The sequence below is a fragment of the Ranitomeya imitator genome, chromosome 4 (genome assembly GCF_032444005.1).
Source record: "Ranitomeya imitator isolate aRanImi1 chromosome 4, aRanImi1.pri, whole genome shotgun sequence".
Taxonomy (NCBI): domain Eukaryota; kingdom Metazoa; phylum Chordata; class Amphibia; order Anura; family Dendrobatidae; genus Ranitomeya; species Ranitomeya imitator.
In genome coordinates, this window is record NC_091285.1 from 26,411,660 (window position 1) to 26,555,838 (window position 144,179).

The 144,179-nt window shown below is 42.1% G+C and overlaps 1 protein-coding gene across 5 annotated transcripts; it reads right to left on the reverse strand.

Annotated features, from left to right (window-relative positions):
* Positions 1-696: 696 nt before the first annotated feature.
* Positions 697-79,354, reverse strand: NTF3 (neurotrophin 3). 5 transcript variants are annotated; one of them, XM_069763413.1, is made up of 2 exons: positions 78,604-79,354; positions 697-5,515 (listed from the first exon to the last, which is right to left on the reverse strand). In XM_069763413.1, exon 2 carries the CDS (start codon positions 5,492-5,494, stop codon positions 4,715-4,717), a length of 780 nt encoding a protein of 259 aa, XP_069619514.1. In that variant the 5' UTR covers positions 5,495-5,515; positions 78,604-79,354; the 3' UTR covers positions 697-4,714. The 5 variants fall into 5 exon arrangements, with proteins under 5 accessions (XP_069619514.1, XP_069619516.1, XP_069619513.1 ...); XM_069763415.1 differs by having other exon boundaries at positions 78,455-79,354; XM_069763412.1 differs by lacking the exon at positions 78,604-79,354 and adding an exon at positions 77,505-77,689.
* Between the last annotated feature and the right edge of the window lie 64,825 nt (positions 79,355-144,179).

Here is a 144,179-nt window from a genome sequence, read left to right on the forward strand (position 1 = left end):
ATAAATAGATAATAGATAGATAATAGATAGATAATAGATAGATAGATACGGTAGATAGATAGATAGATAGATAGATAATAGATAGATAGATAGATAGATAGATAATAGATAGATAATAAATAGATAATAGATAGATAGATAGATAATACATAGATAGATAGATAGATAATAGATAGATAGATAATAGATAGATAGATAGATAATAGATAGATAGATAGATAATAGATAGATATATAGATAATAGATAGATAGATAGATAGATAGATAGATAGATAGATAGATAATAGATAGATAGATAATAGATAGATAGATAATAGATAGATAGACAATAGATAGATAATAGATAGATAGATAATACATACATAGATAGATAATACATAGATAATAGATAGATAAATAGATAGATAATAAATAGATCGATAATAGATAGATAATAAATAGATAATAGATAAATAGATAGATAGATAGATAATACATAGATAGATAGATAGATAGATAATATATATATAGATAGATAGATGATACATAGATAGATAGATAGATAGATAGATAATAGATAATAGATAGATAATAGATAGATGATAGATAGATAGATAGATAGATAGATAGATAGATAGATAGATAGATAGATAGATAGATAGATAGATAGCAGATATATAGATAGGTGTTCAATATATTTCAGGCAAACCATTGAGATTAAGTAAGATCTTTCCATATCAAAAGACAAATTTATTTCATACAGAAAATAATACAAAACATATTGAATAAGGCTACTTGGAGGACTTATCAAATTTTGTTTCAGCTTTGAACTGCACAAAACATCTGTCAGAAACATGAGTGGAAAACAGAATATCCTTGCATAACTTTGGTCATTTCATACAATATGTTTCCTTATTTTCGTGGATATGTGATGTGAAAAGCGATGTCGTTGCTGCGCTGCCATTTATCTAAAACACAGTGTTCACAGGGACATTGGGTGTTTTGCAGCCGGGATTATCATTCCCAAAGATATTCTTGCCAGATCCTAAAGTTCTAAAATTATGTGTGTCCCAAAATTCCTAGAACATTTATGAATTGGGCCTTGGGTACATTTACGGTTATAATTTGCTTTTGCACATTTCCTGTAATCTTGCCGAGTTAGGGCCTACCATTAAATGACTAATAACGATATTGGTCCTATGAATCTAACGCCTCATACAATGCCCATTATGGACTGAAAATGCATTATATAAATATGGAGGACCCTGGTTCTACATAGATGGTGGTAGCATTTGTCCTTTTTGAGAAGAACAACCTTGTCGAAGCTTTAGGACAGCTTTAGGACAGTAGTGTCCAAAGACAACAAGCTCCCTTTTCGGAACCTTGAGGAACCTTCTACTAGAGTCCACCATGATGGACCATAGCTGTTTATACAGTTCTTCAAGCCACTAGCAATAGAAATTCCTGATATAGTTTTTTTTTGGAATTAGGATTAATATTAATAATATGGAAAACAGGTGACTGAGAACTTTGACATCCTCATCATGGATTGAAGACCTAGTCTAAAGATCAGGTCATTCGAATTTAACAAATAAATATCTATAAGCTCTCAAGATCTTCTCTTGCCCTGGAGGATACATGTATCAACCAGTCCATTGATTTTGAATATAAATTGTGTAATGCTTTATTTACCCTGTGGGGGTGCTGAAGGGATATTCAATTATTGTTGCCAGGTTCCAACAGATTACAGAAAATCACTTGGGCTCATAGAAGCAAGGTGCTCAATTTTTCTTCAGGGGACAAAGTTAAGTGAATGGATTCAAGACAAATTGAATTCGCTTAGAATTCTACAAAATATTCAGATGCCAAATTTGTGGGGATTTTTTCAATTGATTTTTTTATAGGGCCAAGAAAGGATTATAAAGTTGTAAAATGTTTTATACTTCTATCGACCCTCACCGGTCCTGGCATTGTAGTTCCTGCCTAACGCTCCTTTGGCTCGCTTCCTCCCTCTTTTTCCAGTCTCTTCTGTCTTCAGTCTTCTACACTCTTCGGCATCTCCAACATTCTCTAGACCCCAAGCGACGTGTTGACATAATGGGGTGATGCACATCATGATGTGTCGTGAAACCTAGTGAATTCTGGAGGTTCTGAATAGTGAGGTTCTGAGCTTGACAGAAGAAGCCAGGAAATGGAGGACTAGGTGTTGAGCTGTGATGCCAGGATAGGTGAGGGTTGAAGCGAGTGAAGAACTTTTTTCAACTTTTTAATCCCTTTTTGGCCGTATAAAGAATCAAGCAAAATAAAAATCCTGGGCAAGGAGACAGGTGAGGGGTAAGTTGAATATTTTTTTTTAACCTCTCCGTTTATTATTCTCTGTAATTTTGAGAGAATGGCTTTTACTAGCTATTTGATTTGCGGTGCAAAATTTGTCACAAATCAAGTATTCCTGTCAAATTCAAGTGCATTTTACAGATGCGGGAAACTCTATCAGAAGACCATTCTTGAAAAAAAATGGATTGTACAAATTGGAGAAACTCTTTAAAAGGATGTGGTCTTGGGACATTTATGGGTCTATTTTTAATATTTCAATGGGTACTGAAAAAAATTAACAAAACAATGCTAAATGCATCTTAAAAGGGTGGTTTGGCAACTTTTATTTTTTTCAAATACTATAAGAAGTCAAAATAACTTTCAATAAACTCCTGCCGCTCCTGTACTAACAGTTCCATCCTGATTCCTCTGTACTTCCTTCTTCGTCTGGACTCATGGTCATGTGGCCATCCAGAAAGAGGAGGAATTAAAAAGACTGTCATGGGACCCAGAAATATCATAAGGGGAGTTGAAGAGAATTGGTACGGTTATTCCTTCTTTTATTATTTTACATCACTATGATCATTAAAAAACTAAGTTGCCTAACCACCCCTTTAATTAAGGCATTTATATCAATTATTATGTTTCAACTAACTCATATGATTTATTTCATTGACATATTGGTGCCAACATCGGGCATGCTTGACTTTAATAGGTGTTGTTTGATAGGTGTAGAGTTGGTAGGCAAAGGATGCAGGATATCCTCCTGTCTCATATATACGTGCAGCAGTGCCTCTTTTTATACATACTGTTTAATAAGCAACTAAGCTCTCTTTTTTATTCAATTATTGATCAGTCTTTGCAAAATTTTGAATCTTTATTACTTCTTAACCTTATTTTGGTTTCTTCTCTCCCAAACACCAAGCATCAGTGTTGTTTTAACTGCCTAGCTCATGCCACTTTAGAAGTTGCTTTTATCTGCTGCTCTAGCAAGAATCCCTACTCAAACACTGTTAACATAGGCTCACACTCTTACTGTTTGAGCGTAGGTGAGGGAAGCCGACAAGCTCACTTTGGGAGAGTGTTTAAGTCAAAATCATTGCTAGAGCAGCAGTTCAAAGCAGCTTCTAAAAGAGCTTGAACTAGACAGTTAATACACCATGCATCAGTACTGTTGTAACTGCTTAGCTCATGCATCTTTAAAAGCTGTTTTGATCTGCTGCTCTACCAAGAATCCCTATTCAAACACTGTTGACATAGACTCTCACTCTCGCTGTCACAGCATAGGCGAGGGAAGCAGAGAAGCTCACAGAGGGAGAACGTTTAAGTTCACTTCCTTGCTAGAGCAGCAGTTCAAAGCAGCTTCTAAAAGAGCATCAACTAGACAGTTAAAACATCACATTCAGCATGTTATTTGAAAGAGAAGGTAAAGAGTATACTGAAACGAATGAAGGGTTGAACAAAAAGATTCACAAGATCCTTGTCTATTGACCACAGACTACCACCACTGTGAACCTCCAACAATCCCAACACTTCTTCTGATTAATAGGACCATGGCAATGTTATTATTGCAATGTGAGGCATTCATAATATTGAGCCAGGCCTACTAATCAGAAGATCGGACCCATCCTGCTAAGAACCTAGGCCGGCAGTGGAAAATTGGCCTATGGGTCATGGCTACACCATGCTGGTGGTGGGGGGATAACTATCAAGCCCTTATGTCCTGGGTAGCAAAGCCAAGTTGCCTAATGGCGGAGGGGAAAATTTTGACCTTTGCCATGATGCCCCTTCTTTTCTATGGGTTACTAGTTTTAGAAATGTCAGAGATAAGAAAAAAAAAGTCTATATTGATAAAAAAAACAACTTATATATACAAAAATGAACCAAAAAAAACCTAAAGTCATGTATAACATCACCAGGATCTTATTTTTAACATTTGTTTGAAATGGAACGAGTTAATTATTATTATTATTTTTTTTTTTAAATATTATTTTTTTTTTCTTCTTTTAATTGAGGTAAAATATATTGCCATTGAATATAAAGTTCATACAATTTATACATCTCTGATATAGTCGGATTTCAAAAAGTCTACTTAGAAAGAGTCGGTGGCAAGAAAATACTGTGGGAGGAATACTGACATATAGATTTGGTTTCCTAGGGTCATAATTATATACTGCTCGCAGTAGAATTTGGATGTATACTTTTTTTTTTTTTTTTCCCGTGAAATTCGTTTTGACAATGCCCCCTTATAGAAGGCACAGACTTCTTCTGAGATCCATCTGGAGAGGAGATAAAGCTTATATACGTTTGCTGAAATTTAATAAATAAGAACATCTTATAATATATAAACAATATAGACATTTATATGCTACATGCATATTATATAATTTAAAGTAATAATTTATATAGGGAAAAGTCAAAGCTATGTTCTTCCTATTTTCCTCGATAACGCACACACGCAAGACGTGTCTATCCTTATCCATCGCCAGCCCACCAGTAAACTGTTCTCTGAAGTCAATGCCCGGACATAAGTTTGGGATGTTTTACATTGAGAATTCCAGTGTTTGTCGTCAATGCCTCGGCATCCATTTTTGAAGGGCCGTGCGTCTTTACATCTGGTTTCATAAAAATATTGCTTGATGGGCGAATTCCCAGTCTTAATTTCACCCAACACAGTTACTTGGTGTCCCCGAATGTCAATCGCATTCGACTTATTTGTGATCCATAAACTTTCGCTATCGCACACGGAATATTCCCCTCGGTGACTTTTGTGCTCTGCAAATCTTTTTCTCCTCGAGGTTCTGTTGGAAGATGACGAGTGTCCGATGAAGTCATCCATGAGATACAAAGGTGGTGGTTCCAAAGGAAGACTATCGCTCAAAAGCACTCGCGGTGAGTTATAGCGTTTTTGTTTTTGCTGCTTAAACAGCTCCGCTTCTATTGAGATGACCGGTTGGAAGTCAGATTTCCCACTGTCGACCATGTCCACGTCAAGTATTTCCGCTTTTGGGATCGTACTTTGCTGCTTGACCTCCTTGACGTTGACCACTTGATTGGAAATCTTGTTTTTGAGAAGGTCTGCTTGCATGAGCTTAATAAATAGGGAATTCATGGAACTTTCTGGCAAATTCCTTTTATCCATGGTGGTAGCGTGGATGCCACAAAGATAAGGAAGAAACATCACACAGAACAGGATGGACATCACCTTATTCACCTGTAAGATCTAGAAGAAGAAGAAAAAAACAACACAGAATTAGTGTTGACGAAATGGATGTGATTGCAAAGTTGGTTTAATGTCCTACTAAGGGTTCTCCACCTTTTTTTCCTTTCTCCCACACAGTCAAAGTTCCTACTAGGATTTCTCCACCTTTTTTTCCTTTCTCCCACACCCTAAAAGTTCCTACTAGGGGTTCTCCACCTTTTATCCTTTCTCCCACACAGTCAAAGTTCCTACTATAGGTTCTCCACCTTTTTTCCTTTCTCCCACATAGTCAAAGTTCTTACTAGGGGTTCCTCACCTTTTTTCCTTTCTCTCACTCAGTCAAAGTTTTTACTAGGGGTTCTCCAACTTTTTTTCCTTTCTCTCACACAGTCAAAGTTCCTACTAGGGGTTCTCCACCTTTTTTCCTTTCTCCCAAACAGTCAAAGTTCTTACTAGGGGTTCCTCACCTTTTTTCCTTTCTCCCACTCAGTCAAAGTTTTTACTAGAGGTTCTCCAACTTTTTTCCTTTCTCCCACACAGTCAAAGTTCCTACTAGGGGTTCTCCACCTTTTTTCCTTTCTCCCACACAGTCAAAGTTCCTACTAGGGGTTCTCCACCTTTTTTTCTTTCTTCCACACAAAGTTCCAACTAGGGGTTCTCCACCTTTTTTCCTTTCTCCCACACAGTCAAAGTTCCTACTAAGGGTTCCCACTTTTTTCCTTTCTCCCACAACGTCAGAGGTCCTACTAGGGGTTCTCCACCTTTTTTACCTTTCTCCCACACAGTCAAATATAATATTTTATAGAATGTGTGCATGCCCATGAACACCTATATAAAGTAATTTGGCAGTATGGGCATGAAAATGTGGATGTATGAAAGTTAGATCTTTTTTTCTATGTAGGAGGAATGGCGTAAGGTGGACAATTCCTTTCAAGTTCAAAATGGAGATATTTCCAAAACCTAAAACATGGAACGTTGACCTCTCTCATAGCTTTACAGAAGCTGTTAATGGCTGCTATTTTCCAAAGTCAGCACCACTCCTGGTCTCAGGTTCTTTACAGTATTACAGCACAGCCTCATTTACTTTAATGGATCTGAGCTGCAATACATGACACAACCCAAAGTCAAATGGGGCATTGGGTATTTTAGAGAACTGGACTTCTTGTGGTGGCATCCTAGACTGTATATAATGTGACTCTGTGGTTCATAACAATGCTGCTTGCTATAATAAAATAGTTAAAAGAACATAGTTTATCTTTAATCATTATCGACTAGACAACAGTGGACAAGGTTGGACTCCTAGCAAATGTTCTACACCTCTCCATACACAATGGTCAGTATATACAATGCAAGTACATGTCAGGTCTTCCAGCAAGATAAATGATTGTTTCTTAAAGGTTAAGTTCCCCTTAAAAAAAACAAAAAACAAGTCATCTCCTGAATTGTAAGGATGTCTCCATGCTCAGCCGTTGTTCCATTCATTGGCTGTTCTCGGAAGTCCCATAGACTGGAGGTTGAGCAATCATACAATACATCTGCTCTATTAAGGACTGGGCTTAGAGATCAAGAACCCCAATCTAAGGATCACTGGAGGTCCCATTGCTCAGCACCCCTCACCGATTTTTAAACTACCCCCTACTTGATTTTATTGGTAATGGAGTTACAAGTAAACCTAAAGGCATTCTCCAATTTGGACAATCCCTTTATTTTGAAAGGGTTCCTTAGTAACAAGTTGAACGCAAGGATTACCAGCAATCAGAGAAAAGCTGACTGTAACTGTTTGATGTATGTACAGCATCCCCGCAGGTGAAATTAAGCATTACACAGTGCCTATTTAAATTACTAGGGTTGTCTGTGTAATGCAAGATTGGCTAGGTCCTCCAAAGCAAGAGACTCTATTTAGAGTCACTTTTCCTTCTAGCTAGTGATGAGCGAGTATGCTCGTTACTCGGGTTTCTCCGAGCACGCTCGGGTGGTCTCCGAGTATTTTGCCGTGCTCCGAGATTTAGTTTATGTCGACGTAGCTGCATGATTTGCGGCTGCTAGACAGCATGAATACATGTGGGGATTGCCTGTTTGTTAAGCAACCCAATATGTATTCAAGCTGTCTAGCAGCCGCAAATCATGCAGCTGAATCGACATAAACTAAATCTCCGAGCGTGCCGAAATACTCGGAGACCACCCGGGCATACTCGGAGAAACCCGAGTAACGAGCATACTCGCTCATCGCTAATTTTATCCAATAGATCAAGATCCTTAACACCTCTACCTTTTAACTGAATTACCTAAAAATATCTATAGAAATTGGCTTTGAGAGCTCTTCAAAAATGTCACAAATGCACCCTGCTCCAAGCTGAAAACTCCGGTCCCGAGTGTCGGTGGCAGTGCCGGATGTTGAGGCAAGAGACTCGCGCGAGGTTCTGGCATTGCATTCGCAAGTGTGACCCCGGCCTTAGAGATAGAAGCAGGGAGGTACTTCGATGTTCAAGGTGTAGAAAGGGGAGAAAGAGTCTAAAGACTCATGGAGGATTGAAAAAGTGTCTAAGGTCTAAGGGAGGGCAGAGTAATCAAACTATAGAAAAGAGGACACACATTAAGAGAAAATAAGTGCAGGATAGAAGCTGTGGTGATATATGAGCTAATGAAAATAGCAGTAGCCTGGATACACACAGACCTCACATCCAGCATATATTACTGAGACGGACACTCTCAACAAGAAAAAAAAAGATGAAACTTGGATCAAGCTGGATCATATCAGGGGTCTAAAAATTAAAGAAGGAATGCCAATTGCAGGAGTGAAACTTTATTAACTAATGGTAATTAGGAGCATATGGAACACTTTTTTTTTCATGTCAAAGCTGGCTATAGCCTTTAAATGTGCAGGATCCTAAAATTATATTGCTGATAATTGTTTTGAGATGCTAATATCTTATTACTTTTACTAGTAGTGCATCAATACCGCACCATATAAATTACCAGACTATTATTACCCAAACTTTTCCTAATTAATGGCCTAGACCTGTCTAGAGTAATAAAGATGAGAGTCCACGTATGTTCACACTGATTTCTAGAGGAGACATTTTAACATTTGTGGCCGCTTTGAAGTCTGACAACAATTTATGCCAATCCCAATGATGAGTGTTATTGTAAAAATGAAAATTGAAGCAAAATTGATAGCATCCTTACATATTTGGTAGGATATTATACTCAACTGCTTTTGTTTTTTTTTCTGCGCAATTAAATTGAAACCTCCTGGCTGTCCACTGTAGACCACCCCTACTTTAAAAAAAAAAAAGTCTGATCGAAAAGTTTTCAACTATTCTAACTTCAAGTAATCAGCTATTATCTATGGGAAAACTTGGAACTAAGTGTTTCATTTCCCTGCAGTGCCTCCACAGGAGAAATTAAGCATTACACAAAGTGCAAGTCAATTAATAGGAGGTGTGTGTAATGCAGGATGGGACAGGTCCTCCAGAGTGATGGATACTCTCTGTAAGCGCTTTCCGCTCGGCCAAGAAATTAGGATCCTGAATAGAAGACACCCTTGAGTGATTTTTTTCTGTACTTTATGAGGTTTTGAGTTATTTGGTCATGAAGTGACTCCAGTGATCTTTAACATTAAATCTTTTAGCAATAGTTAACTCCAACAGTGGGATGCCACTTTAAAGAAGGGTTCCAACCTAAAACATCGATGCCCTATCCACGTGGATGCTCTATCCGCTAAACAGATTGGTACAATTGATCTAAATCCCATCGGTAAATTTGGTGATGCTTAGAGAAGGAATTTGAATAACATACTAGTTGACAGAGACGGGTGGATTTGTTCCTGCGGATTACAATTCTATTAAAATTTTACAAAAATTTGCAATCTCGAGATTTTTTGTAATTCCGCAAAATGTCGGCCATCTTGCTGAACAGTAGAGGGCTGGCAAAAGGTTAAAATGAAAAGAAAAACCCACTCACCTCACAGCTCACCTCTTCAGCCACCCCCCATTGCTCTCAACCTGCGGTCTGCTCCTCCACACCTCCATCTACCGCATTTCTGGCCCAGTGTTCACTCTAGGAAGGGGTTTTTGGCAGCGAGTAGGCCCTGGAGTTCACTGAGTGCTTTGGAGCTTATTTGTCACCAAAGGTCTCTGCATAGAGTGAACACAGGTCCAGAGATGTGACGCAACAATGGCGTGGAGGACCGGACAGTAGGCTGGGAGCACCAGAGAAGCAGTCCGATAGGTGAGCGATGCAACAATGGCGTGGAGGACCGGACAGTAGGCTGGGAGCACCAGAGAAGCAGTCGGATAGGTGAGCGACGCAACAATGGCGTGGAGGGCCGGACAGTAGGCTGGGAGCACCAGAGAAGCAGTCGGATAGGTGAGCGCTTGGGGTGAACATAAGTATTTTTTTTTTAGATCTTATGTTTATTATGCTCTGGGGTCTAAAGAAATGTGAGCAAATAAGAGAATTCTAACGGATTCGCTCATCTCTTGCAGTTTATCGTAGTTTCATAGTTTTGAGGTTGAAAGAAGACATTGAGTTCAACCTATACCCAACCATGTTGGCAAAAACTCCATGAGTCCGATACTAATTACCCCATATTAGAGGAAAAATTCCTTCTCGATTCCACATACGAAAATCAGACTAGTCAATGATGGCACTTTATTCAAACATGATGGGATGGTCGGAAACTGCTGAATACATCACCCACTATGGGTGAAACGTCAAGGTCCTTGGCCTCCATGTAAAACCTATAACAAGGTTCCTAACCGTCTATGGGTCATTTATGATATCAAGGTTTTCCTTTATTTTAGAGGAGCCTTTGGACTCCCATAGGCAAAGACCTCTGCACTCCCTCATAGATATTCTAAAGCACAGTTTTGTGGTTGACCAGCTATGTTCAAGTAATAAGTGGGTTCCTAGTGGAGGGACCCACACCAGGGGATACTTAATTAATACTTTCGGCTAAGATACCACTGTAAGAAAAATTTTATGTTCCTTATCCTAAAACTAGTTTTTATGCTAACTTGCCCAAAAATGTATGGATTTGCAGTTTGATGTGTCATGGATCCACATTTGGACTTTCCCCCTTTAACGGCTACCCTATAAGGCTACCTAAGGGCATGACTGTTCTGTCCTCCGTTTGGAATTCAAATCTGCGTGTAAAAAATCTAGGCCTAAGTAGATTTTGCATTGAAATCAACGGAAGGAAGTTTGTAGGTGGTTTCATGTTCCTCAACAAACCATGTGAAAAAAGGTCAATGTGAACATACTCTGATTGTTTTCATTGCACTGGATAATGGAACAAAGACAACCATTAAACGGCTTAACATTAACAACTGTCAACATTGACCATGATGTCAATGACGGAGATAAAATGTGACATCGGAGTTCAGAAATTATTCACAGTCTCGTAGGAGCCAAAGCTTAATATAGTAACCAGTCAAGTAGAAGAAGAGATAGGGAGAGTTCACGAAGCATTCTGCTTCCAATCAGGATACACACAAGGCACTTTCCTGCATCGTCCTCAGTTGAACTGAAGCCTTATATTGAAGGGTTCAGATGTAATTGAGGGATTTAGTAATTAGGTCCACAGGGCGTTCTTGGACGTGTTTAATAAAAATGTCATTGAAGTTTTTTGACGATCACAGATGTACTGGTATCTGAGATGGTGACTAATATGCTACGAGATGGGATTCTCAGCATTGTAGCTACATGGAGAGAAATCATCACTCCCTTGGTAGCACAATTAAAAATGAAAATGGTTTAATCCAGATGCATAAACTTGAAGAGGTTCTCTGGGTTCTAAAAATTACTTAGTGTTGCATCCAAGTTAATAAAAAAAAAAAAGTTCTGTATCTTGCATGGTAGTTCATTCGAGCAGGTGACATGCAATTCCACATTTCTCCAGCAGTGGCCACTGCAGGAGAATCATGCGGCCACCATCAGTTGATCGTGTAGGATTTTAGCTGCATTGTTGGAGGGTGGGCCCTTTATCCTAGATGGCACACACACTTCAAAAGGGTTATGAGAATAAAAAAAAATTACATACATTTAAAAAATCAATTTTCAACCCCCCTATATATTTAGCATCAATGCTTCTTTGAATGTAGCCAAAGTCAAAGATTTTGGAATAAAGAGTCCACCCTTTGTCATCAGGTCCAACAGCTAAAATCCCAAGTGATCAGTTATAACCATTAATTAAAGCCGAGTGTGGCTATACAATTTTCCTACAGTGGCCACTGCTGGAGAAATGTGGAACTACAGGTCACCAATTCAAAATGAATGAGCTACCATGTAATATGTGGTCATATTTAGTCCTCCGGAGTGTAAGATGTTCTTGTTATCTGAAGGGTCTTGCCAAACGTTGTTTATTCCTAACGTCAGTCTTTCATGCTAATAATACAGCGTGTATGACCAAACATATCAAAGATACTCATTTAGTTCTCCATGTTTAGTTATCTTGGAAACAATTCCTCTGTGAACCAGTCCATGTAAATAGAGGTGAGTGAATCGATTCCTAACGGATTTCTTCAAAATGTTGCATTTACCAGAATCAGATATTTTTGGTATTCGATTCGCACTAATCCAAAAAAATTGGTGCCGTCACCCCATGTGGCCACATGGTGATGAGGGGGGTTCCCGTCAAACAGCCACGTGGTGCAAGACCCATATCCCAAACATGCATTGCCCCTCAATTTACCATGTGAGGACTAATCAGCACTTGAAGGTCTAAAGAGAGAAGTTTGGAGGGAGAGGAGAAGGACATCGGGTGATTAGAAGGACAAGTAATGGGTGGACTTATTTTTTAAAACCCCTTCCCAATCCCTGGTTTCTTCCACATTGGGGTCTGGAAAACCTGTTTTCTAGACACTTTCGATTCAGACTAAACATTATTTAGACTGAATCTAATCTGTTGGCATATTCGAGCAAACTGGCCCCCAAAAAATTTGGAGAGATTTGCTCATGTTAGACGGTGATAACAAAGTACCCCTTTACCGAGACCCTCAACCATCATCTGTAATCTGTGGATGAATTCGTAAACAAGTGTTCACCTTTCCTGCAGCGCTGCCACTGGAAAAAAGAAGCATTACACAGTTTCCATTTAAATCTATGTTTTGTCCTGGGTCTCTCGGGTCCTCCAGAGGAAAAGACACTCTTAACGACCATTCTTTGTCTAACAAAGGTTATAAGTGGAGACCTCCCTCAATTATCTAAAATTTCCTGTATTAGATACAAGAAAATAATTTTTCCAGAACTAGATTACCCCTTTTAATTAATTTTTTACATAAATTTTGATTCACGTCACACATGTAGAATAGATTTACAAAGCTGTTTTGGGGTAAGTGGTAGTTTCTGTAAAAAATATTAAAGGATAGACCAGCTAGGATAATACTAGGTTTTATACGACACATGTCTTTCTATTAATACTTCTGTAAGTCTCCATTAATGAGATTACCAACTTCCATTACCCACAACCAGGTGCTCCGAGTGGATAAGTAATAATAACCATAACCTTTTATACATATGGATTAATGGCACCAAAAGAGTTTGAGGTCTCGGATTTCACAATTTGGAGGTCGAATGGAAACCTCATTTCGGAAAGGGAAAAAGATGTCAGGAGATCAGAGAGAAGGAGAGATGTGACCTATGGATTAGATAAGTCATCTGTAAAATACGTCACCTACATTTCTTTTGTTCTAAAGTGAAACTCCTTTACTCTAAGGCCAGTTACATACAGACTTTATTGTAGTGTCCATATTATGGTCGGAAAACTGGGACCTCCTTTGTCCTTCACATTGTAGGGTTTCAGAGTAATTGAAGTTCGCATAAGAAAGTCCATGAAACACGTAGAAAATTAATCAGTTATACTTTGGATGTACCAGAGGATGTCACCTTTTTAACCTTGCTGGGATCAAATCTTATTTTAATCGGAACCTATGACTGGAGAACTTTCTGACTTGGATTTACCTGTTGCCATGTTGGCTGGAACTGGATTCATCCTTGACGAGGATTAGAACGGTCTCGTTTGGGTGAACTGGCTTCATTTTCATATCTAATTGAAGTTCAACCCAGCAGAACAATTGGGGCTCTATATTTTATGGCTGCAATATCGACACTAAAAGGTGGTTCTATGACCATCTTGTGGCTAAATGTGGTTGTCTTATTAGGACTCAGACTGCTATGAAAAGGGAATCAAAACCTCGATACCCTCAATAATCTTCTACAGCTCCTCTTCCAAAGCATACGCTGGTACTGTTGGTCTCTACTTTTTGGTCCTCTCTTGACACACATGAAGAAGCTAAAGATGCCATTTAACCAGTCACTGGCTGAGGAGATTGGCCAGTGATTGGCTGAGTGTACACTTCTGGTATGCTGAGACAGAACCAGGATTTAGAGATCGGTAGGGACCTAGTAAGTGTTGGAACAAGATTTGATTTGTGATTCTAAAATGGTGGCTTGTGGATTCTCTACAGAAGTTTAGCTATACTCTGAGAGGCAGTTCCGGGTTTAAAAAACTCATACTCATCTCTCCTTGGCATTCTCCATACCAATCCTCCCAACGCCTAGTCCACTGATTGTTCCTCTTTGGCTGTTTTATTATTTCACGTCTTTTGTCAGGTGCCGCTGCTATTTAGACCAAATGTGGTCAATGATGAGCATCATGTCCCATGTAACAGCTTGAGGCCTACTCAGCGGAAGTGCCGTAAGAGTAAAGACCTGATAGTGGCCAGTAGGAGAAGAAGAAGGCTGAAGAAGAACCAATCTGAGGACCTAGAGATGGAGGGACAGGCATGGAGAGGAATAAAGATTTTGTAACTTCTACCCAGCAGATTTGATTTGCTCCAAATCAAATTCAATTTCCCAACCAAAAATTGAGCGAATCTACCCAAATCAAATTTTGGGAGCTATGCTCTACTCTATATTCATTCAATAATTATCTTCTATACCTAAAATAGGTTCTTTGTTATAAGAGATTCAGAACTTATGATGGATCTGGTTTTAGGTTATTATCAGAATTTCAGAACTTATAATGGATCTGGTTTCAGGCGCTTTGGTCAATCTCAATAAAACAAATATTCAGCATAAAGTATGGAGAAGGAGCAAAACGTCATTCTGAGTCTCTGATAAAATGAAGTCATGGAGTTCAGACTACCATAGTTGCTAATAGCCGACATATGGTTTTTTTATGGCCACTGAAAATAGATCTGTTCAGATACGGCCAAACTAAAGAGTAGTCAAGAATGCAGATAAATTGAGAGTGGAATACACAAAAATACAGATTGTATGTGTTTTGAAATTCCACCTATTCACTCGCAATACCAAACACAACCTCTACACTTACGTGGCGCTGTTTCTGGAAGAATGCAGCCGTTTTTTTCTAATCTTGTATAACTTTTTTTACGGGGTCATGACAATCTTGAAGCTTTGTACAACCAACATAGTTCTGTAATAAAATGCCCACAGACTTTTATCCTGTACATATTTTTGACTCTAACTTTATGCACAAGCATAAAAGCTTAAAGTCCAGCCTTGGGATGAAAGTCTATAGTCACTCTTTGTGACTACAGACTTCCGAATCAGGACAGCGCGTGGTGCACTTAATGTCAAGATTCTCTTGAGTTTCCTGGGAGAGTGGGTCGTCATGTATGCGATTTGTATACTTGCAGTCACATGCCGACTAAACATCCTCAGCCTCTCTCAGTAGAAGCGAACTGAGAGAGGAGGAGCACGTCTAGTCTGAATGTGACCCGACAACCCCTTTAAGATGCCATACTATGAAAATGTTCTCCTCTAGAAGCAATAGAGGGAAAATATCATGCAGATAGGTGCAAAAGAACCTGTCCATATGAAATACTAATTCTATACTTGGAGAAAGAGGATACCGCCTAAGTCCTTGCCTCCCGTAAAAAAATTGCAAATCTTCCCAAAACCTTGTTAAAGGCCTATTTCCATCTTTATAGCTGATTTTTTGTCAGATAGTGTTTGTAAAAACAAGCACTCTGGTAATTAATATTTGCATCTGTTCTTCAGATATTTATTATTTAAAGCTCGTTACCTAGGAGACCGACCACCACTGCTCTCTAGCTTGTAAGCATTGCTCTGCAGCTAGTCAGTATTAGGAGGTAATAGTTCACTCCAGTAACTCGCTGGTTTTCAAAACAGCGCTTACAAGCTCAACAGAAAAAAAAAGCTTGTCAGAGCTGTGCAGTGTTCTGCTGTCTTGCAGCTGTGGTCGGAATCCAAAGCAACGAGCTGTAAACAAAAGAAAAGTGTTAATATCTCAAAACCGGCTGCAAATTTGAATAAGCAGTCCAGTGTAAAAAACTGCTTGAATTTACAAGTACTACCTGACAATATCCATCTATAAAGATTATTATTATTATTATTTATTATTATAGCACCATTTATTCCATGGCCCTTTACATGTGAGGAGGGGTATACATAATAAAAACAGGTACAATAATCTTGAACAATACAAGTCACAACTGAAGATGGGAATAACCCTCTATTGTCTCCCATAGAGCAGAGATCCACAAAGATTTCTTGACTTTGATTTAGTGATGCTTTATCCAATTGAAAATTTAGGTGGCGGAAAGTGGGAGTCGACGGAGGTGTGGCCTATAAAAAGAGGTGGAGCTATTAGCGTCGTAATGCGATACTCTCTGCATTAATGAAGTTCTGGAAAGACAACAGTCACAGTTGGGCAAGTATGACTTATCCATCATAGACAGGTGCATAGGCTATAAGCACTGTCCTCTAAAAACTAAGACTATCAGGTGCTGCAAAAAAATGTCTGACTATCCATGTGGAAAATAGCTCATGTGTGTCAGCCTAACTCTGATACTGCAGGAAGCATCCAATCAGAGTCCAGCTAGTTTTTCTATAAAACATTCTACAGCAAATTGTATCTCTCAACATTCCACCTTACCCTTAACTTGGCATTCCATTAAAATATATCACCTAACCACAGCATACTGTAGATGATTAAAGTATGATTGTTGAGCATTCGAACCCCCCAGTACCTGTCATAAGAAAAAGGAGCCTAAAAACCAATGTGGGAATAAAGTGTTACTGAGCATGTGCGACCACTGCTCCACTAACTGTCTACAGGAGTGGTGGTCGCACATGCTCACTAACATTTTATCAGAAAAGAGACTTTAAGACCTCTGATCTCAGGATCGGTGGGTGACCCAACAGCCAAACTCCCAGCAATCATCTATCTTTGGAAAAAGTAATCGGTGTGAAGATTCTACCTTGAATGGATATTTACTTGGTAATATGAATGACTTCAGATTATGAGGGTGAAATAAATTAATCCAAATTGATTAAAATGTGGTTACTATTCCGTAATTAAACAAGTGATACCAATTATCCAGTCATTCTCTCGCAGCTTCCATGAATCTGCTTCTCGTTATTCCGTCTGAAACGCAGTCATTAGCCAATATGTTAGGTAATTTAAGTGAACCCATTAGCGACAAAGTGATAGCTCTACATGTGATTCAAAGCAGCTTAGTGGTGTAGATGAGTTGAATATTCTGCACTCTGCTTGCCGTATAGTCATTAAATTGCCAGTCTGGCCATATTAGGATTTTCTAAAAGAGTTTGAGACTATAACATTTTTTTGCTTTCTTCTCAAAACAGCACCACCCATGTCCATTGGTCATGCCTGGTATTGCAGCTAAGTTCTATTGAAGTAATCAAGGTTAAGGTTCAATACAAGACACGGCCTATCAACAGGTCATTGGCCGTGTCTTGTATTGCACCCTAACCTTGATCACTTCAATAGAGCTTAGCTGCAATACCAGGCATGACCAGTGGACAGGGGTGGCGCTGTTTTGGGAAGAAAGAAGGTACTACTTTCAAATCCCATATTAGGCTTCAGATAACAATCATTCCTGAGGTTCCCAGGAGCAAGAACTCTATTCTGCCAGATCAAATATCGGCTGACTTGAATTGTCATGCTGAAGGTCAATTTTTACAAGGGTTGTGGGAGATTAAAGAGTCTCTTTACCAAAAGATGCACCAGTAATGTGTATGGGCTGTATCTAGTATTGTAGCTCATTCTTTGATTATTAATGAGTTGTAATACCAGACATGACCACTGGATAAAGGTGGCGCTGTTTCTGGGAACTTAAAGTAATCATCACTTCTCTAGGGATCTCTTCTATGTTTAAGTTACATATTGGAAGCCTTTTCTTTAGGACTTTTCTACTGTACTAAGCACTATGATTCTTGACCGGTGATCTAAAAGGTATTATATGACTGACTCAAGATAAATAAATGGACATGTAGACTAAAAAATGGTAACTGCTAGGAGCAACGCTGTCATTTTCTGAAGATGAGTAGTGCTTAGTAGATGGTGGAGCCATATTACGACACTGTTTTGATATCTCCTATTGAGTGGTGACCGGGAACACATACAACATTCGGATGTCTCCAGCCTGACCTGTCCACGAAAAATTCGTAAGGACTACAATTTCTCATGATACTAATTTAGTATGCTACAAAAAACCCAGCTTCAATTCACTTGGAAAAACAAAGTATCACAAAATCAAAGTTGGTCATGTTGAACTAAGAGGAAGCGTAAGGAATGAAATATATGTAGACATGCTAGTGGGGAGAAAGAGGAGACTGTAGTGATGAACTGGGTTCCCATTGATCTAAATTTCCATTCTGTAGACGGTTGACAAATGTTCTGAGCTGGAATGCCCCTTTAAGAAATGCATTTTTGGGTGTCAAAAGGATGACTTAAAGAAATTGTCCATTACTTTTACATTGATGACCTATCCTTGGGATAGGTCATCAATGTCTGATCGGCAGGGTTTCGACACCCGGAAATCCCGCCGATCACTTGTTCCCAGTGGTGGCGGTCGCCAACCGGAAGTACTCACTTGCCGAGCTGCACCGTCTACTTGTAGTGGCTGGGGCTTGGTATTGCACATCCTATTCAAATCAATAGGAGTCAGATGTTTATTACTTGGCCGCGGCCACCACAAGTAGATAGAGTAGCTTGGCAAGTGAGCACTCCCGGCCGGTGACTGCCACCGCCACCATCACAGATAACAGCTGATAGGTGGGTGTGTCAGGTGTCGGACCCTTTCCAATCAGACATTGATGACCTAACCTAAGAATAGGTAGTGAACAACCTCTTTACGTTTTGAACCGGTCAACATCCCAGCCTTGGGATGGCCAATATTGGTCGTCAATGGAAGACATTCCGGAACCAGGAACCGAATTCATTCTAGACTTCAGATCAAATGTTCAAAAGGTTGAGGGCAAAGGAGATGAGCGACTACTTTCGAGATCTAAGGTAACTCCAGCTTCATGCTACGATACATCGAAAAAAAAATATTGGCTCATGGCTCAGCAGGGAGACAAGAAGATCATGATGATATGAAGTCATTACTCAACGAGGCTTTCAGGAAGTAATTAGACGTTCAGGAGTATAAAACAACCACAAAAAGCAATTTACAAACCACAAATCCATCAGTGACGATGTGTCACTTCACTCCATTGTTTTTTCTCTTTCTTCTTTGGTATCCTCATTGAACATATTTAATAAAGCAACGAATTAACCAATGATCTCTGTTTTCAGAGATCAATGTCATTTTCAAAAAGGATCTTATGGCTATTATTGTTAAAAGAAAAACACTATCGCACCTGTCCACATTATGTCAAATCTTTTAATTACTTTGGACAACGTCATTTTGTTAAGGTCCTCTGGCGATCAGTGATTACCAAAAGGAGGAAGCTGCAGCAGCTGCATATAATTCCTGCAGCGGCCACTAGAGGACAACTGTGGTATTGTGGATGAATAGTTAACCATTCCTCCAATGCACACTTGTATCCATTATCCTATAAAAGAAAATTAATATTACTTAAAAGGTTATGAGTACTTTAATACTAATGTCAAGACACCTTGAAAAAGTTAGATTTAAGTGGCATCTCAGTGAAACTTGGGTTTTCCCAATTTACACCCGTAAAGACCCATAGATGCCATCAGATAAGAATTGGTTCTCACAGCTCCCGTCAAGCAGTCACTGATTAATGACACGGCCGATGGAGAAGGTCATGAGAAACGATTCGCATCAACTCTCGTTATAAATCCAAAATATCCAAGACAAGTAATGTCGTGTATTTACAAAATTATTTAGCGGGGTTATGGTCATCCCATGAATCAGTTTCATACCAGAAAACCTAAAAGACTGTGAATTGAAGTGATTTTAGCACACCCTATTTAATTATTTTTCATTTTTTTTTACTTCCATGTGTCCCTCTTGGTAATAGCTATGCTGCCAGGAAAAAGCTCTGGATAGAATCAGTCTCCTTCCCCCTCTGGAAGCCAACAATATTTAGTTTCTTTACATTTCCTGCAGGAAAAGGCTTATAAGTTATACCCCAGATCTTACTGAAAATCCTATGCTCCTTCCCCTGACATGTAGGGTAGAGAACAATTTCTATAGGTTGCACTACAGTAATTAGTGGATCGCCATGCAGAGACCTGGCTGCGGCGAGAGCGGATGTGTGTGTCCACAGATGGACATGCTCATTACTATACACATTGGACACCAGGTAGCATGACATCATATAAATAAATGCCGCAACTCATTAAAATATCATTGATAATAGCATGTAAATGGCAGATATGGGGGTACAAGAATTTAATTTTTCATGTAAGCGTATGTGAAAGGTAAACCGATGTGCACACAATAACAATTATTAAAAGGTTACTTAAAAAAACGAAATATATCCCCTATCCATCCATGTTGTTAATTATTTTGGGTCATCCAGTTGGAACCCCCAATGATTCCAAGGTCTGGGCTCCGGAACTCCAAGAATGAGGCTTTATACAACATTTATCTGATGTATTGCCATCTTAAAGAGGATGCCCATGACTACAGTATTGAACAATAGCAATATTGGGTCAGCGGGGTCCAGGACCCAGCACTCCCAAAGATCAGCTGTTTGCAGGTCCTGTTTTGCAGAAGTAACAGTGTACACCACAGCTCCATGCATCTTGTAGTGGCCAGTCTTGGGTACTGCAGCTCAGCTCCTATTGAAATGAATGGGAGCTGAGTTGCAGTACCTGAGAAAGATCACTATACATTGCAGAAAAGTACATGTACCCCCCAAAAAAAAATATGGTGTTAAATTTATTTTTCCAAGATTTATTCCTTGTGTTGTTTTTGGGCATTATTCATTTTTTTCATGCCATTGAGTCTGCACCAACGTCACATCACAAATACACCAACTAAACATCTGTCCCATCCGTCACCGCGATCTTTCATGTTTCGATGATTGACGGTAACAGATATCCACTGATTGCATTCTGTTGATCCCTGTAAGAGCCGGTGTTTATCTTGCTCTATGTTTCACTGACAACAATTAATAATAGAATATTTGTATAGTGATGATCGTCAATGTAATTATAATAAATGCATGCTGTATACTGGAACCAAAAAAGTTATGCCATGTGTTACCCTCCATTTGCCCAACACCTAAGTAAGCAAGAAGTAGTGGGCAGAATGGAGTAACACGATGCATCAGGATCTGACTACACAAGGTTTGCTCGTAGTCTGTTACCGTGGAGACACATAGGTCTGCATAGGAGACAAGTTTTTATTAAGGACTACAGTGCTTACAAAGTTTCTTCATTTTTATATTATTCATTCAATATTTATTGCACTATTAGTGTGCAATGGGTTTAGTGGCAGTAGTTGGTTAGAAATGGAAAGGTTTGGAGAGAAGGTGCTAACTAGTATATGGTCAATAGAAATATCATTGAACCATTCTGGCCTTTTGTAGGTACTGTTTTTAAGGTGGCTCGGACTATAGCCTGCCATGGATGGTGGAAGATGTTATCATCCATGGATGTAATTCGAATCAGCTGGGCTTAGACAATTTATTCGAGTGGAATTTTTCAAAAATCCATATTCTTCGAAATATAGATTTTTTACAAGTGGCTCTTAACTAATTTAGCAAAATGGCAGCCAACCTGAATCGAAGAAGGCCATGAAAAGGTTCTAAAAAAGAAAACTAAAATACTCACCTTACCGATCACCTGTCCCTTCTTCCCCACAGCCACCGTCCAGTCCTCCACTCTTCTACTTTTGTCCTTCCCCTGTACTGCGTATCCTCTTTGGCCTCTTCATTTCAGGCCATGGCTTCTGGCTAGGTCAGGTCTCTGACGCGCGTTGGCCATGGCTTCTGGCTAGGTCAGGTCTCTGACGCGCGTTGGCCATGGCTTCTGGCTAGGTCAGGTCTCTGACGCGCGTTGGCCATGGCTTCTGGCTAGGTCAGGTCTCTGGGATGTACGCGATGTTACTACGCATTTTGCCCAAGTGACAGCCAGGTGAAATCTTAGACCGGTTTGAGCCTGAAGCAATGGCCTGTATTGAAGAGGTTGCGGAGGATGTGCGCGACAGAGGAAAGGGAGAAGAAGACATACAAAGGACCAGTTGATGGCACAGGTGAACGGTGAGGTGAGTATTATTTTGCGGATTTTTTACATCCGATGATTATTTTGCTCCTGGGTCTGGAAAGACCTCAGAGCACAATAAGAAACATTCAATTTCCAGGGGAATCACTTTGCTCCAAAACAAATTTCTCTGTAAAATTTGTGCAATTTGGTTAATTTGAAGCATGGCAGATTCTATCATCTCTAGCTAGGCTCCAATGCAAAATCTATAACGTCCCATTTATAGTACTTCTGTCTTCTTATTTGGCAGAGGGATCTTTTGGACCACCTCAAGCACAACAACCTAGGTGTATCTACAGGCTTTGTACTCTCTATAGTTACACCCAAGGAGATAGGGAGGCTTAATCTTATGCCCATACCCATCATTGTATCTGAAATGAATGGATGTGAGATAATTTTTAGATCTACCAGAGATTTAAGACAAATTTCCAAAGACACCAGTGAGACATAAAGACGCAAAATAAATTTCAGGGTTGTCCGAAAACCCTACTAGAGCTCAAAAATATCTCACCTTTTGTATAGCCATTTACTTGTGTTTTTCCTTGAAGACCCAGAACAACTGCCACCAATGTTTACCATTGTAGGTCACCTAACAGACTATACAGAACCGGGACATGGCTTAAAGTGAATGGACACCATCTAAGATCCTTACTCTAGACGAGATGTTAGATGCTATGTCTGAGAAGCAGATGATACTGGAGGGACTGGGGACTCTCCTGCTCTAGAGTTAAGGCTTCAGTATCCAGCTGATCCATTAACATTGTATTTCCTGACATTTCTTATGGAGCCAGTACTGACTGAACCTAACACTAATCATTGAGAACTCCATGGACCAAGTGTGGTTGGATGCAGTTTGATGGCTCTATCGTGTAAACCAATAGAGGTTGTCACATCAACAAGTCTACCTAAGCAGAGGTGTCACTTAAACCTCCTCAGCCCCAATACCAAATCTGTAACAGGACCACCACCTACAATGTGCCATTGATAATCCCAGTGACAGAGAGGCTTTTATGTCTCTTCTGGCACCTAGGCCCATATGTGACTGCAACCTCTGTAACTCCTCAGTGGCACAGAGTGGGTTTCCAGCTCCCAAGGAACGGCAAGCATTTTGCACCCCCTAACCCCTGAACTGTTAGCGTTCCCACAGTTCCTTCCACCAGTCTAATATTGAACCCCTTATCCCCCAAGAACATATATTGTAATTTTAGGAGAATATTGATGTAATTATAGTTTACACTTTTTTTGATTTTTTTTCTGCTTTTTGTTGAAACGAGGTGAAAAAATTGTAAAAATAAAAAGTTATATATTTTATATTTTACTTTTTATTACATTTTTTATGTAACAATTTTATTACCTTAAGGTATCGTCACACATAACGATATCGTTAACGATATCGTTGCTTTTTGTGACGTAGCAACGATATCGTTAACGAAATCGTTATGTGTGACAGCGACCAACGATCAGGCCCCTGCTGGGAGATCGTTGGTCGCTGGGGAAAGTCCAGCACTTTATTTTGTCGCTGGATCTCCCGCTGACATCGCTGGATCGGCGTGTGTGACGCCGATCCAGCGATGTCTTCACTGGTAACCAGGGTAAACATTGGGTTACTAAGCGCAGGGCCGCGCTTAGTAACCCGATATTTACCCTGGTTACCGTTGTAAATGTAAAACAACAAACACTACATACTTACATTCCCGGTGTCTGGTCATGTCCCTCGCCTTCAGCTTCCCACACTGACTGGTGAGCGCCGGCCGGCCGTAAAGCACGCTGTGCAGCGGTGACGTCACCGCTGTACTTTACGGCCGGCGCTCAGTCAGTGCTGGAAGCTGAAGGAGAGGGACCTGACCAGACACCGGGAATGTAAGTATGTAGTGTTTGTTGTTTTACATTTACAACGGTAACCAGGGTAAACATCGGGTTACTAAGCGCGGCCCTGCACTTAGTAACCCGATGTTTACCCTGGTTACCCGGGGACTTTGGGATCGTTGGTCGCTGGAGAGCTGTGTGACAGCTCTCCAGCGACCAAACAGCGACGCTGCAGCGATCGACATCGTTGTCGGTATCGCTGCAGCTTCGCTTAGTGTGACGGTCCCTTAAACCATATCCCTAATTCTAAGTTTAATGCAAAGGCTAAATCTTGCCCAAAACCAAGCCCAATCCCTAGCCCTAAGATGAACACTTATGAAAGCCTAATCTTAGCTCAAAGGCAAACAAGTGGAATTAAAGACCACTGATTAGTAACATTTACCCATTGGCGATCACTTCTAAGCCTATTTACACAAAATGGTGGGCACTGAATGATGCGCCATAGGTCATTCAATGTACGTAGGCTTACAGTGTTCTTTGAAGTGTAAGTCCTGTTTACACCAGACAATGAGCCACCAAGAGTGATTTTTAAGCAAGCTTGTTTAGACTGCAGGATTATTGCAAAAGACAATTCTAATGGCGCTCATTTATTATAGTATTTCAGTGTAAGAGCACATTAAAGGGGTAGCCACAATCTCCTTATAATGTCCTTACTTCTTGGTGTCTGGCCGGGTGGGCCCGCCTCTCTTCCTTGAGTGACAGCTCTGGTGAGTAATAGAGCTGTAGTATTAGTAGAACTAGAAAGCTCAGCACAGGTTCTGCTGTAACACACCCGTCAGTGGTTTATTCTGGAGTCTACACTGTCATCATTGGCGGACATGCTCTGAAACCTGCAGGCTGGTGATTTTTAACTATATATCTTCAGAACTTGAAAAGGGGGAGAATGGAGAAGGAGGAAGGAGAGCAACTAGTTGTATAGAAATTAATTGGCTGGATAGAGGTGGCTGGTATGTTAGGAGTTAACCTCTTTCTTGTCATATAGCTACTGCACACTCTTTGAGATCAAGTTCCAAGGAAATCAGCTGTACACTATGAAACATAAAAGGTCTCACTACAGGAGAAGGAAAGCAGATAGAAAAAGCAAGTCATTTGCAAACTTGCTTACTTTCATGCTGTCTATCTAATTAAAGCAATTTAAGAACTTGAGAATACCTCTTTAACCTTAAAGAAATTGTCCACTACTTTTTCATTGATGACCTAAGCTCATCGATGTCTGATCGGCCAGAGTTCGACACCCAGAACCCCGCCGATAAGCTGCTATCGGTGACGGCGGCAGCCACCAGCCGGAAGTACTCGCATGTGGAGCCGATTGTCTTCTGAGAGTGGGGGTCACAGGGTACTGCACATCCACTTCCTATTGATTTGACTAGAAGGTGGATGTGCAGTACCAACCTTGGCCACTGCCAAAAGAAGGAACAGCTCGGTAAAGGAGTACTTCCGGCCGCCAATACCGATAACACCTGATTGGCAGGGTTGTTGGGTGCTGGACCCCGACCGATCAAACCTAAAAGATAGGTCATCACTGTAAAAGTATTCGACAACAGCTTTAAATCAGTCTGTAAAACTAACCCCAATTAGGATTAGAAAAAGTGTAAAAATAAAAAGCAGTTTTCAGTAATTAAAAGATATGAAGTGCAGTGCACCTGATCTAATACTGTCATCAATCATTACGTGCTAAGCTTCTGTCATCTCTGTCACTGCATATGCAGACAGCAGACGTGGAGAGCAGTGCGCCATTGGCTGCTAAGCTCTGCATAGGCAGCAACCGAGATGACAAAGCTCCCTTCATTAAACTTAGCTTGGTAGCTGCCTATGCAGAGCACAGCACCAGGGAACAAACTCGTTTCCACTGCTGAGGTCGACATAAGTAACTCCAGATGGGCATTCACTGTACTCTTGCTGTTTGGTTGGTGTGCATGGGTGGAGAACCACCCGCTGACTTCCTCCACGCTGCACCTCCTGAAGCTACAGCCCATCCCCCAGCCTATAAGGGCTATTTTTATTTGCATAACTTCCGAAAAAGGTTCCATTGTGGTTAGAACACCAGTCCAACAGAGGTTTTATAAGGTGTCCCTTACGTCGCACTGTGTATGGTTACCCTTGTCCCCTTGTGCATTTCTTTTTACCATGTTTAGTCTTTAATGATCAGGAATCCATATTCGCGTAATCTGGAAACATGCAATAAATCACAAAACTACATAAACATAATAAACACCTTTCATCTAAGAGCAATCAGTCAAAAGGAAGAGTACTTTCAAGTAGGAATTATGAGAAGTATTTCAACAATTACTTAACGTGCTTCTATTTTGAGGTACGAGTCTATTCACATTTAGGCCAAAAGCCAATATTCTTGAAAAGAGTCTGAACGCCCAAGTAACAGGCATAAATAGTAACATAGTAACATAGTTAGTAAGGCCGAAAAAAGACATTTGTCCATCCAGTTCAGTCTATATTCCATCATAATAAATACCCAGATCTACGTCCTTCTACAGAACCTAATAATTGTATGATACAATATTGTTCTGCTCCAGGAAGACATCCAGGCCTCTCTTGAACCCCTCGACTGAGTTCGCCATCACCACCTCCTCAGGCAAGCAATTCCAGATTCTCACTGCCCTAACAGTAAAGAATCCTCTTCTATGTTGGTGGAAAAACCTTCTCTCCTCCAGACGCAAAGAATGCCCCCTTGTGCCCGTCACCTTCCTTGGTATAAACAGATCCTCAGCGAGATATTTGTATTGTCCCCGTATATATACTTATACATGGTTATTAGATCGCCCCTCAGTCGTCTTTTTTCTAGACTAAATAATCCTAATTTCGCTAATCTATCTGGGTATTGTAGTTCTCCCATCCCCTTTATTAATTTTGTTGCCCTCCTTTGTACTCTCTCTAGTTCCATTATATCCTTCCTGAGCACCGGTGCCCAAAACTGGACACAGTACTCCATGTGCGGCCTAACTAGGGATTTGTACAGAGGCAGTATAATGCTCTCATCATGTGTATCCAGACCTCTTTTAATGCACCCCATGATCCTGTTTGCCTTGGCAGCTGCTGCCTGGCACTGGCTGCTCCAGGTAAGTTTATCATTAACTAGGATCCCCAAGTCCTTCTCCCTGTCAGATTTACCCAGTGGTTTCCCATTCAGTGTGTAATGGTGACATTGATTCCTTCTTCCCATGTGTATAACCTTACATTTATCATTGTTAAACCTCATCTGCCACCTTTCAGCCCAAGTTTCCAACTTATCCAGATCCATCTGTAGCAGAATACTATCTTCTCTTGTATTAACTGCTTTACATAGTTTTGTATCATCTGCAAATATCGATATTTTACTGTGTAAACCTTCTACCAGATCATTAATGAATATGTTGAAGAGAACAGGTCCCAATACCGACCCCTGCGGTACCCCACTGGTCACAGCGACCCAGTTAGAGACTATACCATTTATAACCACCCTCTGCTTTCTATCACTAAGCCAGTTACTAACCCATTTACACACATTTTCCCCCAGACCAAGCATTCTCATTTTGCGTACCAACCTCTTGGACCATATTAGCATGGAGCAGACATTACACAAACCTTATAAAGCCAACAAAACCTTCCCAACTGTCCCAATTCACAAAAAAACCCTAAAAGCATACCCATCGTTTTAGGTGACTGATAAGAATAAGCAGTCATGTGTGTACATGAAAAATAACAGTATTTCTAGCCATTACGTAACTGGATCCTGAATTTTTCACCAGTTTTCCCCTCCTTCTGCAGGCTCTCTCTAGTTTTCCATTTTCCCTGAGCTAGTGAGTGAAGACATGCTTTTAAGTTTTCCCCTCTGAGCTAGTGAGTGGAGACAAGCTTCTAAGATTTACCCCACACACAGATATGAGAGATTTTGGCTCTACTGTCCCTGTGTAGCAAATGTTCAGTTGTATCAGCTGCATAGAGGACATCATACTCAGCACTGAGCAGTGTAACTGTGAACCCAGCTCAGAAATGGAATAAACTCTTACAGAAAAGCAGTGGCACATTCTGTCTTTCTACCTGTCTTACTTTCATCTTCTCCTCTCTATGGAGTTCAATAGTCAGCTTAAATTTGATGCCTCAGATTTCCGCAGACTATTTATGAGTTCTGGACCCATTGAAGCGGTAACACGCGAAACCGCCGTTGTCCATTCCTGCACTCCCGCGCATTCCTCCCAAGCCCGCTTTCCAGACTCAAATGCCTACACCCTTGAGGTGAAGTAAAGGATTTTTGAGCCTTTCTGCAACATGGTGAGTGCCATATTTTTTTTCTTCTAAGTATTTGCTATTTATGAGTTCCAGTGCCAAAGCGGAGAAGAAGAAATGGCTCATCAGTGGAGGAAAAATCATATTTTCCAGCTTAGAAATATTACCAAACCTCCAAGAATCATCTGTAAAGTGTTTAATTTACTGTCAGCAAAATCTCAAGGGAAATTAAATAATACAGAGTTTGTGTTCCAACCAATGGGCTGTCTACCTAATGTACAAAAGTGTTGGGTCGTCCAGAGTAGAAGATGCTCAAAATTCCTTATAACCTTCTTTGAAAGAGGGATTTCTAAGCTAAACAACCCATTCAAAGTTTTTGAGATATCACAATGCTTAACCAGTATGATGGCAAAATAATAAGCATCCCAAATTTCCCGCAATGTGTGAAAACACGGCTACCATCACTTGGTTGATGCTGAGAAGCACCTGTCAGATTTTGTGCTAGAGATACATGGTCAAGTACACGATCACGCCTAACTGGGATGACAACTCCTAGTGAGTAGGTTATGTAAAATTTTAGTTCCCAGTTCCACAAGAATTATGTATAATTCTTTTCTGAGGGACAACCTGGAGCTAGAATAGACTTTATCAATAGGTAGACTTTACTGTAGGCTACTGGCCAGTAGATCTTGATGTTTTTGTGAAGACATTATAACAGTTCCAGAAAAAAAAAGTCTCTCATTTGGGTCCCTATAATTCAAGCAAAACCCGAATGCCTGGTTTGTTCGGTGCCAAAGAAAACACAGTACAGAAAATTTTCACTTTGTGCTCTCTTTTTATGAGGTCCATTTATTAAAGTGTCTTATAAAACACCTCTGTGCTTGATAAATCGCTTCCTAAAGTCAACATAGGATTAGGAAAGTATAGTTCTTTATTTAGAAGGCTTTCACTGTCGGGTAAATCAAGGGCAGTGAAATGGATTAGGATCTCTTGACTTATATGGAATGCATGTATAAAGTCTACATGGGTCGTTTCCTCACTAATTTTGCAGAAGTCTTGAGACAACTGAATAGTTCTAGAACAAAACAAAGTTTTCTTTTCTAATTACTGATGAGGCTAATTACTTCACTGAGCAGGCAGCTTCTACTCATTGGAAGAATATGTCGAAAAAGTTGCGTTGGCATAACAGTAACTTGTGTATTTTAACTTCCCTATTACAGCCAAAATACCTCATAAATAATCTCACCTACTTTTTAGAAGAACTGGACATAAGTTGTCTATACACCATAAAGTAGACGGTGGTCAGCCAGATATTCAGCTCTTTGACCGCCATCTTCACTAGCATTTTTGACTTTCAAGATGCATGAACTTGCTCTCCCCCAACATCATCGTCAGTGGACAATCAAGTGGTCCCTTTCCCAATATTATCTGTCACGGAAGATCTTTCTCTCCCCAAACATCATTTGTCAGGGTAGAGTTAAGAGGTCCCTCATCATACACATCAGATGGTAGGTCAGTCCTTCTGATATGATTGTATTTAGCTGGCTTTAGTCTAATGTATATGGGGGCCTTCAGAATCTCATAGGATCTGTATTATGGTCAGGTGGTAGCAGTCCAAATGGTGTTTCTGCCAGTGAGTGCTAATTACTAGGATATGCCTTGAAATTTGAATAGTCAATGGTGAAACATAAACCCTTTGAAGCCCAATACAACATGTTCTACCTCCCTACTATATGACAATAATAATACATTTGTGTTCTATTGAGACAGAATGGTCTACGGGCCCTCTATCTTCCCAAGCACCAGCATATGGGTGTAACTATTAACTCTGCGCCTCTAATACGTATGCCTTTGTGATTGGTAGCGTCCAGGCTTGCAAAACCAAGACAGGTACCCATAACCATTAAATGAAAGTTGACCGAAACAACTGACTTTGGCAGAACGGCTGACCATCTGATGTGGGGGCCTCCAAACTCTCCCTGGACAGATAATGTCAAAGGAGAGAAGGATCTGACACATATAATTTCAATGCCTGATCTTTGAGGTTGTCAGGGAAGATAAGCCGCTGCCAGAGGTGCCTGGAAAGGCTTGTTCATTTCTATTGAATACCAAGCAGAGCACTCATGTATGGGGAAGTTGGAAGTGAGAGCTGTTCGCTTGGTCAATAGCTTTCTCATGTCAAAGGGGAATCAGAAGAGATAGCTGTTCATTGGACAAAAAGCCATGTCATGTGTACTGCCAGCTTTTGGGATCCCATTTTACTTTCTTGCCTTTAAAGGGGTTGTCCAGGATTATTATATTTATTTACTTTAGGTCTAAAATCCAACAGACAGGTAGTTGTTAACAGAGGTAACTACCTGCATGTTCTAGCCAGTGTCGGCTCGAATCAGAGATCGACCGCTCCTGACGGAAATTCAGCTGCTCATCGTCAAAAGAGCAGCCCTTCTTCTTCTGGACTGTTCTGTCAGCTGGTTACCAGCAGTTAGGCAGTGGGGAGCAGGCTTTCAATCAGCATGACGTCAGCAGTCATGCCCGTCAACAGAGCAGAGTGGAAGAGCTCTTTCGATGTGACATCAATGAAAGCCACTGAATTACCGTCAGGAGTGGTCTGTGACCGCTATGTGTAGACAGAGATCGGCGCTGCAAACAACAAACAGGTAGTTAGTACCTGTTAGTTCATAGGATCATAGTTAAATATATATATATATATATATATATAATCCGTGATATATCCCCTTTAAGGCCTCCTACTTAGTACTATTCAAAAAAGTCACAGAATTATGCCATATTTAGAACATTTATAATCATAAATTATATAGTCATTAAAAGACATGAAATAATTAGATTAATACAAGTTATAAAACTCCAGTGCAACCACTGCTAAGGTGAGAGACCTATAGAGCAGTTTCAAACATATAATGTACATCCAATTCAAAATTCATGGACTTCCTTAAAAATATCAAAACTTTTATCCAAAAACATGATTTTTATTGTAAAAACAATTATGTTAATTATCAAAACAGGAGCATGATATCACTCCACCTACAATGTTAATTTCAACGGTACATTGACGACGTTTTTCACATCATACGCAGTATTGGATTTGAGAAAGAAGATTTACAGGACCATGGAGCAGCAGTCACCTCAATAATCTGTTGCCACCCGATCAGAGCCCTGCAAGCTTACTCCTCCAGGTCGACATCCACAGCAGCTCTTCTGATGAGTAGGCCCGGCGAGACTTCATGCGTGCATTACACCACAATGAGAAAATCATGCCTGGCCAACTAATCATAAGAGAATACTAGGGATACAGGTTCTCAGTGCTCTGGTCGGGTGATAAATGACTACTGAGATGGGCGCTGGATTGGGGGTCCTGTGAATAAAGTGCTCAACTTTACACAATTTAATAATAACTACTAAATATATTTAATCTTCATTTGTATTCCTAAAAAGAATACAAAATGATTTTAACCGACAAGGCATGTTCAGTTTCTTTTAGCCTATTTTCTCTTGTCGAGTAGACGACATGCCATTAGCATTACAATATCAGAGAAAGAACATGCCCCAATGATGTGAGTACCTGGGTCTCTGAGGCCTATTTCCAGGTTTAATTCCAGAGATCATGGTAAACATGTGTTCTAATAAAAATTCACAAGTTAAACAACTTCCTGCCAAAGAGTAGTAAATGTAGGTGCTTAACTATTTCATCACAGGGGCTCAGGACAAATTTCACTTTTTAAAAAGCGCCATTCTAAAGTTAGACGTATATTTTTCTTTTTTACCAAATTTAATTACATATTTTGTTAATATGCGGAACACATGGCGAGTCTTTGTTATCTATTAAGAATTTCTAACAATTTTTAAGCTAAGTATAAAAGGAAAAGGAGAGAAAGTGTAATAATAAGAAAACATTTATTAAAAGTTCTTGTGGTTGTTTATGTCATACTTTAATTTGTTAATCCTGCTGACAATTTTTGCTCAAAGCTTAATTTTAATCTTTTGTCTAATTTTACAGCCAGTCTAGATAACTACCGTAGTCTTATAGTTTCATATAAATACTCTGATATTGCTATAGTTTCTTGTATTTTTACAAATGTAATGCGATGGAAAAGCTGCCCATGCTCCCCATTGAAGACGTGTGTATGCTTGCAATGTGTTATGATGTTTGTATGTGTAATAATGTGTGTTGTTAGTGATGAAGCTGTATTCTGCCCAGCAACAACTAGTTAACAGGGACACTTAGAGTTAAGTTTGGGACTAGCCCAGAGTGGGAAGGGCCAAGCAGATGGGAGAAAGACAATTTCCTGGTAGTAAGTCAGAGAGGGCCCAGCGTGCGTAGAGCAGAGACCTAAGGTCTAGTGTAAGCAGTACCGCATGATGTAGGTGTCTCTATTGAGAGAGGAAACAGAGACGGAAGATAGCGAGATACTGGCAGAGGGAAAGTTTATTTGAATTGGTGGCATACCTCCTTGAACTATTAAACATCTGGTCCTGGCCAACCAGCAACATTGGTTACAAGTGGCCTGGAAGGGGCATAGCGACCTCACACCACAAGTCCACACACCCAGCCTGGACCCCAAATTCACTTAACGTGCCAGGGCATAGGAGACGAGTAACTCACCTACGGCTACTGCCCCGCAGCACGTGACCCACCCCTAACAGTAATTGACTGAGCAGCCATCATTGGCCATTTCTGGGGACTGGCCCAAGAAGCAGATTTTTCATTTTAGTTTATTTTCTGCTGCAATGTACACTAAGTTGCAATACCAAATCCATTAAATCTATATTGCCCTCCTTTATGAGGTATGCACAAAAAAGGAGGGCAGTGTAGATTCCACAGATCAAAGTTTGGAGGGGGCCTGTTTAACTTTTAGTATTTATTGAGAGATCCAGAGTCCAATAATGGGACCTTAGACAGCCAAGAAGGATGAGCTCTATTTATTTTAATTTTTTTGGGGGGATGGCCTTTAAAAAACCATATGCACTGTTCAATATATTAGGCAATGCTCTATGAGCTAAATTCATAAAATTTACCTGCACCGATACATTATAACAAACTATACAGATGGGGATTAATTTGTGCTACTGATGCGTTTAGTGTACAAAGGATTCTCTAGACTGGCTACTATTGCATATTATATTTACTAGAGGTGTCTGAATGTTTTGAAATTGGAATTCCCTAGTTTTGCCGAATTGTTTACTCTAAGTTTGATTCCCCGCAAATCACAAGTACTGCAAGGTCTTCAATTGCGCTGAAAAGACATGTGTAAAACTCTGAGGTCTCCTAGGACTGTATCCAACTTCTTCCAAGCTCTTTAATATGCACAAAAATCCTTATTAATGCCTAAAGGTACCTTCACACTGAACGATATCGCTAGCAATCCGTGATGTTGCAGCGTCCTGGCTAGCGATATCGTTGAGTTTGACAGGCAGCAGCGATCAGGATCCTGCTGTGCCATCGTTGGTCGGCGCAGAAAGTCCAGAACTTTATTTCGTCGCTGGACTCCCGCAGACATCGCTGAATCGGCGTGTGTGACGCCGAATCAGCGATGTCTTCACTGGTAACCAGGGTAAACATCAGGTTACTAAGCGCAGGGCCGCAGGGCGTCTGTCTTCTCCGGCGCTCTGCTTCTCTGCACTAAGCGCTGGCCGGAAAGCAGAGCACAGCGGTGACGTCACCGCTGTGCTTTCCGGCCGCTGCGCTTACACAGTGCAGAGAAGCAGAGCGCCGGAGAGGACAGACGCCGGAATGTAAGTATGTAGTGTTTTTTTTTTTTACGTTTACGCTGGTAACCAGGGTAAACATCGGGTTACTAAGCGCGGCCCTGCGCTTAGTAACCTGATGTTTACCCTGGTTACCAGGGGACTTCGGCATCGTTGGTCGCTGGAGAGCTGTCTGTGTGACAGCTCTCCAGCGACCACACAGCAACGCTGCAGTGATCGGGATCGTTGTCTAGATCGCTGCAGCGTCGCTTAATGTGACTGTACCTTAAGTTACTTTCTCACATATGGCTATATATAAACAGATGGTAACTGTTTTTGTTACTGTGCTGTCACACACTGTATTTAATGTGTATTCAGTGATTTATAGCATTCTCTCCCTATTTCTATGGCTAAGCTGTGAGCTGTGACATCCCCTCACTAGCTAAATTTCGACACAAAATTACTGCTGCATTCCCTGTCTCAGCTTTTATACAGGCTATAATTGTCCCTCTTGATTGGCTGTGCTATACCATGTGATATGATGAGTGCAAGGGGAAGCTGCACCTGAGGTCACATGAGCCTTCTCACTTATGCAATCCTCTTCTTTATGTAAGATTCTCATAGGGCTTTTTTGGTGATTAGTTGAAATAGAATCGTAAATTGTTCAAATTTGTTAGGTCCATCAAATTTCCTAAAATTTTATTCGGCTTCGATTAACATTCAATTGATTTGCTCATCCCTAATGTCTACCTCTATGCTGTGGGAGGTTTTAGGCTAGTATGGATTTCCAGTCACTTGACTTACTCCATGCTAGTCACTGTGGTGTTGTCTACAGTCTTCACCCTCCTGAGCCACTCAATGTAGGTGGACTGATCTCTAGTAATAAGTGACCTTTTTAAGATATGTTTTGGGAAATGGTTCTTATGGACCACCACAATTCTAGGCCCGATTTAAGAAAACAGCTTATTAATTGACCATAGTAACCAACAGGAGGCTTTAGTAGCATCTTAAGGTGCCAGGAGCACCATCTGCCACGGAAATATGCAACTGAATAGTGTGAGGGCTGCTACTAAAGGGAAGGTCTTTAGGGCGTAATCAAAGCTGGTCCTCTGCTCGAAATACTCCTCCATGAATACAATTCTGGAAGATTTGAGACAAACTTGTATTAAAAGTATGGCTATTGATTACAAGTTGCTGCCATTAGGGCGTTGATCCAGGGAACTAGTCTGATTGCCGTATGTGGAGTCGGGAAGCAATTTTTTTCCCCAAAGTGGAGCTTACTATTTGCCACATGGGTTTTTTTTGCCTTCTTCTGGATCAACATGTTAGGGCATGTTAGGTTGGGTTATGGGTTGAACTAGATGGACTTAAAGTCTTCCTTCAACCTTAATAACTATGTCATACTACAATACTGGCCGCTGTTTGCCGCTGGTGCCAAGAGCGGACTTTGGACAATCAGTTGCCTACTTCAATAGCCACATTTTGAAAGAGTTTGTCTCTAAGGTATCAATCCAGTGCATGTACCCTTAATGCCAATCTCATGGCAGATTTAATAAAAAGATTGGCAGCCATAATTGGTTGTTATGGGCCACAAGGCATTTTTTTTTTTTTACAAAAAGGAAAGATCAGGAATGGACAGTGACAACTAAGAACTCCTGTGAAGGACATTTGTCTGGATCTCTCAACCTCATGCCGCAACCGCTAATGCAAAAATATGAGCACACATTCACACAGTAGAGATGAGGTATTAGAGCTTTATTTCTATGCACCAGTACAATGTTCCTGAAAAGAAGAAGACTACAATTTAGAACTTTAGGTACAGAAAATTCTTTAAAACATAACAACGAGAAATGTGGCTCACTGTTAAGGTTTCTGCCTTCCATTCTACAAATCCTTAGTTAAAGTCAAAAGCAAATAACTAAATTCATAGTGGCATCAACTGAGCATAGCCAAATTCCAAGAGAAGAGCCCCTTCCCTCACCCAATGTTTGGCGCCCCAGTGGACTGATTTCCTTTATGCATGAGTGTATATTCTCTCCTCCGAGAGAATCGTAGCACAGTTGAGAAGAAGATGGATATCAAAATTACTCCATCTTCTCCATTCTTTAGGTGCGTGGGAATCTGACTGGGCTCAGATTTCATCTGAGTGCAGTCTGGTATTTTCCACGCACCCATAGACTTGAATGGGTGCGTTCCATCTTATTTGTGGATGTTGTGATTTTTTTTTGGTAAGTTTGGTCAAAGTGTCCATTTTTAACCATCAGATTTTGGTCTGAGTTACATTAGATTTTATAGGATGAGAATCAGACAAAAAAAAAAAGTTTCTTGATTTTTTTTCATATCCAGCAGTGTCTATCGATCAAATTCAGCCCAATTTTTTTACAGACTTGAATTGATGATTTTGATCCGACACTCGTATCGACACTGGACACGTCTGCGCGATTTTGCATGTACCGCAAGGTCCGTGAAAATTCAAGGCCCCGCTAAGTACTATAGGTACAAGTAATATCCGCTTGTACGCAAAAAAACAGATGTATAAATGGGGTCTTAGGTTCAGATATATGAACTGTCTGAAAGAAACACTGCCTTTATTGCCCATAGCAACCAATTACACAAACACTGCCTTTATTGTCCATAGCAACCAATCACAGAACAGCTTTCATTTCGTACTCTGCTTTTGAAAAATGAAAGCTATGCTATGATTGGTTGCTATGGGAAACAAAGACTCATATGGTTGTTTACATCAGTTACTAATGTGAACGCAAGGCCTTGCTCTTGATTTTTGACTTCACATCACGTCTTAAACAGAGCCCCCAATAATATGTCCCAGATATATACTGTATATAGCTGTATGTCTGGTCTATAGAGGTTTATGAATATAATATATAGGGTGCGGCAGGGGGATGAAGCATGGCGTGAAGCTAGCCTGTACCACCAACCAAGAAGTTCTTCAAAGAAACATTCCTGTGTTTCCTTGCCAATGTTTTATCATTATCATAGATATTTATGGCTCCGGCAATTACATGGGAAATCATATTAGAAACAGAACACAAGCTTTCCCACAGAATCCTCAAAACCCTCCAAAACCAAACTTTTGATATTTGTTTTTCTCTCTATATCTGAATGGTTTCCAGTAGTCGAATGATGCCAAACTTGTTGCTTTGGTGACACAGTCTGAAGGCCATCGTTCAGGCCATTGAGCAGAACGTGAGATTGGCCCCTCGTTGCTCTCGATGACCCTCGAATTGACGTTGCTATTAAACAGCCCCCTTCTCCTATCTCGTGTGTCTGCATCTAGACTTTCTTCACATTAGGAAACTCAGAAAATTAATGTTTTCAGTGCATGAGCCCAGCCGTGATTGCTATTACCACTGCTGACATGTTGAACATAGTTGACCTTTTTCCGAGTCAGGGACTGTGATTAGGCAGCTTTCTCATGGGAACCTGCGCCGATGTCCTCTGTTAAATCATGATTTAGCTTGTCAAGGCTACAAATATGTAGTCTACCCCGTCCAGCTCAGCGTCTAAAGAAAAACTATGCTATTATTGTAAATCAATGGATTGGCATGGTGCTTCTTGTAGGGGTCAAATAAGGATTTATGAATAATTACAATCTCCTAATGGTCCATCACGTATAAAGCAATGGAGAATGTCTCTTCTTTGGAGCACCTCAAGGTTGTGGATGATGATGATGACTAACTTATTAAACACTTTTAGGCTACTTTCACACTTGTGTCGTGCACTGCACGTTGCTATGCGACGTTGCGGCGCACCGACGCAAGCAGCGAAAGCGACGCAAAACGGGGGCAGCGGATGCATTTTTCCAGCGCATCCGCTGCCCCATTGTGAGGTGCGGGGAGGTGGGGGCGGAGTTCCGGCCGCGCATGCGCGGTCGGAAAAAGCAGACTGTCGGCAGCAAAAAAACGTTACATGTAACTTTTTTGCTCCCGGCGGTCCGCCACAACACGGCGCAACCGTCGCACGACGGTTGCGACGTGTGTCAATGCGTCACAATGCGTCGCTAATGTTAGTCTATGGGGCAAAAACGCATCCTGCAGACAACTCTGCAGGATGCGTTTTTTCCCCTAAACGACACATTGCGACGTATTGAAAAAAACGCTAGTGTTAAAGGTGCCTAAGAGTGCAGTCGGAAAGCCGTTTCAATTGCAGTGTATGGACTGGCCGGCGATCCGAGCGTGACAGCTTCAAGTACTTCTATGCAGCTGTCACAATTGGGTCGGGAGAGCCGCCGGCCAGTCCATGCACTTGTGTTACGATCTCAGTCCGATTTATGTGACTTACTGCAGGTATTCCACCCAAACTAGAAGCGTAGCTAAAAAGAGTGAAAAAGTAAAAAGGTAGTATTGAGACCTGGGTTCCTGGTGTCTGAGGGGGCTACATAATAAGACACATATTATATATGGTAAATTGGGGGTTTCAACACTGGTTTTTAAAAAGGGCCCTTCATAAAGTCAAAATTGGGCATGCTTTTAGTCCTGTTGTGCCTGGAGTTTTCAGTTTTTTTATTCTTTAAAATCTGTCATACACTAAAGAGTTATGAGTCTATTCAGACTCATAACTCATATTATTCAAGTGCTCAATTTTACGGTCTTTACTAAGAGGGCAGTGATCACTGACTAATTATGGAGAGCAACCTAAAGACGGGGGTGTCTTTAGGTTGCTCTCCATAATTAGTCAGTGATCACTGCCCTCTTAGGACAGCCCCTGAGGATCATGTGAGCCACGCCTCCTTAGCAAAAGCCATAAAAATGAGAATAAAATAAAATAAACCATTTTTCTGTATTTGTACAGTGGATTTGAAAAACATTGCTAAACTCAGCAGCAAGAGTAAAACAAGAGTAAAACAAGAGCAAACACTAGCCACTTTTGACCTGGTGACAGGTCCTCTTTAAATTGAAGTTACCCATCTGTGACCCATTCATTTCTATGGAATTAACTAATTCGACTATTTTTTCAAAGGTGTCCAGAAAAATATTGCCAAAATATGTACAACGTCTAAATTGTCATAATTTATAAGGAGTCAAGACACTTGCAACCAATGAAAGCGATTACGAATTTAACCCAAATTAGAAGTTTTCATTTTACGGATTTTTCAGAAAAGGGCGTCCCAATATTCAATTAAAAATGACAATGACGTGATTTCCTATTTTGAAAACGTTCATTTTACAAACGCAACACAAAAAATTGGACCTGATTATAAAAATTATAAAATCTTAGTTGCTAGAAGCAAAAGATTAGGCGTCCCGAAAAAAAGGACATTGGTAGATAATGGGTTAAAGAAAATGTAAGCTTTAACAGATTTCAAATTTTTTCGAGATTCGATAATCAAGAAACATTCTTTTATGAGCTTAGAAGGGGTTCCAAAATAATAAACACATCACATTCACCTGTCCTAGGGTTGCCCTTCATCAAACTACAACATGTCGGTCAAGGGAATTTTTGTCGTACTGCAGACAGGACAATGGGGGGAGGCTCCCGCTGCAGCCACACTCAAAGCAGTGAGCAGGAAAAGAGCGACACGTTTGCCTTCCTTTGGGTTTAGTCTCGTAATGCAGCTCTGCTCCATTGAAGTAAATAGACTTGAGCTTCGCCACCAACCTGGCATATAATACACAGCAGCCATATTTCCAAACCTGTACAATCCCTTTAAAAGTGCTCAATAATCTGTATAATATGCCTTTTATGTAGATTCTGATCAATTCTGCAAGAGAGCCTGTCCAACATATGCTATATACGAGATCTGGATAGCATTTTAGTTGCACAAAGTCATAAAACGCCACCTATAGAAGTCTACGGGCCTCTAGTAGTTGCTTACCAAACAGTGGGTCACTACTGCACTTCACTTGAAATAATAAAGAACAGATGTGTCCTCCCTTAACTTTCCTCAAATTTTGTTAATTACTCCAATTTGAGAAATAGAGAGGATATCAACTAATGAAAATCAGACATTGCTTTTGAATTGCAGTTCAATAGAAGCATTAAAGAAAAATAATTAAACCATCACGGACAAAAATGATGGCAGCCACAACATAATGTTGCACAACCTTTTGAAGCAATCACCGGATCAAGCGATTTCTCTCTCAATGAGACTTCTGCGGCCATCCACGGGTATTTTGGTCCACGGCTCGTAAACTGCTCCTTGTGCGTCAGGTGTGAACGCGCCTTCTCCAGACTGCAGGTTTCAGCTTCTTCCACAAATGTTCAATAGGATTTAGTTCAGGGCTCATAGAAGCCACTTCTGAAGAGTCCAATGCTCTAAACCATTATTGGATGTTTTTAGCTGTGTGTTTTGGGTCATTATCCGTTTACATGCAGGTGTTCTTATACTGCACGGATGACTATGGGCTGCGCTTATACTACATGGATGACTATGGGCTGTGCATTATACTACATGTATAACTATGGGCTGTGCATTATACTACATGGATAACTATGGGCTGCGCTTATACTACATGGATGACTATGGACTGTGCATTATACTACATGGATGACTATGGGCTGTGCTTATACTACATGGATGACTATGGGCTGTGCATTATACTACATGTATAACTATGGGCTGTGCATTATACTACATGGATGACTATGGGCTGCGCTTATACTACATGGATGACTATGGGCTGTGCATTATACTACATGGATGACTATGGGCTGTGCTTATACTACATGGATGACTATGGGCTGTGCATTATACTACATGTATAACTATGGGCTGTGCATTATACTACATGGATAACTATGGGCTGCGCTTATACTACATGGATGACTATGGGCTGTGCATTATACTACATGGATGACTATGGGCTGTGCTTATACTACATGGATGACTATGGGCTGTACATTATACTACATGTATAACTATGGGCTTTGCATTATACTACATGGATAACTATGGGCTGCGCTTATACTACATGGATGACTATGGGCTGTGCATTATACTACATGTATAACTATGGGCTGTGCATTATACTACATGGATAACTATGGGCTGCGCTTATACTACATGGATGACTATGGGCTGTGCATTATACTACATGGATGACTATGGGCTGTGCTTATACTACATGGATGACTATGGGCTGTGCATTATACTACATGTATAACTATGGGCTTTGCATTATACTACATGGATAACTATGGGCTGCGCTTATACTACATGGATGACTATGGGCTATGCATTATACTACATGGATGACTATGGGCTGTGCTTATACTACATGGATGACTATGGGCTGTGCTTATACTACATGGATGACTATGGGCTGTGCGTTATACTATATGGATGACTATTGGCTGTGCATTATACTACATGGATGACTATGGGCTGTGCTTATACTACATGGATGACTATGGGCTGTGCTTATACTACATGGATGACTATGGGCTGTGCATTATACTACATGGATGACTATTGGCTGTGCATTATACTACATGGATGACTATGGGCTGTGCTTATACTACACGGATGACTATGGGCTGTGCTTATACTACACGGATGACTATGGGCTGTGCATTATACTACATGGATGACTATGGGCTGTGCTTATACTACATTGATGACTATGGGCTGTGCTTATACTACATGGATGACTATGGGCTGTGCATTATACTACATGGACGACTATGGGTTTTGCTTATACTACATGGATGACTATGGGCTGTGCTTATACTACATGGATGACTATGGGCTGTGCATTATACTACATGGATGACTATGGGCTGTGCATTATACTATATGTATGACTATGGACTGTGCATTATACTACATGGATGACTATGGGCTGTACATTATACTACATGGATGACTATGGGCTGTGCATTATACTACATGTATGACTATGGGCTGTGCATTATACTACATGGATGACTATGGGCTGTACATTATACTACATGGATGACTATGGGCTGTGCATTATACTACATGTATGACTATGAGCTGTGCATTATACTACATGGATGACTATGGGCTGTGCTTATACTACATGGATGACTATGGGCTGTGCATTATACTACATGGATGACTATGGGCTGTGCATTATACTACATGGATGACTATGGGCTGTGCTTATACTACATGGATGACTATGGGCTGTGCATTATACTACATGGATGACTATGGGCTGTGCATTATACTACATGGATGACTATGGGCTGTGCTTATACTACATGGATGACTATGGGCTGTGCATTATACTACATGGATGACTATGGGCTGTGCATTATACTACATGTATGATTATGGGCTGTGCTTATACTACATGGATGACTATAGGCTGTGCATTATACTACATGGATGACTATGGGCTGTGCTTATACTACACGGATGACTATGGGCTGTGCATTATACTACATGTATGATTATGGGCTGTGCTTTATTCTACTTCTACTTGTATGACTATGGGCTGTGCATTATACTACACGTATGATTATGGTCTGTGCATTATTCTACTTGTATAACTATGGGCTGTGCATTATACTACATTGATGACTATGGGCTTTGCATTATACTATATGTATGTCTATGGGCTATGCATTATAAAACATGTACGACTGTGGGTTGAGCATTATTCTACATGGATGACTACGGACTGCATGGATGACTATGGGCTGGACATTATACTATATGAAAGACTATGGGCTGTACATTATACCACATGGATGACTATGGTCTGTGCATTATATTATATGAAGGATATTGGCTGTGTATTATACTAATATATAGGACTATGAATTGTACATTATTTATGGAGGTGCATTATACTACATAAAGGAATATTTAGGGCTATGGGGGATGCATTATATTATATGGAGGACTATGGGCTGAGCATTATACTATATGGAGGACTACAGGCTGTGCATTATACTGCATAGAAGACTATGGGCTGTGCATTATATTATATGAAGGATATGGGCTGTGTATTATACTAATATATAGGACTATGGATTGTACATTATTTATGGAGGTGCATTATACTACATAAAGGAATATGGAGGGCTATGGGGGATGCTTTATATTATATGGAGGACTATGGGCTGAGCTTTATACTATATGGAGGACTACAGGCTGTGCATTATACTGCATAGAGGACTATGGGCTGTGCATTATACTTTATACAGGACTATTGGATGCATTATACTATATGTAAATGGTATTGTAGATTTTACAATAGATATCACTCATGTAATGTAAGAAGTGAGTGAAATCTTTGGCATTGTACTATACCTGCTGTATGTTTCCTTGCCGTATCTGCGCATCATGAATTGTGGTATGTGTTAAAGGGACCCACTGAGACTCTTTCACCAGGGGCCACAAAAACCTGGAGCCGGCCCTGGTGGGCGGCATATTTCACTCTAGAATGTCTTCACAGTCTTGAGATTTCCTTGTCCCCTGCATAGATTCAAGACGCGCGGTGCCAAACACAGCAAATCAGCCCCAAAATATTCCGAGCCTCCTCCATGTCTTACTGTAAGTACAATGTTCTTCTCTTTGTATCAATAGTGTAAATTGCCAAAAAGCTCCAATTTTATCTCATTTCCCCAAAAGATATTCTTCCAGAAGTTATGTGGCATACGCATTTTGGCAAATTCCAGTCTTGCGTTTTTTATCACTTGCTTTCAGCAGTGGTTTCCTCTTTGGCTTTCTTACATGAAGTCCACTTTGGCTGTTGTGAATTCTGTGGCTGAATTCACTCCTGTGGTCACAAGTGGTACTGCAGCTTCTGAGCTTCCTCCCTCAGGTGTTCTGGTGAGCTCGTTAACTGCTTCATTACTTAACTCCGCCTGATGCTGCTATCCTTGCTCCTTGTCAATGTTTCAGTGTTGGATCTGAGCTTCTCCTGATTGTTCCTGTGACCTGCTGCTCTGTATAGCTAAGTGCTTTTTGCTTTTTTGTTGTTTTTTTTTCTGTCCAGCTTGTCTTTTGTTTTGCTGGAAGCTCTGAGACGCAAAGGGTGTACCGCCGTGCCGTTAGTTCGGCACGGTGGGTTTTTTTTTTGCCCCCTTTGCGTGGTTTTGCTTTAGGGTTTTTTGTAGACTGCAAAGTTCGCTTTACTGTCCTCGCTCTGTCCTAGAATATCGGGCCCCACTTTGCTGAATCTATTTCATCCCTACGTTTTGTCTTTTCATCTTACTCACAGTCATTATATGTGGGGGGCTGCCTTTTCCTTTGGGGAATTTCTCTGGGGCAAGTCAGGCCTATTTTTCTATTTTCAGGCTAGCTAGTTTCTTAGGCTGTGCCGAGTTGCCTAGGTAGTTGTTAGGCGCAATCCACAGCCGCTTTTAGTTGTGTTTAGGATAGGATCAGGTTTGCAGTCTACAGAGTTTCCACGTCTCAGAGCTCGTTCTTGTATTTTTGGGTATTTGTCAGATCACTGTGTTCGCTCTGATCACTAGGAACACTGTGTTTCTGGATTGCCTTCATAACACCTGTCATTAGCAAACATAACAGTACAAGGAGCCCAACTAATGATTCTCAATAGAGGGAAAGAAAAAGTTCTGACATCATTTTTTTTTTTTTCTGCTCTGTGTTCACTTTTTTTTTTTTTCCCCCTAGACATTTGGGTGATTCTGGACACAGGTGTGGACATGGATATTCAGGGTCTGTGCTCTTCAATGGATAATCTCGTTATAAATGTACAAAAAATTCAAGATACTATTGATCAGAAATCTATGTTAGAACCAAGAATTCCTATTCCTGATTTGTTTTTTGGAGATAGAACTAAGTTTCTAAGTTTCAAAAATAATTGTAAGCTATTTCTGGCCTTGAAACCTCATTCTTCTGGTAATCCTATTCAACAGGTTTTGATTATTATTTCTTTTTTGCGCGGCGACCCTCAAGACTGGGCATTTTCTCTTGCGCCAGGAGACCCTGCATTGAGTAGTGTCGATGCGTTTTTCCTGGCGCTCGGATTGCTGTACGATGAGCCTAATTCAGTGGATCAGGCTGAGAAAAATTTGCTGGCTTTGTGCCAGGGTCAGGATGATATAGAAGTATATTGTCAGAAATTTAGGAAATGGTCAGTACTCACTCAGTGGAATGAATCTGCGCTGGCAGCTTTGTTCAGAAAGGGTCTCTCTGAGGCTCTTAAGGATGTCATGGTGGGATTTCCTATGCCTGCTGGTTTGAATGAGTCTTTGTCTTTGGCCATTCAGATCGGTCGACGCTTGCGCGAGCGTAAATCTGTGCACCATTTGGCGGTACTGCCTGAGGTTAAACCTGAGCCTATGCAGTGCGATAGGACTATGACTAGAGTTGAACGGCAGGAATACAGACGTCTGAATGGTCTGTGTTTCTACTGTGGTGATTCCACTCATGCTATTTCTGATTGTCCTAAGCGCACTAAGCGGTCCGCTAGGTCTGCCGTCATTGGTACTGTACAGTCCAAATTCCTTCTGTCCATTACCTTGATATGCTCTTTGTCGTCGTTTTCTGTCATGGCGTTTGTGGATTCGGGCGCTGCCCTGAATCTGATGGATTTGGATTATGCTAAACGTTGTGGGTTTTTCTTGGAGCCTTTGCGGTGTCCTATTCCATTGAGAGGAATTGATGCTACACCTTTGGCCAAGAATAAACCTCAATACTGGGCCCAGCTGACCATGTGCATGGCTCCTGCACATCAGGAAGTTATTCGCTTTCTGGTGTTGCATAATCTGCATGATGTGGTCGTGTTGGGGTTGCCATGGCTACAAACCCATAATCCAGTATTGGATTGGAATTCCATGTCGGTATCCAGCTGGGGTTGTCAGGGGGTACATGGTGATGTTCCATTTTTGTCGATTTCGTCATCCACCCCTTCTGAGGTCCCAGAGTTCTTGTCTGATTATCAGGATGTATTTGAAGAGCCCAAGTCCGATGCTCTACCTCCGCATAGGGATTGTGATTGTGCTATCAATTTGATTCCTGGTAGTAAATTCCCTAAAGGTCGATTATTTAATTTATCCGTGCCCGAACACGCCGCTATGCGCAGTTATGTGAAGGAATCCCTGGAGAAGGGACATATTCGCCCATCGTCATCACCACTGGGAGCAGGGTTCTTCTTTGTAGCCAAGAAGGATGGTTCGCTGAGACCGTGTATTGATTACCGCCTTCTTAATAAGATCACTGTTAAATTTCAGTATCCCTTGCCATTGTTATCTGACTTGTTTGCTCGGATTAAGGGGACTAGTTGGTTCACTAAGATAGATCTTCGTGGTGCGTATAATCTGGTGAGAATCAGGCAAGGAGATGAATGGAAAACTGCATTCAATACGCCCGAGGGTCATTTTGAGTATCTAGTGATGCCGTTCGGACTTGCCAATGCTCCATCTGTGTTTCAGTCTTTATGCATGACATCTTCCATGAGTATCTGGATAAATTCCTGATTGTTTACTTGGATGACATTTTGATCTTCTCAGATGATTGGGAGTCTCATGTGAAGCAGGTCAGAATGGTTTTTCAGGTCCTGCGTGCTAACTCTTTGTTTGTGAAGGGATCAAAGTGTCTGTTCGGTGTGCAGAAAGTTTCATTTTTGGGGTTCATCTTTACCCCTTCTACTATCGAGATGGATCCAGTTAAGGTCCAAGCCATCCAGGATTGGATTCAGCCGACATCTCTGAAAAGTCTGCAAAAGTTCCTGGGCTTTGCTAATTTCTATCGTCGCTTCATCTGTAATTTTTCTAGCATTGCCAAACCATTGACCGATTTGACCAAGAAGGGTGCTGATTTGGTTAATTGGTCTTCTGCTGCTGTGGAAGCTTTTCAGGAGTTGAAGCGTCGTTTTTGTTCTGCCCCTGTGTTGTGTCAGCCAGATGTTTCTCTTCCGTTCCAGGTCGAGGTTGATGCTTCTGAGATTGGAGCAGGGGCGGTTTTGTCACAGAGAGGTTCTGATTGCTCAGTGATGAAACCATGTGCTTTCTTTTCCAGGAAGTTTTCGCCCGCTGAGCGTAATTATGATGTGGGCAATCGAGAGTTGCTGGCCATGAAGTGGGCATTCGAGGAGTGGCGTCATTGGCTTGAAGGAGCTAAACATCGCGTGGTGGTATTGACTGATCATAAGAACTTGACTTATCTCGAGTCTGCCAAGCGCTTGAATCCTAGACAGGCCCGTTGGTCGTTATTTTTTGCCCGCTTCGACTTTGTGATTTCGTACCTTCCGGGCTCTAAAAATGTGAAGGCGGATGCTCTGTCTAGGAGTTTTGTGCCCGACTCTCCGGGTTTATCTGAGCCAGCGGGTATCCTCAAGGAAGGAGTCATTGTGTCTGACATCTCCCCTGATTTGCGGCGGGTGCTGCAAAAATTTCAGGCGAATAAACCTGATCGTTGTCCAGCAGAGAAACTGTTCGTCCCTGATAGGTGGACTAATAAACTTATCTCTGAACTTCATTGTTCGGTGTTGGCTGGTCATCCTGGAATCTTTGGTACCAGAGAGTTAGTGGCTAGATCCTTCTGGTGGCCATCTCTGTCACGGGATGTACGTACTTTTGTGCAGTCCTGTGGGATTTGTGCTAGGGCTAAGCCCTGCTGTTCTCGTGCCAGTGGGTTGCTTTTGCCCTTGCCGGTCCCAAAGAGGCCTTGGACACATATTTCGATGGATTTCATTTCTGACCTTCCCGTTTCTCAAAAGATGTCAGTCATTTGGGTGGTCTGTGATCGCTTTTCTAAAATGGTCCATCTGGTGCCCTTGGCTAAATTGCCTTCCTCCTCTGATTTGGTACCTTTGTTCTTTCAGCATGTGGTTCGGTTGCATGGCATTCCTGAGAATATTGTTTCTGACAGAGGTTCCCAGTTTGTTTCAAGGTTTTGGCTAGCCTTTTGTGGTAGGATGGGCATTGACCTATCCTTTTCCTCGGCTTTCCATCCTCAGACTAATGGCCAGACCGAACGAACCAATCAGACCTTGGAAACATATCTGAGATGTTTTGTTTCTGCAGACCAGGATGATTGGGTGTCCTTTTTGCCGTTGGCTGAGTTCGCCCTTAATAATCGGGCCAGCTCGGCTACCTTGGTTTCTCCATTTTTTTGCAATTCTGGGTTCCATCCTCGTTTCTCTTCAGTACAGGTTGAGTCTTCGGACTGTCCTGGTGTGGATTCTGTGGTGGATAGGTTGCAGCAGATCTGGACTCAGGTAGTGGACAATTTGATCTTGTCCCAGGAGAAAGCTCAACTTTTCGCTAATCGCAGACGCCGTGTGGGTCCCCGACTTCGTGTTGGGGATCTGGTTTGGTTATCTTCTCGTCATATTCCTATGAAGGTTTCCTCTCCTAAATTTAAACCTCGTTTTATTGGTCCGTATAGGATTTCTGAGGTTCTCAATCCTGTGTCTTTTCGTTTGACCCTCCCAGACTCCTTTTCCATACATAATGTATTCCATAGGTCGTTGTTGCGGAGATACGTGGCACCTATGGTTCCATCTGTTGAGCCTCCTGCCCCAGTTTTGGTGGAGGGGGAATTGGAGTATATTGTGGAGAAGATTTTGGATTCTCGTGTTTCTAGACGGAAACTCCAGTATCTGGTTAAATGGAAGGGTTATGCTCAGGAAGATAATTCCTGGGTTTTTGCCTCTGATGTTCATGCTTCCGATCTTGTTCGTGCCTTTCATGCGGCTCATCCTGGTCGGCCTGGGGGCTCTGGTGAGGGTTCGGTGACCCCTCCTCAAGGGGGGGGTACTGTTGTGAATTCTGTGGCTGAATTCACTCCTGTGGTCACAAGTGGTACTGCAGCTTCTGAGCTTCCTCCCTCAGGTGTTCTGGTGAGCTTGTTAACTGCTTCATTACTTAACTCCGCCTGATGCTGCTATCCTTGCTCCTTGTCAATGTTTCAGTGTTGGATCTGAGCTTCTCCTGATTGTTCCTGTGACCTGCTGCTCTGTATAGCTAAGTGCTTTTTGCTTTTTTGTTGTTTTTTTTTCTGTCCAGCTTGTCTTTTGTTTTGCTGGAAGCTCTGAGACGCAAAGGGTGTACCGCCGTGCCGTTAGTTCAGCACGGTGGGTTTTTTTTTGCCCCCTTTGCGTGGTTTTGCTTTATGGTTTTTTGTAGACTGCAAAGTTCGCTTTACTGTCCTCGCTCTGTCCTAGAATATCGGGCCCCACTTTGCTGAATCTATTTCATCCCTACGTTTTGTCTTTTCATCTTACTCACAGTCATTATATGTGGGGGGCTGCCTTTTCCTTTGGGGAATTTCTCTGGGGCAAGTCAGGCCTATTTTTCTATTTTCAGGCTAGCTAGTTTCTTAGGCTGTGCCGAGTTGCCTAGGTAGTTGTTAGGCGCAATCCACAGCCGCTTTTAGTTGTGTTTAGGATAGGATCAGGTTTGCAGTCTACAGAGTTTCCACGTCTCAGAGCTCGTTCTTGTATTTTTGGGTATTTGTCAGATCACTGTGTTCGCTCTGATCGCTAAGCACACTGTGTTTCTGGATTGCCTTCATAACACCTGTCATTAGCAAACATAACATTTGGCCAAGACAGTGACGGATGGTGCGATCGGACACTGATGAACCTTGACCTTGAAGTTCTCTTCTGTCCACTTTGGATGTTGTTCTGGGCTCTTTGGTTGTCATTCGTATTATCCATCTCTTCAATTTGTCATTAATTTTCCTCTTGCGGCCACGTCCAGGGAGGTCGGCTACAGTCCCATAGACCTTACACTTTTGAATAAGGTCTTTGTGAAGGCAGGGGGAAACAGGGTAAGCTGTGACATTGCCTATTGTGAATGGTGGATCTTCAGTTATCAGCTGCGTATAAAAGTGTTATCTGTCATTGTAATCCTGCCTCTGATGTTAAAGAATCTCCTGAAAACTCTACATGAAAGGACAACAAGCGTAAATCTAAAAAAGTCCCAATGGGCAATGTGAAACTTTCAAGATTACTATTTTTTTCTAATAAAGGTTTTGATATGTAAAAATGTCAAACATTTTAAAAAAATACAGCACAAAAAGCCTAATTTAAAGAATAAGTAATTTTCAGATGAAACATTCCCTTAAAGGTTGAAAACATGCTGAGGTAAGTCTTGTCAGACAGGAAAGCCATGACCTTAAAGAACATGCTTTTTTAAATACAGTGTATAGAAAAGCAAAAATTGTACCAGAAATTTGTAAAGTTGCTCATTAACTGGCCCAGAAAGCCCAAAAGATTCCTGATAACAAGGTGCAGTCCCTCAGATATCCAAAAGAGCATGTCACTTAGATGCACAAAAATCTCCGGAAAGACCAACATTTCCTTTGCTGTGTGATCACTGCGTCATCATATTCCGCCCCAAGGTCTAGAAGCCAATTTAGTCATAATGAATGTGGCATGGATGCGGCATAACCTGCTGAAAATGGAGCATGTTTGTTTATATGAAAAATAGTCCAGAAAAGAATTTATAGAAAAATTAGCAAGTATGTATGTAGACCCTTAAGGACTTTATGTCTGTGGCGTAACTTGAAGCTCCTGGGACCCAATGCAAAATCTCCAATAACTATCACCATGCATCTGTATTGGTATTGGTCTTCTCATCTGGACCTAAGGTCCTCTTAAGCTCCAGGGCTCGAGTGTGACTGCAGCCCCAGCACCTACTATAGTTAGTTATAGTTACACCCTTGCTTTCTTTTCCCTTCACCCTGGACTTGACAAGCATAAACAATGGGTTCCGGAATCTGTCCAGGTTAGTCTGGCCAATGCAAAGTGAGCTCAGTGACATCTCCCTTGTGGTCAATAGACATTGGGCTCAACTCATCAGAACCAGCGTTGTTCACTCCAGTCTTGATGAGGGGGAATGCTGAAGTCAAATGTTACTGATTCATGAAAAAGTGCATGCCTCTTCATGAATCTGGAGCAACTGACAATTGGCATACACGTCCAGAAACCGCACTCCATTCAGGAACTGGAGTAAGATTTCTAGCATAGGGAACAACACAGCTTGTCAAGACTTAGACAAGCTGTGGTGGACCGCCTTGGCTGGGCCAACATCTCGTCCCAGTTCTGCACATTTTGTTGGAACTTGGAGAAACTGACGTGAAAACTCCCAAAGTTGTAAAATTTTGGAGTACATCTAAGTTGCACCAAAATTTTCCAACTTTTCAGTTTTTACATCATGAGAGCTTTGGTGAATTGGGCCTTTTGTCTTTAACGCTACACATTATACACAAATTGATAATTATGATATGTATGTACTTGGCACCAGACAAGTTTTTATGTAAAATACTTTACTAGTTTGAGCAATTAAATTTTGCATTCATCAAGTTGCCCCAAAGGAACCAAAGTCATCAGTTCTGCAAAAGTCCAAATTGTTCTTCTGCCTCGTAAGAATCATCTTTACTCGGGAGTAAACCGAAAGCCGATACACAAACCATTCACTGGAGAAGATTGCCAACTCAAAAATGTCATCACTTGTGCTCGCTATCTCATCTTCACCTAGTTAAAGAGTAGCTGCTACAAGCCTCCGTGATGTTTCCTAGCAGCTTTCCAAAGCCCAAAATACGATATTCCAAACAGGAAGACAAGAAATTCAGATTCTGTAGTTTTACTAGACAAGTGTTCCAGGCCAAGTACAGTTGGCGACAAAAAAGACTGAGTACACCAAGAAATAAATACAGTTGGAGGTGTAAATAATTAATAATCAGGTCAAGAAATGTTTGGATAAAGTAAGGAGTTGTTTGCTTTCATAATCTTATTCTGTCCCTTATCACATTTTCCTTAGGCCAATACTTATGTTCTTCTTGGTATTCTATGTTCTATGAGAAGAGAAGTGGAAACACCAACGTACCCCAAAGGGAAAAAAACTAAAGAAATTCAATACCTAACTGGATGAAAAACTAAAGTCCCTCAAAAATGAGAGAACCAAGCAAATATTGTGTAATAGTACATACAAGGGGTCAATGAAGATTTTGTCACCATAACTAAGTAACCATGTGTGGGCATCAACACTATTAAAAGTCAACAGCTCTCTGGTCAATCCATTAAAAGTGGGCAACTTGATGGCCCTAATCTCATAGACAATAGCAAAGGGGGAAAAAAGGCAAAAAATAGAAGAGATTCCACAGAAGGAAGAAAACATTTCAGTTTACTTGTTTTATGGCTTTAGACTCATTGTGCCAAGCGAAGGAGGAGAAGTAGATGGGGCACGACCAACGTAGAATTGGATGTTCCTCAGGAACTTGGGCCAATTCGAGCCTACGCAAGACTTCTTTTCTACCCTGAGACAGTAGCTCTAAGCCATAATGTAAGTAGTGCTGAAGACATATTTTAGACCTTTAAAGACACTCATTTACATCTAGTAAGCCATCTATATCCACCAGGCCATCTGTAGTATAAGGTCACATGCACTTGTTGAGTATTTGGTCAGTATTTTACCTCAGTATGTGTAAGCCAAAATCAGGAGTGGGTGATAAATACAGAAGTGCTGACGTGTTTCTATTATTCTTTTCCTCTGACTGTTCCACTCCTGGTTTTAGCTTACAAATACTGAGGTAAAATACTCACCAAATACTCAACATGTGCACGTGGCCTAAAGGGTTTTTATGATTTTAAAGGTCAACTTGGGTAATCTCTGGTATTGCATTTTTTCATTTCAAATGAAACAGTAAGTTAGATTTCTTGTTGAATTTTTGTTACTTGCGTCTTCTCAGGGTCACGCCCTAGACGCATTTTACGTCAATCCAAGGCGAGTCCCAGTGGGTGCACATCAAACAAGTAAGCTTTTAAGCTATCTAAATACATGAAACGATGTTACTAGAATCATAATGTTTCAACGAGTGAATAAACCCAAGAACAACAGCTGTCATGTCAATTCACACCATACATCGAAAGTGATGACCAAGGTCATCCTCTGTTGTTCATCAACAGGACATCATAATACTATTATTATAGAAGTGGAAATATATGCAAACTCAATGGGGTGTTTGTAAATAATATGGAAATGTGGTTCCTTTAGGCTCAAATTGTTGAATAGATTTGATATTTAGTAGAGATGAGCAAGCACTACAATGCTTGGATGCTCGTTACTCGAACCAAGCAATCCCTAATACTCACATGCTCGTTTCGAGTAACAAGCATAATCGGAGTCAATAGGAAATCCGAGGTTTTTTTTCCAGCAGATCCAACAAGGAGTTCTGGGAGGCAGTGAAAATGTTGAAATATATATATCAAAAGGGCTGAATGGAAGAAGAACAGCATGGGGAAGACCCCTGGAAAGATCTCTGATTCCCAGATTGCTGCTGGGAACAATGGGGTCACACTTTTACTACACTTTAAGAACTGACAATAAAACATTCCAAACCAATGAGAAATTGCACTTTACAGAAAAAAAAATTTAAGAAACATTATTTCCTATATAATGACTAGTATATAAGGCACAAATTAAACAGAAAGTAAAAAAAAATTTTAGTAAAAAAAATATTTTTTACATTAATTTCTACTACATTTTTATTATTTTTTTTAATAAAAAAAATGTCAGTGTAATTTCTGAAGGAAGCAAGAACTGCCAAAAATTAGATGGAAGAGGGACTCAGATACACCCTGTATTAGACATAAAGGAGGGTCTCATGTTATGATCATTTTGTCATGTAATGATACTCCTAGACTTATAAAGGCTATGCACTAAGTGTAAAGCCTGCCAAAAATTACTAGCATACACCCCTGAAGGCACCAACTGTACTGACAATTTAAATTTTGTAAGCAAAGTATAGCTGTGGTACTCCTACACTCATAAAGGGTTTGCACACAGTACAAAGCCAGAAAAAAATTACAAGGAGTGTCATCCATATACTCTTTTAGGCAGCAAGTGGAGTGCCTCATAAAAAAATTAACAAAGTATAGCTGAGGTACTTATACACTCATAAAATCACATAGTGCAAAGCCAGAAAAAAGTTATAAAGAGGATCATTAATTCACCATTGAAAGCAACAACTGGAAGAACATTGAAAACATTATTTGCTGCTGTCATCTTGTGGTGTGGAAAAGTGGGGGCTAATTCAAGCTTTGTTTATTTTTATCAGAGTGAGACTGTCAGCATTCTTTGGTGCCGGGCGAAAGTTGCTGTCTGTTATTACTTCCCCCTGCAGCACTACAAACCTGCTCAGACAAGACGCTAGCAACAGGGCAGTGAGACCCAATAGTTGAAGGTCGCCAAAGAATTAGGGAGTATGCTGCTTTGGTCAGCCAGATATTGCTTGACCATCTTTAAAAACTTCACTCTTTGTCAAAAATACCAAGATGAGACCTTGGACACTGGGATGGTGTCATGAAATTGGCCCAGGCCATTGATAGTATACCCCTGACTCTGCTGTGTTGTATTCGTCAACTCTGCACCTTGGTTGGGCAAGGGGGAAGCTTACCCACGACACTAGCATTGCCTGATGGGAATTTTTTCAACATATTTTCCACAATGGCCTTCTGGAATACCACCATTTTAGAAGATCTCTCCGCCTCAGGAAGGAGAGATGCAAAGTTCCCCTTGTAGCGCGAGTCTAGCAGAGTGATCAACCAGTACTTTTTTTGGTCAAGAAAAATATAATGTGAGAATCACAGGAAATCCAAAGGTACATAAAGTCGGCCATATGTGCCAAGTTCTCTACAGTCACCACTTCCCTGTCTCCACCATTATGACGACTCTCCATGTCCTTCTCTTCCTCCTTCCTCATTAACTTCTGTTGCACTAACAAACAGCTCCTGTTCATCCTCCTCAGCCTCCACCTTCTCAAAGTTACCCAATCCACGCTGATGAGATGAGGCTGAGCTGGATGGTATCTCCCTGTCTGATGTCTTCCTCCATCTCCACCTGGTACGCATGCTTAGATTCATGTTTAATTGTGAGCAGCGACTGTTTAAGTAGGCACAGAAGCATGATCGTTGAGCTGATTATGGCACCATCGCCGTTCACCATCTTTGTGGAGTCCTCAAAGCCATAGAGAACCGCTCAAATGTCCATGCCCACTTTTCAGTGTTTATGTGCAAAGGCTGACCAGAATACTGATGGGCATGTTGGAGCTGGTATTCGACATCTGGCCTGTGTTGCTCACATAACTTTGCAAGCATGTGCATTGTCGAGTCACACACCAGTTGGTGAGCTGGCACTTGCAAGCCCTGATGCAGCACTGCCAGAGCGGCAGCAACTCTAGCCGACTCGCGGTAATAGGCACTGATGCTGTGTACCTTGACCAGAAGCTGTGACAAATCTGGGTAGGTTTTCAGAAACCGCTGAACTACCAAATTGAGCATGTGGGCCAAGCATGGCATGTGTGTGAGCATGCCAAGCTTCACAGCCGCCACTAGGTTATGCCCATTATCACACACAACCAAGCATTGCTGGTATAAGGTGGGGATGCCACATTGGGAGAAAAAATTTCGGCTGGGGAATGAATATCGGGGGATGGCTGAAACCCTTGGTGTCAACAAGCCTAAACAATTTCACAATATTTCCACATCAAACAGCCTGGAGATTTGCCCGTTTAGTGTTTGGGCCTGCATGTGGCTGGTAACTTTCTCTTTCATTCCAAGGCCTGGGGTAGGGACCGCTAAATGCAGTGCTGGGACAATAATTTGGAAGTACCTGATGATGGTGCATTAGAATGTGCAAGGATAGGTGCAGGATGGGAGGCATCTGCGCCAGTGACATGGACCAAGGATTGGAAAGTACCTAGCACAGAGGAAGAGGCAGTGCTTTCACCTGCATTGGCACCAATCGCGAACCCAGGCGTTCGGCCCATGACATACCATGGAAGTTTATACCAAGGAAGGTGACGGGCACAAGGGGGCATTCTTTGCGTCTGGAGGAGAGAAGGTTTTTCCACCAACATAGAAGAGGATTCTTTACTGTTAGGGCAGTGAGAATCTGGAATTGCTTGCCTGAGGAGGTGGTGATGGCGAACTCAGTCGAGGGGTTCAAGAGAGGCCTGGATGTCTTCCTGGAGCAGAACAATATTGTATCATACAATTATTAGGTTCTGTGGAAGGACGTAGATCTGGGTATTTATTATAATGGGATATAGGCTGAACTGGATGGACAAATGTCTTTTTTCGGCCTTACTAACTATGTTACTATGTTACATGTGCCTGATCATGCTGGTGGTGGTTAGGCTCTTAGTGGTCAGGCCCTTGCTGATCTTGGCATGGCACAGGTTGCAAATTGTCATTTTTGTCTTTGAACTATGTTTAAAAAAAGTCTGCAATAGTAGTTCCCTTTGCACCACTCCACAGAATGTGTGATTTATTGGGGCGTCTTTCCACCGAGTTACCAGCAAATTCAGAGACAAATAATTTCCTAGGCACCAGAGAGAGGATTCTATTCCTTTATTTATCCAACATGCATCATAAAAGCAATGTTTCGGCCAACAAGCAGCCTTTTTCAAGCATAAAGCTTCATCTGCCATTTTGGTTATGCTTGATAAAAATTGATCACCCGCAGCAATCAAAATTTTTTTTTTGGTTTATACCACCATAATGTAAGACAAAGCATGTATACCATATATACTCGATTATAAGCCGAGACCCCTAATTCTGCCACAAAAAACTGGGAAAACTTGCTGAGTATACCCAAGTATAAGCCTAGGGTGGGAAATGCAGCAGCTACTGGTAATTTTCAAAAATAAAAATAAATACCAATAACAGTAAAATTAATTGAGACATCAGTAGGTTAAGTGATTTTGAATATCCATATTGAATCAGGAGCCCCATATAATGCTCCATACAGTTCATGATGGCCCCCATAAAATGCTCCATACAAAATATGCCCCATATAATGCTCCATAAAGTTTATGATGGGCCCCATAAGATGCTCTATATTAAAATATGTCCCATATAAAGCTGCACAAAGGTTAATAATGGCCCCATAAGATGCTCCATAGAGACATTTGCCCCATACAATGCTGCATAAAGGTTAATAATAGCCCCATAATATGCTCCATAGAGACATTTGCCCCATAAGATGCTTCATACAAACATCTGCCCCATATGCAGTTGCTGCGATTAGAAAAAGAAATTACATACTCACCTTTTGTCGCTCAGGCCCCCGGCACTTGCTATATTCACCTGTCCCCGTTCCACCGCCGGGTGCAGCTCCGTCTTTGGCATCCTCTGCACTGACATTCAGGCAGAGGGCGCGCACTAACCACGTCATCGCGTCCTCTGACCTGAACGTCACAGCCAGAGGACGCGGAAGAAGGAGCCGCGCCCGGCCATGGAACGGGGACAGATGAATATCGCGCAATGCTCACCCTCCCCATTATACTCACCTGCTCCAGGCGCGGTCCCTGCTTCTCACTGACAGATGGTCTCCGGGTACTGACAGCTTCTTCCAGTGTTGAGCGGTCACTGGTACTGCTCATTAAAGTAATGAATATGCGGCTCCACCCCTATGGGAGTGGAGTCGCATCCATATTCCTTACTTTAATGAAAGGTACCACGTGACCGCTCAACACAGGAAGAGCTGCCGGCGCCTGGAGACCATCGGAGATGCAAGGACCAGGCCAGGAGCAGGCGAGTATGTGACAGCCGCCGCTGCCCCTCCCCTACAGCCCCCCTGGGACAATGACTCGAGTATAAGCCGAGAGGGGCACTTTCAGCCTAAAAAATGGCCTGAAAATCTCGGCTTATACTCGAGTGTATACGGTAAGTGTATAGATGACAAATTCAAAGGAGAAAACTTTTTGCACTCTTTTTTTGGAATGTTATATACTACTGAAATGTAAAACAAAGCAGGTAATACTGCATGGATGATTAATTAAATCCAAAGAAAAATTTTGCACACTTCTTTTGAGTGTTATATACCACCGAAATTTAATAGAAAATCACGTTAAACGCTATGGATGACTAATTGAATCCAGAAAAAAAGTCAACCTTTTTTTGGAGTCTTAGATAACACCGAAATGTAAAAAAAAGCATGTAATACTCTATGGATGACAATATAGTCCATTTTTTCACCCCCAAGAAAAAAATATGGTCACATGCAGCAGATATATATTTAGCAATGGACTGCAAAGCCCTAAGCCCTGCCTAAACGTTGTATTCTGCCACTCTCCCTGCTCCTGCAACTGTCCTTAGGCTAAATGCAGAATGTATCTGAAACAAACAGCAAAGCACAGGAATAGCCCTTAGAAGGACTGTTAGTATGATAGTTCAGCATCAGCACCAGTATCAACACTAGAGGGCGCCCATTAATTAATCTGTCCTGGATAACTGTTCGCTCCCTCCAATCAGACCTGTCCCTGAGCTGTGCAATGGCGTCAGTCAGCTGAGCACAGCGTCACCAGTCCTTTTATAACCTCTGATAATAATATAATAATAATAATTTTTATTTATATAGCGCCAACATATTCCGCAGCGCTTTACAAATTATAGAGGGGACTTGCACAGACAATAGACATTACAGCATAACAGAAATACAGTTCAAAACAGATACCAGGAGGAATGAGGGCCCTGCTCGCAAGCTTACAAACTATGGGGAAAAGGGAGACACGAGAGGTGGATGGTAACAATTGCTATAGTTAATGATTGGCAATCACATTTTAGCAATTTTTTTATATCATGAAAGATCTTTAGTTAAAAAAAAAAAAAAAAAAGAAGAAATCTTGCAATGTTCACACTGGCCACTGTGGATTTTTTAGATTCGTACTTTCAGCCCTTTCAGGAACCATTTTCTGCAGGCTATTTACCATCAGATACAGAAACAAGGTTACAATGACTGATAACACCTCTATATACAGTAGATAACACAGGATCCACCATTCACAATAGGTGATGTCACAGCTCACCTCCTCCTCCTGTACAATGACTGATAACACCTCTATATACAGTAGATAACACAGGATCCACCATTCACAATAGGTGATGTCACAGCTCACCTCCTCCTTCTGTACAATGACTGATAACACCTCTATATACAGTAGATAACACAGGATCCACCATTCCTAATAGGTGATGTCACAGCTCACCTCCTCCTCCTGTACAATGACTGATAACACCTCTATATACAGTAGATAACACAGGATCCATCATTCACAATAGGTGATATCACAGCTCACCTCCTCCTCCTCCTGTTCAATGACTGAAAACACCTCTATATACAGTATATAACACAGGATCCACCATTCACAATAGGTGATGTTACAGCTCCCCTCCTCCTGTACAATGACTGATAACACCTCTATATACAGTGGATAACACAGGATCCACCATTCACAATAGGTGATGTTACAGCTCACCTCCTCTTCCTGTACAATGACTGATAACACCTCTATATTCAGTAGATAACACAGGATCCACCATTCACAATAGGTGATGTCACAGCTCACCTCCTCCTCCTGTACAATGACTGATAACACCTCTATATACAGTAGATAACACAGGATCCACCATTCACAATAGGTGATGTTACAGCTCACCTCCTCAGTACAATGACTGATAACACCTCTGTATACAGTAGATAACACAGGATCCACCATTCACAATAGGTGATGTCACAGCTCACCTCCTCCTGTACAATGACTGATAACACCTCTATATACAGTGGATAACACAGGATCCACCATTCACAATAGGTGATGTCACAGCTCACCTCCTCTTCCTGTACAATGACTGATAACACCTCTATATACAGTAGATAACACAGGATCCACCATTCACAGTAGGTGATGTCACAGCTCACCTCCTCCTCCTGTACAATGACTGATAACACCTCTATACACAGTAGATAACACAGGATCCACCATTCCTAATAGGTGATGTCACAGCTCACCTCCTCCTCCTGTACAATGACCAGGGGTGGATTAAGGGTAGCCAGGGCCCCGGGCTGTTCAGACACTGTGGGCCCCCCCCCCCCGGTCATGTGACGGGGGTCATGTGACGGGGGTCATGTGCCGGGGGTCAAGTGACGGGGGTCATGTGACGGGGGTCATGATATACCCGAACCAGATTATTCCAGAAAAATGGCCAGGCCCTACTCTACTGTAACCTATTAAATATTTGTTAAAATCTGCAATACAATTTAGGTATATCTTGACCAATAATATCACATACAAGGAACAAATACCACCGCACCATGACCAGACCACAAATTACAACCACAGTGATCGAATAATATCACATACAAGGAACAAATACCACCGCACCATGTCAAGACCACATATTACCACTTGGTGACCAAATATCACATACAAGGGACAAATACCACAACACCATGTCCAGACCACATATTACCACCACATAGTGACTGAATACTACAATACTGATCAGTAAAAAACAACAACACAATACTATCACCATAAGTGCCAGTATTCACAGGAGATCTGTACTTAGTATGCAGTGTCTGTGTAGAGGTAATACAGAGATCACTGGGGGTATTATACACAGGACCTCTATATAGTATACAGTGTATAGTGTCAGTGTATAGGTAACACTGACTCACCAGTGACGTCTCTAGGTGAAGTCCTTCATCTTTCATCCAGCACAGACCGCCATCATTTCTTCCAGCCAGGGCTCGTTTCTGCAGGAAATAACACAGTTATCTCGAGCTCCGCTTGCAGAACACATTACTTAATTTTTCACAACTTCTACATTACACCACATGAAGAAAAAAAGGCGATATAGTGTCACTCTATACAGTAACAGGACCGACCCCCATTTAAAACAGTATACTCAAAAAATAAAATAAATGCATCACTGCAGTAATAATATCCCTTAATTAGCCCCTATGGTAATAATATTCCCCACCCTGGCCCCGTGTGTCTCATTCCTGGCTCCTGCAATATGTGCGCGCATCCTGCCCTCATGAGTATCCATTCTACCCCATATGATCTCCACATCCTGCCCCATCTGTCTCCATCATATCCATCCTGCCCCATGATCCAATCCTGCCCCATGTCTTTCATTCTGCCCCGTGTCTCCAATCATGCCCATGCCTCCAGTCCTGCCCCCAGTGTGTCCAGCAATCTGCCTCAGTATGTCCAGCATATTGCCCCAGTGTCCAGCAATCTGCCCCAGTGTCTCCAGCATATTGCCCCCAGTGTGTCCAGCATTGCCCCCAGACAGTGTGTCCAGCAATCTGCCCCAGTGTCTCCAGCAATCTGCCCCAGTGTCTCCAGCAATCTGCCCCAGTGTCCTCCAGCAATCTGCCCCAGTGTCCTCCAGCAATCTGCCCCAGTGTCCTCCAGCAATCTGCCCCAGTGTCCTCCAGCAATCTGCCCCAGTGTCCTTCAGCAATCTGCCCCAGTGTCCTCTAGCATTGCCCCAGCGTCCTCCAGCAATCTGCCCCAGCGTCCTCCAGCAATCTGCCCCAGTGTCCTCCAGCAATCTCCCCAGTGTCCTCCAGCAATCTGCCCCAGTGTCCTCTAGCATTGCCCCAGCGTCCTCCAGCAATCTGCCCCAGCGTCCTCCAGCAATCTGCCACAGCGTCCTCCAGCAATCTGCCCCAGCGTCCTCCAGCAATCTGCCCCAGCGTCCTCCAGCAATCTGCCCCAGTGTCCTCCAGCAATCTGCCCCAGTGTCCTCTAGCATTGCCCCAGCGTCCTCCAGCAATCTGCCCCAGCGTCCTCCAGCAATCTGCCCCAGCGTCCTCCAGCAATCTGCCCCAGTGTCCTCCAGCAATCTGCCCCAGTGTCCTCTAGCAATCTGCCCCAGTGTCCTCCAGCAATCTGCCCCAGTGTCCTCTAGCAATCTGCCCCAGTGTCCTCCAGCAATCTGCCCCAGTGTCCTCCAGCAATCTGCCCCAGTGTCCTCTAGCAATCTGCCCCAGTGTCCTCTAGCAATCTGCCCCAGTGTCCTCTAGCAATCTGCCCCAGTGTCCTCCAGCAATCTGCCCCAGTGTCCTCTAGCATTGCCCAAGTGTCCTCCCGCAATCTGCCCCAGTGTCCTCCCGCAATCTGCCCCAGTGTCCTCCAGCAATCTGCCCCAGCGTCCTCCAGCAATCTGCCCCAGTGTCCTCTAGCAATCTGCCCCAGTGTCCTCCAGCAATCTGCCCCAGTGTCCTCCAGCATTGCCCCAGTGTCCTCCCGCAATCTGCCCCAGTGTCCTCCCGCAATCTGCCCCAGCGTCCTCCAGCAATCTGCCCCAGCGTCCTCCAGCAATCTGCCCCAGTGTCCTCCAGCATTGCCCTCAGTGTTTCCACCGTTATAAAAACAAAAAACAAAGTCTCCTCACCTGTCCGCGCTCCAGCGCTGAGCTCCCTCCAACAGAGCACACTCGCCGGCGACTGACAATGATGTCAGACGCCGGCGACGTGTGCGCCTGCGGCCGACATCAGCCGCCAGCCTCCAATTGGCTGGCGGCTGTTATTAACTATTGACGTGCGGGCGAGCGCCTGCACGTCAATAGGAAACCGCCGCAGCGCCGGAAGGGGCCCGGTGAGCAGATGAGAAGGGGCCCGATGCGGGCCCCCTCTCTCTGCCCACCGGGTACGGCGGGGGCACATAAATGCCGGCGGCGGCGGCGGCCGGCATTCACAGATGATTATCAGAGGGTCAATCTGTGCGGTAGCCCAGGGCCCCCCCAGACCACTGGGCCCTGGGCTACCGCCCATATTGACCCTCTGATAATCCGCCCCTGACAATGACTGATAACACCTCTATATACAGTAGATAACACAGGATCCACCATTCACAATAGGTGATGTTACAGCTCACCTCCTCTTCCTGTACAATGACTGATAACACCTCTATATACAGTAGATAACACAGGATCCACCATTCACAATAGGTGATGTCACAGCTCACCTCCTCCACCTGTACAATGACTGATAACATCTCTATATACAGTAGATAACACAGGATCCACCATTCCCAATAGGTGATGTCACAGCTCACCTCCTCTTCCTGTACAATGACTGATAACACCTCTATATACAGTAGAAAACACAGGATCCACCATTCACAATAGGTGATGTCACAGCTCACCTCCTCCTCCTGTACAGTGACTGATAACACCTCTATATACAGTAGATAACACAGGATCCACCATTCACAATAGGTGATGTCACAGCTCACCTCCTCTTCCTGTACAATGACTGATAACACCTCTATATACCGTAGATAACACAGGATCCACCATTCACAATAGGTGATGTCACAGCTCACCTCCTCCTCCTGTACAATGACTGATAACACCTCTATATACAGTAGATAACACAGGATCCACCATTCACAATAGGTGATGTCACAGCTCACCTCCTCCTCCTGTACAATGACTGATAACACCTCTATATACAGTAGATAACACAGGATCCACCATTCACAGTAGGTGATGTCACAGCTCACCTCCTCCTCCTGTACAATGACTGATAACTCCTCTATATACAGTAGATAACACAGGATCCACCATTCACAATAGGTGATGTTACAGCTCACCCTGCTCCGCCTCCCTTCACAACAGGAAATTAGAGTCTAAAAGCCCCAGTGGCCAGTGTGAAAAATGTAAGATTTTTTTTTTAAGATTGTGATATGGAAAAAAATTGTGAAAAATATTTTAAAAGTAAGTTTAACAGAAAAAAAAAATGTTTAAAAGACAGGTAATATTCTAAAGACACATTCCAATGGGATGAATATTCCTCCATAGACCATTATGGGGATCATAACTTTGGAAAGAAAAATTGATGACCATGAAACAATTGGATTATAACAACCTCAAGTCCTCGCTTAGAGCATTGAGTATTTTGCATTTATAAAATAGATGAGAAAGACATTCTTTGTTACAATCCAATGGAATCCAAGACAATACATTTCTGGTTCGGAAAATGTTCCTACATTTTTCTTAAAGGGAACCTGTCACCCCGAAAATCGCGGGTGAGGTAATCCCACCGGCATCAGGGGCTTATCTGCAGCATTCTATAATGCTGTAGATAAGCCCCCGATGTTACCTGAAAAAGGAGAAAAAGACGTTAGATTATACTCACCCAGGGGCGGTCCCGCTGCTGGTCTGGTCAGATGGGCGTCTCCGGTCCGCTGCGGCGCCTCCTATCTTCTTTCCATGACGTCCTCTTCTGATCTTCGGCCACGGCTCCGGCGCAGGCGTACTTTGCTCTGCCCTGTTGAGGGCAGACAAAGTACTGCAGTGCGCAGGCGCCGAGCCTCTGACCTTTCCGGCGCCTGCGCACTGCTGTACTATCCTCTGCCCTCAACAGGGCAGAGCAAAGTACGCCTGCGCCGGAGCCGTGGCTGAAGATCAGAAGAGGACGTCATGGAAAGAAGATAGGAGGCGCCGCAGCGGACCGGAGACGCCCATCTGACCAGACCAGCAGCGGGACCGCCCCTGGGTGAGTATAATCTAACGTCTTTTTCTCCTTTTTCAGGTAACATCGGGGGCTTATCTACAGCATTATAGAATGCTGCAGATAAGCCCCTGATGCCGGTGGGATTACCTCACCCCCGATTTTCGGGGTGACAGGTTCCCTTTAAGATCCGGTGATATAGGGAAATCCTGTGCTGTCACAGTCAGAACGTCATGGATAATTCCTCTGCCTAAGCGGATTCTTGGGTTGTGTTTGAGCAGACCTTTTGCAGTTCTTTCCCTCTAAATCCTGCTTAGGTCAGATCTCCTGTAAGTGTAAAAAGATTTGTCTTGTTCCATTATAGACTTGTGTATGGTGTTGAGTAACACTCAGAGACACACATTGTTTTGGGGGGGTTTCGTTATTTTTTTCATGAAATTTAGGTTAGATCATGGATATAGATTAGATAGATAATAGATAGATAGATAATAGATAGATAGATAATAGATAGATAGATGATAGATAGATAGATAGATAGATAATGATAATAGATTATAGATAGATAAATAGATAGATATATAGATAGATTATGATAATAGATAGATAGATAGATAATAGATAGATAGATAGATACTGTAGATAATAGATAGATAGACAGATAGATAGATAATAGATAGATAATAGTTAGATAATAGATACTAGATAAATAGATAGATAGATAGATAGATTATGATAATAGATAGATAGATAGATAATAGATAGATAGATACTGTAGATAATAGATAGATAGACAGATAGATAGATAATAGATAGATAATAGTTAGATAATAGATACTAGATAAATAGATAGATAGATTATGATAATAGATAGATAGATAGATAGATAGATAGATAGATAGATAGATAGATAGATAATAGATAGATAGATAGATACTGTAGATAATAGATAGATAGACAGATAGATAGACAGATAGATAGATAATAGATAGATAATAGATAGATAATAGATAGATGATAGATAGATGATAGATAGACAATAGATAGATAGATAAATGATAGATTGATAGATAATAGATAGATAATAGATAGATAATAGATAGATAATAGATAAATAGATTGATAGATAATAGATAGATTATTATAATAGGTAATAAATAGATAATAGATGATAGATTATGATAATAGATAATAGATAGATGTGCATTCATTATAACCTCATTAGCTCTTGCGATTAACATTTGTGCCAACCTTTAACTTTCCCCATATTTCATAATCACCCCAATTTTTCAGAATACAAATTCTGTTTCGAACCTTCAAGACAAACAAATCTAAACTGCGGGTGACAGTGGGCAGACGGATGGCATACTTCGGAGACATCCCTAACCTATATTCTCACATGATAGCTTCAGTAGTCTCGTGCCACTCATCTTGGAATATGGCAAGTCCTAATCTAAAGGAGGAAGCCTGAGCATTCTAAGAACAGTCTTTTGCTTTAAAATTAATGTGAATTATTTTACATTTTAAACAGTCCATCATTTACAAAAGTTCCACAAGACCAGTGACATCTGTACTATTGATAATGACTGGAAGCTAAGCAAGTGCGGAAATACAGGTCTGTCCATTACTTGTGTTACTGATTTTCCATCAGCTTGGTCCCTTCGTTCCTTTACGCAATAATCCACTCATCTTCTCAGCTCATATATGGGTCATACTCTTTACGCAGACCGTAAATGACCAACCACCCTGACCATTAATGCCAATAAGATTACAACTCACCAGTATGTAGATGACCAGTAAATTTCCAGGTTATACGACCTGGAGATGACTCGACTCGCACTTAAGAAAGGGATTGGTTTCTAGTCCCATGTCTCATTATAGCTTGGAAATTGGTGAAAGGAGTCTTCACATCTCCCTTGATTGATGCAGTGATATGAATGTAGTGGGGGTTGTTCTCCGCCACGGCTCCTGGTGTCTGTTATTGTCTGCAGCACTTATGTGCTCTCCAGCTCTGCTGCCAGGGGTCACTCATAGCCGCTGAGTTCTCTGATTTACTCAACCAGCTGTCCGGGTATGAGTGCTACCAAAAGCAAGGTTCCAATGGGTTCCTTTGCCCCAAGCAAACATATTAGTAAGGACATTGTGGGATATATGGCGCATCATCACTTGGATCGTGTTACCTCTGACAGCGACACCATCAGTTTAAGTTATTGTTCGGCAAAGAATTGTCTACCTGATCACAAGTCACTAGGAGGGTTAGTTTCTGGGCCCTTTTTTATATATAAAAAAAAATACACTAAGTCCATTAGTGTACTGTGTTATGAAATGGACTGTTGATTAATTTTAGGTTACTATCCATTTCTGTGGTGAGGTCACATTGACATTACTAAGGCTGTGTTTGTGTTAAAGAGCTTGAAAAGGATTGCATACAGTGCTTGGAGACTTCAGAGTGTTGCAAACATCTTTTTAGGGAATTTAGCATCTTTGCAGTATTTCGAATCGAAGCTAATTAATTTGCTGTAAATCACATTTTGGGGCGAAAAAGTTTTCTAACTGGCAAATCAAATAGAAAAAGATAAGCAGGGATTAAAGTAGGAGATTTCTATCTAGCTTATATTGAAAACATTTGTCTCTGGAGCCCACAAGCTTGGTCTACTCACTGGTGCTATACTAGTCTAGTTTTTCACCTAGCTTTGAATATGGGATCACAAAAGATTACTTTTGAGATACAGTTAATTTTATTGGCTTCCAGTGGTAGGTATGAGAGTTTCAGTAGCTTCCGTTTTAATTTAGAAATTAACGAAACTTGTGAGTTTGATAATATAGACCAACCAATGGGAAACATGGTATAGTGTAGGTGGAGAAAGAAATAGATGTATAGCTTAGGTGGTGAAAATGAAATGTAATTTTTATAATCTGAGGAAAGCACGAGGTAGCAGCTGAGACTCTGAATTCAGAGATGTGTCAATTATTAGGCTGAATGCTGTAGTTTACTTACAATGAAGGTTTTATCATTAGGAGATTATCATTGCCCTGACCACAGCGCACGCAAGCACTGGTCCAACCATAATGCCAGAAAAATTTTGATTTTTCTTAATGCGTAAATGAGCTGTTAAGATTTATGGGCAGGATAGAGATCTCCTTGAGAATCTGCCTCCAGAGCTTATTTTAAATGAAAGGGGGGCGGTACCAGTGTGAGACATGTAATGGATGACAGTCCGCTCTTCTGATCCACATGTCTCACAGTGGTAACGCCCCTTTTCATGTAAAATAAACTCTGGAGGCAAATTCTCAGGAAGGTTTATGCCTCTCCCATAGATCTTAACGGCTTTCTTACATATTAAGAAAAATGTGGATTTCTCTGGAATAAGACATCAGATCACAGATATCAAGGTATCCTTTTATTCAACTTCCTATGTCCCACGTAGAGGGCTTAGGATGGATGATCCTACTGACAGATACACTTTAAAGGTCGACATCTGATTCCGACAGATCTCATGGATGGACTGATGAATCATGTAGTAAGGCACTGGTAAAGTGAACAGGAACTGATGTAAAACATAGACCTCTATCTGCTATAAGGTAGCAATGGACCTCCCTTTGTCATTGACATCTTACATAAAGTAACAAACGGGGTAGCACGGTGGCTCAGTGGTTAGCACTGCAGCCTTGCAGTGCTGGAGTCCTGGGTTCAAATCCCACCAAGGACAACATCTGCATCAACATTGATCTACATCAACATTGTATGTTCTCCCCATGTTTGCGTGGGTTTCCTCTGGGTTCTCCAGCTTCCTTCCACATTCCAATGACATACTGATAGGGAATCTAGATTGTGAGTCCCATAGTAATATTAGCAAACCCTTAAGTACTTAGTAATATTACTACACCAAAATTTAGGCTGACAAAACACTCAATCCTACCCTTCAAACTCAACAAAATAACCAAAACTGCCTCCACAGCTCCTCTGTCCCCGATACTCTACTCTATGGCAATATCTCTTTTTCAAATAAATGGTGGAAACCTCCTTGTAGGGTAATGTAAACCAAGTAGAGTCTGTTGCCATGTGCTCGAAAAAGCACAAACCACAACAATCTGTCAAGTCCATAATTACGTTTCTAAGAAAAGGGGTAAGGTTGAATGGCTAAAACTGACCATACCAATAGAAATCTGCCAAGAGCTTCCCCCCATGGACCCTTACACAAGGACTTGGTGAACATGCATGTATCGGGAGACGGGAGTATGCTGCCATAGACTAAAATTCCTTACGAACACATTATTGGGCATTGAAATTTAACAAATGTCCCTTTTTGTCCTGATATGATCTGTCGGTGGACAGGCAGGACTCGTACCCATACACTTTAAAGGATTGGCTGGTTAGGCCAACAAGTTAAGAGTTTTATAACAAATAAAAGTAATTTTTTAAAAATGTCTCAAACTAAAAAAAGAACAGAACCTCACTTTCTGATGCTTACCCTGTCCCCCACTAGTCTCAACATCATGGTCTCACCTTAACGCCCAAGAAAATGGTATGTCGAGATTGAACCAGGAGAAAAGGTGAGTGTCAGACCAAGAACTGCGAGGGATTGGTGATCCTCGAATTTTTTCTAGACCGATCTAAATCTTTTAATAATATTTTTAGTCTGCCGAAGAACCCCTTATTTAATATGTATGGCCAGCTCAAACGTCCTTCTTCAGTCACACAGACTCTGTGAAGCCATTTTCGAAGATACATCTGTTATTATCAGAAGTATAATAGCTTGGCTACGTCTTTACGCATCGCTGCAAAATTTCCCATCTGTAGAAATGCTTTATAACGTGCGATATTGTGATGTATGTTACAAGATGCCAAAACCTCACAATAGCTCCTTAAAGACACTTGAAGATATTTGCCTGTTCTAGGTCAGGTCATTGTCTTCCCAGTCGACTCCTGCGTCTTTTGAGGAGTATAATATTAAGCAAGGCTGGTTGAAGAAGTCTGGATCGGGCTGGTAAGAGGTTACCGCAGACAAACAAACACTTGAGGTTTACGGTTGGATTTCACTGTGGTTGATTTCAATTGTACTCAAGTGAATCGTGAATTGTAAACTATAATAAAGAGTTGTCTAAACTTTTCTAACTTGACTCAAACATGCGAGAAAAGGTTTTTATGTGTTCCCTAGACTACAGAGGTATAACATTTCAGAAGTAAGGATGTCAGCTGCGTTCACTCTGAAAAATAATGGATGGTTGGTAGAGATGATTCAAGTAGATTTGTTAGGACCTAGTCTAGCGGCCACATTGATAATCTTAAGCCGGTTGACGGGAACCCTGTAAACCACGTGTGATGGCAATCATGACTGTTCATTTGGATAGCTAGTCTGGCGTGACTTCTCCATTCTAGCGTGACACAAATGTGATGTCACACTGGCTAATCAAAAAACGAGCCGTAGATGCCAGGAGGTAGAGGTGATTCTCAGGGTTTCCGTTCAGTGGCTACAGATTACTGAGTAGTCTGTGGACCGTTTCTTGTGGATCAATTCAAACCATCTCTAATGGATGGTTTCATCTATTATGATTAACTCACGGAATTGTCATGTGAAATTAGTCTAGCTTGACAACACCTCTTTTACTAAAGTGGATCCTAAGCAAGAGGACTGATCAAAGTGGATAAGACGTCTCTCCATACCCCGTAATCGGCTGGCCAGCTACTATATCTGGTGAAGTGGCCATATTTTACCCATGAGCTCCTACCAAAAAGAACATATAGGACTAGAAATTAGCAACTTGATTCACTCCTTCCTGGTTTGGCATCTAGTGGCAGCCAGTCTTCGCTTCTGCTCCTGCCATCCTGGGCACCTATGGTGCTTATCAGGCTCCATGTAACATCAGGACATTGCAAGACCCAGTAAGCCCTCCAGAAGTTGAGTCATGGATGAAGAAGTAAAGACTGACTGCTGTGAAGGGCCGGACAGAACGCCAGACCAGGGCAGGTATATTCGGATTGCCCATCTTTACATAGCTACCAGAGCAAGAGTTGACTCTTGACTATCCAGAGTACAGGTCTATCTCCTATGATGTCTTTGGGCTTTACTTGATGTGGGCATATAGACAAGAGTTATTGGGTTGGACATCCCCCTTTGAACCCCACTTTCATCACCATATACATGCAGACTCACCTACATAAGTGCAAGAGCATTATAACTAGTAGATCAAAACTGTTGGGCCATGGGCAAACTCTACCATTAAAGTGACCCTACATTTTAGTATACATCCTCGGAGTTACCACTCCCTAAAGAAGATACTTAACGATGAAGGCTTACATTATGACTAAGAAGGAAATAAAGGATATATAAAAAAGACAATGGTATAAAAAGTCTGTGTCAATGGCTATTGTAAATGGAAGGGTATATGGTTGAACAAGTCATGTTACTATGGCAACAAGCCTTCATCATCAACACAACAAGTGGCGTAAGATTTTTTTTAACTAGGCTATCTCCATTCACGCACGTTCCTGAGAAGTGCACTTAATAAAAGTTTTGGGTACAGCTTATGAACAAGATTCTTTCTTTTGGACTCACTCCAAATAATTACAGCATAAATGTGGGCACAGTTTTACTTCCATCTCTTCGAGGCATTTATTTGTAGACAATGGAGTCTTCAATACCCTTTTTGGTTTATTCGGATTCCTAAGTGCGCTTCTGTTAATTTAACTTTGTGGATCTAAAATGTATCCTTAAATTGCATCACAAAACCAGGTTTATAAGAAAATCATAAAAAAAAATGACTACTCTGAACTTAAAGGGAATGGCCTATTGTTTAAACAAAATCTGTATCCATATTTCCCTATACAAACTGCATACATTACTAAATGGATATCATATACCTGGTGAGACTGATGTACTTACTTTGAAAATCAGTGTATAATAGCTGTATAATTCTTTTTCAAAACTTAAACTCAGTCTAGTCCAAACCGGCCTCAATGTCCATCCTCCATGCTGCTGCAGAATCTCCACCTATCTAGCCTGATAGCTCCTCAATGACCCTCCTCCCTGCTGAACCTCCACCCACCGAACATGACAGCTTCTAAATGCCCCTTCCCTGCTGCTGAATCTCCACCCATCTAGCCTGATAGCTCCTCAATGACCCTCCTCCCTGCTGAGTCTCCACCCACCGAACATGACAGCTTCTAAATGCCCCTTCCCTGCTGCTGAATCTCCACCCTTCTAGTCTGACAAATCCTCAATGTCCCTCCTCCCTGCTGAATCTCCATCCACATAGCCTAACAGCTCTTCGGTGACCCTCCTCCCTGCTGCTGAATCTCCACTCACCTAGCCTGATAGCTCCTCAATGACCATCCTCCCTGATGAATCTCCATCCATGTAGCCTGGCAGCTTCTCAATATCCCTCCTCCATGCTGTATCTCCACACATCTAACAAAAAAGCTTCCTGGCGCCCCTCCTCCCTTCTGCCGAATCTCCATCCACCTAGCCTGACAGCTCCTCAAGTGCCCCTCCTTCCTGTTGAATCTCCACCCATCTTGCCTGAGTTCTTCTCAATGTCACTCCTTCCTGCTGAACTCCTCAATGTCCCTACTCACTGCTGCATCTAAATCTTCACCCACCTGGTGTGACAGCTCCTCAGTCCCTCTCTGCCCTGCTGCTACTGAATCTCTACTTGCTTAGCCTGACTGCTCCTAGATGTCCCTTCTCCCTGCAACTGCTAAATCTCCACCCAGCTAGTCTGACAGATCAATATACCTCCTCCCTGCTGCGGCTGAATCTTCACCCACATCTGACAGCTCCTCATTATCACTCCTCCGTGCTGGTTCTGAATCTCAACCTTCCCTAACCTGACAGCTCCTCAGTGTCCCTCCTCTATACTGCTGTTTCTCCACCCACCACACCTGACAGCTCCTCAGTGTCCCTCCTCTATACTGGTGTTTCTCCACCCACCACACCTGACAGCTGCTCAGTGTCCCTCCTCTATACTGGTGTTTCTCCACCCACCACACCTGACAGCTCCTCAGCGTCCCTCCTCTATACTGATGTTTCTAAACCCACCACACCTGACCGCTCCTCAGCGTCCCTCCTCTATACTGCTGTTTCTCCACCCACCACACCTGACAGCTCCTCAGTGTCCCTCCTCTATACTGGTGTTTCTCCACCCACCACACCTGACAGCTGCTCAGTGTCCCTCCTCTATACTGCTGTTTCTCCACCCACCACACCTGACAGCTCCTCAGTGTCCCTCCTCTATACTGGTGTTTCTCCACCCACCACACCTGACAGCTGCTCAGTGTCCCTCCTCTATACTGGTGTTTCTCCACCCACCACACCTAACAGCTCCTCAGCGTCCCTCCTCTATACTGATGTTTCTACACCCACCACACCTGACAGCTCCTCAGCGTCCCTCCTCTATACTGCTGTTTCTCCACCCACCACACCTGACAGCTCCTCAGTGTCCCTCCTCTATACTGGTGTTTCTCCACCCACCACACCTGACAGGTGCTCAGTGTCCCTCCTCTATACTGGTGTTTCTCCACCCACCACACCTGACAGCTCCTCAGCGTCCCTCCTCTATACTGATGTTTCTACACCCGCCACACCTGACAGCTCCTCAGTGTCCCTCCTCTATACTGGTGTTTCTCCACCCACCACACCTGACAGCTGCTCAGTGTCCCTCCTCTATACTGGTGTTTCTCCACCCACCACACCTGACAGCTCCTCAGTGTCCCTCCTCTATACTGGTGTTTCTCCACCCACCACACCTGACAGCTGCTCAGTGTCCCTCCTCTATACTGCTGTTTCTCCACCCACCACACCTGACAGCTCCTCAGTGTCCCTCCTCTATACTGGTGTTTCTCCACCCACCACACCTGACAGGTGCTCAGTGTCCCTCCTCTATACTGGTGTTTCTCCACCCACCACACCTGACAGCTCCTCAGCGTCCCTCCTCTATACTGATGTTTCTACACCCGCCACACCTGACAGCTCCTCAGTGTCCCTCCTCTATACTGATGTTTCTACACCCGCCACACCTGACAGCTCCTCAGCGTCCCTCCTCCCTGCTGCTGCGGAGACACTACTATGTACAATCTGCAACTGTCACTCCGGCTGGATTGATAGAGAGTGAATTCATTGGCATTCTTGAATTTTTTACTCGTTAACAAAACTAATAAAAATGCTTATTTTAATTTCAGGAGTATAAAAGCTTGTATGACACAGATTCACAACAGCCTCATCGGGTCTAAGAGATCTAGATCTATTTAATATTGTAAGAGGTTGGTATAGTAAAACCAAGTAACATTTATTAGAATTTTTGTTGTTGTTTTTTTATTTTGCATATTTAGAAAGATATCCCCCACATGGGCAAAAGGGCCTAATAAAAGGTTGACATCATTTCTTGGTCTATAAAGATTACTTTTCATCAGTCTCCTTATCATCACAGACAGGGTTACAAAGAGGGGAAACCCATAAGAAAAAGACCCTAGGGGCAAGTGATTGCCTTCTTTGTCATCTACAAATGGGGTTGTCTTCTTCTGGACCTTTTATATTAAAGGCTCAGAGGCTGGGCCTACCAATTGATCCTCCGGGACTTCAGTGGTGGATACAACTCAAGTTGTGTGGAGCAGAACTGTAATGACTCATGGTCTAGGGTGGCGCTATTCTAATGTAATGCTTCAGTTCCCCTGCAGAGAAATTAAACACTTGCTGTGGAGTTTCCTCAGAGATCACACCTGATTGCCGAATGTCCAGTAGGTCGATACCCTGGGATCTTCTCATCTTTTAGTAGGTTTTTGTAACAGGATTTTCCAAAGTGGACCCTCAAAAATAACATTTATTATCCATTTTTAGATTCTAAATTTACAATCACATTACATTAGTCAAAACTAAACGTTCTCAAGTGTCTCACTGCTTAAAAGGACACAAAAATGTCAGATAAAATGTTATAAATTTATGGGCCTTTTTCCATTGTCCATTTCCAGAAATCATAGAGTTCATAAATCATCCATCACCGAGAACCATATAAAATCTGCAGTGACTTAAAAAAAAAAGATTAAGTGAGTTGTTCAATAAAAACAAGTTATCATCTATCCGCGGGAAAGGTGATGACTTACTCATCGGTGGGGGGACCTACAAATGGGAGCCACACTGCACTTGGGATCTTTATTCCCGATAGGAAACTTTTATCCCGTTATGAAATGAATGATGCCCGCCTGCCTCGTTACTCATCCTCAATGGGGTTTCCGGAGAAAACATGGCGTAGCTCTCGGCAGCCCCGTAGACAGTTAATGGAATGGTGGTCAAGCATGAGCATTGATGCTCAATTCTAAGGGCTCGCTCACACTAGTGTTGAGCATCCGACTATTCTATCATGCAAGAAAATGCAAGTGACCCTCGGCTCAAACTCTGCTGCAAGATTGAGCCGAGTGTCGTTTTATTATGATCCGAGTCTCTCGCAAGCTAGAATCGGATCACAGGTGCGGAGAAGAAATTCATTTCTCTTTCTTCTCCATTCTCTGAGTTGGTTGTATATCGGACTGCTCTCCAGTTGTATATCGGACTGCTCTCCTATAGACTTGTAAGGGTGAGCGCCATCCGATATATGATGCCAGTCACAGCATGTAGTGATTTTTTTCTCATGCCGACATAGCATGAGAAAAAAATGCTAGTCGGCACTGCTCTATAGTATAAAATTGGAGCTGAGTCAGTGAAACCGATGATACATCGGATAGCACTTGTCTGAGGTATACACTAGCTGCTCGGTAGTATGAGCGAACCCTAATGGGGATAAAAGAGCCTCATTCTGCCAATCAGTGCTGGTTTCAGCAGTCCCATTGGTTGGACCCCATCGACCAACAAGTTATCACCTATGCTATGGATGGACAACCCCGATTGTTGCCAGTCTCAGTAGTTCCAGTGGTTGGACCCCACTCACCAACAAGTTATCACCTCTCCTATGGATGGACAACACCAATTGTTGCAGGTCTCAGCAATCCCAGTAGTTGGACCCCATCGACCAACAAGTTATCACCTATCCTATGGATGGACAACCCCGATTGTTGCCAGTCTCAGTAGTCCCGGGGTGGTTGGACCCCGCTCACCAACAAGTTATCACCTCTAATATGGATGGATAAACACAACTGTTGCAGGTCCCAGCAGTCCCAGTAGTTGGACCCCCACTCACCAACAAGTTATCACTTCTCCTATGGATGGACAACACCAATTGTTGCAGGTCTCAGCAATCCCAGTAGTTGGACCCCATCAACCAACAAGTTATCACCTATCCTATAGCTGGACAACCCTGCTCATTACCGGTCTCAGCAGTCTCAGTGGTTGGACCCCCACTCCCCAACAAGTTGTCACCTATCCTATGGATGGACAACCCCGATCATTGCAGGTCTCAGTGGTCCCAGTGGTTGAATCCAACTGACCTACATGTTATCACCCATCCTATGGAGGGACAACACCGATTGTTGCAGGTCCCAGCAATCCCAGTGGTTGGACCCCTATTGACCAACAAGTTATCACTCATCCTATAGATGGACAACCCCGATCGTTGCCAGTCTCAGTAGTCCCAATGGTTGGACAACCACCGACCAACAAGTTATCACCTATCCTATGGATGGGAAACCCTGATCGATGCCAGTCTCAGCAGTCCCAGTGGTTGAACCCTAACCAATCAACATGTTATCACCTATCCTATAGATGGACAACCCCTTGAAGTTTCCAACTTTTTACAAAAACACCAGAAGCATCAACACTGCTAGCACCTAATTGTTTTGCTTTTGAGGGAAACGCAATGCCAATAAAACGATTTCTCATCCCGGCGGGCTTTCCCTATTTCTAGATATGCTGCAATGAAATAACAAAAATAACACACACAAAAAAAAAATCGAAGTTGAGGGCCTATCTGGTACCCAATGCATACAGCTACCAAAAGATTTCCCCATTTTTGGGCCCTACACGTTACTCTTGGCAGCTAGCTGTCAACTTGCTATAGGGGCAACAGGTGCAACACATGTGCAGCTTGAAGGGTGGGGTGAAATTATCCCTCAAATTAAACTCTTCATATTAAAATACTTAGCCCTCAATGTATAAGTTGTCATACGGGCTTTACCTTTTCTTCATGTCCTAAAAAAAAAAAACACTCTTAAAATATAAATATCTTAAAGAACACAAATTCCTCCTCCCACCCAAAAAAAAATAAAAAAATGAAAATTTTGACAGCATTCAAAAAGTTGAATTCCTGTTCCGCTTATCCATAGATAAACCAACACGTGACAAGATTTGCTCACAGCAGACTAGCAATGGCTCTTCAGAAATATCCGCTGCAATCCTATTAGTTGAGATTGAGATAAGATTCCCCAAACCACTGCCTTAAAATAATTACTGGTGAGAAGAAAAAAACAAAGTGATGGATTCGAAGAGTATCTGAACTTCCGACTTCAGGATTTCAAAAAACATCCATAAACGCTACACTTTAATGATTTTTTTTCCAGCAAGCAAAGTAATTAGCTGAGATCATTCATCGTTATAACACCCCTAGCTTTCCTTTAGCCATAATCATCTGTTATGCCCATGCATGTAGGGATGACGTTGCCATCAGTCAAGTCGATTGTCGTCCATGCCAAAAAATTTTCAATTTTTCTTTTCGAAAACCGACCTTTCAGCATCGCAATTTAGAGTCTTACGTCTACGCTAAGCACCGATGACATTTGTTACACAACCACTGTATAGTAAACCCTAATGCTTGAGTCTTGAGTAAGACACAAAAAAAAGAACACACCGACAAAAATACCCAACTCAATAAATCGCGACCTAAAAGTGACGTTTTCGACTTTTATCGCAAACGCACCTGAACACATAGAAATTTTTTTTATCCTAATATATTATTTTAAGATTTTTTTTTTCCCCTTCCACACTTAACTAAAATAAATACGGTAATAAAACAGCTTGACGTGTCCTAAGAAACAGGACGTTATTTTTGGAGACCGCACTCTATTAAGTGACTTTTTTTTTTAAGCATGTGGAAATGGTATGTTCAGAATTAGTATACCCCCGGAGATTTCTAGAATAGTAAATAACCCTCTCACCAAACTCTACAAGAACACTTTACAGTATCCAGCACATGTGGGATGGAGCACAGCACAAAAAAGAAAATAATAATAATGCTAATAATAATTTGAAAAAAACAGCGCAAACAATGGTGGCAAATGCTTAACTGAGTAGGAAAGCAGTGGGAGATAAAAAGATTTTGACTGTTTTTGCAAGGTCTAAAATTTGCCTCTGGGGTGAATGAGGTTGGTTACAGCTAGTTCTACATTCCTTCTGCGAACGAAGATTTTTTTTTCTCTATTCTAATAATTAATATTTTTTTATACTATTTTTTATTTTGTACATTCATAAATCCTATAAACTAAGCAGGAATTTCAAAAGCAAAAATACTAAAATAAATGTGCAATTTTTCATTCGAAACAAAATGGAATTTTTTTTTAGAAATTCTTAGATTTTACCCCACACCCCTCCCTTCTCACCCCCATAACCTTTTTCCTATTCTCGGCTGCCTACCTTGCTTTTGCAGATCACAGGTAATTTTTCTTACCGTGGCGGCTGGATTGACCATGGCATCCGTGTTAATCTATTAAGAAACATCGACATGAAGCTGTAGTTTGCTGGAAGCGTATTCATTCAGGGTAACAAAAAAAAAAGTTGCTTTTTTTTTTTTTTTTTTGCAAGCCTTGTACAAAAGATTTTTCTGAGTTGCTCTATGGGTGAGGAGCCTTAAACTCTGAGTCTTGTGAACATAATCTGCTCGATTATACCAAACCAGCCCAGCCAGATGGCTCGGTGCTCTGAAGAGTAACCCTTTCCCTGCCAAGTGTCTAAGCAACGCTGTGCAGAATCACAGGAGCTGCTACTTGACTTTGACCACCGGAAAAAAATTGCTAGATTTCTTATTTGAGGTTCAAATTGATCTTTCTATTTAACTAGGAATTGTTTTAAGGAATTAAGAAGTTGTAAAAAATTTGCTATTTTATCCTTTCCTTTATTGGGGGGTGGGGTGGGACATTCAGTTTTTCTCTGGGTAAGAAAATTTGAAAATTTTTAATTTTTCTTTTTTAACTTGCATTGTGATATTATTTTCAATTTCTGGTGGAAATAGTATACGCAAAAAAATATATATATATAATAATAATTGAGAAAATGAAACCTGTTATTCTGAAAGGATAGAAAATACCAACATTGTCGATTGTCAAAAAAAAGTTCCAAAAATATTATCTTTACAAAAACATACTTTCCGTCAATCTGCAACACTAATCCCTGCGATGATGGCCAAATCTCTCTTGTATGGTCATTGTCATTTTAGTTAGATTATTACCTCTCCAGATCTATGTACAGATTAGCTGCCATCATTGAGAATACACGACTCTAAATCTTACCATATTCCTTAAAAGTAAATGTGCGTACGTGTCAAAATATATGTTAGACTATCAGTCGAACAGTTAAGATGACATGTATATTCTTGCAATCGTTAAGTGGACCTTCAAATACCTTTTAGAGACTGAAAGCATTGGGTTACATTGAAATTAGGTGTAGTTGCTTCTATTCCACTTTCCCAAAACTCCTTTTGTTCCTGAGTATATCCATCTCCAGTTTCCCCCTTTTGCATCTTCAAATATCTTTTGGCATTTTGACCCTACCTGTGCCCTCTTTTCAGGAAATCCTACACCCTCTTCTGGGTCTAGGATTCTCAGTAGGGTAAATTTCACTTTCAATCCGAAGAGTTTTTTCAATCAGACGAAATAGACAAAACAGCTTGAAAAAAATCTGCTCTATACAAATTGCCTTGGTCTGAACATCCCCTGCTGTTGTAATGGTCACAGACGAAAGCTCGTCGCAGTCAGACGCGAACGAGGTACCAGCCAAACACTCCTGGGTGGAAAATCGTTTCGAAAACTTCTTCTCGGTAGCTCGTAGTAATGTCAATGGTCTGAGCATTTTTCTGAGTCCTCAAAAGTTGAAAGAAAAAATTGCGAAGCGTGCAAAGGTTTCCCAGCACTCTTAAATTGACTCTCCAACATGAGTCCCAACAACAACCGATCAGGGAGTTTCGAGTCAAACGATCTGCAGTGAAAGAGTTGGCTGGCAAATCTCACAATATGTTTTCCCAAAGGAATTCACCACCCCCTGGATAGATGAGTGACAGATTAAGCCATCCAATGTAGTTTTCAGAGACAGAAAAGGCTTCCGAGAACTGGTGTCGAACAAAAGAGTCAACCAGTCGTTGGTGGCCACCAGAAGGGTTAACATTGAAATGTAGATAAGGAAGATCTGGGAGGCTCTTTCATCCCACCAAGTCTTATGAAAATCTGACTACGATAAGCAGAGCTAAAGGCTCACAGTTATTACAAGAGTTCCCGAGAGACAGAGAGAGACGTAGACCAAGGCTGACTTTTCTATTGCATAAGGATTTGTTAAGGGTGGTGGGAGGGTGGGATGGGGGGGTCATAAGCATAAATGTGTTCGAGGGTATGAGTGTGTACTGTACACATTTGCATGCAAACAACACGCCTTGTAACTCGATATCTGACAGCTAAAACTTGCCAAAAATGTGTACGCAGAAGAAAAGTCTCGAAAGAGAAAAAAAAAGAATAAAACATAGTGGAGAAGGGACGGAAATGTGAAACATGTCAGCACCAAACATGTTCTTAGTTCTTCAGACATTGTTTATCTTTGATCATGGTGAAAGTGTATTTAATCTTGATCATACCGACCCTTTGAAACGGATTATGGATTTTATTCGTTTAAAGTGATTTTTATTTTGGTGTTTTATAAACGGTAAACAGCAGAGCTTGTCCTACACATTGCAACTGTTCTTCAACCGGAGCGTTGATCTCTACATACTTGAGTAGAAGAGTGATAGACCGGACGGCTAAGACGTGTTATAATCCAGATCCGATTGTGTTAGGCCCTTCCTGGGGAATTAACTGTGTTATATTTTTAGATACCTTTACCCTGACCATGTCAACAAACATGAAAGGCGGCACGTGTGCTGAGATATTCCTGAAGACCGCTAAAGAGTCCAAAAATAATCACAGCCGAGGATCAAAATGTACAGAAGTTGGATGGATTATTTCAGAAGTAGAAATAATTAATTATAGATTCTGTGTTTTCTCTTTTTTTTTGTCCTTACAAATGAACCTACACGTGGTTCTGCAAAAAAAAAAAAAAGAACAGTCCGGATTGAAAGCTGAAAGTGAATTGTGGAGCTTCATCTACGGCAACAGCACCACTATGTGGTAAAGAAAGGAAAAATGTAAGACAAAAAACTGTGCTCCTTATCAGGGTATTGCAATACGGTGGATCAATGAGATCATCTCCCTAAACCTGGTTAAGGTCCATTTAGACACACACCTGTGTCTTGGGATCGAGACCCTAGTCTTATGTTCACTGTGCTCCACCACCTGTGCTTTTTGTGTTTGTGCTTGCATCCATCCCTGCTGGGTTCCACTTAAAGCTGCTCCTGAGATTCCTGTGTGTGTCAAGTCCTCACTGCCTTCCTGCCTTCATCTTTTCTGCTTCAATGTCCTACAGACTTACAGAATCCACCACACCAGGCAGTGGCACGCTGCCAATGGTGGCAGACCATGCAGCCACTATGGGGCCCATGAGTAACAAGGGACATGGTCCCAGTGCCAGCACCAGGCACCCCCTACACCCAGCAAAGCCAATACGGTTGAATACAATGATGAGAGAGGGAGCCATCAGCTGATGATCCCTCTCCCATCACTCCCCCTCTGCGTCTGAGCTATATGATGTCTTAGCACAGCCGGTGCGATGGCATCACTACAGTGGGCCCTCTGTGATGAGCAGTGCAGAGTCAGAAGACGTGCTGCAGAGACCAGAGCAGCGGGGAAACTGGGAGAAGTGAGTATTTGCTTATTTATTGGGCCCATAATACTGTTTGGAGGACTATATGGTGCCCATAATGCTGTATAAAGGACTATATGGGGCTCATAGTGCTGTATGGAGGACTACATGGGTGCATAGTACTTTATGTAGGACTATATGGGGCCCGTGGTCCTGTATAGATGACTATATGGTCCCTTTATAATGTATGGAAGAGTGTATGGGGTCCAAAGTACTGTTGGAGGACTATATGGGGCCCATAATACTGTATGGAAGACTATATGGTGACTATAAATCTGTATGGATCCCATAATACTGTATGTAGGACTATATGGGGCCCATTTCCCCCCGGGATCAATAAAATGTATCGTATAATTATAATAATCTTTATTTTTATATAGCGCTAACATATTCCGCAGCGCTTTACAGTTTGCACACATTATCATCGCTGTCCCTGATGGGGCTCACAATCTAAATTCCCTATCAGTATGTCTTTGGAATGTGGGAGGAAACCGGAGAACCCGGAGGAAACCCACGCAAACACGGAGAGAACATACAAACTCTTTGCAGATGTTGTCCTTGGTGGGGTTTGAACCCAGGACTCAAGCGCTGCAAGGCTGCTGTGATAACCACTGCGCCACCGTGCTGCCCGTATCGCATCATAATACTGTATGGAGGACTATGTGGGGCCCATAATACTGTATGGAGGAATATGTAGGGCCAATTATGCTATTTGTAAGGTTGTGGGGGCCATTATAGTATTTGGAGGGCTTTGTGGGGGTCATTATTCTGTTTTCAGGTCTATGTGGGGGGTCATTATTCTGTTTGAAGGACTATGTGGGGGCCATTATACTGTTTACAGATCTAGGTAAAGGAGCAATATACTGTTTGCATATCTATGTGGGAGGCATTATACTGTTTGAAGGGCAATGGGTGGCAATTATACTGTATGCAAGCAAATATACAGTTTGCAGGTTTTTGTGTGGTCCATCATAGTGTGTAGAGGGCAGTGTAGCGTTCATTATGCTATTTGCGGGGGCTTGGTGGAGACAACTGTACAATGTGGGTGGTTGCGTTGGAGCCATCATACTGAGTAGAGGAGTGTGGTGGCCGTTATACTGTGTGGAGGCCCATTATACTGTATGGAGTGTTGTATGGCAATCACAGTTGAGGCATTATCCTGTGTTGTGGTCACCATACTTTCCCGGGGAGAGTTGAGAAAAATGGGGGTATGGTAGGGTCATCATACATACCGTGTGTGTGCAGTGTACTGTGGAAGAATTCACTGTGGATTTATAACACCGTGCTTTGGGGGGAATACATTGTTGGCATCGTACTTTATGTGGGCAATGAAAGACATTCTTGGAGCTTCAATATGAGGAAAATTACTTTGTAAAGGCTGCAAAGTTGTGAGATATGCTCTTCTGTGACACGACCAAATATTAAGTTTTTTTTTAGGAGGGTGTTAATTAGAACTTCTGCTATGGGGCCCCATGCTTTCTATGTATGCCCCTGGCACCAGGTGAACTTGACATTTACCAACACAAATGGACGATATCCATCTGTGAAGATGGGAATAACCTTTTAAGCCATAAGCACTCAACTGTATTGCAGAAATAGAAACCTTTGGGCCAAGATTGTACCTTACTATGTGTTCATGTTTTTTCTCTTTGATCCGTAGAATAGGTGTGTTTTTAGGTGATCATACTACATAATGACAGAAGAAGAGTTACCTATTTGACATGATATTAGCCTAAGTTCAACTTGACAACTTTCCCAAAGCATCCGGGAGGCTCCAGAAAAAAAAAGAGACCTCCCAGGTGAGTTGTCAAATATCCCACCTAAACTTTCTGGAAACATCCCAGAAAGCATGAATTTCTGGAAGGTTTCTCATGCTTATTTCTAGGATGCTTTGTCCATAAATGAACCTTCAACATCCAACTGTATTTTAAGGCAGTGGTGCATCGAAAGGATATGGCCTCAAAGTGAGAATGTGGTCAATTGCAAAGGTTCCCAAGAATGCGCTTCATGCTTTGCCTTCTCTAATTCAAAAGTCAATAAAAGTTGACAAGTAAGACTTAACGGAGGTGAAGAGTATACAACAGTGTTCCTCAACTTTATTCCCGAAGAGCCACCAACAGATCATGTTTTTGAGATTTCCTTAGTATTGCCCAGATGTTGAAATGATCACCTTTTCAATACTAAGGAAATACTGAAAACATGATCTGTTGGTGTCTCTTGAGGACTGGAGTTGGGGAAAACTTGTCTACAGAATTCCCAAATATACACCCTTGACCCCTGCTATAATTTAGGTTCCAACAAAATTAATTAATTAATTGGTCAAGAGACAGAAATACTAAGCCTTGGACAGGTGAAGGAGAGGGAATGCTCAATTGTTACAGCAATGTAATACAGTTATATGAAAAAGTTTGGGCACTTCTATTAATCTTAAGCTTAATGTTTTATAAAAAATGTTTTTTTGGCAACAGCTATTTCAGTTTCATATATCTAATAACTGTTGGACACAGTAATGTTTCAAACTAAATTTGACAAGTGCATAAGTATGGGCACCTCACCAGAAAAGTGACATTAATATTTAGCAGATCCTCCTTTTGCAAAAATAACAGCCTCTAGTCGCTTCCTGTAGCTTTTAATGAGTTCCTGGATCCTGGATGAACGTATTTTTGACCAGTCCTCTTTACAAAACAATTCCAGTTCAGTTAAGTTTGATGGTCGCCGAGCATGGACAGCCCTCTTCAAATGATCCCACAGATGTTCAATGATATTCAGGTCTGGGGACTGGGATGGCCATTCCAGAACAGTGAAATTGTTCCTCTGCATGAATGCCCGAGTAGATTTGGAGCGGTGTTTTGGATCATTGTCTTGCTGAAAGATCCATCCCCTGCGTAACTTCAACTTTGTCACTGATTCATGAACATTATTGTCAAGAATCTGCTGATACTGAGAGGAATCCAAGCGTCCCTCAACTTTAACAAGATTCCCGGTGCCGGCATTGGCCACACAGCCCCAAAGCATAATGGAACTTCCACCAAATTTTACTGTGGGTAGCAAGTGTTTTTCTTGGAATGCTGTGTTTTTTGGCCGCCATGCATAACGCCTTTTTGAATGACCAAACAACTCAATCTTGGTTTCATCAGTCCACAGGACCTTTTTCCAAAAAGAATTTGGCTTCTCCAAATGTGCTTTTCCATACCTCAGCCGACTCTGTTTGTGGCGTGCTTGCAGAAACGGCTTCTTTCGCATCACTCTCCCATACAGCTTCTCCTTGTGCAAAGTGCGTTGTATAGTTGACCGATGCACAGTGACATCATCTGCAGCAAGTTGATGCTGCAGCTCTCTGGAGGTGGTCTGAAGATTGTCCTTGACTGATCTCACCATTCTTCTTCTCTGCCTTTCTGATGTTTTTCTTGGCCAGCCACCTCTGGCCTTAACAAGAACTGTACCGGTGTTCTTCCATTTCCTTACTATGTTCCTCACAGTGGAAATTGACAGGTTAAATCTCTGAGACAGCTTTTTGTATCCTTCCCCTGAACAACTATGTTGAATAATCTTTGTTTTCAGAACATTAGACAGTTGTTTTGAGGAGCCCATGATGCCACTCTTCAGAGGAGATTCAAACAGGAGAACAACTTGCAAGTGGCCACTTTAAGTAGCTTTTCTCATGATTGCATACACCTGGCTATGAAATACAAAGCTCAATGAGGTTAGAAAACCAAAAAAAGTGCTTTAGTAAGTCAGTAAAAAGTAGGTAGGAGTATTTAAAACAAGAAAATGATAAGGGTGCCCATACTTATGCACCTGTCACATTTTGTTTGAATGCAGATTGCACATTTTCTGTTAGTACAATAAACCTCATTTCAAGGCAAAAACATTACTCTGTCCAACAGTTATTAGATATATGAAACTGAAATAGCTGTTGCAAAAAAAACAATTTTTATAAAACATTAAGCTTAAGATTAATAGGGGTGCCCAAACTTTGTCATGTAACTGTATGTTTCTGATTCAAGGAGAAAAGTTCCCACAATAACAAACTGTAGATAAGCAACATGGCACATTGTCTATTCTCCATGATAGAAAAGTGGATAATTTAGTAAAATATCCAAGAAAGTTGAGCATAGCCAACAGGAGACAACACGCTGCCAATTTCTATCCTTTGTTAACCCCTTAAAATAACTAAAAACCCTTAGGTGTGTCCGAAATTTTTGCAAGGTACTGTGCACATGTTGAGACGTGTGGTGAAAATTCCATTTGTAATTTCCCTATCAGGAAAATAAAACAAACATCAACAATAAGAGTAGAACATAGAGGAGTAGAAAATAATTTTCACATTCCCAGACGTCTGCCTGAAGAATTTGGCTTGAACCACAACATATTCATCAAGATAATCTTTATTACAGGAAAACATATTTACACACGTGGCCAGTTGTATTTGTTTTAAATTGTTTTATTGCAATTAACATTTTATGGGGTTTCTATGTTTATGTGCTTTTTATGGGAGTCTCGGTCTATGATGTCACACATCAGAATATACTACGTGGGCTGTGCAATATACTACGTGGACATGCATATTCTAGAATACCCGATGCGTTAGAATCGGGCCACCATCTAGTCAGAATATATTTGATTATTATCCAGAAATCCTATTAATTTGTTATGTTACTGGTAGTTTGGAGATATAGTTTAAACTAGAGTATGGAATTGGGCTAATAGTCGGGCAACTTTAGAGGACAAAAGGAAGCAGTTGAGAATACCACTGAATTGCCACAGATTAGATGTTGCTCAACTTGGTCAGCAAAGAGTCGATTCTATTCAATGAAGTAACCAGGAAATATTGGGTGACCAAGAAGTGGAGGTCATCATGATGGGTCCACTCCCAAAAGAACTAGTCCTGTTGGGCTAAAGGTAGCCACATAATTTCACATTCCCGATTGGGCATTTGAAACAAATGTTGGCCAACAATTTCATACAGGTCACCAACATCGGGCAGTTAAGCCAATATCTAATCTGGCCAAAATTGTAATACAAGAGATCTAATAGTATTCAGTTCACCAATGAATAGATTCCAACTTGTAGGTTCACTGAGGAGAGCATAATTTCTCCCATTACACTATTGTTGATATCCAACTTCATTACTACTTCATGAGATCATCAAGGATGAATGCTTTTCTACTGGGTTACCACAAACATATCACCAAGGATGAATGCTTTTCTACTGGGTTACCACAAAAATATATCCAACTACAAATGCATGGATAGTACCCGATTGGCTCAACAGAAAATATAAAATTATCAGCACTGCATAGCTGATATCTAACTGGTTCACCAGAGACTTGATAATACTCACTGAGATCACCTGGGTGTTGATGTCATCTCACCATTTCATCTCATCTCGGAGGTTACAATAAATCAAGTACTATCCAGATAGCTAACTAGACTTGACTTCTGAATGATTGGATGCTATCACATAGGTTCACCAATGAGTAAATCCTACCCTACTGTGAGACTTCATGCTCTTCAAAGACCTCATCAGAGAATAGTCCCATCCCAAAAGATCACTACAGACTGGATGCTTTCCATCTAAGTCATCATAGACTTACTACTACTAAACTGGGTCATCAGGGAACAGATATAATCACATAGTTTCACCAGAGAGTAAATGCTATCCTAATTGGTTACCACAGAACATGTGTTCTCAGACTAGATAAATCAAGTCACTAGAGAATGGATACTGTTTCGTGGGCTCACCAGAAAGTAGGCGCTATTCCATTTTGCCACCACAGTCTATCACCACAAACTGGGTTTTATCCAACTACCATATGTCACAACAGGCAAGTTACTAGTAGTAAAAAATGATGTGATCTAATAAGCCCACCGGAAACTGTATGCCACCCTACATTATCACTGTAGACCACGAACTTGAAACTACTATACTGGGTCATCGGGGAATGGATTCAAACACACAGTCTCACAAGGAAGTAGATGTAACCCTACTGGGTCATCCACACAGAATAGATTTTCCCAGACTAGGTCACTAAAGACTTCTGGCTACTCAATGAGGTAACCAGAGACTGGATCCCATTCAATTGGCTGACCAGTGAGTTGATGGCATCCTGCTCGGTAACTACTGTACATAAAAAATGCTTTCTGACTAGGTTACTAAAGAATGCAGACTACTCAATGAGGACATCAGAAAATGCCATAAGCTCAAAAGAGTGTGGATACTGTCCTACTTGGTCACCATAGTTTATCACTGCAAACTAGACATTATCCAACTGCATCCATAATAGGGAGAAGAGCACCGTATTATAGCCTCACCAGAGAGCGTATACCCACAGAAGATATCAACGTACACTAAGTCCTATTCAATGAGTTCATGAGAAACTAAGTACTACTAAATTGGGACGTCGGGGAATGAATGCTATCCTCCGTAGTCACCACAGAATAGATGCTCCTAGACTAGGTCGCTAGAGACTTCAAACTTCTCAATGAGGTCACCAGAGAATCGATCTCATCTCATAGGCTTACCATTGTGTACATACTTTTACACTGAGTCACCACAAACTACATGTATCGCAACAGACTAGGTATCAACCAACTAGGTCACCGGAGGTTTGATACTATTCAGTTGGATCACTAGGGAACGGATGCCATTGCTGAAGTTCACAAGGGACAGTATGATTTTCCACTGAGCCAACAGGGATTGGAAAATAAAATATGTCTGAATGGTCTACATATTGACACGACTTTAGAACGTGACTTAGAGGACAATTATTCTAATAGATATTGACTGAAGGTAAACGGATTTTAAGTACCTGAAGATGGAACCACCAATTTTGTCTTAGCTTCTCTCTTGCAGGATAAGTTTATACTTTCACCAAATATAATATGGGGTTCATTCAAGTACTAAATGTTCCAACAGGAACTTTGATAAAGTTGGGATTTAGGCTCCAAGCCAATAATAAATATCTTTATACAAATTAAGGGAAATTTCATCTTTGATCTCTCAAAGTATTTACTAGGGCTGTAACTATGATGGAAAAATCAAGATAATCCCGATAATCCAAATCATTTCTGAGATCCCGTGTCAATGACACAGGATCTCATAGTGTTGATGTGCTTGGGTTTTGGGCTGTTCGATAAAAGTGAAATTCACTTTAAAGGTGCCGGACATACATGTATCATTAGTATAAATTGAATGCTTGGTTTATTTTTGTGCCGGTGGCCTCCAGTGATTATAGCAATCTTCCTAATTGTTATAGCTCTGAAAACATTCAACTCTCATTTGGATAATTAGTATTGAGACAAACAGAATGGTGAATTCTTCAGATGAAAAATACGAAGGACACTGTAAATGTGATTTAGGCCTTATGCACATGAATGTATTACAGATCTGGGCTATATACGTCAGTAATATTGGCATTCAAAGTGTCCTATAGGTGCAGTCACCACACCAATTTTTTATGGATGTCCATTAAAGATAATTTCTCCAGAAGTGTTCCTTAGCAAAAAAAAAAAAGTCACTTTATGGAACACCATGAGGTGACACATAGAATAATATGGATCCTTTCAGGCTTCCTGTTCTGCCATGCAAAGGGGAAATTCATCAACGCATTTGCATCAATTATCTTTCATCAAAAAGTCGCAAATTTTACCACAATTTGGGAAAAGATGCTCTTCACCCATGTGGATGGAGGGGGTTAGATCATTAAAATTTCACCTGGTGTGTCCTGGTATAGTTTTGGGCATGACCCCCTGAAGACACTTGAGAAACCCATTTTTGAAATGGAAGGATGGCTAAGCAATGGGTTGACTGAGGTTATACAGTACCTGTTATAGGTAGGGTAAGGTATAGTCTGGGGGAAACCACTTTTGCATAATTGCTATGTCCTGTTACTGTCTGTGTGAACAGGGACTTATATTGCCTCCGAAATAAGAAACCATTTTAGAGAGTAAATGTGATTGCTGTCTATACGAGTCGGTGTGCTTCCCCTGTCCATAACCGGAAATTGCCATGAGTTACCCCTCTGTTTCCTCCATGAACATTATGTCTACATAAGCTCTTAACATTACATTTGACTATTAATATTAAGTCCTACAGCCTACCAGAACATTACACTTCTTCCACATTCAAGAGTCATACAGCCTACCAGAACACTGCACTTATTTCACATTCAAGAATCCTACTCTGTTCCCTGGACTTTTGGGTGGTGAAGACACGGGAGCCACATACCTTGCCTTAGCTCCTTTATCTGCCCTGAGTCTGTACCCTTTCCCCACCCACAGAAGAGGGGAGTAGTACTAGTAGTATACCGTAGTACACCAACCAGACTAGCAAGGTAACACTGTAGGCAGGAGAACCAAGTTGATGGTCTTTCCTGCGTATCTGGGCCAGAACCGTTGGGGCTGTCACCAGTGTTGCAGGGGGAAGAGATTGCTGACCGGAGCAGTACAGGGCACCTGACTGATGGGGGCAGGTCGGGCTTAAATAGCAGTTTGAGCGGGAAGACAGGACACATGGCGGAACCCTAGCTTGTGAGTAGTAAGATGGTTAACTCCTTCTTCAAGGACCCACGCCCGCTAGCTGTGCCTATACCCCCAGCTAGCCAGACTTCCAGCGCATCCTACCCTCAGTACAGAGAGACTTCCTCACTGGGTAGTGACCAGGATAGAGTACGGACCTTTGCTCCACTCACCACCGTGGAGGCTCATCCTTGCGGTGCCTGCTGAGGACCGGCCCATGCCTGTGTCCGCTGGACTGTGTGCTCCTACTGCGGCCTTGCTCACTGAACTCTCTGCTTCTTCTTCCATGCTGCCCACCATCACCTCGCCATGTGCATGGATCAGGAGATCGCGTGCCGAAGAATCCGGAGGATTCGTCGTCGCAAGGAGAAAGTGCATCACTCATCTGCAGGACCGGATCAGAGACATCTCGTGCAGCCTGAGGCGCCGCCGTGGGATCTTCCAGCCGCCTTCCTCCAGTGCACACTGGTAAGTTCGCCCGTTACATTCTATTGCATTTGATTTTCCCCCTATCCTCCAATCACATTCTTTACCCCCCTGCTTGTACCATTACTGTTCCTATACATTAATAGCCTGCTAACCCTTGTCCTGCCTCCTGTGTGTCACTGCATCCTATGCACCTGCTAGCATCCTACAATACGAACAGGGGTAAGGAAAAACACCAACATACAGATATAGTCACACATAAAATAGAGAAATGCCCCAGGGAGTGGAGAATGGGGTTAAACTAAAGTAGGAGAAGAAAGGGAATTATCACACACTCAAAACCTAGCAACAGCCACAGATAAACCCACCAAATAACTTCTATAATAACCAACAGCAACTTGCAGCCATGTAGCATAAGCTACCCTGACAATGAGTGCTAGCCAGGGCCTAGTTTATATAAGAGATAGGAGAGGCTAACAGTGCACCCTACCCATGGAGGAGATATATACACCTGGGTTGCTAGGTGAAGTGCTAAGGTGAAGTGCTTCTTATCAGTGCAGGAGTAGGAGAAATTAGACGCTGTGGTCTTCTGGCTCATCTCTGTCGCGGTCACCCATGACATCTACAGTCTTTCAGAACACTGGACTTCGTTCACATTCAAGTGTCCTATAGCCTACGAGAAAACTGCACTTTTTCCACATTCAAGTATCCTACAGCCTACCAGAATATTTCACTTCCTCCATATCCAAAAGTCCTACAGCCTACCAGAACACTGCACTTCACTCACATTCCAGAGTCCTACAGCCTACCAGAACACTGCACTTCTTCCACATTCGAGTGTCCTACAACCTACCAGAACACTGCACTTCTTCCACATTTGAGTGTCCTACAGCCTACCAGAACACTGCACTTCTTCCACATTCGAGTGTCCTACAACCTACCAGAACACTGCACTTCACTCACATTCCAGAGTCCTACAGCCTACCAGAACACTGCACTTCTTCCACATTCGAGTGTCCTACAACCTACCAGAACACTGCACTTCTTCCACATTTGAGTGTCCTACAGCCTACCAGAACACTGCACTTCTTCCACATTCGAGTGTCCTACAACCTACCAGAACACTGCACTTCACTCACATTCCAGAGTCCTACAGCCTACCAGAACACTGCACTTCTTCCACATTCGAGTGTCCTACAACCTACCAGAACACTGCACTTCTTCCACATTTGAGTGTCCTACAGCCTACCAGAACACTGCACTTCTTCCACATTCGAGTGTCCTACAACCTACCAGAACATTGCATTTCTTCCATATCCAAAAGTCCTACAGCCTACCAGAACTCTGCACTTCGTTCACATTCAGGAGTCCTACAGCCTACCAGAACACTGCACTTCTTCCACATTTGAGCGTCCTACAGCCTACCAGAACACTGCACTTCTTCCATATCCAAAAGTCCTACAGCCTACCAGAACTCTGCACTTCATTCACATTCAGGAGTCCTACAGCCTACCAGAACACTGCACTTCGCTCACATTCAGAAGTCCTACAGCCTACCAGAACTCTGCACTTCGTTCACATTCAGGAGTCCTACAGCCTACCAGAACACTGCACTTCTTCCATAATCCAGAGTCCTACAGCCTACCAGAACACTGCACTATTTCCACATTCGCGTGTCCTACAGCCTACCAGAATATTTCACTTCCTCCATATCCAAAAGTCCTACAGCCTACCAGAACACTGCACTTCTTCCACATTCAAGTGTCCTCCAGCCTACTAGAACATTGCACTTCTTCCACAATCCAAAGTCCTACAACCTACCAGAACGCTGCACTTTTTCCACATAGGAGAGACCTACAGCCTACAAGAACGCTGCTCTTCTCCTATGTTAAAGAGTTTACAGCCTACAAGAACGCTGCACTTCTTCTAGGTTAAAGAGTTTACAGCCTACCAAAATATTGCACCTTCTCCACATTTGAGAGTCCTATGGCCTACTACGGTAGTAGCATGGGGAGAGGGACCATCCAAGGTTGTCCAAGGACTCCGTAGAGGGCATTCAGAAAAATCTTTTTCTATTTCTTCAATATCTGATCTCTCTATTACATAACCAGATCCTCATAACATGGAAAACACTTCTGGTAAACCCACATTTGTTTCAGCCTCATCTGAGAAGATTAAGAAACTCTTCAACAACTCCCCAGAAGTGAAAATATTATGTTCTCGTACACAGTAGCCGGCAATATCTCCTTCATAAACACATATCTGTGTCAACACTTCTCCATCCTCCCGTCTAGCTTAGCGCTGCGGTCTCTGTGGGTAAATGATGCAACTTTTCATTTCCGGATTGCCGTCCTTCTAATCTCTTTTTATACCGGCAGATGAATATTTATAATTCTTACTAATGACTTATGCATGTCTTAAACTGTAAGATTTTATGTTGGATGCTTTCTGGAGATTTTTTTCAGTGTTTTATGTTTTTTTAATATGTTTGTCACTGATTCAGTATTTCAGAAATCTTTAATAATATCATTTATAAAATACTAAAGTTTTCTCGCTTTTAACTTCTATCTATCTGAAATAAACCAGCCAGACTTTTAAATAGAAATGATTCCTGTGATACCTCATATCACCCTCAAGTGAGTAGCATCTATCTATTATCTATCTATTATTTATCTATCTATTATCTATGTATTATCTATCTATTATCTATTTATCTATTATTTATCTATTATCTATCTATTATCTATTATTTATCTATTATCTATGTATTATCTATCTATTATCTATTTATCTATTATTTATCTATCTATCTAATATATAAAGCTGAATGTGTGTGTGTGTGTGTGTGTGTGTGTGTGTGTGTGTGTGTGTGTGTGTATGTGTGTATGTCCGGGATTGGCATCTGCACCGTCGCAGCTACAGCCACAAAATTTTGCACAGTCACACGTCTGGACCCCGAGAGCGTCATAGGCTATGTTGTGAGGTGAAATTTTAACCCCGCGCTTTCCAATTCACCAAACAATTTTGCCCCTATCTACATAATGGGGAAAAAGTGAAAGGAAAAGTGTTGGAGGCAAATTGACAGCTGCCAGATGTGAACAAGGGGGACTTAAAGAATGAGAGCGATGGCGCCAAAGAGTATATACCGTACAGTTGCTAAGGTGGGGCCCCGACATGGGATACTCACCACACACGGGGATATGGACACACACACAAAATGCACCACACACTACCACGTGCTTGAACACATATACCACCCTCAGCACACATTTCACCACACATACACCAACCTCGCCACATAAAAGTCGAAACACAAAAGTCGCCGCTCAAAACTCGCCACATGCAAAACTAGGCTCACGCAAAACTCGCCACACGTGCAAAACTCACCTCATGGGAAAACTCGCCACACGCAAAACTTGCACCCGCGGAAAAATTGCCACATGCACAAAAGTTGCAACACATGCAAAAGTTGCCTCACACAAAACTTGCACATACTCAAAAGGCACCACACATAAAACTCACCACGCGCAAAACTTGCCATGCGCAAAACTTGCTGCACACAACTTGCTACACTAACCTGTCACATGCAACTCGACACACAAAAAGTTGCTACACGCATGTCGCCACACAAAACTCATCTCACAAAAGTCGCTACATACATGTCGCCACACGCAACTCAACACACACAACTTGACACACGAAACTCGCCCTAGAGCACACACAAGTCTGGTATTATCCTTCAAAAATAAAAATCTGATTAATAAGCAGACAAACTACAAGAGCAACAAATATACCATATAGGAAATACGGCAGCTGTCAGTCACATGACCTGTCTATTATGTGTATGTGTGAGCTAATATATACTGCCAGGGGGAGGGCTTCCTGTTGGCTGGGGATTTATCAGGCTGCCAATTTAGCTTACAAATACTGAGGTAAAAATACTGAGCAAATAACGTGTTATCGAGGTCTAATACAGGAGGAGATGACATACAGATATATACTATGTACAGGGGAGATAACACACAGGTATATACTATATACAGGAGAGATGACACAGGTATATACTATATAGAGGAGGAGATGACATACAGGTACATACTATATACAGGAGGAGATGACATACAAGTATATACTATATACAGGAGGAGATGATACACAGGTATATACTATATACAGGAGCAGATGACCTACAGGTATATACTATATACAGGAGGAGATGACTTACAGGTATATATTATATACAGGGGAGATGACACACAGGTATATACTATATACAGGAGGAGATGACATACAGGTATATACTATATATAGGAGGAGATGACATACAGGTATATACTATATACAGGGGAGATGACATACAGGTATATACTATATACAGGAGATGACATACAGGTGTATACTATATATAAGGGAGATGACAAACATGTATATACTGAAGCGAAAATAAGAGGTGTGAGGTGAAAATGAAAAGGTGTGAGTGCAAAATGAGAGGAGTGAGGGAAAATAGTGGAGTGATCGGAAAATGACAGATGTGAGGTCGAAATGACAAGTGTTAGGGGGGAATGAGAGGAGTGAGGGGGAAAATAAGAGGAGTGAGGGGGAAAATGAGAGGTGTGAGGGAGAAAATGAGAGATGTGAGGGAGAAAATGAGAGATGTGAGAAGGAAAATGAGAGGTGTGATGGGGAAAATGAGAGGCGTGATGGGAAAATAAGAGAAGTGAGGTGCTATAACTAACAACAGATATTAACTATGCCCAGGCAGCGCCGGGCTCTTCAGCTAGTTATCTATATATTATAATTATCTATCATCTATCTATCTGTTATCTATCTATCTGTTATTTATGTATCTATGTATCTATCTATCTATCGATCTACCTACCTATAAATCTATCTATGTTATCTATCTATCTATTATCTATCGATCTGTTATCATCAATCTATTATCTATCTATTTATCTATCTACCTATCTGTTATCTATCTATCTATTATCTATATATTATCTATCTATTATCTATCTGTTAACTATCTATCTATCTATCTATCTGTCTACCTATTATCTATTTATCTATCTATTATCATCTATTATCTATCTATTATCATCTATCTATTATCTATCTATTGTATTATCTATCAGTCTATCTATCTATTATCTATCTATCTATCTATCTATCTATCTATCTATCTATCTATCTATTATCTATCGATCTGTTATCATCAATCTATTATCTATCTATTTATCTATCTACCTATCTGTTATCTATCTATCTATCTATTATCTATATATTATCTATCTATCTATTATCTATCTGTTAACTATCTATCTATCTGTCTACCTATTATCTATTTATCTATCTATTATCATCTATTATCTATCTATTATCATCTATCTATTATCTATCTATTGTATTATCTATCAGTCTATCTATCTATCTATCTATCTATTATCTGTCTATCTATTATCTATCATCTATTATCATCTCTATATTATCTATCTGTCTATTAACAATCTATCTATCTATCTATTATCTATATATTATCTATCTATTATTATCTATCTATTATCATCTATCTATTATCTATCATCTATTATCTATCTATTATCTATCATCTATTATCTATCTATTATCATCTATCTATTATCTATCTATCTATCTATTATCTATCATCTATTATCTATCTATTATTATCTATCTATTATCTATCATCTATTATCTATCTATTATCTATCATCTATTTTCTATCTATTATCTATCATCTATTATCTACTCTATCTATCTATTATCTATCTATCTATCTATGATCCATACATTACAAGTAGGGTTGAGCGAAACGGGTCGAAATTTTTCAAAAGTCGCCGACTGTGTGGGGTCGGCCATGAAGTCGGCGATCTTTTGAATCTAGAATCGGAATTCCGATACCGATTGCCGATATGTTTAAGATATCGGGAATTGGTATCGGAATTCAGATTTAAGTGTAAAATAAAGAATTAAAATAAAAAATATTGCAATACTTACCCTCTGACGCGCCCTGGTACTAACCGGGAACCTTCCTTCCTTAGAATCAGCCTTCCAGGACCTGGCGGTGACGTCGCGGTGACGTCGCGGCTTGTGATTGGCCGCGCGGCCACCCATGTGACCGCTCGCGCGACCAATCACAAGCCGCGACGTCACCGCGACGTCACCGAAGGTCCTGGAAGGGCTGATTCTTAGGAAGGAAGGCTGCCGGAAAGAAGCAGAGCGCGTCCGATGGTGAGTATATACCTAATAGGAATATACTCACCCTCGGACGCGCCCTGCTTCTTTCCGGCAGCCTTCCTTCATAAGAATCAGCCCTTCCAGGACCTTCGGTGACGTCGCGGTGACGTCGCGGCTTGTGATTGGTCGCGCGAGCGGTCACATGGGCGGCCGCGCAGCCAATCACAAGCCGCGACGTCACCGCGACGTCACCGCCAGGTCCTGGAAGGCTGATTCTAAGGAAGGAAGACTGCCGGTTAGTACCAGGGCGCGTCAGAGGGTAAGTATTGCGATATTTTTTATTTTAATTCTTTATTTTACACTAAAATATGGATCGCAGGGCCTGAAGGAGAGTTTCCGCTCCTTCAGACCCTGGGAACCATGGAAACCCGATGCACTGCATTGGGTTTCGAGTTTCGGCCGACCCCGACCCCGACTTTTTTATAGGATCGGCCGATTTCACTCGACCCGACTTTTGAAAAAGTCGGGTTTCGTGAAACCCGACCCGATCCTATAAAAGTAAAGGTCGCTCAACCCTAATTACAAGTCCTTGTGAAATGCTATTGCTGCTGAGCCATAGGGAGCCGGCATCAGCTGTCTGACAACACATAACATAATTAAATAGGCAAAGGTCAGTCTTCTATGGGAATGTAATTGCACTTGTATATTGAAGCACGGTGGCTCAGTGGTTAGCACAGCAGCCTTGCAGCGCTGGAGTCCTGGGTGCAAATCCCACCAAGGACAACATCTTCAAGGAGTTTGTATGTTCTCTGTGGGTTTCCTCCGGGTGCTCCGGTTTCCTCCCACATTCCAAAGACATACTGATAGGGAATTCAGATTGTGAGCCCCATTGGGGACAGCGATAATAATGTCTGTAAAATGCTGCAGAATATCTTAGCGCTATATAAAAATAAAGATTATTATTATTATTGAAGGTCGATGGAAGAACTTATATTTAAGCCATTGCAATTTTTGATGAATGTTCTTTTTAGATAATAAGACCATAATCATAGTACAAGAAAGTTAAAGATAGGCAGTGGATATCAGATCCCCAGCAATCAGCTGATTAAAGCTTTATTATTTTCCAGGCACAGTGCCCTCCTTTACGTAGTGGCTGTACCTGGTATTGCAAGCTCGGTTCTGTTCATTTGAATGGACTAAGCTACTCTAAAGTTGTAATATCAAGAATAACTCCTACTGAGCATAAGAAGCTGGAGGATGATCAGCCAATCAACTGAGTGACGAGGATTCCTTCAATCTTCTAGTTAGGGAAAAAAACCTTAAAGGGAACCTGTTACTCCCAAAATCGAATGTGAGCTAAGCCCACTGGCATCAGGGGCTTATCTACAGCCCATTCCGATGGGCGTCGCGTTCCAGGGTCTCCCATCTTCTTACGATGATGTCCTCTTCTTGTCTTCACACTGTGGCTCCGGCGCAGGCGTACTTTGTCCTCCCTGTTGAGGGAAGAGCAAAGTACTGCAGTGCGCAGACATCGGGCCTCTCTGACATTTCCCGGCGCCTGCGCACTGCAGTACTTTGCTCTGCCCTCAACAGGGAGGACAAAGTACGCCTGCGCCGGAGCCACAGTGTGAAGACAAGAAGTGGACGTCATCGTAAGAAGAATGGAGGCCCGGAGCGGACCGCGACGCCTATCGGACCGATCACCGGTGACCGGCGCGATGCCCATCGGGACCGCCCCTGGGTGAGTATAATCTAACCTCTCTTTCTCATCTTTCAGGATATAACGGGGGCTTATCTACAGCATTACATAATACTGTAGATAAGCCCCTGATGCCGGTGGGCTTAGCTCACCTTCGATTTTGGGGGTGACAGGTTCCCTTTAGTATTGTTGTCAAGATTTTGGCCTCTGTATTCAATGATACTAACTAATCCTAATAAATGTATGATCTCTTAATTAACAGTTAATTAATATTTTAGAGGTGTTTTACTATTTCATAAAGTGATTGCATATTGCCATTACATTATAGGATTCGAATACACCTTTAAAGAGAACCTGTCACTTGCCATAAGTATGTATTTTCTTTACCTGTTGTAAATTCCACTGTTTTCCTGAATCTAGTGTTTTCTTTCTCTTATTCCTGTGTCTCTCCATTACTGAGATATTGTCTTCTCTTCCCTGTATATAAATCTAGTCTTGTTATTCTTAGGGGATGTCTGCTTTCTAGAAAGTTTTCATCTCATTTCAGAGTTGGAGTCACAACTACACTGCTCAGTTCTGCTGTATAATGTCCTCCATGCTACTGCTCCTTGTGTTTACATACTACATAGAGACAGGAGAGCAGAAATATCTCATATGTCACGATACTGTTGAAGAATTTCCTGGGACAATTGGCTCCTCCCCTGTTCCTCAAACTAGGAGGAAACTAGGCTATCCCTATTCCCCAGATTACCCCTGATGGAGAGGATGCTGGGACCTTGTACCTTGCTATGCTCCTTAACTGTTTCCGCCCCGACCCAGGAAGGCATGAAACTGATGTGTAAAGAATGACACAAACCTGACAGACAGAGGAAACAGACAGGGATAAAAGCAAACAGCAATCATACAAACACACAAACCAAATCCTCGAAGAAATCTCCTGAAAACAACACCAACTGACTACTACTAATACAAAACTCTCTTTCAACGCCAAACCTGGAATTTGTAAGCTATCACTAGCAACTCCAAAGTGCAGGTGGTGAGAATATATACCAGGGGGGAGTGGCCAACACTGAACAGCTGAGACAATTCAGAAAGGATATATACCAGAGGGGAGTGGCCAACACTGAACAGTTGAGACAATTCAGAAAGGAGAGCTCCAGGAGATAAACAGAACTGATTAACCCTTGCAATTACAGAGCAAGGAAAACATACACCAGCTCAGAGACAACTGAAAATTTATAATTAGAGCCCACAGAGGAGAAAACTGGAGACAAATGCCAAATAGAAGTCATAAAGTGGCCAGAAATAGTGTTATTCTATACATCTACATCCTATTAACACCGCACACTCCCTCTACCGGAGTCCAATAAGAATAACTGGCTGGTGGCTAAATGGTATACTACAACCCTCAACAGGTCAACATCAATCTGAGATTAACCCTTTAAAGGCATCATGCACAAAATCTCAATGAAAAACATCTTTGTAACCAATACTAATAGCTGAAATCTAGGGAAAGGGGATTGGAGGTTCCATAGCCACTTCTATTACCTTTCTCATATCACCTTTGTTGGAAGAAGATCGGCAACTTTCTCATCCCGTCTGGCTCCCGCATCTGAGATTCTAGATTGTGTCCTCCTCCCCCCCCCCCAACAAGGCTCAGTCTTGTTTTCAGGGTTGCCAAAACATGCAGATGTCCCCCTGGCTTCGTCTCCTGCAGGTTAATAACCTTGAGATGTGACTTTGAGACTCAAAGCCGGAGGAAGGAAATCCCAAAGTTTTCGTCATAACAACGAACTGCGTCTTAATTCTATTTTTTGCCTCCCATTTGGCGCCTCTTCTTTAATGAACAGTAATTGTTTTCCATTGTATTTCTGTCGTTCTGATGCAAGAGGTTCTGTTTCTAAGAGACAGCTGCAAGGTGAAACAGGTGTACGTGTGAACGCCAAGGGAGAGCTTTCCTTTGGCAAAAAGCAGCAGAGGAAAAGCGTTTATGCCCATGGTGAATTGGACTGATACAGAATATATTGCATTTGTACCTCCGGCTCCATACCTGTGATCTTCTATTATGGCCATAAATGTTCTTAAAGAAACCTTGTGGCATGTAAAGAAGGTTTTAAGAGATTGTCCGGCCTTAGGTTATGATTCTGCAGACACTCTATGTCACTGAAGACTTGTGAATCCTCACATAGCGCACACTGCGCACCATGAGGATCCTCCGGTGACCACAAGTATGCAATTAGCATATTTCCAACTACATTCCAACTAGAAGTGAATAGACTTGCATTCGGCGAGGGTCTACACGTCTAGTTGGAATGTGGTTTACACAGTAAAATATCGATATTTGCAGATGATACAAAACTATGTAAAGCAGTTAATACAAGAGAAGATAGTATTCTGCTACAGATGGATCTGGATAAGTTGGAAACTTGGGCTGAAAGGTGGCAGATGAGGTTTAACAATGATAAATGTAAGGTTATACACATGGGAAGAAGGAATCAATGTCACCATTACACACTGAACGGGAAACCACTGGGTAAATCTGACAGGGAGAAGGACTTGGGGATCCTAGTTAATGATAAACTTACCTGGAGCAGCCAGTGCCAGGCAGCAGCTGCCAAGGCAAACAGGATCATGGGGTGCATTAAAAGAGGTCTGGATACACATGATGAGAGCATTATACTGCCTCTGTACAAATCCCTAGTTAGACCGCACATGGAGTACTGTGTCCAGTTTTGGGCACCGGTGCTCAGGAAGGATATAATGGAACTAGAGAGAGTACAAAGGAGGGCAACAAAATTAATAAAGGGGATGGGAGAACTACAATACCCAGATAGATTAGCGAAATTAGGATTATTTAGTCTAGAAAAAAGACGACTGAGGGGCGATCTAATAACCATGTATAAGTATATAAGGGGACAATACAAATATCTCGCTGAGGATCTGTTTATACCAAGGAAGGTGACGGGCACAAGGGGGCATTCTTTGCGTCTGGAGGAGAGAAGGTTTTTCCACCAACATAGAAGAGGATTCTTTACTGTTAGGGCAGTGAGAATCTGGAATTGCTTGCCTGAGGAGGTGGTGATGGCGAACTCAGTCGAGGGGTTCAAGAGAGGCCTGGATGTCTTCCTGGAGCAGAACAATATTGTATCATACAATTATTAGGTTCTGTAGAAGGACGTAGATCTGGGGATTTATTATGATGGAATATAGGCTGAACTGGATGGACAAATGTCTTTTTTCGGCCTTACTAACTATGTTACTATGTTACTATGTTACTATATGATTAGATAGATAATAAATAGATAAATATATTGATAATAGATAGATAATAGATAGTTAGATAGATAATAGATAGATCAGAGATAATTAGATAGATAGATAATAGATAGATAGATAATAGATAGATAGATGGTTAGCACTGCAACCTTGCAGCGCTGGGGTCTTGGGTTCAAATCTCACCTTGGACAACATCTGCAAGAAGTTTGTATGTTTTCCCTGTGTTTGCGTGGGTTTCCTCCGGGTGCTCCGGTTTCCTCCCACATTCCAAAGACATACTGATAGGGATTTCTAGATTGTGAGTCCCAATAGGGACAGTGCCAATAATGTTTTTAAAGTGCTGTGGAATTAATGGTGCTATATAAATGAGTAAAATAAATAGATAGATAGATAGATACAGTCATGGCCAAAAGTATTGACACCCCTGCAATTCTGTCAGATAATACTCAGTTTCTTCCTGAAAATGATTGCAAACACAAATTATTTGGTATTATTATCTTCATTTAATTTGTCTTACATGAAAAAACACAAAAAGAGAATTGTCCTAAAGCCAAATTGGATATAATTCCACACCAAACATAAAAAAGGGGGTGGACAAAAGTATTGACACTGTTCGAAAAATCATGCGATGCTTCTCTAATTTGTGTAATTAACAGCACCTGTAACTTACCTGTGGCACCTAACAGGTGTTGGCAATAACTATCACACTTGCAGCCAGTTGACATGTTATTAAAGTTGACTCAACCTCTGTCCTGTGTCCTTGTGTGCACCACATTGAGCATGGAGAAAAGAAAGAAGACCAAAGAACTGTGTGAGGACTTGAGAAACCAAATTGTGAGGAAGCATGAGCAATCTCAAGGCTACAAGTCCATCTCCAAAGACCTGAATGTTCCTGTGTCTACCGTGCGCAGTGTCATTAAGAGGTTTAAAGCCCATGGCACTGTGGCTAACCTCCCTAGATGTGGACGGAAAAGAAAAATTGACGAGATTTCAACGCAAGATTGTGCGGATGTTGGATAAAGAACCTCGACTAACATCCAAAGAAGTTCAAGCTGCCCTGCAGTCCGAGGGTACAACAGTGTCAACCCGTACTATCTGTCGGCGTCTGAATGAAAAGGGACTGTATGGTAGGAGACCCAGGAAGACCCCACTTCTTACCCCGAGACATTAAAAAAGCCAGCTGGAGTTTGCCAAAACTTACCTGAAAAAGCCTAAAACGTTTTGGAAGAATGTTCTCTGGTCAGATGAGACAAAAGTAGAGCTTTTTGGGCAAAGGCATCAACATAGAGTTTACAGGAGAAAAAAAGAGGCATTCAAAGAAAAGAACACGGTCCCTACAGTCAAACATGGTGGAGGTTCCCTGATGTTTTGGGGTTGCTTTGCTGCCTCTGGCACTGGACTGCTTGACCGTGTGCATTTCATTATGAAGTCTAAAGACTACCAACAAATTTTGCAGCATAATGTAGGGCCCAGTGTGAGAAAGCTGGGTCTCCCTCAGAGGTCATGGGTCTTCCAGCAGGACAATGACCCAAAACACACTTCAAAAAGCACTAGAAAATGGTTTGGGAGAAAGCACTGGAGACTTCTAAGGTGCCCAGCAATGACTCCAGACCTGAATTCCATAGATCACCTGTGGAGAGATCTAAAAATGGCAGTTTGGAGAAGGCACCCTTCAAATATCAGGGACCTGGAGCAGTTTGCCAAAGAAGAATGGTCTAAAATTCCAGCAGAGCATTGTAAGAAACTCATTGATGGTTACCGGAAGCGGTTGGTCGCAGTTATTTTGGCTAAAGGTTGTGCAACCAAGTATTAGGCTGAGGGTGCCAATACTTTTGTCTGGCCCATTTTTGGAGTTTTGTGTGAAATGATCAATGTTTTGCTTTTTGCTTCATTCTCTTTTGTGTTTTTTCATTTAAGACAAATTAAATGAAGATAATAATACCAAATAATTTGTGATTGCAATCATTTTCAGGAAGAAACTGAGTATTATCTGACAGAATTGCAGGGGTGTCAATACTTTTGGCCATGACTGTAGATAGATAGATAATAGATAGATTTGGCACCTGTCCACACTGCCAAAAGTACCAATACCTGGTTTAACCCCTTAATGACAGCCAATACATCTTTTTACTGACCTGACATATAAGAGAGTAGCCTCCCCATACAGGTAACAGCTGCTGACTGTACACTATAGCTGACAACTTTCTGCATCAGCCAAGATCAGTGTTTGCACCGTCCAAATCTGTTTAACCCCTTAGATGCTGCTGTAAATAGTGACTACATCATTATAAATGGTTAACAGAGTGTGGAGGCTTCCTCTTTATCCCAATTGGTGCCCTCAGATCATGATTTTGTGGTCCTGATGTTTGCCATGGCAATTCATGACCAAATAGCAGCATTAGCATCTGATGGCTGTTGTAAGGCTACGTTCACATTTGCGTTGTGCGGTGCTGCATCGGCGACGCAACGCACAACGCATGCAAAAACGCAGCTTTTTGTGACGCATGCGTTCATTTTTGCATGATGTTTGGCGCAGAAAAAACTGCATCATGCAGCGTTTTCTGTTGCGCCAAAATGACGCATGCGTCACAAAACGCAAGACAACGCATGTCCATGCGCCCCCCATGTTAAATATAGGGGCGCATGACGCAGCCCCGCACAACGCTAATGTGAACTTAGCCTAACCTGTTCAGAAGTGAGAGGCATTTAGGTGGTAAAAATACACATTTTCATTTCTGTCATACCACTTTGCATTAATTCCTGTAAAGCACCTGAAGGGTTAATAAACTACCTGGCAGCAGTTTTCGATATGTCAGGGGGTGCTGTTTTTAAAATGGTATCACGTTTGGGGGTTTCCCAATATATGAGACCCCTAAAGTCACTTCAAACATGGATAAGTCCCTAAAAAAATAAATTTAGTCAATTTCCTTGAAAAAATGAAAAATTGCTGCTACATTTTTAAACCTCCAAAAATGCTAACAAAATAAAATAACATTTTACAAATGATGGTGGTATAAAGCCGACATGTGGGAAATGTTATTTATTAATGGTTTGCTGTGGTATGACCATCTGGATTAAAGGGATAATCATTCAAATTTTGAAAATTGCTAATTTTTTAACATTTTTCTCAAATTTTTGATATTTTTTTATAAACAAACACAAAACATATTGACCTAAATTTACCATTATAATAAAGTATAATGTGTCACGAAAAAACAGTCTCAAAATCACTGGGATTTGTTGAAGCGTTGCAGAGTTATTACCACATAAAGTGACACTGGTCAGATTTCAAAAATTTGGCTCCGTCACTAAGGGGTTAAAAACAAAGGTATCACTGTGCTTGATTGGCCAGCAAACACACCTGACCATAACCCCATATGGAGTATTGTCAAGAGGAAGATGAGCGACACCAGACCCAACAATGCAGATGAGCTGAAGGCTGCTATCAAAGCAACCTGGGCTTCCATAACCCCTCAGCAGCGCCACAGGCTGATCGCCTCCATGCCACGCCGCATTGATGCAGTAATTGATGCAAAAAGAGCCCCGACCAAGTATTAAGTGCATTTACTAAACATACATTTCAGTAGGCCAACATTTCAGATGTTAAAATCTTTTTTTTCAAGCTGGTGTTACAAAGTATTCTAATTTACTGAGATAATGACTTTTGGCTTTTCATTGGCTGTAAGCCATAATCATCAACATTAACAGAAATAAACACATGAAATAGATCACTCTGTAATGACTCTATATAATATACGAGTTTCACTTTTTTGTATTGAAAAACTGAAATAAATGAACTTTTTGATGATATTCTAATTTTCTGAGAAGCACTTGTAGATGTAAGTAAAAAAGTTACTCCCTGTACCCACGTAACGTAGTAAAACCCTTCATCAGTTCTGGTCTGAATACAATAACCCCTTCCTTAATTTAACAGCATATTCTACTGTAGTAAAAACAATGGAAATATTGATTATAAACCAGCTCTAATAATAAAAGAAATATCTGAGAGATGTTTTGCCCATCAGTCACGCTCATTTGTAGAAGAGGTAGAAAAGACCTCTCCTAATGCTCACATCCTTCTCTTTTATTTTAATCCAAGTCATAAGATAAATAATATTATAATATAATATAATATTGTCATTCATGCTCGCTGCCCGGCTGTCTTTTCTATAGATCTGTCATCTCCAGGAGAAAGAAAACAAAAAGAATACAATACAGTTATGAAAGCAATCATACATTAGGCATTGTAAACAGGTAAAGAACAAAAGAGAGGAGAATGTGACTGGAGATTAGGAAACAAAAAAGGGTTTTATTTGGAGAGATCAAACGTAAACTAATAGTAAAAAATATATATAAAAAATCCTGAGCCAATTAATGTAATAGTATATCAATATGGGCAGTGTCGCAATAATTGCGGTTGCAGACTAGGCTTGAGCAGGATGGGGGCCCGCCGACACCATCATCTATTTCACCTGGATGTGCATCATCAGACGCACGTCCAGCTGAAGTGTATTGCGGCACAGAGACCTGCCACCTACCTGAACTGAAATACATGCTGCCAGCCAATCAGGGGTCAGCAATTGGCGTCAGTTGTCCATCAAAGGCGGCACATGGCACTGACGTCATGCGCTGCCTTCTGTGTTGACTAAAGAAGAGGTTGTCGCACTTTGTGGGAACGGGGGAAGGTAAAAATAATCATTTATTTTCAGAATGTGTTGGAGATGAGCAGCGGACATTATTACAGGATCAAAGACATTAGTAAATAGAGGGTCCAGGATGTGGACATAAATACAGGAAGGGGCCCGGATGGGGGATATTAATACAAGAACTGGCCAGGATGGGGGACTGTCATGATCCGTTCCAGGGTTTATTAGTGTCTGCCCTTTTTTGGACGGATCATGTCAAGGGTTAACTTTGCTCTGCCTCATTCTGGGTTCAGGTTTACTCTTTGGCTCCCATGAATCTTGCTGGCAGTGTCAGTTGTAGTTCTGTCTTCGGCTTGTGAACTTGACTCTGGAAACCCTTGGTTTGTCCTGCTGTGAACCCTGACTTGTCCTGTGTCTGTTATCCTCCTCTGTCTGCCCTTTCCCTGCGTCTGTCTGTTCTGCTTGATTCTCTGATTCTGACCTCCTGGCTTGGGTATTGACTCTGTCTTGATTTGTCCCTATTGTACCGTATTTTGCTTGCCCTGGTTTAATGATCTCTTGCTACGTCCTGACTATCCTTTCTGTTTTAATCCTTTTTGTACTGACTTGTTATCTTGTGCCCTGACTCAGCTTTTCTGACCACTCTCTTGCCACTAGGTGGCATCTGTTCAGCTGCTCAGTGTGTGCAGTCTCGCGTCCCTATAAAACTCCCCCTGGTGAAGGTTGCGCTGTACTGCACTGCAGCTGCATGACAGGGACATTGTTATAGGATGGGGCCTAAGATGGGGGACATTATTAAATAGAAGGTCCAGGATGGGGAACATTAATACAGGAAGGGGCCAGAATGGGGGACATTATTAAAAAGAAAGGGCCAGAATGGCGGAAATTATTACAGGATGGGGCCCAGGATGGAGGAATTGTAGGAAGGGGCTCAGAGTGAGTGAAATTATTACATGAAGTGGCCCCGCATGGGGGACATTATTACAGGACGGGGGTTATTAATGCTGGAAGGTGCATTTTTGACAAATCATGGCTGTCATCAACCCCAACTACCATTACCCCAATTGCCACCAGACCAGGGCAATCGGGAAGAACTGCACTACTTAGATCTCAAAATATATATACATGCTAAGCAGCAAAAAATACTTTACATTAAGGGGGTAGGGGCGTAGCACCCCCTTACAGGGGGACCAGACTAAATCACCTCTGTAAACACAATTACAGTGCATGAGGGTTTTTTTAAAACTGTGGATTTACCGCATTTGATGCAAGTCTGTGGAGAAATTCCGCACAGAAGAATAAGCATTACCGCAAGAGAAAATGACATGGTGCGGCTCAGAAACCTGCATCGGAGGTGATTTTATGCAGAGTAAAAAAGAAGCACAGGGGGCATGGGATTTCTATTAATCCCTTCCACTATGGTTGTACTGCACAACACAGCATTTTGCAGTACTTATTATATACCACCACTGCTGCACCATTAAAACAAAAGTCCTTTTTCAGGCCTACTTACCGTCCATTCTCTAGTAAAGCAGTAGGCATAGTAGGCATAGCTGGATCATCACTAATAGGCACTGGCTACCGGTTTCAGGGGTAAGTAGGGATAGCGAGTCGATGACTAGGTTATCGGTGTCACAATTCTAAGTGCTTAAGTTCCAGGTTCGTTATTTTATAAGGCCGTGTCCAGAGAGGGAATCACGGCCAGGATCATGGCCAGAAATGGTGACCACAAGTCTAAGGCAGAAGGCTGGGATAGTGCTACACTGTCCATATTGTCGATTAACAAGAACTGACATTACGGATATCCTCATAACATCTAGAGTTGCATTACGCAATAAGAGTCATTCCTAATGAGAGCATAATACCTATATTGAAAAAGGGAGCTAAAGACTCATAATGACACAGGGCCAACCACAAAACTAATAAAAAGTAACAAATTTTATTGAATTAAACATACACATTACATACAAGGACAATAGCACACAGAGGCCCAGACTATATACAAAATACAAGGGACGAGTGTCTGGAAAGGGATAAAAGAGCAAACAATAGTATGCACAGTGGCTGCAAGGAATCACCACTAAAAAATGGGTCAGGGAAAAGATTGCAAATGCTAGCATAAAGGCCCTGTACCCATAACAGTAAAATGTAAGGCCAGTGCATACCTAAATAGATGTAGAGGTCTAATTAAGAACCTAGGTCTTGGACACCGCATATGGCCACACATGAGTAAGTAAAGTAGTATTCATACCATCCTAAAGAAGTGCTTGTGCCAAAGTGCAATTTGCATAGGACAGCAGCGATTAGAGACAGAACTTACCCATATCCAAAGGCGATAGCGCAGTCACTGTGCATACAACGTGCCCCGACGCGCGTTTCGCGTTGCGGGCTTCTTCGGGGGGCAGTGGCTGTCCATATTGTCGTTGATATACGAACTGTCATTTCCTGGTATTACAACTTGATTTGCTAATTTTGTAAAAAGTTAATAAGCAACGATTTTCTTTATTGTACGCGTTCTCTGAACACATAAAACTGCCATACTGTGACCAGGTGATACTGCCTTAGGCCAACTTCACGCATCCGCTTAAAAAAAGTACAGATAAGATGGTTTGTTTTTACTATCCTTGTGGTTTTTTGTTGGCTGTCCGTGTTTACTTGAGTACCATCCATGTGCCATCCATGTGACACGTACTGGAATAGAATGCAGAATGGAAATTATAGATTTTTATGTGCTAAAGAGGTGCAAAGATAGAGATAGATAATAGACAGATAAATAGATAATAGATAGATAGATAATAGATAGATAGATAGATAGATAGATAATAGATAGATAGATAGATAGATAGATAGATAATAGATAGATATGGGATAGACAGATAGATTGATAATACATAGATAATAGACAGATAAATAGATAATAGATAGATAGATAATAGATAGATAGATAGATAGATAGATAGATAGATAATAGATAGATAGATAGATAGATAGATAGATAGATAGATAGATAGATAGATAGATAATAGATAGATATGGGATAGACAGATAGATTGATAATACATAGATAATAGACAGATAAATAGATAATAGATGATAGATAATAGATAGATAGATAATAGATAGATAGATAGATAGATAGATAGATAGATAGATAGATAGATAGATAGATAATAGACAGATAAATAGATAATAGATAGATAGATAATAGATAGATAGATAGATAGATAATAGATAGATAGATAGATAGATAGATAGATAGATAATAGATAGATATGGGATAGACAGATAGATTGATAATACATAGATAATAGACAGATAAATAGATAATAGATAGATAATAGATAGATAATAGATAGATAGATAGATAGATAATAGATAGATAGATAGATAGATAATAGATAGATATGGGATAGACAGATAGATTGATAATACATAGATAATAGACAGATAAATAGATAATAGATGATAGATAATAGATAGATAGATAATAGATACATAGATAGATAATAGATAGATAATAGATAGATAATTATAAATAGATAATTAGATAGATAATAGATATGGGATAGACAGACAGATTGATAATAGATAGATAATAGAGAGATAGAGAAATAGATATCCGTCACATATGTAATTTGTGCCTTGCTTGTGTAGCTTACTGTACATGTATTACCCTAATAAATAAATTAAAAAAACGAAGTTGGATGCAACCCATTTTTTGTAACCAGCAAAGGTAAAGCAAACAGCTGAGAGCTGATATTATCAGGCTGGAAAGGTCCACTATTATTGTGCCCTTCCCAGCCTAAAATACCAGCCCCCATTCATAAAAATCAGTCATTTCTATTCGACATAGTCTTTTGATATGTGTTCACACGGACCTATAGACTTTTACTGGCCCTTGTCATCCGTGCTGCCAGAAATAAATAGACATGTCTAACTGTGGGTCTCACGGACATCGGACACACGGTCCGTGTGAAAACACAGACGTGTGCGAAGCCCCATAGGTTAGGGTACTACGTGTGGATATGTGTCTCCGGTACGTTTACCAGAGACACGTGCATGTGAATGAGGCCCTAAAGAGAATCTGCCAGCCCTAACTAAACGCCTAGCCCTGTAGGATATATAGCCCCCTATAAAGATCACACTTTTTAGTATTCTAATAGCAGCCTCTGTCCTGCACAAAGTGAAGCATAATGAAATATGCTAATTTGGGTGCTCAGTGCACCATTAGTGGGTCCAAAATGATCAGTCACTGCTCAGCCTGGAACAAAGAAAGATCAGGAAAGGCAGTGCTGTCAATCACCAGTGAGGGAGGCTGGTCATGCCAAACCAGTGGGTGGGAAAGGTGCATCGAGCTTTTTGGTCAGCTGATGCACTGAGCCTCTTTTATTTGAAATACTAACTAGCATATTTTTTAAAACTTGTGCAGAACAGAGCAAGATAAAAGAGTGAAAAAACGTTCCTGGACTCTCAGATTGAGCGTTATTGACGGATTCTGATTTAGAGGTCGTTTTCCCCACACAGTGACCAGCACTTCTGTCTATACAATGGCTGCTGGCGGAGGAGCACGTGAGCAGATCAGTCCAGAAGAGGTCGGAGCAGTAGTGAGTCCCCAGTGCAAGGTACTGGAGTTTGAGCGGAGGAGAAAGTGGTGGCAATGGCAGCAGGCATTCTGTAGCAAATTAGAGACAAGCGAGAGAACAGAGACAACTTTCTAGACCAAAGGACCCCAAGAGTTGACCCCCTGCAGCATCTCCATGACAGATAGAACTAAAATTAACCAGCCAAGCCAGCAATGACAGAGTAACTTTTCTGAGCTGGAAGGGTGTTACGCCTACAGGTGGGGCACTTGGTTCATGGACCTACTGTGCCACAGGGTCGGGCTCACCTAAGAGAGGCGTACCTAAGTGGCTACCTGGTTTTTACTGGAGCTCCTGATGGTGCAACCAGGTTTGAGATGCATGTAGTTGCCAGGTACCACTCCTAGGCAGTCCCCGGTACTGCGGCTGCTGACCCTAGGGGTCAGGTTCACCGACATGGATAAGGACATGGAGTCGCTGACAGACACAGGATTCGGACTCTGTTCAGACTACTCAGGCTCTGGCAGAATGAATATTGACACAGAGTCACAGACAGGGCTGAATTCGGTTACTAGAACGGACTTCAGAACACTAACCAGAACTGACACAGGTGCAGGTTCAGGTTCTGACAGAGCAGCTTCAGGGTTCAGATACCGTTCAGAATAATGTGCACACTAGCCAGGAGCATGGGGACAGAATCAGGATAATAAACAAACTACAAAGGGTTAGGACATGGGAACAGGCAACATACAGTTGCACACATAAGAGTTGTAGGGAAACTACAGGGGTTGCTCAGGCACCTCCCTATTGGGGAGGGTGCCTTTTATACAAGATGCCTTACAGTTATTGGCTGGGGGCACTTTCAAACTATGATCGCTGCCCCTTTAAGAGCAAGGGAGCATTTGCATGCACTAGGTGCACCACCGGAAAATCTTTGCAGCATTCACAGACAGCAGGAAGAAGGGAGACGTAGCGAAAGACGTGCAGGTGACCACGGCTATGAGTATTTTGGCATCCGTGCATGGAGGGGAAGGGGAACTATGCAGGGATGCCGGCATTAGCATTACAAAGGGCACCAGGTGTACCGACAACCAAACTAACACTAAGGTCCAGGCCACATACTGTGTGTATTGCTGCAGTTTGCAACCAAAGACTTGAAATAATCCTAAGAAGTTCCCTCCATTATCATTCAGAGACTACTACAAGTTATTAGTTGTTGGATTGTGTTCAGAAACACATTCATTGCGAACCAATCATTTGCATCTACTGTTGCACATTCAGTAAAAATAGAGTTAATCACATCAAAAAGTCCCGAGTTTGCATTACACCAGTCCTCACATTACATACACAACATGCAAAACAAAATCTTCTAAAACAAAATATATATACAGTTTATACAGTAACATTTGTACATTTACAAAAGGCAAATTCAATTAAACCACTGGGGAGTCTCTGCCCCAACAAGTTAGTCCAGTTAAAGTAAGGGTGGGTTCACACGGCCGATTTCTTCACATCCAAGTACAACGGTCTGACTCAGAGTGGATCCAGGTTTTTCTCCGACTTGGTGAGAAAAAAAACGCCTTCTCCACATTCTCCATTCAGATAGTCGGTGAAAATCGGAACGCATTCGGATAACATCCAATTTTTTTTGCAAAGATCCATAGACTTGCATTGCCGATTTTGACCCGACGCTCACACTAAAAATGGGACGCGTCTTCGATTTTTTGTTGTGGACCACTTTGTCCCCAATAAAAAAATTGGACATGTGCACAGCTCTATAGGATATCATGGGTACGACTGCTCTCAGTGAAAACCACGGATATAGCATTCGCAGTGTGCACAAGACCTAAGGGATACATGTGTTGTCCGTGTGCTACTCATGTGAAAGGTATAACATTCCCCCCCTCTTTCCCAATCAATGATCAGCAGTGCGTGGGTTAAAGAAATAATATAAAAATGTATCCGCCATGGTTCTAAAGTCGCATGGGCTAATTCCATCTTCCGACTGTTGGGTGCATTTATACATTTATACGACAATGAATTATTATTGATGGGAGCAGTGAGATAATATTTGCATTTTTTTAAATTATTTTTATCTGGTGATTTATACCTTTATTTCACAAACAGTCCACGTATCTTATATTAATGTATATCGGCGGCTATGGAAACCAAACATTCAGCCGTGCCAGCCGTGATCTCACGAGCCGTGCTCTATGTCTAACAGATGTTTCAATTTATACAGTATTGATCTGAAAATTGTCTCATCTGATTTTCTGTCTAAAGCAGAAGAAGGTGACGATCCATCTCCTCTCCTCTATTTTTTTTCTATCACGGTGCTGAGGTAATCTGGAAAGACATGCTGGTGTATGAAGGTGGAGGTAGAAAGATGTTAACCTCTCGAATGCCCAGAGGAGTTGTCTGGGAGGAGGAAGGGTAAAGAATTTTTGAAAAATTCTTATATGGTTTAAAATCAAGAGGCAACATTTGATCCTTTGTTGCTCCTGATAAGTTGCTGATTGTCTCTGTATCACCTGCTGTAACGATGATGTTCGATCTCTGAGATATACGGTATGACCGCTGCTGCCAGTCACTCATCACAGGGGTCATCCACTGCATTTGTAAGAAGGGGATGCTACAGTAAGTAGTGTGGCTGAGGCCATATTGAGTAGTTGGGGAACCTGCAATGCTGAGACTGCAGACTGGAGGTCAACAGGAGCTGGCACAAGCAAGTCGGGTCAAACACTGGAAAGTATGTGATCCATCAAAGGGAAGCTGTAAAGAAAGATACAAAGAAAACCAGTAGGAGTATACAGCACTTTGTGACAGACTGCCAACTGGAAGGCAAAGAGAGACAGGCCCAAGGACTGCAGTGACAGACTGTGTATACGTGAAGCCAAGGCAGTGAAGCACGTCTACGGTAAGTGGTCAGACTGAGATAAAGTCAAGCAAGTACCAGTAGAAACAACAGACATTGTGAGACTGCATTACTCTTGAGTTACAACTTTCTTGTAACTTAAAGCATCATTCTCAAGTTAGGAAGTTATCCCCTATCTATACGTTAGAGAATAACTTCCCCATCAATTGGGGTCCGACTGCTGATCCTGAAGACCAAGGCTCTGAAAAAGAGTCACTTGGGAATGGAGCAGTGGTTGATCATGCACACTGCTGCTCCATTCTTATGGTAATGCCAGACCTCAGCAGGTCTTCAGCCCTCTCAAAAGAATACATAGAATGGGAGTGCACATGAGGGACCGCTGCTCCATTCACACAGTACCCGTCAAAGCCTTGTTTCTCGGGACCAGTTAGGGTTCCTGTGGTCGATTCCCCAGCGAGATGTTATCCTCTATCCCATACATTGGGGATAATGTCCAAACTTGAGAATACCCCTTTGTGATGAACTCGCACACCGCCACCCGGCCTGATGTCAACATTACGTCGGAGGGATCACACCACACGGTCTCCTCACTTGCACCAACGTGATGTGCCGCACCCCCTGGGGACACGTAAGGTCAGCTTGGCATAGTTTTACGCAGACACTCCCTGTCCACACTGGCCCAGGGAGACACAGTGAGTGAGAGAACGTGGCCCATGCAGTCACTGACATGACACCATACTTGCTCACAACCCCGACTGTCATGATCCCAATGGCAGGGGATCACAAAAAGGACAAGCACAGATACAAACAAGCTCTAGGGCGATGGAACCTGAGCTGACCGCGACCCTGAACCTAACACACAAATAAAAATAGCCGGGGAATGTGCCTACGATGATCCTAGACGTCTCGCTCCAGCCGAAGATCTAACTTCCCCTATCAGAAGAAACACAGACCTCTCTTGCCTCCAGAGAAATACCCCACAGCAAATAGCAGCCCCCCACATATAGTGACGGTGAAATGAGAGGAAAGCACATACGTAGTATGAAAACAGTTTCAGCAAAATGAGGCCCGCTAAAGCTAGATAGCAGAGGATACAAAAGTGAACTGCGCGGTCAGCGAAAAACCCTTCAAAAAACCATCCTGAAATTACTTGAACTCATGTGCCAACTCATGGTACATGAAAAGCAATTTCAGCCCACTAGAGCAACCAGCAGCAGAGAATCACATATCTGCAGGCTGGACTAAAAACCAAATTAAGCAAAACACAAAACAGGAAAATCCAAACTTAGCTTGTCCAGAAGGTTCTAGGAGCAAGGAGCAGAGGTAACAAGACACACTGGATACATTGCTAACCGGCGAGGAAATGCCAGCAAAGCCAGGTTAAATAGGAAACTCCCATATGCTGATGGAACAGGTGGAACCCAGAAACCCAGGAAAGACAAGTCACCCAGTACCATCAGTAACCACCAGAGGGAGCCCAAAAACAGAACTCACAACAGTACCCCCCCCTTGAGGAGGGGTCACCGAACCCTCACGAGAACCACCAGGGCGACCAGGATGAGCCCTATGAAAAGCGCGAACCAAATCATCAGCATGAACATCCGAGGCAACCACCCAAGAATTATCCTCCTGACCATAACCCTTCCACTTGACCAAATACTGGAGTTTCCGTCTGGAAACACGAGAATCCAAGATCTTCTCCACAACATACTCCAATTCTCCCTCCACCAGCACTGGAGCAGGAGGCTCAAGAGAAGGAACAACAGGTACCTCATACTTCCGCAACAACGACCGATGAAACACATTATGAATAGCAAACGATGCCGGGAGATCCAAACGAAACGACACAGGGTTAAGAATTTCCAAGATCCTATAGGGACCGATGAACCGAGGCTTGAACTTAGGAGAAGAGACCTTCATAGGAACAAAACGAGAAGACAACCACACCAAGTCACCAACAAGAAGTCGAGGACCCACGCGGCGACGGCGATTAGCAAACTGCTGAGCCTTCTCCTGGGACAACTTCAAATTGTCCACCACATGACTCCAAATCCGATGCAACCTATCCACCACCATGTCCACTCCAGGACAATCAGAAGGTTCCACCTGACCAGAGGAAAAACGAGGATGAAACCCCGAATTACAAAAGAAAGGAGAAACCAAGGTAGCAGAACTAGCCCGATTATTAAGCGCAAACTCGGCCAGCGGCAAAAAGGTAACCCAGTCATCCTGATCAGCAGAAACAAAACACATTAAATAAGTTTCCAAGGTCTGATTAGTTCGTTCAGTCTGGCCATTCGTCTGAGGATGGAATGCAGACGAAAAGGACAAATCAATGCCCATCTTAGCACAGAAAGTCCGCCAAAATCTAGACACAAACTGGGATCCCCTGTCAGAAACGATGTTCTCAGGAATCCCATGCAAACGAACCACATTCTGAAAAAACAGAGGGACCAACTCAGAGGAGGAAGGCAACTTAGGCAAGGGTACCAGATGAACCATTTTAGAAAAGCGATCACACACAACCCAGATGACGGACATTTTTTGAGAGACAGGGAGATCCGAAATAAAGTCCATGGAAATGTGCGTCCAAGGCCTCTTCGGGATAGGCAAAGGTGACAACAATCCACTGGCCCGAGAACAGCAAGGCTTAGCCCGAGCACAAACCTCACAAGACTGCACAAAAGAACGCACATCCCTCGACAAGGAAGGCCACCAAAAAGACCTGGCCACCAAGTCTCTAGTACCAAATATTCCAGGATGACCTGCCAACGCAGAAGAATGGACCTCGGAGATGACTCTACTGGTCCAATTATCCGGAACAAACAGTCTCTCAGGCGGACAACGATCAGGTTTAGCCACCTGAAACTCCTGCAAAGCACGTCGCAAGTCTGGGGAGACAGCAGACAAAATCACCCCATCCCTAAGGATACCAGAGGGCTCAGAATTTCCAAGGGAGTCAGGCACAAAACTCCTAGAAAGAGCATCCGCCTTCACATTCTTTGAACCTGGCAGGTATGAAACCACAAAATTGAAACGAGAGAAAAACAGTGACCAACGAGCCTGTCTAGGATTCAGACGCCTGGCAGACTCAAGGTAAATCAAATTTTTGTGATCAGTCAAGACCACCACACGATGTCTAGCACCCTCTAGCCAATGACGCCACTCCTCAAATGCCCACTTCATGGCCAAAAGTTCCCGATTACCAACATCATAATTCCGCTCAGCCGGCGAAAACTTTCTAGAAAAAAACGCGCATGGCTTCATCACTGAGCCATCGGAGCTTCTCTGTGACAAAACCGCCCCCGCTCCAATCTCGGAAGCATCAACCTCAACCTGAAAAGGGAGCGAAACATCTGGCTGACGCAACACAGGAGCAGAAGAAAACCGGCGCTTAAGTTCCTGAAAGGCCTCCACAGCCGCAGGAGACCAATTAGCAACATCAGCACCCTTCTTAGTCAAATCCGTCAAAGGCTTAACAACACTAGAAAAATTAATTATAAAACGACGATAGAAATTAGCAAAGCCCAAGAACTTCTGTAGACTCTTAAGAGATGTAGGCTGCGTCCAGTCACAAATAGCCTGAACCTTGACGGGATCCATCTCAATAGTAGAAGGGGAAAAAATATACCCCAAGAAAGAAATCTTCTGGACTCCAAAGAGACACTTTGAGCCTTTTACAAACAAGAAATTGGCCCGCAGGACCTGAAACACCTTCCTGACCTGCTGAACATGAGACTCCCAGTCATCAGAAAAAACCAAAATATCATCCAAATACACAATCATAAATTTATCCAGATATTCACGGAAAATATCGTGCATAAAGGACTGGAAGACTGAAGGAGCATTAGAAAGTCCAAAAGGCATTACCAAATACTCAAAATGGCCCTCAGGCGTATTAAATGCGGTTTTCCACTCATCACCTTGCTTTATTCGTATAAGATTATACGCACCCCGAAGATCAATCTTAGTGAACCATTTAGCCCCCTTAATGCGAGCAAACAAATCAGTCAACAATGGCAAAGGATACTGATATTTTACGGTAATCTTATTCAAAAGACGATAATCTATACAAGGCCTCAAGGAACCATCTTTCTTGGCCACGAAAAAAAAACCTGCTCCCAAAGGGGACAAAGATGGACGGATATGTCCCTTTTCCAAGGACTCCTTAACATAATCCCGCATAGCAGTATGCTCTGGCACTGACAGATTGAACAAACGACCTTTAGGAAATTTACTGCCCGGAATTAAATTTATAGCACAATCGCAATCCCTGTGAGGAGGAAGCGAACTGAGCTTAGGCTCCTCAAAAACATCCCGATAGTCAGACAAAAACACAGGAATCTCAGAAGGAGTAGATGAAGCGATAGAAATCGGAGGTGCATCATCATGAACCCCCTGACAACCCCAGCTTAACACAGACACTGATTTCCAGTCAAGGACTGGATTATGAGTTTGTAACCATGGCAGACCAAGTACTAGAACATCATGCAAATTATACAGTACCAGGAAGCGAATCACCTCCTGATGAACGGGAGTCATACGCATGGTCACTTGTGTCCAGTACTGAGGTTTATTCATAGCCAAAGGTGTAGAGTCAATTCCCTTCAAAGGAATAGGGACTTCCAGAGGCTCCAGACTAAACCCACAGCGATTGGCAAATGACCAATCCATAAGACTCAGGGCAGCGCCTGAATCCACATAGGCATCGACGGAAATGGATGATAATGAACAAATCAGAGTCACAGACAGAATGAACTTAGACTGTAAAGTACTAATGGCAACAGACTTATCAACCTTTTTTGTGCGTTTAGAGCATGCTGATATAACATGAGCTGAATCACCACAATAAAAGCACAACCCTTTTTTCCGCCTATCCTTTTGCCGTTCACTTCTGGACTGAATTCTATCACATTGCATTATCTCAGGTGACGGTTCAGACGACACCGCCAAATGATGCACAGGTTTGCGCTCCCGTAAACGCCGATCAATCTGAACAGCCATAGTCATAGACTCATTCAGACCAGCAGGCGCAGGGAACCCCACCATAACATCTTTAATGGCCTCAGAAAGGCCATCTCTAAACTTTGCAGCCAGAGCGCACTCATTCCACTGAGTAAGTACCGACCACTTCCGAAATTTTTGACAATAAATTTCTGCTTCATCTTGCCCCTGAGAGAGGGCCAACAAAGCTTTTTCAGCCTGAATCTCTTGGTTAGGTTCCTCATAGAGCAAACCCAATGCCAGAAAAAACGCATCTGCATTAAGCAACGCAGGGTCCCCTGGTGCCAATGCAAATGCCCAATCCTGAGGGTCACCCCGCAGGAAAGATATAATTATCTTGACTTGCTGAGCAGGGTCTCCAGAGGAGCGAGATTTCAAAGAAAGAAACAACTTGCAATTGTTCCTAAAATTCAGAAAACGAGATCTATCTCCAGAAAAAAACTCTGGGACAGGAATTCTAGGTTCAGACATAGGAGCATGTACAACAAAATCCTGTATATTTTGAACCTTAGTGGCAAGATTATTCAGGCTGGAAGCCAAACTCTGGACGTCCATGATAAACAGCTGAGATCAGAGCCATTCAAAGATTAAGAGGAGGAGGAAGTAGCCAGGCTGCAATAAGGCTAGGCAGCAAACTCTGAGGGGGAAAAAAAAAAAAAAAAACTTCCTCAGACTACTTATCCTCCTACTTCAGCCAATACAATTAACACTTTGTGGGCCGGTTATACTGTCATGATCCCAATGGCAGGGGATCACAAAAAGGACAAGCACAGATACAAACAAGCTCTAGGGCGATGGAACCTGAGCTGACCGCGACCCTGAACCTAACACACAAATAAAAGTAGCCGGGGAACGTGCCTACGATGATCCTAGACGTCTCGCTCCAGCCGAAGATCTAACTTCCCCTATCAGAAGAAACACAGACCTCTCTTGCCTCCAGAGAAATACCCCACAGCAAATAGCAGCCCCCCACATATAATGACGGTGAAATGAGAGGAAAGCACATACGTAGTATGAAAACAGTTTCAGCAAAATGAGGCCCGCTAAAGCTAGATAGCAGAGGATACAAAAGTGAACTGCGCGGTCAGCGAAAAACCCTTCAAAAAACCATCCTGAAATTACTTGAACTCATGTGCCAACTCATGGTACATGAAAAGCAATTTCAGCCCACTAGAGCAACCAGCAGCAGAGAATCACATATCTGCAGGCTGGACTAAAAACCAAATTAAGCAAAACACAAAACAGGAAAATCCAAATTTAGCTTGTCCAGAAGGTTCTAGGAGCAGGGAGCAGAGGTAACAAGACACACTGGATACATTGCTAACCGGCGAGGAAATGCCAGCAAAGCCAGGTTAAATAGGAAACTCCCATATGCTGATGGAACAGGTGGAACCCAGAAACCCAGGAAAGACAAGTCACCCAGTACCATCAGTAACCACCAGAGGGAGCCCAAAAACAGAACTCACAACACCCGACATGCTGAGAGGCCCCTTTCACTAGCACCAGTGAAACAGCCTTATCTGACTGCCACCAGTTCCTCTTTATATATAAGCCCATTCTGTTAACGGGATAGTATTAGGCCAGAAACCAGCCTCGGTAGCATTTGAAATTAAAACCGAAATCCGTCATTCCAGTAGTCTATTGCTGCCAGATAGGAGTCATGCAAATCAGTTTCTGATTAGTAGGCCTAGTGAGATGTCATGACGCAGAGACAACATTATGCTGGTCTAGAAATCAGAATATGGGCAAGGTGATGGCTCAAAGGGCTCCTGTCCGCCGACCACGGACAATGATGTGGATGCTGGACCAGGGTCATGTGAATCGACTTGCTCATCTCTAATGATATGTACGGAAGTTAAATAAAGAAATATGCCCTGATCTTGAAGATTCCCAAAATCTAGACAGATTATACCAACTGCCCTGAGAAATGAGGTGTTATCTCGCTCAAAAAAAAAAAATTATTCTATTTAAAATATTGTCAAGTAATGAAAGAAGAACAGAGGCAGCAAAAGTTATTAGGGCTCACAAAACATCATCTTGATAACTGGTCACAGGAGGTCGTCACACCAAAGAGGTTTAACGAAACTTATCATTGCACAAGCCATTGACCAAAGTCAAGTCAGCCATCAAATTACACATTTTTATGCCATGTTTTGTCAAAGTAAATTTAACTTTGCTCAATCTGTAAAATCCATCTTACGAATCGGCTAACGCTCCAGTTCCAATTCTTCTTTGGTTTCTTTTCTCCTGCACCTTCCAATCAGTGGCCGCCGTCGCACATCCATGTTGATGCATCATCCCTGGAGCAGAAAGCTTTGGAATAGTAGAATCAAGAAGGATTCCTTTATTATTATTTTATAAAATCTTAAGCAGTTTTTGAAAAATTCTCAATATCTGGATAGTGAAAACAAACTGAAATACATACAGAGGGTTACGAAGAGTTTTGTTTGGTCTTTTTGACCTCATCGGTCTCAATATGTATAATTGAGTAATCAAAGACATCCAAATTTACCATCTTCATTCTGTCCTTTATCTTGTTTTCAGCCTTGATTTATGGTGTTTTATTGGATGACAGTAGACACAGTTCTAATGTTTATAGCTTGCCATCAAACATTGTCTACATTTCAATGGTACTGAAGTCATTTTATGAGCGCACCCTCCAAAAAATGTCAACACGGTAAACCTGAACATATAAGGCAATAAATTATCGGAAAACAAGCAACCTCTGATTCGAAAAGCATGAAACGGTTAGGTCTACCAGTCTCCTGCTTCGAATTACGACCGCAGGTAATGAAATGATCGTTTCACTTTAAATATGTTTTATGAAGGCTTACGAAATATATTGTATACAGCTTTAATTCTCAAACATCTGTGGTCGGTATGTATCTAAACAGAGCCATAGAGTTTCCGATGAAATCCAACGGTAGGGCTGCTTTCAGTTTAGCGGTGGTTGTATATCGTCAGTAATTGCCTTTGAAGAATCAGCTTCAATACTGGGTTACAAAACCCAACAATGATGAGTGTGAAAAGTGATATTTCTGCCAACCAGCTCAGTGCATGACTACAGCAAATAAAATGCTAGATGTTGAGCAGACATAATGCCATATATCATACCGCATCATTATCTCCCATGTTATGTTCGTTACGGCCATGGTTGTAGACTTGTTTTGAAGTATAGGGCGTGCCGTGTCAATGTGAGTGAGTTATGTCATCATTATTGACTCAAGGAACCCATGTAAGCTGGATTTTGAAGACACAATGTTGAACTGAGATGTTTCATATTATGAAAACTCATTCTAGAAGTAATAACTGGCATGCAATCCATGGAACGGCATTAGTTATTTTCTCCCTTATTGTCAAAAATTGGGTCATCTTCAAGGTGAAAGAAGTGGTGCATCATAACCCAATCAATGATGGGTGTTCGTTCCAGGACTATTTTCTCCACTCTGATGCTAGAAAGTCTTTTATATATTCATAAATGGACTTGGGAAACTATTCACCCCCTTGACTTTTTACCTAGTTTGCTACATTACGACCTGTGTTTAAATACAAGTGATTCTCACAAAATTAGAACATCATCAAAAAGTTAATTTATTTCAGTTCTTTAATACAAAAAGTGAAACTCATATATTATATAGAGTCATTACAAACAGAGAGACCTATTTCAAGTGTTTATTTCTGCCAAGAGAGGGACGCCCACCAAAACTCTCAGCCCGGGCAAGGATGACATTAATCAGAGAGGCAGCACAGAGACTAAAAGTAACCCTGAAGGAGCTGAGCAGAGACTGGAGTATCGGTCCATACGACCATATTAAGCCATACATTCCATAGAGGTGGCAGACAAAAGCCTTTACTTATACACAAAAACTGTAAGGCTCGTTTCAAGTTTGCCAAAAGACATGTGGAGACTCTCCAAATGTATGGAGGATGTTGCTGTGGTCAGATGAAACCAAAATTTTTAGCCACCAAAATAAATGCTATGTCTGGCGCTAAACCAACAAAGCTCATTACCCCGAGAACACCATCCCCACAGTGAAACATGGTGGTGGCATCATCATGCTGTGGGGATATTTTTTGGCAGCGGTGACAGGCAAAATAGTCAGAGTCAAGGGGAAGATGGTTTGGCGCGAAACACAGGGATATTCTTGATCAAAACCTGTTTCAGTCTGTCAGTGATTTGATCCTGGGATGGGGGATCACCTTCCAACAAGACAATGACCCAAAGCATACTGCTAAAGAAACACTCGAGTGGTTTAAAGTGAAACATGTGTAACATGTGTTACAGTGGCCTAGTCAAAGCCCAAACCTTGATCCAATTGAGAATCTGTGGTCAGACTTGATGCTTGTTGTTCACCAGAGGAAACCATCTAAATTAAAGATGGAGCAGTTTTGCCTTGAGGAATGGGCAAAAATCCCAGTAGCATCTGCAATTGCCACAAAAAGAGGCTCTACAAAGTGCTGACTTTAGTGGAGTGAATAGTTACGCACCATGAAGTCTACAATTATTTTGTCATATTTGTTGATTGCTTCACACTAAAAAGGAAAGCAAATGTTCAGAGTTGTAGGCATGTTCTGTACATGAACTGATGCAAGCCCTCAAAACAAACAATGAAATTCCAGGTTGTGAGGTAGCAAAACACAAAAAATACCAAGGGGAGGGTGTGTGAATACTTTTTCAAGCCATTATATATATATTTGCCACTCACAGCCTTACCCAATGGTGAGTAGAGATGAGCGGTTCACTCTGGCTTTGAGGAACCTTGGTCCATGATCCAAAGCCATCCTCTCTGGCAATGGACAGGAGCTAGTCGGGTTTTCTGAGTTTCTGGGTTCCCCAGTGTGGCGTTTGATTTGCTGGTTTGATGTGATGTGATCTGTGCCCCGTGCGACACAGAAGTGGCGATGCCCTAGCAGAGCAAATCATAGGATCATGAGGTCTATAAGTTTGAGCAGCTACTGTCCTCTGCCAGAGCGCACTGACCTGGACCATGAACTAGGGTTAGCTCATCTCTAATGGTGGGTAGAGTAGGTGCAAATGGACTCACACGTCCCATTACATAAACTACGTCAGTGGTCTGTGAACGCGGCACTGGGGGGGTGGACCGCCACGTACCTGTCTGGCTCTCATCATTGGGCTGCAACATCTTGCTTCTAAGATCAGACACATAATACTTCACTAGTTTCTAGCAGACATGTCCACCATTGGTTTTATTGCTCTTAAAGAGATTTTCTGACTTCAAAAAATTTTTTTCAATGTCCTGCCATTTATTTAGCAATGTGATATAAATTACCCACACATTGTTGTTCTTTACCTTTAATTCCTTCTTATTTTCAGCTAATTGCCACAGTGTTGTTTATTTACTACTAGAGAGTGGCCCGATTCTAACGCATCGGGTATTCTAGAATATGTATGTAGTTTACAGCCACGTAGTATATAGCACAGCCACGTAGTATATAGCACAGCCACGTAGTATATTGCCCAGCTGGATTCGGAGGCCCACGGAAGGTGTGTATATAATTATTTTTTATTTTTTTTATTATTTTTAATTTTAGATCTTTTTACTATTGATGCCGCATAGGCAGCATCAATAGTAAAAAGTCGGTCATACAGGGTTAATAATAGCGTTAACGGACTGCGTTACACCGCAGCATAACGCGGTCCGTTAACACTGCCATTAACCCTGTGTGAGCGCTGACTGGGGGGGAGTATGGACTGCGGGCACTGACTGCGGGGAGTAAGGAGCGGCCATTTTGCCGCCGGACTGTGCCCATCGCTGATTGGTCGTGGCCGTTTTGCTGCGACCAATCAGCGACTTGGGATTTCCATGACAGAAAGAAACACAGACAGAAGGACAGACAGAAAGACGGAAGTGGACCTTAGACAATTATATAGCAGATTCCTACTTTCCGATTCTGCTATTCCCTGTTTCTTTTCCTACCAACCCCAGCATTCCTAACACTGACTTCAGAGCCATGGCTGGTTCTGCTCCTCCTTTCTACACCACTACACCTACTGTGTTCATCTTGCACCTTCATTCCAGCAGTGCTAAATTAGCTTGTCTGTGGAAAGCTGGTAATGAGCCACAAAAGTTCTCTTGCCTCCTCTCCATCATATCGGTGTGATAATTCAAAGAGTTGTCCCCAATAACCAACATAATGCTTTAGCAAAACAACAAAAAAAAAAGGAATAGCTCTGTGCATGCGCCAGACTCTTGACCTGCGCATGCAACGGACTCTTGACTTGTGCATGCACCGGACTCTTGGCCTTTGCATGCACCGAACTCTTGGCCTGGGCATGCAGCACAAACTCCTGACCTGTGCATGCACGGGACTTTTGGCCTGCGTATGCACCGACTCTTGACCTGCGCATGCACGGGACTCTTGGCCTGTGCATGCACCAGACTCTTGACCTGCGCATGCACCAGACTCTTGGCCTGCACATACAGCAGACTCTTGGCCTGCTCATGCACCAGACTCTTGGCCTGCGCATGCACCGGACTCTTGACCTGCGTATGCACTAGACTCTTGGCCTGCGCATGCACTAGACTCTTGGCTTGCGCATGCACTGGACTCTTGGTCTGCGCATGCACTGGACTCTTGACCTGCGTATGCACTAGACTCTTGGCCTGCGCATGCACCAGACTCTTAGCCTGCGCATGCACTAGACTCTTGGCCTGCGCATGCACTGGACTCTTGACCTGCATATGCTGGACTCTTGGCCTGCACATACACCGGACTATTAGCCTGCGCATGCATTGGAGTCTTGGCCTTCATATGCTGGACTCTTGGCCTGCACATACACCGGACTCTTAGCCTGCGCATGCATCGGAGTCTTGGCCTGCGTATGCACTGGACTCTTGGCCTGCGCATGCACCGGATTGTTGGCCTGTGCATTCGCAGAGGAAGCAACAAAGTTCACCAGGAAAATCCACCTCTCAATGGTTGTGACGTTAAAAGTAATGAAGAAGAATGGCTAGAAGATTCTTAAGCTCCAGGTCGGAATACATGCTCAGGTCTTCTAGCTCTGGAACACAAAATTAGTGACAACTGTGAGTACAAGACACACATTTAGGGCAATAATTTGTCCCAGTTGACAGGAAACAACCACCATGTTTTTGCTATTTATCTGAGAGCAGCAGCATGTAGGAGCAGAGACCCTGATTTCAGTGATGTGTCACTTACTAAGCTGTTTGCTGCTGTTTCGATAAAAACAGTGTTTAATCAGCAGAAGATTATGACTGTAGGACTAGGTGTCTTGTGCCTTCTAGTTTTCCTGCTCTGTGTAACCCCACCCCTATCACTGCACAGTGTACCCAGAAAACCGCCAGTCAGTGATGTGGGAGAGGTTATATAGAGCTCAGCATTCTGAGCTCTGCTAGATGTGCAGCAGAGAGAACTGTGATTATATCAAAATGACAGCATGCAGACCAGCAAGTGACACATTGCCAGAATCAGGGTCTCTGCCCCTAGATCATGCTGCTCTCAGATTACATAGCAAAAAACTGGTGACAGATTTCATTTAAGGATTCCAATTTCCCTTTTTTTAAAAGTTGGTGATCAATCTTCCTAGGATATCTCATGTAAAGAGGAAAGATATCCAAGAAAACGTCTTTATCTTGATGCCACGTTTCTTGCAATTATGCAAGAAAAAAAAAATCATCATGAAATCAGCACATAAGTAGTTAATTTTGAGTCTACAGAAATTTATAGAGCGATGAACTTGTGCTTTCTCCCCTGGGAACACTTTATGCAATTATAAACCAGAATAACTTCATAAAAATGAAATATATCTAAATGTTTCCTTGGACATCTTCATTTGTAAGCCTTGCTGATCTGGCATGAGCACAGCTCTGGAGACTTGCCTATTCTTAATACTACACCGGCCCGTCATGTTTGTACAGCTTTACATTCGTCCCTTGGTGTTTTCTTTTATATCTCACGTGCTGTCGATCATCAAAGTTTAAAATAAACACTAACTTTCATTGTGGATGTAGACAATGGAGATCCGAGGATCAATGTGGTTTCTCGTTGTTAGCTTTATTCTTCTGAATAAAACAAGTCTCTTTGTGAACGTTAACATGCCAACACAAATGGTGGACTGTACGGGCAGGGAGGGAGAAAGAAACAGACATGTCTGGCATCCGTCCAGCCTGGATTCATCAACATTCCATCCTTATTCTTATTTTTGTCCTGAGTATTTAGAAGACATCTCCCCGGCTTATGTTCCAGCTTTGTACTTCATACTTGATGTGTTGATATACACCGGGGATAGCTTAAGATGCAAATTCTCTGCCTATAAAAAGCATCGCCAGAGAATTGACTGGAGCTGGCAGGAATTTACCTACGTCAGTACGTTGTAAATATGTTCCCGATGGGAATATGTTAATGTATGGAGCCACTGTTCCTAATACAGGAGTGGCCAAATCAACCGACACCTGGACTACCTGGGTGGGAGAGAAGTCGTCCTTAGAATGTATTACGACAATTAGGGTAGCTAAGTTCATAGACGTTAGGAAGGTCTGATTTTCCCAAGGCTATCCCAAATTCTATCCAACTGTGGTGACCTCCACCGTTCCTCTGAGAGAGTCCTACACTTGTCTGTTTCTATATCTCCAACTTATTTTGGTGGATAGTGATCATGCACGTACAACATCCTTTTCCACCAGGATCCCTTCATTTTTGAGCCTGATGGGTATCCACCTCCACATTAAGGTGATTTATCGAGATGAGTGGATGTTTTGAAATTTCACTCCGCCAACTTGGAAGAATTTTCGAAAAAAATATTTGATTCTCAATACTGGAAAGGTTGTAATTGCTCAGAAAATAAATGTGCCGGGGATAGAGAGCAATGACCCTGCTGACCATAAGAGTTTATACTCTACAGGAGAAAGAGAGAGGTCCCCGCTGACCATAAGAGCTTACACTCTACAGGAGAGAGAGGACCCCACTGACCATAAGAGCTTATACTCTACAGGAGAGAGGACCCCACTGACCATAAGAGCTTACACTCTACAGGAGAGAGAGAGGACCCCACTGACCATAAGATCTTACACTCTACAGGAGAGAGAGGACCCCACTGACCATAAGAGCTTACACTCTACAGGAGAGAGAGGACCCCACTGACCATAAGAGCTTACACTCTACAGGAGAGAAAGGACCCCACTGACCATAAGAGCTTACACTCTACAGGAGAGAGAGAGGACCCCACTGACCATAAGAGCTTACACTCTACAGGAGAGAGAGGACCCCGCTGACCATAAGAGCTTACACTCTACAGGAGAGAGAGGACCCCGCTGACCATAAGAGCTTACACTCTACAGGAGAGAGAGGACCCCACTGACCATAAGAGCTTACACTCTACAGGAGAGAGAGAGGACCCCACTGACCATAAGAGCTTACACTCTACAGGAGAGAGAGGACCCCGCTGACCATAAGAGCTTACACTCTACAGGAGAGAGAGAGGACCCCACTGACCATAAGAGCTTACACTCTACAGGAGAGAAAGGACCCCACTGACCATAAGAGCTTACACTCTACAGGAGAGAGAGAGGACCCCACTGACCATAAGAGCTTACACTCTACAGGAGAGAGAGGACCCCGCTGACCATAAGAGCTTACACTCTACAGGAGAGAGAGGACCCCGCTTACCATAAGAGCTTACACTCTACAGGAGAGAGAGGACCCCACTGACCATAAGAGCTTACACACTACAGGAAAGAGAGGACCCCACTGACCATAAGATCTTACACTTTACAGAAGAGAGAGAGGATCCCACTGATCATAAGGGCTTACACTCTACAGGAGAGAGAGAGGAGCCCACTGACCATAAGAGCTTACACTCTACAGGAGAGAGAGAGGATCCCACTGACCATAAGAGCTTACACTCTACAGGAAAGAGAGGACTCCACTGACCATAAGAGCTTACACTCTACAGGAAAGAGAGGACCCCACTGACCATAAGAGCTTACACTCTACAGGAGAGAGAGAGGAGCCCACTGACCATAAGAGCTTACACTCTACAGGAGAGAGAGGACTCCACTGACCATAAGAGCTTACACTCTACAGGAAAGAGAGGACCCCACTGACCATAAGAGCTTACACTCTACAGGAGAGAGAGAGGACCCCACTGACCATAAGATCTTACACTTTACAGAAGAGAGAGAGGATCCCACTGATCATAAGGGCTTACACTCTACAGGAGAGAGAGAGGACCCCGCTGACCATAAGAGCTTACACTCTACAGGAAAGAGAGGACCCCACTGACCATAAGAGCTTACACTCTACAGGAGAGAGAGGACCCCACTGACCATAAGAGCTTACACTCTACAGGAGAGAGGGAGGACCCCACTGACCATAAGAGCTTACACTCTACAGGAGAGAGAGGACCCCACTGACCATAAGAGCTTACACTCTACAGGAGAGAGAGGACCCCACTGACCATAAGAGCTTACACTCTACAGGAGAGAGAGGACCCCACTGACCATAAGAGCTTACACTCTACAGGAGAGAGGACCTCACTGACCATAAGAACTTACACTCTACAGGAGAGAAAGGACCCCACTGACCATAAGAGCTTACACTCTACAGGAGAGAGAGGACCCCACTGACCATAAGAGCTTACACTCTACAGGAGAGAGAGAGGATCCCACTGATCATAAGGGCTTACACTCTACAGGAGAGAAAGGACCCCACTGACCATAAGAGCTTACACTCTACAGGAGAGAGAGGACCCCACTGACCATAAGAGCTTACACTCTACAGGAGAGAGAGGACCCCACTGACCATAAGAGCTCACACTCTACAGGAGAGAGAGAGGACCCCACTGACCATAAGAGCTTACACTCTACAGGAGAGAGAGTGGACCCCACTGACCATAAGAGCTTACACTCTACAGGAAAGAGAGGACCCCACTGACCATAAGAGCTTACACTCTACAGGAGAGAGAGAGGACCCCACTGACCATAAGATCTTACACTCTACAGGAGAGAGAGGACCACACTGACCATAAGAGCTTACACTCTACAGGAGAGAGAGGACCTCACTGACCATAAGAGCTTACACTCTACAGGAGAGAGAGGACCCCACTGACCATAAGAGCTTACACTCTACAGGAGAGAGAGGACCCCACTGACCATAAGAGCTTACACTCTACAGGAGAGAGAGAGGACCCCACTGACCATAAGATCTTACACTTTACAGAAGAGAGAGAGGATCCCACTGATCATAAGGGCTTACACTCTACAGGAGAGAGAGAGAGGACCCCATTGACCATAAGAGCTTACACTTTACAGAAGAGAGAGAGGATCCCACTGATCATAAGGGCTTACACTCTACAGGAGAGAGAGGACCACACTGACCATAAGAGCTAACACTCTACAGGAGAGAGAGGACCCCACTGACCATAAGAGCTTACACTCTACAGGAGAGAGGGAGGACCCCACTGACCATAAGAGCTTACACTCTACAGGAGAGAGAGGACCCCACTGACCATAAGAGCTTACACTCTACAGGAGAGAGAGGACCCCACTGACCATAAGAGCTTACACTTTACAGAAGAGAGAGAGGATCCCACTGATCATAAGAGCTTACACTCTACAGGAAAGAGAGGACCCCACTGACCATAAGAGCTTACACTCTACAGGAGAGAGAGGACCACACTGATCATAAGAGCTTACACTCTACAGGAGAGAGAGGACCTCACTGACCATAAGAGCTTACACTCTACAGGAGAGAGAGGACCCCACTGACCATAAGAGCTTACACTCTACAGGAGAGAGAGGACCCCACTGATCATAAGAGCTTACACTCTACATGAGAGAGAGAGGACCTCACTGACCATAAGAGCTTACACTCTACAGGAGAGAGAGGACCCCACTGACCATAAGAGCTCACACTCTACAGGAGAGAGAGAGGACCCCACTGACCATAAGAGCTTACACTCTACAGGAGAGAGAGACTTACCCAGTGACTCTGCAGATGGAAAACGTCTCTGCTATCCAAACTGTGCTCCACTGGGAACCGGTGATCTATTATGGCCCCTGTACTGACCACCACTGTACAAGATGTGATAATTCTCTAGATGTCATAGATTTAGGACATTATAGAGTACCCCATGCGGCCACACAAAAAGACATTAGCCTGCTCTCTGATACTTCAGCAGTGCGGGAGAGTTATTTTGTGTGGGAACTGTGGATCTATTTGCTCATCTCTGGTGATTTCCTGTGTCAACCATTGCAGAACAGCATATTATTATTATTATTTACTGTTATTATTTATTTATATAGCACCATTAATTCCATGTTATAGATATCGTTTACAGTACACAAATTTACAATGACAGACTGGTACAGAGGGGAGAGGACCCTGTCTTTGCGGACTTACATTCTATGGGATAGTGGAGAAGAGACAGAAGGTAGGGGCGAGGCAGCGGCTCTGGCGATGGCAAGACGGCGGCTCTGGCGATGGCGAGGCAGCAGAATGGTTATTGCAGGCTGTAGGCTTTCTTGAAGAGATGGGTTTTCAGGTTCCGTCTGAAGGAGCCGAGGGTGGTCGATAGTCGGATGTGTTAAGGCGTGGAATTCCAGAGGATGGGGGATATTCGGGAGAAATCTTGGAGGCGGTTGTGTGAGGAACGAATAAGTGTGGAGGAGAGAAGGAGGTCTTGGGAGGATCGTAGATTACGTGAGGGAAGATATTGGGAGATTAGTTCAGAGATATATGGAGGAGACAGGTTGTGGATGGCTTTGTAGATCAGTGTTAGTATTTTGAACTGGATTCGTTGGGGAATTGGGAGCCAGTGGAGGGATTTGCAGAGGGGAGAAGCGGGGAGTAGCGAAGAGAGAGGTGGATTAGCCGGGCAGCAGAGTTGAGGACTGACTGGAGTGGTGTAAGAGTTAGCGGGGAGGCCACAGAGGAGGGTGTTGGAGTAGTCGAGGCGGGAGATAATGAGGGCATGCACAAGAGTTGTGGTAGATTGTGGGCTGAGGAAGGAACGGATTCTGGTAATATTTTTGAGTTGGAGGCGACAGGAGGTGGCAAAAGTTTGAATGTGCGGTTTGAAGGACAGGGCAGAGTCGAGAGTTACCCCGAGGCAGCGGATTTCAGGTGCGGGAGACAGCGTGATGCCGTTTACCATAATAGATAGGTCAGGTAGGGGGGATACGTGAGATGGGGGAAAGATGATGAGTTCGGTTTTGTCTACATTGAGTTTTAGGAAGCGAGAGGTGAAGAAAGAGGATATGGCTGACAGACACTTCGGGATTCTGGACAGCAGAGAGGTGACATCTGGGCCAGAGAGGTAGATCTGAGTGTCATCTGCATAAAGGTGGTACTGGAAGCCATGGGACTTTATGAGTTGTCCTAGGCCAAGGGTATAGATGGGAAAAAAGTAGAGGCCCTAGGACAAAGCCTTGAGGGACTCCAACAGAGAGGGCGGGATGAGGAGGTAGTGTGGGAGTGGGAAACGCTAAATGTGCGGTCGGAAAGGTATGAGGCAATCCAGGACAGGGTAAGATCTTTGATGCCAAGGGAAGAAAGAATCTGTAGCAGTAGGCAGTGATCGACTGTGTCGAAAGCAGAGGACAGGTCAAGAAGGAGGAGGATGGAGAACTGTCTGTTAGCTTTGGCTGTGAGTAAGTCATTAGTAATTTTTGTCAGGGCAGTTTCGGTGGAGTGGTGGGGGCGGAAGCCAGATTGGAGGTTGTCAAGGAGAGAGTTAGATGAGAGGTGGGAGGAAATTTGAGCATGGACATGCTGCTCAAGGAGTTTTGAAGCAAACGGGAGCAGTGATATGGGGCGGTAGCTGGGCATAGCAGTTGGGTCAAGGTTAGTTTTTTTGAGGATAGGTGTGATGGTGGCATGTTTGAAGGCCGAAGGGAAGGTACCAGAAGATAGCGATAGGTTGAAGAGATGGGTTAGGGCTGGAATGAGCATGTTAGTGAGGTTGGGGAACAGGTGGGAGGGGATGGGGTCAAGTGCACAGGTGGTGAGGTGTGATTTGGAAAGGAGGCGAGTAAGTTCTCCTTCAGTGATGCAGGAGAGGGAGGTTATTAGGGAAGGGCAGAGGTCTGGTATATATAGTGGTTGGGGTGGTGGAACAGTAAAGGTTTGCCTTGTTTGGTCGATCTTGTTTTTGAAGTAGGTGGCAAAGTCCTCGGAGGAGATGAGGGGAGTTGGAGGTGGCAGTGGTGGGCGGAGGAGGGAGGTAAATGTGCTGAATAGTTGTTTTGGGTTGTAGGATAGTGAAGATACAAGGTTAGTGAAGTAGGTCTGGTTAGCGGAGGTGAGGGCTAATTTGAAGTCAAATGTAGCTTGTTTGAAAGCAGTGCAGTCGTCTGGCAGGCGTGTTTTCTTCCAACGCCGTTCCGCAACCCTGGATGCTTGTCGAAGTTTTTTTGTGAGATTGTTATGCCAAGGTTGCCTATTGGTTCGTTGCACTGTGCCATGCATGAGAGGGGCATAGTGCTATTACTATCATAAAATGGAAACTCTTCTATGTCGGTGGGGTAATCATCCTTCATTTGGATGCTCCATTGTTCTCAATACAAGCCTAGATGTAAAAGGGACTTCATATTAACCACTGATATATCCATGATGCATTTTCTTTTCAATCCCATTATTCCATTTTTTTCTCCTTTGATGGTCCATCTTTATTAAAAAATTGTCTACCATTTTGATGATCTGATCTGTAATTCCTATCTGAGTGATCTTCAAAATACTACAAATTCATCATAGCTCCTTGTTCTGAAAGCTCTGTCAACTATCTCACTCCCTATTCTAAGTGTTGGGGATAGCAGCTACCTGGGAGTGGGTTGTACACAAATCACCACAGTCTGGAGAGGAGAGAAAGCAGGTACAGACTCAGAGAGGGCAGAGGGGACAGTGTGTGTAGAGGAAATATGTGCGGGATAAAAGTTGTGCTGATATATAAACTAATATAGCGGCACCCTGGACACCCACAGAGCTCACATCCATCCTAAATTACAGGGAGACACTTCCACAAGAGGAAAAAACTGAAACTTAATCATCAACTGCAAAAAATGTCTGACTGCTGTGCTTGCCAACAAGGGTTTTTCCACCAAGTATTAAGTCTTGTTTGCCAGAGGGATCAAATACTTATTTCTCACTGCAAAATGCAAATCAATGTATATAATTTATACACTGTGATTTTCTGGATTTTATTTTTGATATTCTATCTCTCAATGTCAAAATTAACCTACCCTTAAAATTATAGACTGTTCATGTCTTTTTCAGAGGGCAAACTTGCAAGGGATCAAATACTTATTTCCCCCACTGTATATACTACTGAGTACTGTATACTTAGTTATCGACATCAGTTTTGGCAATTTTAAGGACCCCCATCTCAATAGAAATTGCCATTTGGTAAAACCTTCCCCGTTTCTGCACAGGAGACCACAAATTTGCCTGGGATGTTTCTGAAAACTAGGGACAGTTATCATGAATGCTGCATAACTCGTGTATATGGAGGTATTACATGGCATGAATGATTTTATATTTCCATTTTGCACAGTTTTAGCGTCAGGGTTGCGCGTGTTCCTTCCCGAAGATTACAGCAAAGCCCTATAAATACCATCCTTTTCGCCAACTACTTTTTATAGTAGAGCTGTCATTTGACAAGTTTGGTCTGTTACATAATGGAATGCTGTCACTGATTTAGGGATAATCCTTGAGGACCACTCTCTCTCGTCCTCTTTCATTGACTGCGATCGTATTTCAAAGGAACTGAACAAGCTCGGCAAGTAGCAGCTGGGTGTACGGCACCAGTTTTATGTGCGGAAAGCGACTGACAACAGGTATCCCAATGTTCTCCTTTACAAGACTTCCTATCATTCGAAATTTTAGAAATCCTTGACGCTCAAGGATATTTATAATTACATACAATGGAAGGTAAAGCTCTTTAATAATTTCACTGTGTAAGTAGACCCTAAGCATGTGAGGTTCACATACCACAGGTCAAGAACTTGAGAGGTCAATATATGCGTTTATTGAGCGGACTACGTTTGTGACTTGATGGATGAACGCTCTAATGGAAGATCGATCTTGTTCAAGCCTATATAGGTCCACCAGGTTCTTCTTCGCCGTTACCTTGATAGTACCTTGATAGTATCTTCGCCTAGTTCCTTCTTTTTTCTGATCATGATGTCCTTCTACAGTGATTGCTCTCTTCGTATGATCTTGTGCAAGCCTATATAGGTCCACCAGGGTCTTCTCTGTCATTACCTTGATAGTATCAATCCATCAGGTTGCTGATCTTCCTCTTTGCCTAGTTCCTTCTATTTTTCTGACCTTGATGTCCTTCTCCAGTGATTTCTCTCTTTGTATGATTTTGTGCAAGCCTATATAGGTCCACCTGGGTCTTCTCCGCCGTTACCTTGATAGTACCTTGATAGTATCTTCGCCTAGTTCCTTCTTTTTTTTCTGATCATGATGTCCTTCTCCAGTGATTGCTCTCTTTGTATGATCTTGTGCAAGCCTATATAGGTCCACCTGGGTCTTCTCCGCCGTTACCTTGACAGTATCAATCCATCAGGTTGTTGATCTTCCTCTTTGCCTGGTTCCTTCTATTTTTCTGACCTTGATGTCCTTCTCCGGTGATTTCTCTCTTTGTATGATCTTGTGCAAGCCTATATAGGTCCACCAGGGTCTTCTCTGTCATTACCTTGATAGTATCAATCCATCAGGTTGCTGATCTTCCTCTTTGCCTAGTTTCTTCCATTTTTCTGACCTTGATGTCCTTCTCCAGTGATTTCTCTCTTTGTATGATTTTGTGCAAGCCTATATAGGTCCACCTGGGTCTTCTCCGCCGTTACCTTGACAGTATCAATCCGTCAGGTTGCTGGTCTTCCTCTTCACCTAGTTCCTTCTATTTTTCTGCCCATGATGTCCTTCTCCAGTGATTGCTCTCTTCGTATGATCTTGTGCAAGCCTATACAAGTCCATCAAGGTCTCCTCTGCCGTTACCTTGATAGTATCAATCCTTCAAGTTGCTCTTCTTCCTCTTTGCCTTGTTCCTTTTAATCTTCCAACCACAATGACCTTCTCCCGTAATTGCTCTCTTCGTTTGATCTTGTGCAAGCCTTTGTAGGTCCACCAGTGTCTCCTCTGCCTTTTTCCTTGATAATATCAATCCATCAGGTTGCTGGTCTTCCTCTTCACCTTGTTCCTTCTATTTTTCCGACCATGATGTCCTTCTCCAGTGATTGCTCTCTTCGTATGATCTTGTTCAAGCCTATATAGGTCCACCAGGGTTTCCTCTGCCGTTACCTTGATAGTATTAATCCTTCGAGTTGCTCTTCTTCCTCTTCGCTTTGCTCCTTCTATTCTTCTGATCATGATGTCCTTCTCCAGTGATTGCTCTCTTCGTGTGATCTGCAAGCATATGGTCCGATAACTCCTAAATCCATGCCTCTGCCGTAATCCTGAAATAGGCTAAGAAGAATTTTCAACAAATCAGTCATTTTCCTTGGTTGCCGTAGGCTATTGTAAATGTTTTCCAAATTTCTTTACCGGGCAAAAGGAAAGACCTTCTAGAAGAGTTAGAAAATCTTCTGGGCACTCCCATTAACCACCTAACGTAGAGCAGGTGGGAAATGGGTAAGGAGGAAGGTGGCTTCAAAAAGGCGGTGTGGCTTTTGGTAAAAAGTCATAAATCACCCAGGATGTACGACCCTATGAATCAAACAAAAAGTCCTGAGAGACTGATAATAATCTTTACAGTATTCTGCACTAATTTTAGCTGAAAAATATATATTTTTTACCATTTCCCCTTTAATGTATACTGCTTAGTGCTGCTGGGGCCAGACTTTGGAAGGAATCGGTCTCCTTCCCCCTCCTGCAGCTGACAATATAACCTTTTCTTACTTTCCTTACTAAAGAAGTCTTTTCATCTTTAGGGTTCATTCACGCATCTGATTTTTCCACGTATGAGAAAAAATGGGCCAAATATTCTGATCAGAGTTTGCTCAGAGTGTCTGTTTTTCTCGTACGTGGAGAAATTAAAAAAAAAGAAGGCTTCCACCTTCTCTATTCTGACAGTCCATGAGAATTGGAACGTACTAAGATGTCATCACCCGTTGATTTGCATTGCCGATTTTGAGCCAACCCTCGGAATTCCGCGAAAAATCAAGGATGTGTGAATGGCCCCATAGACTTGTCACAGCTATATGTTCTATCCGTGAAAAAACACGTGAAAATCAGCCATGTTAATGAACTCTGTCTGCTATTTTCCAATCAAGTAAGAAGAAACCTTATTCTGTGGCGGCTGCTGGACAGAATCAGTCTCCTTCCCCCTCTGGCAGATAACATTTTAAACCCTTTTTTACTTCTCAGCTATTGTGCCATAACTCTTTGCCAGATCATTTTTTATCCATATGTAAATGATAAACCGTTATTTTGCACAATGTATATATAATTAATATGATACCTAATGGTGCAGAAATCCCTTTAATGTTTTAATTAAAGCCACGTACATCACAAAGTATTATCATTAAACTATGCATTTCCACTGATTTCTGACGTTATCCAGACAATGGCCTTCTCTATCCAGGTTTTTACGACATAGTTTTACTGACCTCCCCTTACAGTTTTGAAAGTCAGCCAAAGGGCTTCCATGTAAAGTAACCGCCATCCCCTTATTAGACTATATTACCGTCACTCACCGCATCCATCATCTGCGGACGCTGGCCTTTCTTGAGACTCTCAGGACGCACCGAGCTCCGACGCAGACTCGATATGTCGCTGCCGTACGCTGACGCTGTTCTGACACATTTTGAGGTTTTTACAGGTCACAATTCACAATTTTTTGGGAGGTTTTCTGGAAGGTCTGATCCCATGTGTCGTTATCTGTAATCTATGACATGTGGTGAATGTACGGAGCCACGTATCTCACCACATTTGTACACTTTGCTGCATAAGGAATAGGAATATCTCATCTATTTCTAAAGTCTTCGCTTTCCTCCAAGGTGACTGATAGAGAGTTGTCCTCATAGCGCTCACGAGACGTAACGTCAAGTTCTTAGGTCCAAGTGCAAATGCTGTAATAAGGACCCAAAATCCGACCCATTCCCTCTACTATTTCTACTACTTTTTTTCATTTTATAAGGCAGATGGGTCCTAAAGTTCCCAAGATCTGAGTGTAAAAAACCATACGTCCCCCATGATGTGTGCAGAGATGAGCAAACTGACACGCAGGCCTCCGGAACAGTGAGAAAGTCAGTATTATGTGGTCACTGGACAGGAGCCGTGTGAATCGTCTCCCACCCGCCAGAATCCTTGACTATTCTGTTGATTAGACACTTTGGTGGAAGATGACATCCTCCTCCTGTACAATGCCTGATAGTGATAACACCTCTATATACCGTAGATAACACAGGATCCACCATTCACAATAGGTGATGTCACAGCTCACCTCCTCCTCCTGTACAATGACTGATAACAACTCTATATACAGTCATGGCCAAAAGTTTTGAGAATGACACCAAAATTATATTTTCACATGATCTGCTGCCCTCTGGTTTTTATTAGTGTTTGTCTGATGTTTATATCACATACAGAAATATAATTGCAATCATATTATGAGTACCAATAGGATATATTGACAGTTAGAATGAGTTAATGCAGCAAGTCAATATTTGCAGTGTTGACCCTTCTTCTTCAAGACCTCTGCAATTCTCACTGGCATGCTCTCAATCAACTTCTGGACCAAATCCTGACTGATAGCAGTCCATTCTTGCATAATCAATGCTTGCATTTTGCCAGAATTTGTTGGTTTTTGTTTGTCCACCCGTCTCTTGATGATTGACCACAAGTTCTCAATGGGATTAAGATCTGGGGAGTTTCCAGGCCATGGACCCAAAATCTCTATGTTTTGTTCCATGAGCCATTTAGTGATCACCTTTGCTTTATGGCAAGGTGCTCCATCATGTTGGAAAAGGCATTGTTGGGCGCCAAACTGCTCTTGGACGGTTGGGAGAAGTTGCTCTTGGAGGACATTCTGGTACCATTCTTTATTCATGGCTGTGTTTTTAGGCAAGACTGTGAGTGAGCCGATTCCCTTGGCTGAGAAGCAACCCCACACATGAATGGTTCCAGGATGCTTTACAGTTGGCATGAGACAAGACTGGTGGGAGTGCTCACCTCTTCTTCTCCGAATAAGCTGTTTTCCAGATGTCCCAAACAATCGAAAAGGGGATTCATCAGAGAAAATGACTTTGCCCCAGTCCTCAGCAGTCCACTCCCTGTACCATTTGCAGAATATCAGTCGGTCCCTGATGTTTTTTCTGGAGAGAAGTGGCTTCTTTGCTGCCCTCCTTGAAACCAGGCCTTGCTCAAAGAGTCTCCGCAGTCTCACAGTGCGTGCAGAAGCACTCCCACCAGCCTGCTGCCATTCCTGAGCAAGCTCGGCACTGCTGGTAGTCCGATCCCGCAGCTGAAACAGTTTTAAGATACGGTCCTGGCGCTTGCTGGTCTTTCTTGGGCGCCATGGAGCCTTTTTGACAACAATGGAAGCTCTCTCCTTGAAGTTGTTGATGATGCAATAGATTGTTGACTGAGGTGCAATCTTTGTAGCTGCGATACTCTTCCCTGTTAGGCCATTTTTGTGCAGTGCAATGATGGCTGCACGTGTTTCTTTAGAGATAACCATGGTTAACTGAAGAGAAACAATGATACCAAGCACCAGCCTCCTTTTAAAGTGTCCAGTGATGTCATTCTTACTTAATCATGACTGATTGATCGCCAGCCCTGTCCTCATCAACACCCACACCTGTGTTAATGGATCAATCACTAAAACGATGTTAGCTTCTCCTTTTAAGGCAGGACTGCAATGATGTTGAAATGTGTTTTGGGGGTTAAAGTTCATTTTCTGGGCAAATATTGACTTTGCAAGTACAGTAATTGCTGTTAAGCTGATCACTCTGACATTCAGGAGTATATGCAAATTGCCATTAGAAAAAATGAAGCAGTAGACTTTGGAAAAATTAATATTTGTCTCATTCTCAAAATTTTTGGCCATGACTGTACAGTAGATGACACAGGATCCATCATTCACAATAGGTGATGTCACAGCTCACCTCCTTCTCCTGTACAATGACTGATAACACCTCTATATACAATAGATAACACAGGATCCACCATTCACAATAGGTGATGTCACAGCTCACCTCCTTCTCCTGTACAATGACTAATAACACCTCTATATACAGTAGATAACACAGGGTCCACCATTCACAATAGGTGATATCACAGCTCACCTCCTCCTGTACAATGACTGATAACACCTCTATATACAGTAGATAACACAGGATCCACCATTCACAATAGGTGATATCACAGCTCACCTCCTCCTGTGCAATGACTGATAACACCTCTATATACAGTAGATAACACAGGATCCACCATACATAATAGGTGATGTCACAGCTCACCTCCTCCTCCTGTACAATGACTGATAACACCTCTATATACAGTAGATAACACAGGAGCCACCATTCACAATAGGTGATGTCACAGCTCACCTCCTCCTCCTGTACAATGACTGATAACACCTCTATATACAGTAGATAACACAGGATCCACCATTCACATTAGGTGATGTCACAGCTCACCTCCTCCTCCTGTACAATGACTGATAACACCTCTATATGCAGTAGATAACACAGGATCCACCATTCACAATAGATGATGTCACAGCTCACCTCCTCCTGTACAATGACTGATAACACCTCTATATACAGTAGATAACATAGGATCCACCATTCACAATAGGTGATATCACAGCTCACCTCCTCCTCCTCCTGTACAATGACTGATAACACCTCTACATACAGTAGATAACACAGGATCCACCATTCACAAGGAGCATTGCATTAAAGTTTTCCCCATGAAGAACCAGAATTTTTCATAAATTGAAATTTAATAATTAATAGTAATTCTTTAGTAATTTGCAAATTAATAGAAAACATCATTTAATTTGAAGAACTGTATTTTCTTAAAAAAAAGAATGGTTTTTGTTGCATAAAAACAAAATTGTGCCAAGTTATTCTTTTGTAACACAAGGAAATCAAACATATAGATTTTTCTTTTTTTTGTTATCTTGGTGATGTTTCACTGATTTTTTTTGTGCCAAATTCATCAACCATCATGTGATTTATAAATTTTGCACATAGGGAAAAATTGTCCTTTCTTTCTGTCTTTAACCATTTCTGCGAATAATCGTACATTTTGCAAAATGTTCTAAAAATTCGGCAAAAAAAAAAATCTGATTTGTATAGAATCACTTCAAGGGAATACGACTGGAGTAAGGTTGCAACAAATTTTGCAACTTTTTGAAAAGTCACAAATGATGACTCAGGCAAAAACATTTGGAAAACTAAAGTATAAAAAAATAAAAATAAATAAAAATAAAAATTTGAAAATAGACATAAAAAGGTGCAAATGGATACAAAAGAATAGGCAAAAAGACTGAAGTAAGGTTCCAGCAAATTTTGCAACTTTTTGAAAAGTCACAAATGTTGAATCAGGCAAAAACACTTGGAAAAGTTAAGTTGAAAAAAAGGCAAAAAATTTTTATAATAGACTTAATAGACTTAAAAAAGTGCAAAGGGATAAAAAAGAAAAGGCAAAATGGCTCAAAAGACTGGAGTAAAGTTGCCACAAAGTTTGCAACTTTTTGAAAAGTCACAAATGATGAATCAGGCAAAAACACTTGGAACACTTAAGTAAAAAAAAAAACAGAATAAAAGGCAAAAATTTTTTAAATAGACATAAAAAAGTGCAAAGGGATAAAAAAGAAAAGGCGAAAAAGCGCCAAAGACTGGAGAAAGGTTACAAGAAATTTTGCAACTTTTTGAAAGGTCACAAATGATGAATCAGGTAAAACACTTGGAAAACGTAAGAAAAAAATAAAAAAAGACAAAAAAAAATTAAAATAGACATAAAAAAAAGTGCAAAGGGATAAAAAAAGAAAAGGCAAACAAGTGCCAAAGACTGGAGAAATTTTGCAATTTTTTGAAAAGCCACAAATGGTGAATCAGGTAAAAACACTTGGAACACTTAAGTAAAAAACAAACAGGCAAAAAACTTTAAAATAGGCAATAAAAGGTGCAAATGGATAAAAAAGAAAAGGCAAAAAGCTCCAAAGACTGGAGTAAGGTTGCAAGAAATTTTGCAACTTTTTGAAAAGTCACAAGTGATGAATCAGGCACAAATATTTGGAAAACTAAAGTAGAAAAATAAAAAATAAGTAAAATAAAATAAAAATTTGAAAATAGACATAAAAAGGTGCAAATGAATAAAACAGAATAGGCAAAAAAACACCAAAGACTGGAGTAAAGTTGCCACAAAGTTTGCAACTTTTTGAAAAGTCACAAATGATGAATCAGGTAAAAACACTTGGAACACTTAAGTAAAAAAACAAATAAACAGGCAAAAAACTTTAAAATAGATATAAAAAGTGCAAAGGAATAAAAAAGAAAAGGCAAAAAAGCTCCAAAGACTGGAGTAAGGTTGCAAGAAACGTTGCAACAGTTTAAAAAGTCACAAATGATGAATCGGGCAAAAACACTTGGAAAACTTAAGTAAAAAAACAGGCAAAAAAATTTTAAATAGACATAAAAAAGTGCAAAGGGATAAAAAAGAAAAGGCGAAAAGCACAAAAGACTCGCCAAAAACATGCGCAAATGCAATAATGAATCGGGAACGTAGTTTTCTGGCAAACCAAGCTCTGATACATCTGTAGATGTGATTTGTTTTGTTGTGTTTTGTGTTTTATAATCACATCCTAAGTAATATAAATGGAAACTCTATACCTTCTCCAGATATCAATCGTGCCAAGCTTTACTAATCTAGACCAGCGGCTCCGACTCACATCCCCGAAAGTGGCCAGAAGGGCCCATTGTTTCCACTTGGAGGATGCACAGAGAGACATTTCTATGGATGTTTGTGTGTTACAGCTTTGTTTTATTACCTCGTTGCATAAAAGATCAGACTATGACCACATGCGTTTGGTGCACAGATGCTCGCGGTACGTGTCAATCTAATTGGGAAGCGGGCATTTAAGATATGCTTTGGAAATAATTCTAGTTGACAAATGACTTGGCGCAAACTTTCTTGAAATTGATTTCCCCGTTTTATGGATATCCGTCTCAATTACTGATTCGTTATACGATATGCCTTAAAGGGAACCTGCCACGTCAGCACCAATGGGCGGTCTTACCCACTAAAATCCACCTACTGGACACCCAAGCTGGATTTTAAATGTATGAATTTTACCTCCTTCCCCGTTGACCCGATATCTCTGCATTATTGCATTGGTGGCCCGTACCTCTGATGTTGCTCTTCTTGACCTTTTACGGCCAGCTCAAGTGGTGGCATGTCACCTGAGTATTATTATTATTTCTTTTATTATAGCGCCATTTATTCCATGGCGCTTTACATGTGAAAAGGGCTTATACAAAATAAAAAACATGTACAATAATCATGAACAATACAAGTCACCGACTTTTCCAGGAGGAGAGAGGACCCTGCCCATCACGGTTTACAAGGGATGGGTGAGGATACAGAAGGTAAGGGAAGAGCTGGTCGTGTAGCGGTTTGGTGATTACTGCAGGTTGTAGGCTTGTCAGAAGATGGTGGGCTTTCAGGTTCCTTTTGAAGGTTTCCATGGTGGTGAGAGTCTGACATGTTGGGGTAGAGAATTCCAGAGTTGGGGTGATGCGCGAGAGAAATCTTGTATGCGATTGTGGGAAGAGGAGATAAGAGGGGAGTAGAGTAGGAGATCTTGTGAGGATCGGAGGTTGCGTGTAGGTAAGTACCGGGAGACGAGGTCACAGATGTATGGAGGAGACAGGTTGTGGATGGCTTTGTATTTCACTGGTTTTGATCTGGAGTCTCTGGACAACGGGGAACCAGTAAATGGATTGGCAGAGAGGAGAGGCCATGGAGTAGCAAGGGTAGAGGTGGATTAGTCGGTCAGCAGAGTTTAGGATAGATTGGAGGGGTGCAAGAGTGTTAGAGGGGAGGCCACAGAGCAAGAAGTTGCAGTAGTCTAGGTGGGAGATGAAGAGGGCAGGCACTAGTATTTTTGCAGATTCTTTGTTAAGGAACGTACGGATCTTGGAAATATTTTTGAGTTGGAGTCGGCAGGAAGTGGAAAGAGCTTGGATATGTGGTTTGAAGGAGAGAGCAAGGGTTGCCCTGAGGCAGCGAGCTTTAGGGCCTGGGGAGAGTGAGCAGTCATTGACTTTGATGGATAGGTCTGTTGTGGTAGTTGAGTAAGATGGGAGAAAGATGATGAATTCTGTTTTGTCCATGAGGGGAAGACACCAGTTGTTAGTAATAGATTGAAAAGATGGGTTAGGGTTGAGATGAAGACTGTGGCGAGGTTTGGTATGCGGTGGGATGTGATCATTTCAAGTGCACAGGTGGTGAGATGTGATCTGGAGAGAAAAGAGGAAAGTTTATCTTCTGTAATTGTGGAGAAGTTTTTTTTTTGGAAGAAGAGGTCTGCGTAGTTATGGGCAGGGGCTGTTGGGGTTGTAGGCCAAAGCTTTCTCTGATGTCAATCTACTGCTTGAAGAAGTCTTCAGCTAAGATGAAAGGAGAGGAAGGAGGCGCTGGAGGATGGAGTAGAGAATTGAAAGTATCGAATAGCTGTTTAGGGTTGTGAGACAGGCAGGATATGAGAGATGAGAAGTAGGTTTGTTTTGCAGCAGCAAATGTTGACTTGAAATTGGTGAGGAACTGTTTGTATGTGATGAGTATTCAGGTAGTTGGTTATTGGCAATGTTACCTCATTGCTGAGCTCCTGTGTTCCACTTGACTGTATGTCTGAAAACCCGCTTTTCCTGTGCCCTGTCTGGACACTCATCTTTGCTTTATCAAGGTGTCTGTCTGCAAACCTTACTACAAACCTGACTTCGTTGTTCCTAGATCAGGGGTGTCAAACTGCATTCCTCGAGGGCCGCAAACCATGCATGTTTTCAAGATTTCCTTAGCTTTGCACAAGGTGCTGTAATCATTATGTGTGTAGGGGATTAAATTATCACCTGTGCAGTACAAGGAAATCCTGAAAACATGACCTGTTTGCAGCCCTTGAGGATTGCAGTTT

Coding starts and splice junctions, on each gene's coding strand:
- NTF3 (XM_069763411.1), bottom strand. CDS start 60,167: ATGAAAGATGAAGGACTTCACCTAGAGACGTCACTG. Junction 5,516..60,131: donor TTCACCTAGAGACGTCACTG/GTGAGTCAGTGT, acceptor TTCTTCTTCTAG/ATCTTACAGGTGAATAAGGT.